Source organism: Protopterus annectens, chromosome 1.part0 (genome assembly GCF_019279795.1).
Source record: "Protopterus annectens isolate FY-2018-M chromosome 1.part0, PAN1.0, whole genome shotgun sequence".
Lineage (NCBI taxonomy): Eukaryota > Metazoa > Chordata > Ceratodontiformes > Protopteridae > Protopterus > Protopterus annectens.
This window is the reverse complement of record NC_056725.1, coordinates 81240515-81384693: the sequence shown is the minus strand read 5'-3', so window position 1 is coordinate 81384693 and position 144179 is coordinate 81240515.

Below are 144179 nucleotides of genomic sequence, written 5' to 3'. Positions count from 1 at the left end.
ATTCAGAATGTTTTTTTGTTCTGAGGAAGCCTGTATTGTAACAGGTGAAAGCGCTCAACTGTTATTAAAAGTGTTTTTATTTAGTCCTGCTGGTTTGCATGAGTTTGCTTCATTGTTTTCAGTTTCTCAAGCTACATAGTGTGGTATTTACATAGGATTGCCTACTAATGCTTGGTTACATGTCTGAGACTGAGCTTCCCCCCTTAGGAACCGCTACTCAGTGGCCATGTTGTCTTCAGCCTGCCATTCCCTTGCATTGTACATTAACAATTTCTATAAATTCCAGATTTGTGGGTTTTAATTTTTAGTATTCTGGGTTTTAGAGCGCAGCCCATTTGCACGGTGTTGTGCTACACTTAAACGTCGGAAATCGGTGAAAAAAAATATTTTTATTTTTATATCGCATCAGTAAACATTTCCATTGGCCGTATATTTGGCCATTGGCATGCTTCCTGTACTGGATGCAACCTTTATTTGGAGCTGTCACGGCTCTGTTTTGCTATTTGCAGAACGGTACTCAGTTGTCAACTGAGTACTTTTCTGCAAATAACACTGCTCTTACTCGGACAGGTACGGGTTTCCTGAATCACAAATCTACCTCATTTGCATGCCTTTCACCTGCAATTGAGGTAATTTGCATATCCTTGCCCTGTCCATGTAAGAGCCATTTTAGGAGCTCTCTTACACACCCCTACAGGCTGTTCCTGGATCGCTCGTCGGACATGATGGCTGCATGGAGTCTTACTCTACTCTTAGACTCCATGCAAGCCATCATGAATCCGGCCCATTAAGAATAATAAATATGCGAGACCTCTGGCAGTTCATCATAATGCCATCCATGGGGGGATTTATTCTGACTTGAAGGGCTGCATATTGGAACATGTTAGAGATGAATATGCCTCTAATTTAAAAAATAAATTACTATTAAAGGAAACTTTTTATTTTCAAATATGGCACTCTGAAACCTGGTGTTTTCAATAGGGAATGTAGTTGGAAAGTTCTTTTATAATTAAGCATTTTTATTGGTTAATTATTTCATTGGGTAATTGTTTATAGTATTTAATAATGCAAGTAATTGTGTTTTATCAACTCCAAGAAGGCTATTTGGCTGATGCACTAGACTATTGTTGGGTTGTTATTTTAATACATTTGCTGTGTGAATTTCACTTGGACTGTTTATTTCTGTCTGGATTTCCATCACTGGCTTTTGTGAATATTTATTAATTCTGGTTTTGTGGCTTATTGTTTATAGATGGCCAGTGAGTCTTTATTACAACTGACCCATATTTTTTGAGAGAAAAGGGGCTGATTCTAGACAAAGAATTATAGAACAATATATTACACAGTCCAGAGACTGATCTGGAGAAGATAATTTAATAGCCAGAGGTACTGATTCTGTAAACATTGAGAAAGACTACTGGAGGAAGGGAGAAATAGAAGACCTGGTAATCCCTTCCATTGTGTGTTGTGAGTGGATATGGTACAGATTCCTTCAGACTCTCATGATACAGCTGAGTCATTGGAAAAACAGTTATTAAAGGAAAATGTACTACATTTTAACATCCTAAGTTTGCAGTACACCTAAATTTGTACACTACACTATGGGGGTTAAGATTTGTTAAAAACCCTGCTGAATCCTTTAATTCTTCAGATCCCATTGATAAACAGTTTGAAAATAGATAGATCTCTGCATCTGACAGGTGTGTGGGTGAATGGCTGCAGAATCTTACAGAAAGGGATGCAGCTAAGCAGCACAAATTGAAAGATGATATTGCTGCTTGTACTCTTTCCAATCAATTGGGTTCTGTACGTGTTGAACAGGTGCTTTAAAGGTTTTAACAGTAAAATGAAGGAAGTGTCTATTGAGATAATTAAAAGAAAAATTAACACACTTGAAAGGGACATTCATGACTACAACTCCAGATGAGCATTAAGGAAAACCACCAATCAGAATTGTCACAGAGCAGAGCAAAGAGCTTCCGGTAAAGGAGATTTGAAAGGTAGCATTTCCTTTGCCTCTTCAGAAGCCATGAGCAGTATGGGGAAATAAGAGGGAGAGGAAAATGTTTATCCACATTTGCCGACATCATAACAACCTGATTATATGAAAAATATCTTTCAGAGTAATAGAAAAAAATGAACATTATGGAAAGAAACGAGAACGGTGAAAAGGTAATAAAGATGGACAATACAATAGGTATGACAATTTCAACAAAAGGACTCAGTCTTTAAAAAAAGTGGTGTTAGATTATGGACTTCCATTTTAAAGTAGTTATTAGACATTAGACAGACTAAAAGGTAAAATAGGCCTAGAAATGTAGCGTTTCATTTATGTATACATTTTAAAAAAGACAGTTATGCAGAAAGAAAGAATAACCTTGCCGGTCATGCATGAGTGATACCTCCCAAGGAAAGGCTGTAGATTGTTCTTTTTCTGTTCCTTTCTCAAGGAAAAAATGTACATAGCAATGGAATGTGAGATAAAGAAAGAGCAGGCTTAGAAACCAAGGTAACCAAGGCTAAAGAGGTGTGTAAACCATTACAGAGTTTTGGCATTATTAAAATATACTTCAGGTACAGTTAGGGAAATCAGTTAGTTAGTTCAACCTGACATACAGAAAATATTAAATATCCAGCATTTCAGAAAGGAAGCTACAATACAGATACTCGAGTCTGAGTACAGAAGACAGGTCAAATAAAGACTGTTTCAGTTTACATTATTCAGGACAATCAGAATATATGTGCAGAAACTTTGGATATATTTAGGAGCACTGTTATTACTGACCAGCATTCCAGCATTTCTACAGACTCTTATTGTTTATCAGCACTGTTAATGAAGACAGTATTTGGATATTATGAACATCTAATATAGCCTTATTAAATGAGCTACAGTGTTTGGAGAATTCATTCTGAAAAAGTATACAGGACTTGGCCCATAAAGGAGAGACTGGCACCTGTTCAGCATGAGTTTGTGTAATTAACAGATAAAGACTTTAATTTCCATCTCATTTCAGTTGTTTTCAGTTAATTACGGTATACTACAGTCTCATCAATTCTTTCAATTGTGAGCCACTATGAATGGGGTAAAACAGTTAATGTAACTCCAAAACCCCCATAGCAACCTTGGATCAACAGTCAGACTATGTGTGCTCTACAGATAAATCTACTGAATAGCAGTGTTTTGTTCAACTACATGTGTTCTACAGAGAAAACTATGGAATTGCATTGTTTTCATTCCAAGCAATATTATCAATGAACATTTCTTCAGAACTTCAGCATACACAGCTTTAGAGAGTAGCCCTTTCAAGTACAGTTTTTAGTGCAGCAGCCAGCTTAACTTCAAGGTTTCATTAACAGTTTAAAGTCACACTGTTTCCAGTCTATCAGCAACTACAGTAAATGTTTCATAACAGACTTTTCAGCAGCACACCAGTGTTTTTCCATAACTGAAGGCTGTGAACTCTATACAGAATAAGCCAGAAATGATGGCACTACAGTTTCTCAATACAGACCAGACATTTCGGTAAGACAACACTACTTCATGCAGAAAATGGACAGAGCAGATGACCTCTACATACAGTAATTGCAGCTGTTAAATTGCACAGCACCAAGGTTTACTTCAGAAAAAGCATCAAAAAACTTCAACTGACCAGCATTAAATCAACAAACTTCAGCAGTGTTCCTTCAAAACATAAAAGACATTAGCCAGTTAAGAGCTACTTACAAACGTTCAAGTTTCCAGTGTAACATCACACAGCCAAGAAGCAGAAAAAGATTTAAAAAGTTGCAGATGACAGGACACATTCTTCCAAAATCATAAAGTTATGTAAGACTTTATATGCACTTTTTAGTTAACAGCTCAAAAGAGTTTACATTCATCAGTAAAAGTCATTTGCATACCTGTTGTATAAACATGTCAAATAATACTTCTGCAGTTAGAACATCAGTAAATGCTTGGTTTAAAGTTAAAGACTGGGTAAAACAGTCTAAAAACTGTGCTCCAGACATGTTCTTTTAAAGTTAAAGGTTATTAGTTCAGGACTGTTAGGTATTTCTAAATGCAAAAGAGTTATATCACAGAAGCAGGTTACAGAAAAGCATTCACATAATGAATTAACTTCTATCAGTACGGTTTCAGACTTAAATAATGAACTTCTTGTGTAAATGCTTCAGCACATGCAATTCAACATACAAAATTAAGTTGCAGTACAGTTTCAAATTCAAATGTTCAGAATGTAATCTTCTTCTTCTCTTTCGGCTGTTCCCATTAGGGGTCGCCACAGCAACTTTCGATTTCCATTTCTTCCTGTCCTCTGCATATTGCTCTGTCACACCAATGACTTGCGTGTCCTCTCTCACCACACCCATAAACCTTATCTTAGGCCTTCCTCTTTTCCTCTTATCTGGCACCTCCATCCTTAGCATCCTCTTCCCAATAAACCCATCATCCCTCCTCAGCACATGTCTAAACCAATGCAATCTCACTTCCCTGACTTTGTCTCCAAACCGTTCAACCTGAGCTGACCCTCTAATATACCAATTCCTAATCCTGTCCATCCTTGTCACACCCAGTGCAACTCTTAACATCTTTAACTCTGCCACATACAGCACTGACTCCTGCCTTTTTGTCAATGCCACCATCTCCAACCCATACAACATAGCTGGTCTCACAACCCTCTTGTAGAGCTTCCCTTTCACTCTTACTGGTACCCGTCTGCCACAAATTACTCCTGACACTCTTTTCCACCCATTCCACCCTGCCTGTACTCTCTTCTTCACCTGTCTTTCACACTGACCATTACTCTGAACTGTGTATCCTCACTATTCCTCAATCCTCCCTCTAATTCACACACACATATTCTGTCTTAGTCCTGCTGACCTTCATTCCTCTCCTCTCCAGAGCATATCTCCACATCTCCAGGGTATCCTCAAACTGGTCCCTACTCTCACTACAGATCACAATGTCATCTACAAACATCATTGCCCATGGGCCCTCCTGTTTGATCTCGTCTGTCAACCTGTCCATCACCATTGCAAATAAGAAAGGGCTCAGAGCTGACCCTTGATGTAATCCCACCTCCACCTTAAACAGATCTGTCACTTCCACTGCAGACTTCACCACTATCACACTACCCTCGTACATATCCTGTACCACTCCTACATATTTCTCTGCCACTCCTGACTTCCTCATACAATAGCACAACTCGTCTCTAGGCACCCTATCATATGCTTTCTCTAAGTCCACAAAGACACAATGCAATTCCTTCTGACCTTCTCTATATTTCTCCATTAACACTCTTAGAGCAAACATTGCATCTGTAGTGCTCTTTCCCAGCATGAAACAATACTGTTGATCGCTAATCATCACCTCCCTTCTTAACCTAGCTTCAACTACTCTTTACCATAACTTCAAGCTGTAGCTGATCAGTTTTACCCCTCTGTAGTTACTACAACTCTGCACATCACCCTTATTCTTAAAAATAGGTACCAAAACACTTTTTCTCCACTCCTCAGGCATCCTCTGACTTTCCAAGATTTAATTTTCAGAATGTAATATTCAGAATGTAATACATTCTTGTTTACATGTAATTCCAGGTATAAATTTAAGTACCGATATAGTAGATACAGACAAAGACATCAGTGTACAAGACAGTGCAAATATTACACTGAGAGAGAATAATATACAGATTTCATTGCAAACTACTGTTTCAGAGCAAAGTAATGAAACAACACATTCCATAACCAGTGTTAGTGTTGTTGCTAGTTCTATAATAAAGGATTTTCAGCTCACCTATAAATGGTGTGGTAGCCCAGTACCAAACAAGAGCATTTATCTGTCATTATTTAAGGTTAAAAGAAATTACAATATTTCATTGTTTACAGAGAAATTATGGAATAATGTACTGATTTTTTTGTGTTATTGTTTTGTTTAGCAGTCTTTAATTAAGAGCTTTGTATTAAAGTGCTGCAATACATAAACAATATCTTAATTCACAGAGACAAAAATACATTTGCAAATGTCAACTTCAGTAACACATAGATCTTTATTAGAGGACACAAATGCAGTTTGATCAGGATTTAAAGGGACAAAGCTTACAACAGATAACAGTTCAGATTCTAACAGCTCCGTACTAGGTATGAAAGTGTCATTAGAGTTATATACTGTTTTAGACTTCAGTAACATTTTTGCAAAAGTACAGAATTTGAAAAATTGGTTATGACAAGAACATGCAGTTTTATGGTTTAAAGATAAAATAAATTCCAGTTCAGCTGACACAGCTAAATTGCTTAGAAAAAACATATTGAGTGTGGCCAGTTAAAAAAAGGGTAACTGTATGCATCTATGTTGTGTAAGGTATATCAGAAATGACAGTCACGTTAATTCACAGAATAAAGAGTTTACAGTTGCAGATTTGGCAAATTATTTTTTGTGTTATTGTTTTGTTTAACAGTCTTTAGTTAAGAGCTTTGTATTGAAGTGTTGCAATGAATAAACAATATCTTAATACAAACAGAGACAAAAAAACATTCACAAATATTAAATAATGTTTTGTTAGTTTACAGAATGTAAAAGTCAATGCTACATTGTAAAAGTGACAGTACAGTCAAGAGTTCAAATCCTATGCATAAGACCAGTACATCATAAATATTATGGCCAATAAAGCCACAGGTTCAAATCTTATGTTATGAAGAATAGATAAAATTCCAGAATCAGATCAGTTTAAATCTGATAATAAATGTATTTATGTTATCAGTTTAAGGTGTATATATTTCATACATTAATTACAGTTTACTAAGCACACCAAATCATATTACAGCCATCTTAGCAAACTGAATTAAGGACAGTACTGTATGCCATAAGACAGTATGATGAAAATCAATTTAATGCATTTACAGTTTGTATTATTTATCCAAGAAAATTGTAGACAGTAATGATAAATTCTTGCAGCATTCAGTAATACTGAAAACTTTTATTTAACATTTGTTTACCGGGAAAGTCCGACATGGAACAAAGCCAATTTTCAGTGGAGGCACAGGGAGAAATGCTCCAGATGCATGTCTTTGTAATGTGTGAGGAAACTGGAGCCCCTGGAGGAAACCCACACAAAGGCAGGGAGGACATGCAGACTCCACAGAGAAGGCACTCCAGCCGAGAATCGAAATGGATAACCTCTTGCTACTGCTGCACCACTGCGCCTTACCAAGTTAAATGATGTCAGAAATGCTAAAGAAATGGTTATGGTGAGACAGTAGGTGGAGTTTCACTCAGAGAGCAGTTTGTTAAAATCTGAGGGTCACAACAACAAATGTAAAAATTTCAACAGTTAAAGATTAATTTTATAGAGGTGCAGAAATACACAGTGTTAAATTACTACTTTCCTTTCCCTTAAGGTTATCAGTTTGCTTACAGACTTACAAGAGTTTATTAGCAGCAAATTTTTATTTCATGCAGAAAAATGTAAATAAAGTCAAGGCAAGAAGCAGTGCTATCAGTTTATAATTGTTAAACCTACAAATGTTTATTTCATGCAGAAAAGTTTAACTAAAGTCAGGGCAACAAGCAATTCTATCAGCTTAAAACATAAAATGAAGAACAGATACAGATGGCTAAATAAATGATCCAATCGCTACTGCATTTGCCAAAACATCTTATTTGGTAAAGTTTAGATGTATTGCAACTAGTAAATTCCTTGGTTTGAAATATGTATCTGTTCTTCGTTTTATGTTGGACAAACGTCCAGACCTTTTAGACACCGTATCAGTGAATATCTAAGTGAAATCAGAAATAAAAGAATTTCAAACGCTCTTTACAAATACACCTTAATACACAAAACTGCTAAATTTACTTTTACTATCATTGATAAAAAAACAAATGAATAGGACATCCAAGGCTGGTTGGCATGATATATTAAATAATAAACAATCCTCTTGGATAATCAGGCTAGGTGCTTTATTTAAACCAGGCCTAAATGAGTTAAGCTAATTTCAGCTTTGGATTGTTTAACTATTGTTTAATCACTTCAATTAAGGTATTAAGCCCTTTTGGCTAATGTATGCTTATATATATATATATATATATATATATATATATATATATATATATATATATATATATGCAGGAATTAAGGCTTGCTCTAACTAATATATTTTTTGCACTGAAGAAGGCTTGAACTTTCAGCCGAAACCAGTTTGCTGTGGATATTTTATTTATGGAGCTTGCCACAATACATTTTCCAGATTTTCATCTTTACTTTGTGCTGGATTTCATTTTGGAATTTTAAGTGATACTGTGTCATTAATTCCAGGACTACTATCAGCTTTGAAGAACAGTATCCATTTCTGCTCACATTCCTCAGTTCTATTTTTTTAATCACCCCCCCCAAAAAAAAAAAAAACAACATCGACTAACTCTAAAGTAAAAAAAAACTTAAAAGTGTGTTCAGATTTAGTTTGTTGGACATGTTTAGCCAATGCACTGGTAGCTTTGATATTCTTTATGTCTCTATAATGTTCTAAAACATGTTCCTTAAGAGAATGGTTGGTTTTGCCTATATAATAGGCTGCACATCGATTATAGTAACAGTAATAGACTAAATTTCTAGAAGTACAGTCAGCATAAAATGAAAAATCAATACGCTACCCCAATACAGGATGTATAAAGTATGAAGCACTATGTATGTGTTTACATGCACTACAGTCCCTGCATGGATAAGTACCTTTCCTTGGAGAAATAACCATTTCCTTACTCTTTTTGGTTTTATAGCATAACTGTCTCCTTAGGGATAATAACTCAAAACGCAGTTTATATTATTAAGTACTTTTGGCCATTTCTTTTAAAAGGGAAATGTCAGGTTATGAATTTATGTAGAACACTGTTAGTGCCCCTTAAGAAGGGATATAGTGCAAAAGATATAGTGGTCCACAGTAAATTTTGTGTACCAAAATTAGAGTGTGTTAATGATATTTCAACTTTGGGCACTTGGGCTTGTGTAAATTGTTCTATTTGCTCTTATGAGGTCAACTCTTTTAAAAATATTAATGGTGTTCAATATAATCCAATAGTACACTATACATATAATACTAATGGGGTGGTGTATGCCTTAAGGTGTTCCTGTTGTCTTTTCTATGTAAGAGAAACTAAGAGATCTTTTAGCATAAGACTACAGGAACACATAAGAAACATTAAGAATAATAAATATGAGAGTCCCCTGGCAGTTCGTCATAATGCCATCCATGGGGGGATTTATTCTGACCTGAAGGGCTGCATATTGGAACATGTTAGAGCTGAAAATGCCTCTGTTTAAAAAAAAATAAATTACTATTCAAGGAAACTGTTTTTATTTTGAAATATGGCAATCTGACACCTGCTGGTTTGAATAAGAAATGTGGTTGGAAAGTTCTTTTGTAATTAAGCATTTTTTATTGGTTAACTATTTCATTGGGTAATTGTTTTTAGTATTTAATAATGTGAGTTTTTGTTGTTATATCAACTCCAAGAACACTATTTGGCCAATGAGCTAGAGTATTGTTGGATTGTTATTTTAATAAAGTCGCCATGTGAATTTCATTTGGACTGTTTATTTCTGACTGGATTTTCATCACTAGCTTTGTTGTGAATATTTATTCATTTTGGTTTTGTGGTTTATTGGCCACAAGAGAAGTCTCACTACAAGAGTGAGATAGAACATATATGTGGTATACATCACAGGTTTAGATGAAAAGGAATGTGTCTTAACAAGTAGACAAAATGCCAAAGTGTTGATTACAATTTGTTACATACTGCTCTGATAACTCATTTATCATTTCATTTATGGATATTGCAGTAGTGTGAATAATATCTATTGTAGCTGCTTCATGTTACAGTGTATTTGACCATGGGCTAGATTCAATAAAGCCTACACTAGGTGTACACTAAGTTTACACTGTTCAGAGTGAACTGACAACACAGACATAACACACACCTTCTTCCTCCTAATTTTAGTGTTCCTATTGATATTCTTGCTTTAAATATTGACAGGGATTCATAAAGGTTACCACAAAGTGTAGATTACTTGTAGATTTAGCGTAATCCTTCTGAGTGGCTAGGAAGCAGAAACATGTGATAAGAATTTTACTGAATACATATCATGTACACTTAGTGCACATTTAGTGTAGGCTTTATTGAATCTGGCCCCATGTATATAATGAATAACAATCAAAGTTATCAAACGGTGATATGACACCCAAGCATCCCTGCCTTTTTGGCTCCAGACCATTATATACAAATTGTAATTAGTTGGTGAGTCATTGTCATTATTTCCTAATGTTTGTACAATGTGCAGTGTAAATACACAACATACATATCGAACGTATCAAAGTATGCTACTTAATGCCACTTGCCAGGTATGTTTGCCAAGGCCCTACACCACTGTAAATCATTTGCAAGTCTAATGTGTTGGAGTGCAAACAAAATTTATAGTATGTAGTGATTAATCAGCATTGCAGGGAATTAATCATATCTTGGCTATAACAAGCAATTAACTCATTAACACATATGCGGTGTGGAATATCACATGTCTAGCAGCCTGCACACAGCTTGCATTCTACAGCATTTTCTGGAAAAATAACTTAAAATGCATGCGATAGATAAATATAAATATTTTGTGAATAGTAAAAGCTATTAAAACTGCACAAATAGCAATGATATCAATAAGAATGGTCCTTTACAGTGATAGTGCATTCATAGTAATTTCCATAAATACTATAATGCAGTATAATGCACACAAACCTCAGATTATATTTTTTGCTAAACCTTCACAAAATCATATCTTGGAAAAAGTACAACCTAGACATATATTGTTAGAACACTTTTAGTAACCAGACAAAAGCTTTCACATGGCAACAAGAAAATATTCTATGGGTGCATGCTTATTGAGATATTTACATAAATATGAAAACATGCTTAATTGTATAATTAGCAATATAAATAACACTGAATACCTGTTGAGATATGCAGCTTACAGTGCAAATATCAAAAATAGTTTTCTTCAAGAAAAACTAAGGTGGGGGTGTGGCTTGGATGGCAAGCAGAGAACGTTGAGTTCTGCAGTCTTCATTTTTCCTGACAGGATTTTTTATTTAATTTCACCAACAAAGACCTGAAACTATTAAAATCAGATTCTGAAAGTCATAAGCTACAAGTTGGTATAATTTTTTAACCTAAAAGTTTTGTATTTCTCCATCAAACTTTCAAATAGAAGGGACATTGAAACCACATTCACAAAGGAAGGTGAGCAGCTCAAAATTTTCTTAGCAAGAAATTCCAGTGAAGAAAGAAATACAGGCAATCTTTACTACAGTTAAAGACTTGAATAGACAAATTAAACTTAAAAGTGGGCAATATAAAAGAAGATACCAACAAACAAATAACCTTATTAAATGAAGCTGTTAAACAACAAACTGCCCAGATTGCTGCTTTGGAAGATTCTGTTTCAGATATAGGTTCATAGGTTCATAGGTAGGTACTAGGCTATTGGCCCTAGGGCCTATATAAGCCTAGCCAAAGGTACCCTGGCTTTCACCACCCAAGAAAATTATTTTCCTGTGCCACTGTCGAGCAGAGTCACAGAAATGTTCCCCGGGGTGAATTTCCTATCTCCCATCCAGTCATCAAGACTTTTCTTGAACAGTGCTAATGAGGAGCTTTGTTTGATATAGATAGGTAGCTTGTTCCAGAGTATGGGAAGACTATCCCTCCAGCATGTTCTGTTTATTGTGGTGATGAGGTTTAGGTCCCTAGAGCGTGTAGCTCATAGGGATTGGGATTTCTTTAAGTGGAGCATGTCTAAAAGCTCTGGGTTTGACATAGCTTTGTGTGTTAGGCAGAGATCGCCTCTGAGTAGACAATATGCAATGGAGTAAAGCTGCAGCTTTTTGAGATGGTCTGCATAGGGCATCTCTTTGAGGCCGGTAATCCTCTTTGTGAGGTATTTGTGTGGCCTTTCCAGTTGTTGTAGATGTCTTGTGAGGTACATACCAAAAGGGGCATTGTACTCAATAATGGGTCTAATGAGTGATGAGTAGAGGGAAACAATGACCTCTTTTTTTTCTGGATGAGAAACCTTTTGTGTTGAGGTGTGCCACATAGAAGGATTTCCTGACTACTGTGGCGATGTGATTATCAAAGGAGAGACTACTGTCCACCTGTGTCCCAAAGTCTCTTATCACACTTTTGGTGTTAAGTAGACTACCACCTATGTGGTAGTTCATGGGTACTGAGTTTTTTACCAAAAGGAATGACAATGCACTTTTTGGCATTGAGCTTGAGGCCATGGCTTTGACACCAGGCATCTGTCTCAGCAAGGCCCTTTTGTAGGATGTCCACATCTTTTGGAGTTTTGATTATGGCTCCTAGTTTGCAGTCATCTGCAAACTTCTTTAGCCAAAGACCTTCTGTGTTGGCCTGTACTTCAGAGAAGTAGATACCAAACAGGAGAGGATCCAGGACTGAACTCTGTGGTACTCCACTTGTCACTGGTCTGAAGCTGGATTTGGAGTCTGCTACTTTCACAGTGTGGGTTCTGTCAGTGAGCCACTTGGCAACCCATCTTATGACATAGGGATTTATACCTAGTTTAGTGAGTTTATCTATAATTCCAGAGTGGGGGATGTTGTCAAAAGCCTTGGCGAGATCTAGATAGGCTGTGTGAACCACCTTACCCTCATCTACGGCTTTGGTGACTGCTTCAAAGAAATCTATCAGGTTTGGGAGACATGATCTGCCTTTTACAAACCCGAACTGGGTGGGGTCCTGAGTTTGGAGATTACCAATGTCACTGTTTATAAGTTCCATGATGATATGCTCCATAGCCTTGCAGACCAGGCTCGTTAGGCTAATGGGGTGGTAGTTTCCAGGATCTGTGGTGGCTCCCCCTTTGTGGAGTGGGATAACTGTCACTGTGCACCATTCAGTGGGCACATAGCCTGAGGTGAGGCTATGATTGAACATGGTACTGAGGTGGGGTGCCAGTTCATTCTGTAGTTCATGTAGAACACAGCCTGGGATGTCGTCAGGTCCCATGGATGCTGTGTTCTTGGCTTTGGATAGTGTGTTTTTTACCTGTGCAGCCATGATTACAGGAACTTTGCATTCTTCTGGTATAGAGATGGGCCCTTTAGGGGATGACAGAGGGGTAAAGTTAGCATTGAACCTATCTGCCAGGATGTTGGCAATATCTGTTGGTTCTGTATATTTAGTGCCATTGTGCTGTAACTCAGAGCAGATCTGAGTGTTGCCATTGGGATTCTTGACATAGCTATAGAATGCTTTGTGGTTGTCTTTAGAGTCAGTGGCGATTTTGTTTTCATAACTAGCTTTGGAGGATTTTATTCGGGATCTCAGCTTCTTACTGAAGCTGACCAGGGAGTTTCTCCAATCATGGGATTTTACTCTTTTTTGCAACAGTTTCTTTCTTCTGTTGTAGAGTTTATTTATGGCAGGGGACCACCAGATTGGCTTCCTTTTTTGAAGGATAGCATCTTTTTTTTGTTAGGGATTGCACGATCCATGCACTCATGTAAGTGCTTATAAAGTGCATTTGTGTAGGATTCAGCAGTCATACCTCTATTGTCCATCAGCATGGGTATCGTGAAGTTTGCCACTTCTGTTTTAAGAAGCGTGGAGTTGGCTTTGCAGAAATGTTTTACTGTGGTTTCCCAAATGGTGAGTGGGGGAGGGATGTTAATGTCTAGGGTGATTAGCTTATTGTCAGATCTGACCAACGAGGAATTGACCTCTGGTGTGGAGCACTGGTTGCCCATGTTGGTAATAACCAAGTCTAGGATATTGCTGCCCCTGGTGGGGGTATGGATAAGTTGATCCATGGCATTGGAATTTATGAATTCCAGAAAACGTTGAGCACAAGAGTTGGTACGAGTAGTTTTCCCAGTTAATGGTAGGGTAGTTGAAATTGCCCATTATTAGGGTGTTAGATTGTACCCTAATATTTTCCAGTGTATTAAGAAATGAGGAGTGGGAATCCTGGGACATGGTGGGGAATCTGTAGCAAGCTACAATTTGGATATAGACTACAGGTTAACAGAAAGAGAGAGAGAGAAAAACAGACTTTCTTCTTCAAGAAAACACCAAACACATTGGAAAGATAGATGAGACTGAGAATAGAACCAGGAGAAACAACATAAGACTCTATGGCATTCAGGAGCAGATGGAGGGGAACAATATGATTAATTTCCTGACTTCTTGGATTCTTAAAATCCTAAACCTAGCTGAAGCACTATCCTTTAGGATAGAAAGGGCATACAGGTCTTTAACTACAACTTCTGTATCCAGTAAAAACAGCTGTCCATGATCTATTATTGTAAGATTTATCTCCACTCAAGACAAAGACCATGTTTTAAGAACTGCTGGTCCCTTGCTCCATTAAAAATTGATGACCAAACTATCAGGTTTGACTACAACTTTTCTCCCCTTGTAATGTCCAAAAGAAGAGCATGTGTCCCTTTAATAAAATCATTAAAAAAATAAAGGAATCAAAGCACAACTCACATTCTCAGCAAGAATAATATTATCCCTGCCAGAAAGAAAGAAAACTTTTGACTGTCCCGAAGAAGCATCCACATCTGTCCAAAAAGGAACCTTTTAAGTCAACCTGAACCCATGGATTCTTCAATGAACTTGAAAAGACTAGCTTCAAAAAATGAGTGGACTATTAAAGAAAAAAGGAAACCCAGAGACACATTATTATACATAACTTTGCATTTCATGCACATTTTTGTTTTTTCCCTTCTAAATAATGTGGAATCATGCACAGAAGGTACTGTAACTTTTTTCCTCTCCTATTATATTTCCCACAACAAAGCTAACTTTATAAATAACATATATTACTCAAAATTCACGTAAATCAAAATCTTATCCAACTGCAAACTACTATTTTAAACTGTTATCGCTTTATACACATGACATAGCACTAGTGAAATGGTATAAATTCACTTACTCATGTCATATATTTATATATATTTCTTTTATATCCTATACTTATTTCTTCATGTATGTGCCTTCCCTTTCTGTTTTAATACTAGTGTCATAGTATTTAAAAACTGCAGGAGAGAGAAATCCTTACTGTGTCACTGTTAAGTAATTAAAAAGAAAGTGGTGACATTTTTATATATATATATATATATATATATATATATATATATATATGTGTATGTATACATTTACTACTTAACTGAACTTCTGCAATGTGCTCCATTTAGTTAATACATCTCATAGCTGTGTATGGTTGGTAGTTTGGAGCCTTTATTGTAAATATTCATCATTTTGCAAGTTGTGCTTAAAAGTTTCACTTCACTAGAAAATTTTTGCGTACTTACTTTTTTGATGGAATTTTGACAACTTTTACGACAAGCTCAAGCTTCTAAAGGTTTCAGTTAGCTCACAGACTCATGAGAAACAATCTGTGCTGTCTTCCAGGAAGTAGGCATGACCTCTGAACCTGTCTCTCTTTACGGAACTCCTCTGAACCTATCTCTCTTTACGGAACTCTAACAGCCAGTCAGATTCAAGAATGAACATTTGAACTGTGTTTTCATTCATTTAGCAATTATTTTTTTTTATCTAAAAAGTCTTATAAGCATATGCTTTACTGTAAATAGTGATTTATTTAATCTGAACTACATTTATGTTTAAATAAGAATTACAAATATGTTTCTGACAGTGGCAGTTTTAAATGCATCTTTTTTCCTGTCTGCTTTAATGACATTACAGTCCTGTAGTTACTCATAGCAGCAAATAATTATTAGGATTAATCGATTTTGTTTAGATAAAAAGAATTTTCAGAAATTTTATACAGCTTCATGTTTTTAGTTCATGCATACATAGTATAGTAAACTGATTTTTTCCTTTTGTGTGCTTTTAATGTGCATGCAGTTTCCCTTCTGCTTGCTATTAACCTGCAGTAGATAGATGTCATGAGAGGGTTAGCTTGTGGTTTCTACGAGAGATATAGTAAGCCTGGATATAGTTTATCCATGCAGAAAGTTATTAAAATATACAGTTTTATTTTCAAATTTTGAGTTTTTAAATTGTCCATAACAGTTTTAAAAAAATATTTGTCATAATAAAATCACTTTTCAATTTCACTTATAATAACAATCTCCATCAAATGATAATATTTAGCATTGTATCTATTAATGTCAATGGACTGAACAACCCCATGAAAAGGAGTAGTGTCAGCAAACATTTAATGTTATATAAAGCAGATCTTGCATTCATTCAGGAATCCAACTTAGTAACAGAAGATCTAAACAAATTAACCTTTAAGGATTATAAGATTTTGGTAAGTTCAAACTGCAACCACAAAAGAAGAGGTGTTCTAATCTTACACAGAAAATCAATGATAATTCCAGAAATAGTTGACTCATACTCAAACAATGATGGTATGCTTGCTTTAGCCATACTAAAACTAGATAGAAAGATGAACACTTTTGCAATTACCTACTGGATGCTGGGTATTGGGACTAAAACTGTGAAAAAACATTTAGACACCATAACAATTAAGTCTAAAGGTGAGTTACTATTAGCAGGTGATTTTAACTGTATCTTGTACTCCACTGATACAACAAGCTCTAAGCCCTTCGAGATGTCAACTGTTGCTAAGCACCTGAGCAACTACATAAACAACAGAAACCTAATTGACATTGATGGTATAAAAATATTATCCTCCCTGAAGTATCCTCACTACTCTTACAAATTTGGCACACAGACCAGCATAAACAAAGTCTTTATAACCAGTTCTTTACTGGCCAAAAGTGATAATGTAATGCTGACATCATTATCTATGTCTGACCACAATGTTATCACCTTCAGTGTAACACTTAATACTGACCCCTTAAACTTCTGCCAGTGACTACTTGTTTATCTAGTAACAGTGCAAGGATTTAAAGAATGGTTTCTAGGTGAAATAAAGCTTTACCTAGATGGCAATAATAATAATGGAGAGGTTTTAGATATTATCCTATGGGACACTTTAAAGGCAGTCTTACATGGTAAAGTTAAAGATGGTATATAAATAAAAGGAAATAGTGGGATAAAAAATTGGCAGACATACAAAAAGAAGTTGATGAACTAAAACTACAATTTACATCAAATGACAAATCTGCATTAGCTGACATATGCAAACTGAACAAGGAATATCAGGATATCATGCAGCATAAAATATCAATAAATCTGGAAAAAAATCAGATTACAATCCCATTCAATTAGTCCCAAGAGTATGCACAGGATTCTGATTAGAGCTAAATACTTAAATGAAAAAAGTCATATAAAAGAAATAATATAAACTAGAAATAATCAGATTTTAAAAACCATTGCAAGAATATTAATAATAATAAATCATCTACATGTGATAACAGAAGTACAGACAACTTTCTTGCTAATAATATTCAAAAGAAGCTATTCAAACACAATATCAATAATATAGACAAACCCTTTTCCTTTAAAGAATTAAAGTAACAAATGAAAAAAATCTTAAGACAAAAAAGGCACCAGGGCTGGATGGTTTAATTCTGGAATTTTACAAACTCTTACCTGATAACATCTTGAAAATCTTATTGAATGCATTCCAAGAAATGAAAACAACAGCAAACATCCCTCCCTCATGGAAATATGCTATCATCTCTCTCATCTTAAAACCAAATAAAGAGCCCAACCTTTGTACATCATACAGGACAATTTCTTTGCTTAACATTGAATACAAGATATTCATGTCTATATTAGCAGACAGATTAAATAATATTCTTTCAATATTAATTCATAAAGACAAACCGGATTTATCAAAAGCAGACAGGTTCAAGACAATGCAATTAGATTACTATCCTTAATAGACTTAGCAAATAAGAAAAAAATGACCTTTCTATTTTAACCCTTGACACAAATAAAGCTTTTTACTTCCTAGTTGGCCATATCTGTTTAAAGCTTTGCAAAAATACAATTTCTCCCCAACATTTATAGGATTAATTAAAAAAATTATATGGAAATCCATAGCCTATGTGAAGATTGGATCTTAGCTATCTTGCCCATATGAAATATTAAGAGATGCTTGTGACACCCCTGCACTGGCCCAGCAATCAAGGAGCCTCAATCCTCACCACTGGCAACAGTGGGGGATAAACACAATGGGAGGATTACAAATACACACACAGTAAAGTGCAATTTCCCTTAAGGGCACACAGAGATCACAGTCAGCCTGGGGCTGGTTTCTCCCTCTTTCTCCAGATCTCCAATAAGACTCCCCACTTGCACAGCTATAGGGTTAATATCTCAGCTTAGGGGCCAAGTCAAGACCTCCAGCACCCTCTCTGTTCAACCAGTGTTTCATGCCCCTGCCCAAGCAGCTGACACACACATACATTTTCAGATTTGATTTATATACAAACACCCACACACACACACACACACACACACACACACACACACACACACACACACACACACACACACACCTGGCACAGATTCACTAACTATGCCTCCTTCCACCCAGGCTATAAGGTAGTTTTCACTGCCACCAGCCCCTACTTATCAGCTACTATAAGGCCCTTGCAAAGGGTGTCCAATCCTACTGTGTAATGTTACTGTTATCTAAATGGTAGTCTGATCAATCAAGGATATTGGAGTGGGCTGTATAGTGTCATCAAATACACATGCAAGTACTCTAAGAGCTTAAATATGTCTTACAAATATCAGCCACAAAGATAGGTTTAAATATATTTAATAATAAATAACAAAAGAACAAGACAGTACTCAATAAACCAACACAGTAACTTCAAAGTTCAAAAATCACATGAAATATTTTAAAACAACATTGTATGACAGTCTCAAATAAATACAGAAAACATCTAAACTAATCTTTATTATAATTCTATCTATAGCTAGAAGGCATTACTTTGCCCTAAGAACTTACTTACAGAGCAAGGCAAGTGCAGATGTGATGATGAGTGGATGTTCTTGCTAGGTCCAAGACAAAATACAAAATGCACAGTGTCTCTCTGAGAGAGTTCTTAAATTAATATAAAATATTACTGCTGGGTTAGCTTGGATGGTATCACTTTTTGTCACCTGATTTTTGTTCTCAAGCTATACCCCTAGTGTCCAACAGTTAACATATCTGTGTGAAAAATAAACATTTGTCAGATCTTTGCAGCTGCTAGGAAGTCATAAAACAATAAAACACTTTGATATTTTAAACCTAGTAATTACTTCTCTCCAAGACGATACAAAAAGTTCTAGATCTAGACATTGTGTCTGCCACACTGAAACTGAGAGATAACTTCTCTTGTTTATAGCCTAGCTATAAAGTAACATAACCTCAACTATTCTTAAGTTTTGCAAGTTAACCCTTTTATGTACCAGTAGAGTACACTGTGGCTATATCTTTGAGGCTCAGTACATAACATACATTTCTGTATAAATCATATCAATATTCACAAATAAATAATTATTTACAAAATTATAGATAGCTGGGCTGGCAGTGTCACAGTATTAAACAGGTCTGTCCCCTCTCCCCATTACTCTTTGCCCTGGCTGTTGAGCCTCTTGCAAATTATGTTAGAAATAATGACAGCATTAAAGGATATAAAATGTCAGACAAATAATCCCCCAAGATACAGCTGTTTGCTGATGACCTACTAATAACTTCTAATGATATTGAAAATTCAGTAGATCACATATTACATAATCTAGACTTCTTTGCAAACATCTGTGGTCTAAAATTCAATCACAATAAAACTCAGGCACTTTATCAGATTTTATCCCTGGCATATTTGTTACAACATGCACATACAATTGTTCTATTACTATAATCAATATTAAGAAGACTGCAGGTGACACGGATCAAAGTTGTCTTGTAATTAAATACACTTCTACTGTTACAGTCCAAACATTGGACATTGCAAATGTATTTCAGGTACAAGTACACAGAAGAATATTTAACTATGAATTCTAATTTTAAAATATTAAAAATCTGGATTCAAACCCTGCATTGGTTGTGCTGTTACTCAGAATGTATTGCATTAACATGTTAAGTCAGAGAGAAAGTTATGTAACATGCATTTTTTGCACTAATTTCTGTTCAGAGTGGTGACTGAAGCACAACAGTGACAGCCTCATTTGTGTTACTGATGGCATGTCAATTTAAAGGTTTGAGTTTTTGCCTTAAGAAGTCAACTGTCACTCAATGATTCTCACCACTGATGAATAGTACCTAGTGTCACGCAAAGAATGAAGCAAATAAATAAATAAATTGAATCAGATTAATGATTACTCCACTCTGGGGTCTTATATCATTAGAATGCTGATGTTAAGGATTCATAATTTCATACAGATGACACCCTCTCCAGAACTGAATTGTGAAACCATGACATTGCCATCAAACATTGACAAGATTAACAGTATTTACCACATCAACACTGGCATTATGAGGTGGAGAAAGTAGAACACATATATTCAGCTGTCTAATTCTGATATTTTACATTTATGGAGGAATATATCCACATTGTTGCACTTGCCATTTGTCCTTTCACAGTAAAAGTCCTGCTGAATGGGATATTTGCACAGATTAGGCTAGTGAAGCACCGGTATTACATTAGCAGCATGTCCTCAACAGGCATCTTACCCATGAGTATCTGATCCAGTTCTCCCCCTTGGTCTTACCCTAGTGGTGAGCCAGAACCTTTTCTCTCCATACAAGATGGATAAGCCAGCATTAGCTACTCACTTCCAACTTCCACAGCTTGGCCCATCTAGCAACAATTCTAGAAAATGAATGGAGGTCATCTGGGGCATAGTCAAGGGTTTCATCTCTATGTACCATATGGGTGGGCATTTCACACAAATGTTATCATTGTAGATAAATTTATAATAGATCTTTTGTAATGCCACTTGATTATAGATAATGAAATTTCCTGAAGTAAATACCTTTCTCTAGCAAACTGTACTGCAGTTACATGTTCATATTATTCCAATTTGACTTATTTTTTGTGTAAAGCCTATTTTAAGATACTTGTCAGTGATTGCTTTTCTTTTATTTATCTCTAGGCTTGAATTCTCAAATTTTCTAAATTTATGTACTTTTAAGAGGGTTTCCTGGCTCCTACACTAGCCTATATGATGGAAGCATTATTCCTTTGCAGCTGACGTTTGCATAACTCCTTTCTGTTTACTGTAGTTACTGCCTCCTTCATTGATCTCCTGGTGGCCTATCCTTTCCAGGTGTGATTAGCACTTCCAGATCCTTACCCAGTTCTGTTGTCATCAGTTCTATTCCTCCCAGCTGTTGCTTCACATCAGAGGTTCTATGACCCAGGTGTAGGTTTCTGCATTTTGTTAAACAGCAATGAACCACAACTTTCACCTTTCAGCTCACTAGTTCAGTTTGACAACTCATTTGTTAGATTCTTCCTCATAGTGCTCAAGTGTTGCACTTACCTTTGTATCATAGGAGAGACGCTGATCCTGTGCTCCGTTTATTTCTTTCTGCTTGCATGATTTCTGTTTATTTATTTAGCTATTTATGCAAGAGTGCAAATCTTTTTTTGATGACCGAGTTATACTGCTGGCCTGGTGTTCATTTTCAGTGGAGGTTTGTGGGGGAAATACAGTCACACTCACAGCTACAATTATAACAAAATGCATCAGCAGATCTTCTATTATAAAAATCCTGTGACAAAGTATATGTAGACTTGAATGTTATACAAAAGGTAGGATGAAAGAAGAAGTGCACTTGTGTTACATTAGTGAATAACTATTGGTAGAGCATGAATAAAAGTTTTTATACAAACTATAGTGTATCAAAGTTCAGTCTTGTATGGAAAACAAGTGCACCATGTTGCCCTTTCCCTCCCCTCAACAAAGGGCAAAAGTACCTTTTTCCTAAATTATTTACAGTCAACAAAACTAACTAACTAACTAACTAACTAACTAACTAACTAACTAACTAACTAACTAACTAACTAACTAACTAACAGGAACAAATTATAATCTAGTGGACATTTTTTAAATGAAGTACATACATACATATACAATATTCATTTTTTTTCACACACTCAGATTAGAATGAAGACTGAGGTGCCTGGTTTACATACTGTTTGGAGTATTGTACTCTGTAAGATATGGCAACAGATAAGGAAATGCTTCATTTTGTGCTGTATGTCTTCTTTCCTATTCTTTTCTCATGTCTATTTATTTCTTTTCATTGGATCCCTATTTGCATACATGTGGCCCCAGTGCTGCCAACAACCCAGCATACTCTTGTTGGGACTGATTTCTTTGGGTGGTTCAGTGTTTCACTAGTGGGTCTTCGTCTCCCCCTAACAGGCAAACATTTACATCAGTACTGAAAAGAAGAAGCTTGTGTTCAACATGGAGCATTTTTGAATCTGCACTATTAGCTTCATCTTGTGCTGATTGCAGCTCTACATATTACCTTTTTTTTGTAAATCTGTGTAGATGATGGGGAAAATAGATCTTAATACCTCTTTTTATGTAAGATATTCTCTCAGGCTTTTGAGCATTTGAACACCCATGTCTAATCCACTACTTTTGGTTCTATATTTGATTACAGTACCTGAATTTCTTTGGATCGCTATTGTCCCTTATGTAACACCTTCTCAACTGTCCCTGTCCATCTTATTTTAGCAGTGGGGTGGGGCTGGTACCCCACAATAAGCTTAACACTTTTGGCAGTTCTCAGCTACACAGGGATACTGTCACTGACATCTATAGCAGCACACATGTCCTATTCAGGTTTACACTTTATCAGAGCTATTCAGGTTCTGTAGTTGCAGGATATGTTTTGTGGAAGAATAATAATTATATACTTTTAAACACTACTGAAATGTATATGTGTATGGCAGCCAAGGAGGCATGTAACCAAGACAAAGCAGCAAAAATAAAATTAATTGAAGCTTGCAAAAAAAAAAATAAATAATGATAAATTGATACACAGCAACATAGTTTTCATCCCTTATAATTTAGGGACTCTCTACAATTTATAGAAGACCACCTTTTTCTGACATGCATCTTCATTATAGTAGTTCCCACCCATATAGCTTTAAGAAAAATTTAGTTAAGGAGCAATTTGTGAGGTTGGTGAGAATGATATCTGAGAAGAAATCATTAGTTAATGAATTTAAAAAACTAAAAGGGATGCTTGTTAACAGAGGTTATTCTGATCATATGGTAAAAAAATCAGTAATAAAACAATGAATGAATGAATGGGGAAGTCATTACAAATCTCTGTTAGGTGTAGGGATGGTTAGACAAGAGGCTAATGAGAAAGTCATAGATACAAAGGCGGATTATGATAAAGATTTCAAACAGGCTTTAGCAGTGCAATGCAATTCCAAGTCCACTATGGAAAAAAAAATCATAATTGATAGTGATTAGAATATTTTTAGTGCTAATGAGGATATAAAAAATACTAGCCATATTGTGCTTATAAAAACTGAGTAGTATAAAAAAACATATTATAAAGAACAAAGGTAGGGGGAAGTTTAAGTGAGAGAAAAAAGGCAATGGGAAATGTGGTTCAGTAATCAATGGCAGTACATTCTTGAAAAAGAAGTTCTACCACAAGAAAATTGTATTAGACATAAAATATTTTTAAAATTTGGTAATTGTAACACAAAGGGTATTGTTTACATAACTATTTGTGCATTTGGTCTGCCTTTTTTATGTTGGGAAGACAGGGAGATCATTCAGGAAATGAATATATGAACATGTATATAATATTTTGAAGAGGCATACCAAGAACACCCTTTTTTGACATACAGAAGTTTGTGTGGCATTTAACAATTCTCACTTTGCAATTTTAGAGAAAACAAAAGTGAATGCTGGGGAAGATCTTGGGATACCGCATCAAATACAAAGATTTTTATTGACAGTTAAAATTAAGAGCCAGTTATGCCCCTGGTTTGAGTGACCACATATCCTTATTATCGGTTTTGAAACTTAGGGCACAAAAGCTTTAAATAACAAGTAACTGGTCCAAATGAAATTTCTGTCTAAATATTATATTAAATCTTATAATAGTCACTGCTGATAAAGTATATATATATATATATATATATATATATATATATATATATATATATATACACACACACACACACACACACACACATATATATATATATATACATGTATTCATTGCACATATTAAGGTACATTTAGCATATATTAGAACACTTTCTTTACTGAGGGTTCTGGTGGCAGTAAATAATCATGAGGAAATGGAATGTATTTTTACCAAGTTTTTTTTATAAGTTTTCTATAGATTTTCAATTAAAAATCTACATGTTGCATTAAATAGAAAATGTAGGATTAATTTTTTCTGGTTGGTGTAATTATAGAGACCTTTTTATGTATTTTAAATATAATATATTGCAGGGCCACTTTAATTACTTGGTATGTGTTTGTGATTTGAAAATGCATTATGAAACATATTTAATTCAGGGTGTGTAAAGTGTTTTCATTTCTGAAGAAGTAACTATATTGTATGGGACAAAAACAATGCAACTGTGTATAAATTTAGTCAGATTTTGGCATTTCTTGAGATATTCCTTTTTCTCAGAGGTATTTAGATCTCAGCGTTGGCATATATGTATAAGTTCAAGGGGTAAGGGGGGGCTTGTCTCCATATCAGAGAGTGAAGTTTAAATGCAAAGAACAATGTCTGAGATTCTGTCTTCTCCTGGATTTGTGATATTAAAAAAAAGAAAAAAAAAAAAAAATATATATATATATATATATATATATATATATATATATATATAGATCTACCTGACTAGATCGACAAGTCAGAACACCGACAACGACTCAGAAGATCGACAAGTCAGAAGACCGACGGAGGAAAACACTGACGCTGAGAACACTGAGATGGGGAAAGGATGTGTAAGTATGCGGTAGTGACGGACGTTAGGGTGCGAGTAAGGTAAGTGTGCAATGTTGACAGTCTGTAGGGATAGGGGTGGGATAAGTGAGTTAGGGTTAGGGCGCGGGTTAGGTAAGGGTGCGAGTAAGGTAAGTGTGCGATGTTGGCGGTCTGTAGGGATAGGGGTGGGATAAGTGAGTTAGGGTTAGGGCGCGGGTTAGGTAAGGGTGCAGTAGTGATATTTTTTGGGTTAGGGGTGGGTTAAGTGAGTTAGTGTTAGGGCGCGGGTTAGGTGAGTGTGCGATAGTGACGGACCTTAGGGTTAGGGTTTCGGTTAGGGTTGTAGATAGTTGTGTATGTAAGGGTTAGTGTTGGTTTGTAAGGATTTTGGTGTGCTTGTGTTGTGTGTGTGGGTTTTGGACAGGGGATTTGTTTTGTTTGTTGTTATGATGTGTCAAGTGTATGAGGTGTTGTGTTTGTGAACTGTCGATTATTTGGTGTCGGTGAAGTTGTTGTCGGTGTTATGAAGTGTCGATGTAGTCAGGTAGATCCATATATATATATATATATATATATATATATATATATATATTTTTTTTTTTTTGGTCTGTCTGCACTCAATGTTATGAGTGCTGACATTTCAATAGAGATAGATATTTATTAGTTTAGGGGATAATTTTGTGGAAAAACTCATCACAGCTGAAATGGATGCATGTTTATGCATGCAGGAAATATCTCTGTACTTGAGTCAATACAAGAACGATGCTAAGTGTTGTGAATTTCTAGGTCAAAAGTCAACAGCTGTGATTTCTTAACTAGTTTAGTTAAAATGAATGTTCCCATGAGTAGAGATATTTCTGAAGGTGCTATTAGGTTTCTAAGATGTGGGTTACATTTTCATTGCTAAGCATGTATAATTGTTTACCTGATAATTTCAGCACAGTTTATTGACATGATGCTTTGACTAGTTTCCAGGTTATTCTTGTCAGTGTAATCATTAATTATCAATATCAATAAATATTCTAATGGTGACATAGAATCAAATAGCTCAAGTTTTTGATTTATTTTATATTTAATTGCTTTAGTCATTTGTCAACATGATAAAGCCATATGCACAAGCCTCTCTTCAAGGGTAACATTAGGAGCACTGCTGTCTTACATGACTTGATCAGAGTCATTTAATAGTCGAATGGAAAGTGAGGAAATGAATCCACAGGCTACAGGAATCAGCTCATACGTTTACTCCTGTCTGCTAAACTGCCAAATGTGTTAGTGCTAGATTTATCTCTGAACACAATTTTCTCATCCGTTTGTTATCCTCAAAGCACCTAAAGTTTGTATCGTTTGCATGATGATATATAATCATGCAACAATATGCTTGGAACTGGCAGTGTGTTTGAACTGTCCATACTCTGACCTAAACCGTAACATTGTATACCTACCTTTTATATAATCTGAGCATTGGAAAGCCTACTGCTTCTTGCCTATAGGCCAAAAACATGACGAGATTTATGTGGTCTTGTGCACATGTTGGATCTGCAGCTGGATAGGTAACCATTTGAAATGTTGGGACCCACTAGAGCAAATCCCAAAATACAAACACTGAATGGTAGAAAGAACTTACATATTCAAAATCTGAGATGCCATTTCTCAGAATAATCACTTTTCTCTGAGGTATGTCAATCTCAGCGTTGGTATTTATAAGTTTGGGGTGCAAAGTATAAAGGAGATCATCAGTTTTTGAGTTTCACTCTTCTCTTGTGTTTTCTTGAGCGCTGACATTTCATTAGGGAGCCCTATGCAGGAAACACCTGAGATCTTTATTGCTGGTCATCAAATACATCAGATAGTATATTCATTAACTCATTAAATATAGATTATGTATTCTAAAGGGCAGTTTTTTAGAAATAAAATATCAGTGGCTACAGACTTTTTTATTGAGATATTGTTAGCTTCTTTCACACAATGCACGTGAAATACTAAGTTCTTTTATACAAATCATGTGTCTTATGTGCAAAATCATTACAATACATAAAGAGGAAAAATAAAATAATCTGAAATAACATAAAATAACACCACTTTATTTTCTACTGTTTTTCAGTGGTTCCCCAGAAGAATCTCATTTATGTGTAGTATATTATGCAATACTATTTTAAATGGATTTGTCGTAGAATGCCAAATGCCCCCACACAATTACTTTAAAGTCTCCACTTGGAAAATTTCATGTGTGGTGTTGTATGCATTAATCTAAATATGTATAAAACAGTAGATCAACCACAAGGAGCATGGAAAGTGGGAATATAAACTGCCACCTTATTGCTTTAGTTTAGTTCTGATGAAGCCCCCCTTTGAGGATAAAGCCTTAAACTAAAGCAAAAAAGCAACAGGTTATATTCCCTCTTTCTGTGTTCCTTATGGTAGATCTGTTGTTTTGTACATATTTAGATCATTTTGTATTTTTTGTGAAGCCTACCCTCTCCATTGTTTTGGTATTTTATAGATTAAATTATGCTTTCCTACTTTGCTTAACTCATATATCAGATTCAGCTGTTTTTCATACTAACACATTTTAGATGTGCTACCAGTGTGGGTAACAAAAGTGTGACAAGATAAAAGAAGTGTAATGGGACCATAAGTTTAATTAACATCCATGATTAAAAAAAATGTTCATTATTACATTATTTGTTTACCTAATATACATGATAGTCATCCTGAGATTTATATTCTCATACTTTTTAGAACTTGGTTATTTATGAGAAAAATATATATATATTTTTTTTCATTTTTTTCATTTCCTGCATGGTTGTTTCTATTGCCCTATTACTATTTCTAAGGATATTAACATCTAAAAAATCAATTTGTTCTAATGAAATAGAAATGCCTAATTTCAAAAAATCATTTGTTTGCAATAAATAATTTAAAAATAAATTAAATCAATCAGCTGCACTTCCACAAACTAACAAAGAATCATCTACGATTTGTCTATAGAAATTACTCTATGGAACACACACACACACACACACACACACACACACACACACACACACACACACACACACACACACACACACACACACACACACACATATATATATATATATATAGACACACACACACACACACACACATATATATATATATATATATATATATATATATATATATATATATATATATATATATATATATATATATATATATATATATATATATATATATATATATATATATATATATATATATATATACACACTCCCATATATACTGCTTATTCAAAACGTTTTGCTATTTCATCACTACTCTTTTGTTAGCTAGTGTCTCTGTTGTTTTCCAGCCTTTTACAGCCTCTCTCTCTTTTCCCCTCTCCTCCTTTATTCTTGTTGTCAGAAGCACAAAAGTATCTGATGTGTAAGCTATTTAAATGCCTTTATTCTCCCATTGTATTCCATAGATACGGAATGCTACATGCCCACTCACCCAGACAGTTTTGTCTTCACTGCCCTTATTATAAAACTGTCTTTGGAAACTACTCCCCATATAGTAGTGAGCACTAGATGATCAAACTAGGAAGTCACTCCCCATAGAGTGCTAAAGCTTGAGTTACCTTTCTTTTTTTTATCTTCCTGCCTATTTAAGCACACAGTGTACTGCTTAGAATGGTTACTTCATTACCTCAATTTTCTTTTTAAGTGTACATCTGCTTTCTGCATTGCCTGCTACTGTAGTTGTGTTTTATTTTCTGCTCTAAGTAATTCTGTTTTGTCAAGAGTTGAGGCTATCTTGGATTATGCAATGGTTGATCTAAGTGAAAGCTGGACTAGCTACTGCTGGTTCTGGGTGACATTCTGGAAGATCCATTATACAATCAACCTGGCATGAGAGTTTTGAGAGCCTTGTCTTCTTTGCTAGCTTGCATCTCTCACTCCATGGCTTCCATATATTGGCTAAGAAATTTTCTACCCGATAGTGCTTCTTTTAGGCAAGGCCATTCTCCTCAGAATCCTTAATAAAAAGTTGCATTGCTTACAGGCACTCCTTACATGCTTTCAGAACATTAAAGACAGGATCCCCACAGGGCAGGGTTTTAACATCTACCACTCCTTTATACCCAATGCTCAAGTGGATGATGCAGCTGGATGGGGCATATCAGTGCCCTTAACAAACTATTTCACCTCCAGAGTCATAATGCAGGACAATGATCTTGAACTCTTACCCATCCTTCTCATTATAAAACTGAGTACCCATCATTGTCAACTACAGTACCCCATTCATGACACTGGCAGAGCACAAGGAATATGCAAAGAAACTGACATTCCTCTTGGGTGACTTCAACTACTCCCCTTTGATTGGGAGCCTATACCACAACAAACAAGCAGTTACAGAATTTGCTAGACTGCATTAATGCCAACTCATTGGAGCAAGATAACCTCATATGCTCAACATGCATAGTTACCAAATTATGATTCAAATATGACCACTGTGCTGTAACACTTTCTTAAAGTTTAAAATCTATCTGCTTAGATTACTCTAAGGCAAATCAGCTCCAGCTAACTGATGACATGATGAACTACAGCACCCCTCCTCACCTTGATGATCACATATCACATGCCATAATTGATGATAAATTCTATGCTTATCTCCAAGCTTGGATTGAGGCCTGTGCCCTCATAAGGCATAACCATATTGTCAGATTTAAGAGCAAACTCATTTGGTGGAACACCAGCATTAACACCAGCATTAACAAACTGTACAAAAAAAGCAATCCCAACTCCCATCAGCTGGAAAAAACTCAAATGGGTAACATAGAGTTTAGAAACAAAATCAGATTCAAAGATGGCTGCCATTCTGTGAACACTGCTGAGATGCAGCTCTTCATATAACCTGAGGAAATCTAAACCCTGAAGTGATACCAAGAACTTTTTAACAACAAATCTTCGAAAAAATAATTATAACTTCACTCGACTATCCTGCAGGAAGAGAAAAAAATGAAGAATAAGATGATATTTAACAGGATTATAGTAGATTAGCTGGCTCTGAAGAGAGAATCAAACAAAGAAACCATTTGCTCTTTACACTTTAAGTTTCTGTACTGAGATAAAATGTCGAAAGAGGAAAAAAATATGGACACAACTACTACTAAAACAAAACTTTCAGAACTACAGTCACCGGGGAAAGATGTAATTTCCAAAAGACAAAAAGTTATAAAGCAACAGGAACAACAAAAGCCAGGGACTTAAACTAAAGCTGATCAAGTGTTAAACATAGAAGACATTAAGACTGCTTTGTTACCCATGCAAGAAGCTCTGAAAGAACTTACTACCCAAATACAAACGTTTGGAATTTCCTGCACCCAAATTCTTGAAAGAATGGACAAGACTGAAGCTCAGATATCAGAAAATGAAGATAAACTAACTTTACTTGCAAAAAAATCAGATACACATGATCTGGATATTCTGGCTATTCAAACAAAGATTACTGCTTTAGAAGCAAGATCCAGGAGAAAGAATATAATTATTAGAGGAATTCCAGAATCCATACAGTATAATGAGTTAATCCCATCTATAACACAAATACTTACAGTTCTTCTTAATGACTCTGACATGGTAAAACAAATAATCATAGAAAGGGCACATAGAACATTGAGAGAATCACAAGCGTCGAATAGCCCAATACCTGTGTATGTTAAAATACTTAATTACCAAGATGTCAGCAAAATCCTTATAACAGCAAAAAAAAGTGGTGGACATATTATGTGGAATAATAATAGAATTTCTCTGGCCCAGGATTTGCCCTTACAAGTCAGACAAGCTAGACAGTCTTTATCTCCATACTGCAAGTTTCTTATTGATAAACATATTACATTTCAAATGAAATATCCTAATATGTTAATATTTACAATAGATAAGTCTAAATACTCTGCTTCAATGAAAAACGAGGCACAAATTGTCTTTTTGAACGTTTTTAAGTGTTTACCTGCTTCTGAGACTTGATCTGGCTTTCCATTGAGAATAACATGCTGTCTGAGGTTGGATTCATGTGTTGCTGTGGCTTGAGGTCTTGGTAATCCTTTGTTTTCATTTTTAATGCTTTAGGCCTCTTTTGGAATAGATAAGGGCTTTGTTTTGTTGATCCTGGTTATCTGCATCTGTTTTCCAAAGTTTTATGACTTTCACGAAGTGTTTACATTGATGAGGAGACAGGAAATGCATTGGATGCTGCTGAGGGGAAGGATTTTATTGTAGCACTTCCGGAAGTCCGTCTGCATTAACTGTCCCCCATCACGAGCGTTCTGTAAGGTTTCCAGGCTTGGAAATCTGAAGTGAACTGTTTTAAGCATTGAAAAGAATGATTAACATTAAAAGATGATGTTTTACAGCAATTTAAGCACATAGGAACATTTGATTATACTTGCTTTTTATATAACAAAAAAGTCTTGTAGTATATAATAGATAATTGGGGTACAGGGAATATTTGTTTCTTTTTCTTCTCTTTTTTTTCTTTTCCTTTTTTGTTTTTCTTTTAAAATAAATAGGTATTGGTTTACTATTTCAGAACTAATCTGAAAGGACATGTTGAGTTTTTTAATGTTAGTGAGGGATACACATATAGAAATTACAATTAACATTCTATATAAATATAACATATAATTAGGGCGGCCACGGTGGTGCAGTGGTTAGCATTGCCGCCTCACAGCAAGAGGTTCTCTGGTTTGATTCTCGGCTGGGGTGCCTTCTGTGCAGAGTCTGCATGTCCTCCCTGTGGTCGCGTGGGTTTCCTCCGGGTGCACCGGTTTCCTCCCACATCCCAAAGACATGCTGCAGGTGGATTGGACACTCTAAATTGGCCCTAGGTGTGTGTATGTGAGTGTGCGTTCTGTGGAAGGTTGGGCGCCGAGCTGGCAACTCGACACTGTAAAACTCCACTGCCAATCAATGTGTGGACATGGTGATCCGCTGTGGCAACCCCTAACCGGGAAAAAGCCGAAAGAAGAAGATAAATGTAACATATAATTAAACTCATATATTATTAATTAGATGTGACATAGTTATATACTACACTAGTTAGACATCATTTTATAATATTAGGATATAGAGCTGACCTGAAGTATATAAATAATGAAGGACCTAACATATTCATTAGGAAAGTTAATTAATTTTCTGTTTTTATGTTTGTACCTCTTTTTATGTAGGGTTGCAATACAGTATGAATAAGATGTGTGTTTTTTTTTTCTTTTCTTTTCTCTATTTATTTGATACATATATGATAGAGAACAATGTTGTCCCTATGTTGGACTCTTATTTTTCAGAATGACATTTGTCGATTATCCTATTTGATTCATGTTGTTTATGTACAGCTAGCTAATCAAAATGACTGAAAGTTTTTTTTTTTTCACATTAATGTTATATATTCAGTATGATTTACTTAAATAACAGTTAACAAAAGAGATGTAGATGCACAGTAGTGTTTGGTAGGGAATGTTTAGATTAGACTTTGTAGAAGTAAAATTAGTTTATATAGGTCCTATCTATGGGATGTTTTTGAGTTGTTGTAACCTGATGACATTACACATGTTTACTTTTTTGACCCTTTCAGTTTTTTATGTTATACAAGACCTATATATGTCCTGGTCCAGGGATAGAGTGGGTAAGCACTGGTATAGGACGGGATGTCAAGAATGCTTCCAAATTACATATGTCTTTAAACTCACTTTGACTTTATATTATGTTTTTCCCTTTAACCCTCCATTATACAAAATAACTCATTAAATGTGGGAAATAGACTCTTGGAATATAAAAGGGCTCCAGAACTTAAAGAAGAGAAAGTTATTTCTACATTTATTATTGCAGGCTAGGGCGTTGTTTATACTTCTTCAAGAAATGCATTTAACTAATGATCAATGGGCTGACATTAAGTAAAGGAAATGGATTAGAGAAATTGGAGCCTCAGAAGGTAAAACTAATAGTGTTGGGGTAGCTATACTTATTAAAAATCAATATCAAGAGAAGATTTTAGACTCTAAAACAGATAAAGAAGGAAGATGGTGTTATGTTATTCTTTCTTCTACTCGATGTCATAAACCCATTTTACTTTTAAACGTTTATGCACCTTGCAATAATCAACAACTTTTCATAGTATCACTTTATCCGATTTTGACACAATATGATAAATATTATATAATTATTGGAGGGGACTGGAACTCTTATCAAAATCCGAAGTTGGATAGATCTTGCCCACAAAGAGCATTTAATAAACAAGCAGTAATAGCAATAAATGATATAAAGGAAGATTTCCAATTATATGACCCGTTTAAGTATTTAAATAACCCTGGTAATACAAATAATTATACTTTTTATTCAACATGTCATAAAATGTGGTCCAGATTGGATTTTTTTTTTATTTCAGCAACAATTGAAACCACGAAAAGCGATGCTCCAAAAAGGCCAGAAAACTCAGCTTCAGAACGCAATTTTATTTAATAAACAAAAGCGTTTTCGCTTCCAGCAAACTAGAAGCTTCATCAGCAAAAACGGAGCAAAGGCTCACAAGTTTAAAAAGGTAAGGAGGTCCTTTTCAACATTTCAGCAACAATGATTAATTTTGAACCCTTAGTCTCTATACATGCACGTTATTTATCAGACCACTCGAAAATCTCATTAAGTTTTGCTAAAGAACATAGAGATACCATGTGGCAAAGAGGTTATAATTGGTCTCTTAACCCAAATCTGTTAAATAAAGAGGAAATAATACATGAAATTACAGATTACCTCAAAGATCTATTGCCTAGATTAGAGAAACATCATATACCTGATATCGAATGGGCGACAGTTAAAGCACAAGTAAGAGGGATCGTTTTGCAAAAAGCTTCATATTATAAAAAAATACAAATTAGAGATATTCAGGAATTGGAAGCTAAAATTAAGACACTTGACCAAGAATTGATTCAGAATTATAATACTCAAACAGAAATGGAATTACTTAAATGCCAAAAAGACCTCTTCTTATTTCAAAATAGTAGATTGACATTTCAGGAACATAAAATGTTAGCGAGGTATGCCAACCATGTTCAAACACCATCAAGGGCATTAGCTAGAATCATTAATCAATCAAGAACAACAGTACAAATTTCAGAAATACAATTTAAGAATACAGCTTACTCTAAAACAGAAGATATTATTAATATTTTCGAACAGATATATATGAATATATATGGTGACCAAAAAGATCTACCCTCACATAGGACCAATAAAGATTTCTTACAAACAATTAATTTTCCAAAAATAGATGATAATATTCAAAAGGATTTGGTTAAACCGATATCTGATGAAGAAGTAATATATATATAAACATATGAAATCGCATAAAGCACCGGGTCCTGATGGCTTGATGGTGGAATTTTATAAAGTTTTTGATGATATTTTTGGTAAAATACTCTTGCGTGTATTTAGCTATATAATTAAGAATAAAATTAATGATCCTCATTTTAATGCCTCAAAAACTATTCTTATACCTAAAGTTAATTCTGACCCCCAAAACCCTGACAATTATAGACCAATATCATTAATAACTGTAGATATGAAAATTTTGACCTCTATTCTAGCCAGTAGATTAAAAAAATAACGAATCAAATAATTTCTAAGGAACAAGCCAGTTTTATGGCAACTAGACAAACTAGTGACAATACACTTACACTTCATACACTGATAGCTTATGCTAAACAGAAAAATCTTAATATTTATGCACTTATTATTGATGCACAGAAGGCTTTTGACAGGGTTGATGTAAGTTTTTTGTTTGATACTCTCCATACTTTAATATATCCCAAGAATTTGTTCGAGTGTTAAAAATCTTATATAGCAATCCTTATACAACTTTATACATTAATAAAATGTTTTCTAAAAGAATACAGATTAAAAATGGAACACATCAGGGTTGTCCGTTGTCCCCTTTATTATTTAATATATATCTGGAACCCTTATTCTTATATATTAAACTGAAGGTATACCATAATGCCCCAATAATTTATGGAACAAAAATATAAATAGTGGCGTTTGCGGATGATCTCAATATATATTGTACAACTCCAATTTCAGACACTAAAAATTATTAAAAGCAGTGGATGACTTTGCAGAAATATCTAATTATAAAATTAAAAAAATCAAAAAAACCGCCAAGTCCAAACCTCAGAAATTAGTGAACCGGACCAACGAAAATGTTCCAATAACAGCCACTTTATTCTCGAACTTCAAAATCACAGTCTTAAAGCGTGCAAAATACTCATACACTTTTCGTCGCCTCCAAAATATCGCAACTTCCTCAGAAGACAAAGTACTGTTGTTAATAGTACATTTAAATACCAAATCTGCAGGCAATTAAGGACTGGTTAATTAATTATGAAGAAAATTTTTTAACCATTTCCTATCACCAGTATGGATTCCTTCTGTTTCAATCTATTTCATGCAAATCCAGTACATGCCGCCATAAATTACCAACATTAAACATAGTCATAAAATAGTAAAAATAGTGATAACAATAATAAACACTGAATAACATTAGCAATACAAATTCATTAGAGTCTTTAAAATCTTTAAAATCTTTAAACAGTTTTGAACATTCAACTACCAAGGGGAAATATTAACATGCTGTCAATATTATTGTACGACAACTTAAACCTAGTCGTTCAAAATGTGGTTCATTTAAAACATCAGCTAACAATCGAATTGCTCAACCAACTGATAGCAATATACACTTAGTAAGCCTATATATTTTTCTAACTACACAGCGCAAAATCGAAACTATACCAAAAATTATTATAAAACATTAAATATACTATAAATATTAATTTAAAATTAATATTAATAGAAACTCCTTTAAAAAGTGTGTAATAACTGAGACCTAGTCAAGTAATACTTACTAACTTTACAATATTACTAAACTATATTATTTTATTTTCAGTTAATTCTTTCTAAAACTTATAACATTAGATTATAATATTTTAAGCCTAATTTAGAATAATTTAATGAGAATAATTTAATGAGAATAGTTAGTTTATTGTAATAAATTAAGTAAATTTATTATAAGAAATTAAGTTACATTTTATTTAATCTATATAACAATTATTTAAACAATAAACTAACACTACCACCTATATCTACCATTAATTATTACCTTTCCAAATGTTTTAACCTTAAAATACATTTTATTGATGTCATCTCATTTAAACCAGGTGGTTGATTGGCATTTGTTGTCAATTGCCAAATTAATTCTTTCCTCTCAAGTTTTAATGGTTCATAGGGACATCTACAATCTAATATAACTTGGTCAATTACCTTAAACTTAAAATTATGCCCTTCATTTAAGTGACAATGTCTAGCGAGGGCATTATCCAATTTGGTTCTATTGATACTGTAAATATGTTCATATATTCTCTCATGTAGTTTCCTATCCGTTTTTCCTATATAAAAAGCTAAACATTTTTCACATTTTGCCATATACACAACTTGTCGGCTACTACAATTAAATTTTTCTCCTATTTTATAAGTTTTGTTCCTTATTGTAAAAGTGTTACCTTCTTCAACATATTTACAGTAGTTACACATATTACATTTGGTCATGCCTCCGTTGAATCTTACATTGGGCTTTTTACGTTGTAAAATTTCTTTAAAATTCTGGTTTCTTCTATAGACTAATTTCGGTTTATCAGGCAACAGATCCCTAAACCCATTATCTGAAATCAGGAGGTGCCAGTTTTTATTCAAAATATTTTTGATGTCAAATGCATCCAAATTGAAGCAAGTAATAAAACTACAAGTAAAACCTGGTCCTGTTTCTCTCCTTACTACTTCTACTTGTTCAGCATTATCTATTACTATTGATCCTAAAATTGGGGAATAAATCCCTTCCCACCGTTTCTTTTTTACTTCTGTAGCAATATTAATAATAAATTCCATCGGGTAACCCCTCTGCACGAAAAACTTCTCAAGAAGTTTACATTCATCCAGAAAGTCAGTATCAACCGTAATCATCCTTGCCGCTCTAACGTGCTGGCCTTTTACCACTGCCTTTTTCTGGGCCAGTGGGTGACTACTAGAGAAATGGAGGAACGTATTGGAATACGTCTCCTTCCTATATATAGTAGCTACATATCTCTCATTTACATAGTCTTTCTTCAAATTGACATCCAGATAACTAATTTTATCTCTACTATAATTCAATGTAAACTGTAAAAAATCAGTGCTATAATTGAAGGTAGACAAAAGCTTATCCAACCCTTCAACATTAGTCTCGACCACCATAAAAATATCGTCAAGAAATCTCGTATAAAAGGTAATTTTCTCTTTATTTCCTTCATTCTCTAAAATGGTGGACCTTTCCCATCTTGCCATTACTAAATTCGCAATACTGGCACCGCATGGGGACCCCATAGCGACTCCGATCTTTTGGTGGTAAATTTCTTTATTAAATAGAATGAAGTTATAAGAAAGAACTGTGTCAATCAGTTCTGCTATAAGCTGTATTTCATCAAGGGGTGCACCTAAAAGCCTCATCATATCACTTACCCATTCAATTGCCTTATTGTGAGGGATGCAGGAATACAAATCCTTAACATCTATTGTCACTAACAATCCTGTAGTTGAAAACTGTAAATTATTCATAGTTCTAAGAAAGGACCATGAATCCTTTGAAATTTGTTTCTCTAGCTTAATATATTTCTGAAGTGTCTTATCTATCACTTTGGCACATGTATAAGTCATACTCCCTCTACCATCGACCAAAGGTCTCATAGGTGGATCTTCCAGGTTTTTATGCACCTTGGGGATACCAAATAGGACAGGTGTCCTGACTTGTGCTTGTTGTAAGAAATTATACAGGACATTATCGATCCTACTTTCTATGAATAATTCCTCGAAAAATGATTTAATTCTCCTTGCTGCAGTATTCATCTCATTTAAGGATGACCTTGCATAAGTATCACTTTCTAGGATAGCTAACATCCTATCCTCATAGTCACTACTAAACATTATTGCTAAACCCCCTCCCTTGTCGGGTTTCATAACCCGAATTGGAGCTTGTTTTAATAGGTTCAACAGGTCGCTCTCTTCTTTTGTTAGATTATACTTATACTTGTTTTTACATTCCTTCAGATTTCTTAAATCCACTTCCATAATCTTTTCGAATAGAAGTAGTGCAGGGTGAAGGGGGGGTTATATACACTTGAAACAAGGAAGTCAGATCTTTCATTAAGGTTCTCACCCATCAAGAATAATAAATTCAACTTCCTTGTAAACAGCTTTAAATCAATCAAGGTATGAGCAACATTAAGTGTAGAACTTGGGACAAAGGTATACCCTTTACTCAATAAAGCCACAGTATCTTCACAGATTTCTAAACTTGTGTAGTTATAAATTTTAAAATCTACTTCAGCATTTGTTATAACTGTACACTTTTGTTGATTATGTCCATTTGACGATATACTATCGTCAATTTTTACCATTTCCTCCTCTTGTTCTTCTGATTCCTCTTGTTCTGGTAGTTAGGTCTCGAGGCTGAGCCCTGAAAATTTTGATTCCCAAACCTTCCAGAATTATTATTATGTTGGACCTGTCCATCAGAATTATTTTCATTTGTGGTGTTTCTCAATTGAGCCAGTCTTTCACTCCTTCTGACGTCATTGTCATTATTAAAAGTTTGTACAGGTCGAGGTGGAAGTGGAACATGAAATTCAGTCTGTTGTGCTACTGGGCCTGTTCTCTGGTCAACCTGGGTTTCATTTTCTGACCCACTACTCTGTTCATTAACTGGCATATTAATAGGGCGGGGAGGGCGCGGATATGCCTTCCCTTCCCCATATTCTCTTAAGTCTCTGTCAATTTTCTTATTTTTAGTGCCATTCATCTTTTTAATATGATCATCAATGCTTAAAAAACAACGGTCATAGTCGTACTGATATCTATTAAACTGGATGTCATTTTTAATAGAATTGTCAATAGCCTCCAATTCAGTTAAAAGATTGTCCACCATCTCTTGATAAAAGGTACAAAACAATTCCAGTAATTCAAGTCCATGTCTGTCAAAGAGAGTCACAAGAGCAGTATGAAACTGTGAGCCTTCAATTAGCCCTGAAGGAAATTGCCAATGCCTAAGACCCTTAGGGACTATCTTCAGTCTTATGCATTCACGAAAGTAGGCAATTTCCAGTTGTAACTTACGAGTTTTTAGCAGTTTACTGTTGAAAATATTTAACTTTTCATTTAAATCATTTACCTCTATTTCCGTTTGTTGGACACCATTCCTTTGCAAATTGTTAAAGTTAAAACCTCTGTGCAGCCATGTTGTCAACAGTTCGCGAACTATAGCTCCCCGATTGCTAGTTCACTCTCCTTCGCGCTGTGTACTTGTTGCTACATTATCCTGGCTACTCGGTAGCCCCCCTTGGGTATCGTTCACATTATTATTCATATTAAGTCCTGAATTAACCATAACGGCAAGACGCCCAACTTCCCTCTCCACCATTCGGTTCCCTGGAGTTACTACTGTAGTGGGCGATCTATTGACGTCATCAAGTCGCTGAGAAAGCCGGTCGACTTTCTGTGTTAATAACTCTATCAGGGCTGTTAGATTACCATCGCCCTCATCTCTTTGTGAAGTGGATGCGGAAACGTTTTCAACGTTCGGTTCCATAACAAACAATCAAAAAAACCACCAAGTCCAAACCTCAGAAATTAGTGAACCAGACCAACGAAAATGTTCCGATAACAGCCACTTTATTCTCGAACTTCAAAATCACAGTCTTAAAGCGTGCAAAATACCCATACACTTTTCGTCGCCTCCAAAATATCGCAACTTTCTCAGAAGACAAAGTACTGTTGTTAATAGTACATTTAAATACCAAATCTGCAGGCAATTAAGGACTGGTTAATTAATTATGAAGAAAATTTTTTAACCATTTCCTATCACCAGTATGGATTCCTTCTGTTCCAATCTATTTCATGCAAATCCAGTACATGCCGCCATAAATTACCAACATTAAACATAGTCATAAAATAGTAAAAATAGTGATAACAATAATAAACACTGAATAACATTAGCAATAAAAATTCATTAGAGTCTTTAAAATCTTTAAAATCTTTAAACAGTTTTGAACATTCAACTACCAAGGGGAAATATTAACATGCTGTCAATATTATTGTACGACAATTTAAACCTAGTCGTTCAAAATGTGGTTCATTTAAAACATCAGCTAACAATCGAATTGCTCAACCAACTGATAGCAATATACACTTAGTAAGCCTATATATTTTTCTAACTACACAGCGCAAAATCGAAACTATACCAAAAATTATTATAAAACATTAAATATACTATAAATATTAATTTAAAATTAATATTAATAGAAACTCCTTTAAAAAGTGTGTAATAACCAAGACCTAGTCAAGTAATACTTACTACCTTTACAATATTACTAAACTATATTATTTTATTTTATTTTCAGTTAATTCTTTCTAAAACTTATAACATTAGATTATAATATTTTAAGCCTAATTTAGAATAATTTAATGAGAATAATTTAATGAGAATAGTTAGTTTATTGTAATAAATTAAGTAAATTTATTATAAGAAATTAAGTTACATTTTTTAATCTATATAACAATTATTTAAACAATAAACTAACACTACCACCTATATCTACCATTAATTATTACCTTTCCAAATTTTTCTATTTTTTCTATTCTTATACCTAAAGTTAATTCTGACCCCCAAAACCCTGACAATTATAGACCGATATCATTAATAACTGTAGATATGAAAATTTTGACCTCTATTCTAGCCAGTAGATTAAAAAAATAACGAATCAAATAATTTCTAAGGAACAAGCCAGTTTTATGGCAACTAGACAAACTAGTGACAATACACTTACACTTCATACACTGATAGCTTATGCTAAACAGAAAAATCTTAATATTTATGCACTTATTATTGATGCACAGAAGGCTTTTGACAGGGTTGATGTAAGTTTTTTGTTTGATACTCTCCATACTTTAATATATCCCAAGAATTTGTTCGAGTGTTAAAAATCTTATATAACAATCCTTATACAACTTTATACATTAATAAAATGTTTTCTAAAAGAATACAGATTAAAAATGGAACACGTCAGGGTTGTCCGTTGTCCCCTTTATTATTTAATATATATCTGGAACCCTTATTCTTATATATTAAACTGAAGGTATACAATAATGCCCCAATAATTTATGGAACAAAATATAAATAGTGGCATTTGCGGATGATCTCAATATATATTGTACAACTCCAATTTCAGACACTAAAAATTATTAAAAGCAGTGGATGACTTTGCAGAAATATCTAATTATAAAATTAATCTTAAAAAAATTTATATTTTCCCCTTAAGAACTCCCAAACCCTTCTCGCTTTTGCCACTGGTGGGACAGGCAATGTTCAAAGATAACATTAAATACTTGGGTATTGTTTTCTCCACAGATGATAAAGATTTTTATACTATTAACGTTAAAACAGTTTGGGATCAAGTAATATCTGATTTTGGAAGATGGAATAATTTAAGATTACCAGTATTAGCGAAGGTCTCAATTATTAAAATGAATATAGTACCAAGATTACTATATATTTTTAGATCTGCTCAAGTAGCAATTTCGAAGAAATTTTTTAAACAAATTCATAAAGAATTGGCTAAATTTATTTGGGAGCCAAGGAAAACAAGGATATCGTATGATAAATTAATGACACCAAAAAATAGAGGGGATTGGATTTACCAAATTTTGAAACTTACTATTTAATAATAAACTCTAATAGACTCCTAAGAATTGCTAATTATGATGTATGTAGCACTAACTGGGCACCAACATGGGAAATCTTGAATTATAAACATATATTGAATTTGAGTATTAATCCTAAAGCATTACCCTTTCTAGGAAAAGATAAAGTACAGTTTTGTACCTACCATAAATGTAGATGTCCGATAGGTATGCAACTGCAGTCCTAACATATGGGTTGTCCTGCCTCAGGCAGCCCTTCGGTCGGCCGGATTCCAAAGTCTGGGTCCGGCGTCGGCTGATGTCACCCTTTCCCCGACATCAGAGCACCTGGGGTATTAAAGCATCAGCCGATGCCATCTTATTCAGTGTTTCTTGCCCCAGATGCCAGGTGCCCTCTAAGGAAGGCTAAATTTTGAAAATAGTGAAAAAATTCCAGACAAGTACAACAACATAAAAAACAAATACACCATAAAAGATTACCCCAGGTAGCTAAAATGAGGGGTAGAACCCAAAAGAAGACCACAGAGGGGTAGGTGGGAGGGAAAACCTGACTGCAGTTGCATACCTATCGGACATCTACATTTATGGTAGGTACAAAACTGTACTATGTCCTTCAAGGATGCAACTGCAGTCCTAACATATGGGTTGAATACCATAGCCAACCTGGGGGTGGTAGGCACTAAGACAAAGATGGTGTAGCTAAAATGCCCTGCAGGACTTCAGAAGCAAACCCTGCTCTGGATCTGGAATATAAAGGCAGGTTGTAATGTTTGGAAAATGTATGCACGGAGCTCCATGTAGCAGCTTCTAAAATGTCCTTTGTTGCCACTCCTCTTAAAAAGGCTGTGGAGGTGGCTGTAGCTCTGGTGGAATGTGGCCTGATGTCAGCTGGCACAGTTTTTCCATGAAAAGAGTAGCAGAATCGAATGCAATTTCCAATCCATTTAGAAATTGTCTGTTTGGAAATTGCTTTTCCTTGCAATCCAGCAGCGCAAGCTACAAAAAGCTGGTCAGATTTTCTGAAAGACTTTGTTCTGTCCAAGTAATAGCGCAACTGTCTGTGTATGTCCAAGGTGTGCAGAAGTCTCTCTCCTTTATTTTGAGGATTGGGAAAGAAGGTAGGTAGGTGAATAGCTTGATTCAGGGACACCCTGGATACCACCTTTGGCATGAATGACGGATTGGTTCTCAAAGAAACTCTGTCCTGATGAAAAATGAGAAATGGTTGTATTGCCATAAGGGCCTGTAGCTCAGAGACTCTTCTTGCTGGGGTTACTGCCAGTAGGAAAGCTGTCTTCCAAGACAGAAATTTCAACTCTGAAGATGCTGCTGGTTCAAAGGGAGGAAGAGTTAATTTTTCCAGCATGAAGTTGAGGTCCCATGCAGGCACTGGTGGTTTCCTTGGAGGATTGATGTTCTTTATACCTCTTAGAAACTGTCTTAGCAATGGGTGAGAAAATACAGGCGGATCAGTGTTATATTTGGCAGATATTGCTGAAGCATGTATTTTTATGGAAGAATATGAAAGGCCATTGTGGAGCATTTCAGCCAAATATTCTAGGATCTGTGGAATGCTCATCACTGATGGGTCTTGACCCTTTTTGCTGTTCCAGATAAGAAATCTCTTCCATTTTGCTGAGTATGTTTTTCTAGTGGAAGGTCTGCGCGCCTCCAGGATGATATCTTTTACACTTTGGGAAAGTGTATCCTGAGGAATAGTCATGGAATCTTCCAAGCTGTCAGCTTCAATGTTTTCAAGCTGGGGTGCAGTGTCCTGCAATTGTGCTGTGTCAGAAGAAGTGGCCATTGAGGAAGGAGCCACGGAGTGGTGTGTGTCAAGCTCCGTAGCAGTGGGTACCAGTGTTGTCTTGGCCAGTCTGGAGCTATCAGTATGACTTTCGACTGCTCTGTCTTGATCTTTAGTAACACCTTGGTCATCAAAGGAAGAGGTGGGTAGGCATATAGTGTTAGAGAGTTCTAACTGAAGGAGAGAGCGTCCACCTTCCATGCTTGAGGGTGGTATGTCCTTGTGCAAAACTTTTTCAGATGGTGTTTGAGGTGAGAGGCAAAAAGATCTATGTCCGGCCTTCCCCATGCTTGAGTTATTTGTAAGAAAATGTCTGGATGCAACATCCATTCGTGTGGATCCATGATGTTTCTGTTAGGCTGTCCGCCAGAACATTGTCCTTCCCTGGTACAAACTGGGATTGTAGCTCTATTTTCAATTGAAGGGAAATATCCCAGAGATTCATCACCAGTCTGCAAAGAGGGTAGGAATGGGTACCTCCTTGCTTGTTTATGTAACACATAACTGTGGTATTGTCTGTCCTTATTAGTAGATGGCCCTGATGCATGAACTTTTCGAAGGCCTTGATTGCATGTATCACTGCCAGCATTTCTTTTTGGTTGATGTGCAGGTGCTTTTCTTTTTGTGTCCATTGTCCTTGAATGCATCTGCCCTCCATGTGCGCCCCCCATCCATGGTCTGAGGCGTCTGTTGTTATGGTTTGACTTGTATGAGGCTTGCTGAAAGGCAGACCTTTGTTTATTTGGCTTGCTTGGGCCCACCACAGAAATTCCTTTTGAAGGCACGGAATGAGTGGGATCAAAGCTTCCAGGCTGTGGCTGTGCTGAGACCATAGACTTTTTAGATACCATTGAAGTTTCCTCATATGCAGCCTTGCGTGTGGAATCAGAAGAATGCAGGATGCCATGAAACCCAGGGCCTGCAGGATTTTCCTTGCAGTCATCTGGGTATGTGTTGCTAATTTTCTGAAGTATTCTGGTAATTGTTTTTGATTTTCTTTTGTCAGAAATGCCATCTGGGTGTTTGTGTCCAGTGTGGCACCCAGGAAAGGTATTTGTTGGGATGGTACGAGACTTGATTTCTGAAAATTGACCGTGTATCCCAAGGCCTGCAGTAGGTGAATGACATAGTCCAAGTTTTTTAACAAGGCTTGTTGGCTGTCCGCTTGTATAAGGCAGTCGTCCAGGTAAGGGTATATTTGTATCCCCTGAAGTCTGCAATGTGCAATTACTGATGTCAGGCATTTCGTGAACACTCTGGGCGCAGTATATAAGCCAAAGGGCAATGCTGAGAATTGATAATGCTCTGAGCCTGCAAGAAATCTGAGGTATCTTCTGCAACTTTGTCTGATTGGGACATGCAGGTATGCCTCCTTGAGGTCCAGAGTTACCGGCCAAGACCCCTTGCCCAGCATGGGAAGGAGTTGCTGTAAAGTCAGCATTTTGAATTTTGGCACAATAAGGTAAGTATTCAGTGCGGACAAGTCCAGAATGGGTCTCCATTGGTTTTCTTTACTTGGAACAAGGAACAGTCTTGAATAAAATCCTTGGCCTTGTTCTGCAGAAGGAACCTTTTCTATTGCTCTTATTTGAAATAGGTTGGTTATTTGTTTGAGCGCCTCTGCCCTTTGATTTGGTGGCAGGTTTGGCCTGCCATGTCTTGTTGGTAGTGTATGAAAATGGAATCTTTATCCTTTGTTTATTATGTCCAGTATCCATTTGTTCTTTGTAATATTGTGCCAATTTTGTGAGAATAAAGATAATTTTCCACCCAAAGGTGCTTCTAGTTGAGCCCTGGATGGCAGAGTCAAAGTCAAGTAATTGAGATTGTCCCTGTGGAGCAGTGGAAGGTCCTGCCCCACCTCTCTGGTTCGGAGGCTGTCATTGACGTCCTCTGTAGGAGCCTCGAGTTTACCCTCTACCTCTGCCATGTCTGTTTTTGCCTCTTTGAAATTTGTCTGTGTCTGGAAAGGACCAATGCTTGGAAGGCCAATTCCTGCTGAATCTTGGAGGCTGTACCTGGAGGAAATCTTTGACTGTTTGCACTGATTTTGCCTTTCCTCTATTTTCTTTAAAACCTCTTGTGCAGTAGCACCAAATAGCTTATGTTTCTCTAGTGGTGCGTCCAAAAGCTTAATTTTCACATGGTCTGGCAATGTTTGTTCCTTTAACCAAGCATGTGTGCGTATGACCGCACCTGTCATTGCTGCTCTACATGAAGCTTCCAATGCATCACATCCACACTGAAGGAAATGGTTGCTAACCTGCTGAGTCTTATAAACCAATTCCTGTAATCCCTTTCTATCTAGTGGTTCAGGGGAAGCCAATTTCTTTTGCAAGTCACCCAACATGTATTCCTGATACTGAATCATATGAAATTGACAATTTAATGCTCGCATAGAAAGGGTGGAAGATGTATATACTTTCTTGCCCCACCATTCTAAAGCCCTAGAATCTCTTTCCGAAGGAAGTGGATTCTTAGCAGTAGTGGAGGAAACCCCTTTAGGCCCCTGAGAAATAGTTTCAGGGTCAGCAGTATGGCCCTTGTACAGAAATTGATGTGTGTCTAGGACCCTGTAGTACCTGTCTGGCTTGACAGGAGCAGGGGGGAGGGAGTCAGGGGAAACACTAGAATCTAAGTACACATCATCTAAAACATTTAAAACTGGAGGAATAGCTAAGGGTCTATGCTGAGGTAGCTTTAAAAATTCCCTTAACCTTTTCCTAGAATCTGAGAATTCTTGGCCTTGCCATTTGAAGTGTTCCCTTATGGAATGAAGTGTTTCCCCAAAGGAAAACTCCTCAGGAGGAGAAGCAGAGGGAATGGATTCCTCCGCATCAGAATCCTCGTAGACCGGGAAGGCCTCCTCCTGGTAGTCTGAATGTGCAGAATCCCCTGAGGCCTCATCAGAGGACTGGGGATCTACCTGCTCAACCCTAGGCCTCTTGACAGAAGGCGGCTGAGAGCCTCTATCTGGATGTGGCTGAGAACCCCTAATTAAAGAAATAAGGTCCTCAGCTAAACTTAAAATTTGAGAGCCAGAAGTGGATCCCAGAGAAACAGATCTTGGAGGGAGAGACTTAGCCTGTTTGGCAGCCTTAGCACATGTGTAGACCTTAATAGACATAGACACTGGAGGCCTGGCAGCCCCACGTGCTGGAGTAGTCTTATCTGCTGAAATGGCGTTAGAAATATCCTGGGCTTCGGTCTCAGAGGGGAGAACAGAAACCGGCATTGAGCTGGCCTCCGGTACCGAAGTAACCAGTGGGGTGGTGTCGTCGGTCTGTAGCGGTTGTGAAACCGGCTCAGAAGAGACCGAGACACTCGTGGTAGGCCTAAGCATGGTGTCAGTCGAGACCGCGGACCGCGAGTGTCGGTCCTTATCCTTCCGTTTTTTAGGTAAATGTGCTGTCGGAAGTTCCGATGGCATAGTATAACAGAAATCTTCCCCAAAATAATCCTGTGCAAACTCTGACCGACGCCTAAGTGCGCGTCTATTGAAAGAAGCACAAGCTGTACAGGCCGAGACGTTGTGTTCTGGGCCTAGGCAGGGTAAGCAGTAAGAGTGGAAATCCTTATGAGGTATTTGTTTCCCACAAGTTAAACAATTATTAACTTTTACAGTTTTATCTGACATCGGCTGAAGCAAGAAAAGGTCCCCAATGGGGTACTTAGCTTTTTTGAAGACTTCAGTTGTTGAAAACACAGGAGCTGGTCGACCGGCACTTGCGAACTGCTTCTGCTTCGGGTGCCGTGCGGCAAGAAAGACTGGAGAAGATGGCGTCGGCTGATGCTTTTATACCCTAGGCACTCTGACATCGGGGAAAGGGCGACATCAGCCGACGCCGGACCCAGACTTTGGAATCCGGCCAACCGGAGGGCTGCCTGAGGCAGGACAACCCATATGTTAGGACTGCAGTTGCATCCTTGAAGGACATCCTGAAATTATATGGGATAATGGACCACATTAAAGTATATATAACATCTATACAAAATTTATTTCAATCATTAGATCTTGATCAACATATGATGGTCTTTCAGCCCTTTCATAGGAACCCTAACTTGAGATTTAATAATCAATTAATAGATCTTAAAAATTTCCCATTAATAGTTAATTTAACTTTAATTGACATTTACATATATCTCAAATTTTCAGCTAATCAAATAAGACAAGAATTAAACTTACCTAAACATTATCTAGTCATATTGAGACAAATTAGGGAACTCTCTATAAGCTGCTTTAAGAATTTTAAACCCAGAGATGAGGATTTAACCAAATGCTCAAATTTGTGGCAAGCTCTTCAACAAGATGTTAAATTTATAACCGTATCAAATAAATTAATAAAAGAGTTTAAATTCCAGGATAAGGTTCTTTTATCGAAATATTGGAAAGAGAAAATCCCATTGATAGAAGAAAGTCAAATAATAAAAGCAATAGACTTGACAACAAAATCTATCTCTCTTCAAAAGTTGATGTATACTCAGCTTATGATATGGAATAATGTATATTATACATGCCTTCGCCTGCATAAATTCAATTCTAAAAACTCCCCAAATTGTCCATTCTGTAAAGACCAACCTGCTGATCTTCTTCATATGTTCTGGAGCTGCAAATGCATTTATAAACTTTGGAACTCTTTAAAAATACAACTTCAAAAGATGGGTTATCAAAGTACAACACTTTCATGGAAATTTATGATTTTGCATATCCCGCCAAAAGAACTTTCTAGATCACAAAGTATCATAATTATTAATATCTTCTTATTAATGAAACTATATATAGCTACTAATTGGTTAAACCCATCCCAAACTTCATGGGATAACTTTAAAATTCTAGCTATGAGACATATATTAGCCCACAAATTACTTCTACATCAATGCAATAAAAATATCAATAACCCAAAAATATGGGAACAAGTGTTCAATATCATATTAGCATAATATTCTAAACCTAAATCTATTATGAGTTATTTATACACTGTAAGAGAACTTTGTAACAACAAAACATGTAATACCTGAACTAATCTCAATTATTTTTATATCTTTTTGTGTAAACTTCTGTTGTAGGTGGAAGCATTCATGTAAATATTGTATATATGTTATTGTGTTATTGTTAGATACATTAGTTGGTTTTTATTTTTAATCTTGTATTTGTTTGAAATTTGTATTGAAAATGATAAAACAATAAAGATTTATTATTGAAAAAAAAACAAAATCAAATCCTCTAAGGGCCAGTATGAATTCGGAATTGTCTCCCATGCCAAGGATAGCTACAAAGCCTTTCTTAGCTATGCCCTTAAAAGTAAAATCCAGCATTATTCTAAGTTAGTATAAAATAACTTTACATACTCATCCCCTGGGGACATTGCCAATGTATTAGAGGAAATATTCATCTCAAACTTTGCTCCCCATCTCATCCAATAGCAAATCTTAAGTGTTCTGTCCAAGGCTAACAAAATAAGCTTGAAAATCTGGGTCTATGTCAGAACAATGAAAACTCAAAATGTTGATTGCTCACATGAGTGAATAATCAGGAACTCAAAATCCCTATTGTGGGAAGCTGCGCCTCCACCCCCCCCGCTAAATATATATTCCTACTCCGAGATCACACTACAGTGAGGAAAGGGCAAGTATTCTGATCTTCACTGTACTGCAATCCCAAAAATCCAAAATTGACTTCTTGATTATTCGCTCGTGAGCGATCGACATTTTGAGTTTTTGGTGATCTAAAGTAGACCTGAAAATACCTGATAATATGCCAGACTATCTTCTTGATAGCTCCAAACTTTGGTATAGTCATTAATAGGTTTATCAGTCTCAGGCTGTCCACTGGATTCATGCCAGAGGTATGGAGAACTGCTGACATCATCTTTCTCCTAAAGGGGACCCATTACTGATCTGGACAACTATAGAGCTATAGTTCTCACCAGCCTTATCTGTAAAATAATTAAGGGCATCCCCATGGATCTTATTTATAATAAAATAGACAGTCTTCAAACCCTCGACCCAAAGAATTTTGAGTTTATTATAGATACTGCCTCTTAAACTTGGAGTTTTTAAACAGGTCATTGAAGCACTAGACTCTAGCAAATCAACTGACATACCTGATCTTGACCAAGACCTTTGATACCATTCTACAGATTGGCATTAGTGATAAAGCTAATCCAATAAAAAGTACATTTTTATGTTATCCATTGGATGGCAAGCTGTCTCATTGACAGAACAGTGTTTTAGTGTTGGAGGCATACTCTTAACTAAAAGATTAATTACCAGTGACATCTTACAGGGATAAGTCCTGGGATGACTACTGTTTGGTAGCTACTTCTCTATCATTAAGGCTGGCACCAGGGATCTGTGGCTGATGTAGTTTGTTGATTATTGCAAATTTGGTGTGATTATAAATACTCCTACATTCCTCTGGGTTCTCCAAGATGGCCTAACACACATTAACAATAAGTGCATAGACCAGAGCTGCAAATTAAATGCTAAGCAATGTTCACTGTGTCCTTTGGCAGATCTGGGCACACCTGCTCCTATCACATAAGTGACATTCCCATAACAACTGACTTATCTTTTAGAGACTTGGATAATTTCATAGTCATTAAACTATCCTTTGACCACCATGTGATCACTATTCTTAGGAAATATATATCTAGAATAATTACCAAGAGTATATTGTCTTGATCCAAGGGAGTTATCAGCCCTTTTACTCCTCCATTATAAGACAGTAATTGAGTATAATGCCCCCCTTTGCTATTTACTGATCAAGGCATATGACACAGCTCAATAGACTTCAATGTTTTTCTTACTAAAATAATTAAATGTATGCCATCCTTGAGGTACTCCTACCACCTTAAAATACCCTCACACATTTATGTGTCTTATCAGCTCTAGAGTTGGAACCTCTGTCTTGCATTCAGAGCTTTAAAAGATCCAGTCCTATGCAGACTAATAACATCCTAAACACCCATCAAGAGAAATAAACTTCCACTGTAACATAAATAGAACCTGCTTTCATTACAGATACCTAACACACAGAATACCTCTATTATAGAATAGACTCACCTTGGATGGAAAGCATAGTAGCTCCCAATCCCTTTTCAAGGGCAAAGTGGATTACTAGATGGACAGTCATAAGCACACTCCCAGTACAGACTCTCAAGCCTCACAGAAAGGTTTCAAAACTAGGTACAAAGTAATATTTATGTCTTGATAACTTTAATATGGAATCATGTGGCTAGGCTACAGATGATCTGCTGGACCAACAGCCTAGTATTAACTCATAAACCTTTTGCAATTAGTTTTCAAACTAGTCTGTGTTTTGTCTGTATTATACACCTCTATTGTTATTTTATCACCCATCTTACTCCTACACAAATGTTCATTTATTCCTCATCATTAGTAATTTTGTATTTGCCATTCTCTTGTCGAGTGTATTGCTACATTTTACTATTACATATTCTGAATTCAAGAGAATATTCAAACATTCCTTCACAGTCATATAATCTTAAAAAAATGACTTCAGTCAGCAGTATATTTAGTCAAATCATTTGAATATGATGGCAATCCCCATTGTAAATCATTAACATCTCTTTGAATTTCAGAGTGCTAATAATTTTGTTGATACTATATTTTTTTTATATTTTGAAGGAATGTTGCTGATCATTTACATTGTGGCATACAATATCTGTATCAATTTTTGTAAATAATTTTGGTAAAGTCAAATTTTCATCCATACCTACCTCAAATGAAGGCAATGGTTTATCTGGTATCTTACTTTTCCAAATTTGTTTTCTTTTCTCTGTTTTACTTTCAATACTACTAGAATTAAACTTTCTCTTCACTTGTATAATTTGGGTCTATGTTTGCTCATCGAATGGTAATTCCAGTGAACCACTTATACTTGAACACTATCCAGAAAAACTCCTTTTCATCAAAAAAGCACACCATCAAAAACAAAATCATTGAATAACCATAGCTGGCCAACATACACATAATGGAAAGCAGTACAGAATTATAGGTATGCTACGGATAAGGAAATCTGCCTTTATTTTTCAAAGGCTGTCAGTTTTAACAGGCTGGTTATACTAATTATGTCATTTAAGCCTGGAGGGGCCTGTTGGTCAAACATAACTGAAAGGAAATGGATAGCCTGTTCCTTGAGATTAAACAACTGTGTAATGCCATCACCCAGGATGTTTAAGGAACTACAACATAAGTATCAGTAAACCTTTAAGGAAATTGATAACATCCTCAGTAATATACAGCAGTGGAAAATCAAGAAGATTCTAAGGGATTGCATGGATTATACAAATGGTATGGCATATCCTGTCAACAGCAGGTCATTTGTCAGTCTGAGTCCGCATATTCAACTGGAGTGGATTTACTGGATGATGAAGATTATGTCAAAAAACACCCAGCACAATATCCAAATTATGAAGATTATAGTCAGGCAGACAATAACTACTATTTAGAGAACCCAGAGCTTTGCAGTTCACAGCATTTACGGAACAAGAGGAAGAACAATTATGCTCCATACCCAGTTCCTATTTGGGAACAGTGACCTCCACAGGGGAGGAAATCTTAAAGTGGAAGAAGATATGTTCCACAGCAGCAGCGGACATAAGCATATCAGGTAATTGAGCAATTATTTCTAATACTATGAATGCTTTTAAAATCTTTAATTATAGTGATTTTCCTATTACACAGGAATATGCGGATTTGTTTTATAGAGGTTACTAAGAAAATAATGAAGTTCTATTTATTACAAATAAAGAATGAAAGTGCTAAATTGTTATTCAGTTTGTCTTTTCTCCTGCCAGTAATATAGGATTGGTGCAGCTGTAGTTCTACGGTGTTCATTATATTTTTATTTATATTGGTATATGTCCTTTTTATGCTGTTATAGGTATTAGACTTTATGATTGTTGTTTGTAGTATAACTATGTTGGTAATTGAGGTTGCTTTAAATTTTAAATACTTTATTCATCACATGATTTGTAGGGATTTTAAATGGATCAAATGATCTTTACCTTCCATCTGAAGAAATCTATTATTTAGGGGTGAAAGCACTTATCATTTTTACTTCTTTACTGTTCATTGTGGGTTATTAAATTGTTATTGAGTTCCCTTTGTCCAGTGAATTTTTCGGGTCTATATCAGTTAATCGAAATGTCTGAAGTTCGAACACCATATGTTCGAACTTCAAACCACGAACTGCAAAAACATCGAAGTCTTAAAACAGCGATTACACACACGCAACACAAACACACCAAAACAACATCAATCCACACACATACACTCAAAATCCTACATCTAACCCTACACTAAACTGTACATACACTACTACCTATCGACTTACCTTAATCCAAACCCTAACCTTAAGGTCAGTCACTACTGCACACTCACCTGACGTGCGCCCTAACCCTAACTCACCTATCCCGCCCTAACCCTAAAGTTTTTTACTATCACACACCCACCTCACCCACGCCCTAACCCTAACTCACCTAACCCATGCCCTAACCCAAACATCCACACAATCGCACACTTACCTGAACCCAACCTGTAACTTCCCACCACAGTCCTGATACTCACAAAGACACAGAAATGGCCCAACAAATTCTTTCCCTGGGAAAGAATTCAGTAGGCCACGGCTTCGCGATTACCAGTGTTTGAACATTACAGTTTGAACATCTGGTATTCGATATTCAGCCGTTTCGACAGACTGATATAAACCCGAATTTTTCTCCTACTGTACAAATGCAGCTTTGGGCCATTGTAATGTTCAATATATTTTATCAATGCAAAAGTGCTCTTGTAATTTCTGTTTTAAGGAGTTTTGAAATTTCTGTTCAAAGAGATTTTCTTTCCAGGCCTCTTCTGAAAATGGGACAGTTAGCCCAGTTAGACTCTCCCAGTAAACACAGGGCAATAAATAAATAAGGATTTTAGGGTGTCAGTGAACATATCACTGTTAAATTGTGATAGGTGGTGTGTCTCTCTATATAGTTGTTATTTGCGGTGGTGGGAGATAAATCTGTGTATATCTGTAGGATGATGATAACTGAAGGAGTCTGGGAAGGTGCCTGATGATCTGTATATGCTAGCATCAAAGTGGAACCATTATTTTTGGCTTTGTTATAGTGAGTGTTGGAAGTAATAAGAAGCTATTTAAACTAATATTAGTAGTGGGATAGTCTGATGCAAAGCTTTGCCAATTAATGTTGACATCTTCAGAAGAAATAGTTTCGCAATAGATGCTATTTGATATCGAATGTAGAATATCTTCCAGAATTTGAATAGTATTACCTGTGGGAATATAGATAATTATGTAAAGAGTTTTTTGGTTATTTAGTTTAGGAAGAGTTGTAAATAACCGTGTAGTGTTGAATTTCTGTTGGATTATAGTAAAGGGAGAGAGTGACAGAGAGCTGAGCTAGAAGATAGGCACACCTCCAACATTTTTATGTAGTCTGTCAGATGAAATGAAATCATAGCCTCACGGAAATATTTCTGAGTCTTTTATCAGAGAATTCAGCCATGTTTCAGTGACTGCAATAATATCTGGTAAGCGTTGTGAGATCCAGGGATGGAAATAATAACATTATTTAGCTTACTGCAGATGCTTAATGAAATAATATTTAATTGTTTACAAGAAAGTGAAGTAGTCATTGGAGGTGAGGGGAGTGGAAAGAATCAGTGAGGAGACAGGACCAGAATTAAAGAGGATATCACTGCATTGTATGATGTTTTCACAGATTAGGTGAGCCTATGAGAGTTTTAGTAAGGAGATGTTTAATTGAGAATAGATAAATGTGAATAATTAAATAGTTAATTAATATTAATGGGAATAAAGAGTTAATGCATAGGCTGCATAACGAGCAATAATAACTAATGGGACTTAATACTTAAAAACAAACAATATTGTTTAGTCTACTAGTTTGCTCAAGCAAGTCAGGCATACTTTCCCTTAAAACAGTGATCATTGAAATTATAGGACAGTGGTTGAGATCCTCAGAACAACAAAACTACAAGTGTGAATGTGAGGGAAATCCAAAGTCATGAATCTCAGACCATTCCCTCTAGTTTGAGGATCAGCAATCTTATATTAAACAAGAAGCAATACCTCAGGTTAGTGGGTGTTAGAGGGGGAACCTCAAATGAAAATGCTTTACTAGCATAAAACAATTGTTAAAATACATTCTTTGCTTGTTTTAATTGTTTTTTTTTCTTTTTTGGAGGTATTGACCCATAATTGTGTCTCACATTTGTGATAGGAAATCCCTCCGTAGTATTACGGCGGCAATAGAATGAAATAGACATGTGAAGCTGCAGTTTACTGTGTCTTTTAAAGTGGGGATCTCTTCTCCCTCCTCACAGTAGTCATACACAACCAGAAATTCTGGAGATGTGAGTTTGTTTTCTTTTATTTTTACTGCATTTGCTATGCTACAACTCATGCTTCAGTGAACTCCTTTGGCACACACTTTTGTTTCACTTCTGCTGTCTGATGTGATTTTGCAAATGATAAAATCACATGAAACTTAATATATTCATCTCTCATAGTCTTCTCAGATGCTGAGGCAACCATATGTTCGCTATTTCAGAAGCAGCATTTCAGTTTTTGTAATGCAGCTTTTAATTGCTGTAATTGTTTAAATCAGCTTGCCTGCTCCTCTCTTTTATTGGCATTGTGTAAAGAACACTGTGTAATGTATTCTGTTTGTAAATTATATCTAAAAATGAGCAGATGTGTGTATGAAGCGTTTATGTCCTAAAAGAAATAAATCTATCAGTCTTACTTTTTGTCAAGGAGAGACATAACTGAGCTATCATGCTGACTCACTTTCAGTATATGAGTGATTTTTATTTTGCCACATCATCAGATCTAAAATGCTAATCCTATTAAACAGCAATATTTGCCTATGGTGCTTTGGCATAGAATACGTGTGTTTACATTGTGTCCTATAGCTATAATATGTAAACATTTCTCATGCATAAATGCTTTATTATAAAACATAATGACAAGAACATCAGCTATTTGAAAAATGATGAAGAAAAAACACGTTCAGTCTCACCACAGTATGCCTATACCTACAGCAGTCAGGCATAGCTATGGGCACCCCCTGTGCTAACACTTATGCGAATTTAGTGGTCTGTCAATGGGAGAAAGATTTTCTCTTTACTCATGAGTCTATCAGTAAAGCCTTGATTTATAGGCATTTCGTGGACAATGTCTTGATTGTTTGGAATGGTACCTTAGCAGAATTTAAGTCATTAATGGAATATTTGGAAACCACTAACAGTTTTCTTAGATTCACATTTGACACTTCTTATGAATCAATCAGTTTCCTTGATGTCTGCTTGAGCATTCATGAGGGTAGGTTGACATCTACCCTTCATAGAAAGGAATGCTGGAAGAACGCTATATTGCGTTACGACAGCATGCATCCTCGCCATGTTTTTAAAGGAATAGTGAAAAGTCAGTTTAATAGATTGTTGAAATTATGTAGAGATAATAAAGATCTAATGAGAGAATTGGATAATATGGAGAACATTTTTGCTGATAGAGGATATGATATTTATATGGTCAAGAAAATAAGGGCTCAGGTTACTGGAGATGATCAGGGTTTGAAGTATATGACTACCTACAAATGTCATGATGGTAGTAACAGTCATAATTATAGGAACAGTTCAATGGAAAAGTTAAGGTTTATTACAACTTATACTAATGATAGTACAGCTATTAGAAACATCATTAACAGGATCTGGAGTGTACTAACCATTGATGACAGGACAGCTAGAATAGTTGGACATACCCCTGGGTTTACTTATAAAAACAATAGAAATCTGAAAATGATATTATGCACGAATCCAGTAACCAGTGCCTCAAAATACACTATCACCTCAGAGAAAACAGGTACATTTCCGTGCAGGAAGTGTAATTACTGTAAATATATTTCAACTGAACAGGAATTTATACATCCTATATTAGGTTGCTCCTTTAAACCAAAATTCTACGCCTCTTGTGAGACATCTGGATTGATCTATTTACCAACCTGTCACCAATGTCCCGCGTTTTATATAGGACTGACGAAGCGGAAGCTTAAGCAGAGAATATATAATCATCTCTATGACATTAGATGTAATAATGAACTCAATGCATTAGCAAAACATGTTTCTACGAACAGTGGTCACATTTTTTCATTCAGGGTTCTGCAGATTGTTAGTCCTGGCAATAGAGGTGGAGACTATATGAATTTTTTGGAGCAAAGGGAGCTAGAATGGATTTTTAGGCTAAGAGGTCATTATCCACCAGGACTCAATGCATATGTATCGATCAGGTCCTTTTTAGCTTCACGCAAATAATGTTGCTCAGATGCAATGTTTATAGTGATTACCATTATTTCTATTACATGTATACATTTATGCATCATTTGGATTTTAAATATTTTTTGGTTTTATACATACATTTATATTTATATATACACATGTACATATTTATACATTTTTATATTCTTCATATATACATTGGTATGAGGTTTTAAAAATAGATATAAGATGTTTCCAGAACAATACATTTTTATATATATAAAGAGTTCGATACCTTTGATACTATTCCTTCATAACTATTAGTATATATATAGATATGAACCTTGATTGTAATTGAATGTGTTCAGCTATACATATATATTTTTGTTATTATTTTTTGCTGAACCATGTGAATTTCACGATGTTCATTATATTGGTATAATAACCATGACATTTGTTGATTTAAATGCTTGGATTTATTGTTGTTTATTTACTTATTTATTTACTTTTAAACATTTAGTCATTTACTGAATATTGCAGTTTCAGATATGATGGATAGTTTAAAGTATATGCATTTTTTAGTTATATGATATATATAGGAATAATATATGTATGTTTTACAACATTATGAACAACATTATGTTTTGCATTTATGTAGACTGGCATTTTCTCTGTTGCCATGGGAATATCTGGGAAGTGCCTTATGCACATTGATTTGTATGTGGCTACCTACACTAGGCTTTTTGTACCAACGTTTGAATAGCTAGGCAATTACTGATTGTTTATTGTTTGATTGATTCAATTTAACTTGATTTGATTCAATTAAGTAATGCTGCTATTATATAAAAACTTGCTCAGTTCTACTTGCTTTTATGATCTGAAGAAGCGTATATTCCATACGTGAAAGCGCTTATCTGTTATTAAAGTTTTATCATACTTTGGGACTTGTTTTGCCATTCTTTTACTGTGGTGAGACTGAACGTGTTTTTTCTTCATCATTTTTGTTTGTGACGAACAGTCTCCGTTGGAAGGTGCAGTTTTATTCATTATCTCTATTTGAAAAATGCATATAAACTGTTGAATTTGTCCATGGGATTCAATAAATACCATGCAGAAATAGCACTATTCCTGCACGGAGTGGCTCTTGTCCGTATAGCACAGTAGCAAGCTTTGCATATTCATGAAGGTGCACTGCTGTTCAACCTACATGGATACAAACCGTGAATGAGTGGAGGTGGCGTGTTCAAGTAGTGCATGGATATTGAACATACCTCCTGCACTCAGAAAGTGCCTTACGGCACTTTGTAATAGGAACTGGCATAATATTAGAGAATTACTCTAATAGTATGCCAGTATTTCAGTGTCTGTGGACACAAATGGAATAAATGATCATTTCAGTGTCCACGGACACTGAAATACACATGGCATCAAGAAGCAATGCAGGGTGTGTGTGACAGGTTCTGTGACACACACCCTGCATTGTAAAAATACCATACGATACCTCTGCAACCTGCTAAAGCAGGAGATGCATACAAATGCACAAATAATGTGGGATAAATCCATGAAAAGGGACACATCATACACATTGCCCTCACAAACTTAGAAACTTGATAGAAAACACATCATGCATTAGCATGAATTACCAAAGGATAGAAGTCTGAAAGCAAATGTATGCCAATATTCCCTAACAGCAGTCCATGTGGACAAAGGCACAAATAATGGGGGGGGGGGCAATAAAAATAGGGACACTTCTGAAAAATTGCCCTCACACACTTAGAAAGTTAATAGAAAACAGGATATGTATTAGCAGGAAGCGCTGAAGGATAGAAGCCTGAAATCCAATTGTATGCCATTATTTCCCGATTGCAGTCCTCAATGACTTGTCAAAACCACAATCCTCACTTATATAACATAATAATATAAGAATAATATTACAATTTGTTTTTCTAGGCTAAAGAATGTTTAAGCGTAGCTAAGTGGGTGTGCGTGTTATGGCCCTCCACTTACCATAGATTAAACATCCCATAGGAGATAAATACAAATATACAGCTGAAATTTCCAAACTGAGATAGTGTAGTGGTTAGAGTCCTGTCTTTACATACAGGGGTTCATGGCTTGAATACAAAGACAGGCAGCTTATTTTCATATTGGAAAGTAGTATTACAATTATTTTTGTAAACGTAAATTATGTAGCAACTGTTTTTTGTCAACCAGGGTAATGTAGCTGGTGTACAATGACCCAGGACCACCACTTCGCCTTTCTGGAGACACTGGAAAACATAAAGGTCCTACCGAACACCCTGATATTGGGTGATTTCAATTACCTTACTGTTAATTGGGAAAACTACTCAAGTACAAACTCCCAGGTCCAGCGCTTCCTGGAATTTATCTACTCAAATGTCCTGGATCAGCTGGTAAACTCCCCTACCAGAGGTGAAAACATATTGGACCTGGTCATCAAAAACATGGGCGACAGGTGTTCCACACTGGAGGTCAACCTGTCACTGGTTAGATCAGACCATAAACTAATCAGTCTAGGTGTCCACACCACACCACCACCTACAACCAAGGAAACCACAGTGAAAAACCTTTCTATAACAAACTTCACCTTACTTAAGACAGAGGTGGTAAGTTTCACAGCCCCCACAATAAAGGATGACAGTATCCAAGATGCAGGAACCTTTACAAATGCACTCTATGAGCACCTACAAGGATGCATGGATTGTGCCATCCCTAGAAAAACCAAGACACACTCCCCTAAGAGAAGAAAACCAGTCTGGTGGACCCTTGCCATAAACAGGCTATACAATAGAAGGAGGAAACTAGTTCAGAAAAAAAACAATTCCAAAAAGGAAAGACATCCCTGATCAGTATCAGTAAGAAACTAAGGTCCCTCACAAAATCCTCCAAGGCTAACTTCAAAAGAAAAATAGCCAAGGATTTGAAAGATAACCATTCTTTAACTATGTCCAGAATCTAAGTGGCAACTCACAGATATGCTCTGAGCTGGTGCAGAATAGCACAACATATACTGAACCCACTGATATTGCCAACATCCTGTCAGATAGATTCAGTGCAAACCTCACCCCCTCTCACCCCCAGAAGGGCCCACAACAATACCGGAAAAGTGTAGTGTCCTGGAAATCACAGATGTACAGGTGAAAACAGCCCTTTCAAAAGCCAAAAGCACAGTGTCAATGGGGCCAGATGGTGTCCCAGGCTGCATCTTGCATGAACTACAGAATGAACTAACCCCCCATTTAAACACACTGTTCAACCTCAGCCTCTCCACAGGTTACGTGCCCATAGAAAGGCACACAGCAAAGGTTATTCCGCTCCACAAAGGAGGGCCACAACTGACCCTGGTAACTATTGCCCCATAAGCCTGACTAGCCTAATCTGCAAGGCTATGGAGTGCATCATCATGGAACTCATTAACAAAGACATTGAGAACCTCCAAACACTTGACCTGACCCAGTTTGGCTTTTTTAAGGGCAGATCATGCCTACTAAACCTGGTTGACTTCTTCGAGACAGTCACTAAGGCCATAGATGAGGGGAAGGTAGTTCACACAGCTTACCTTGACCTCACCAAGGCTTTTGACACCATTCTCCACTCTGGAATTATAGAAAAACTCACCAGCCTGAACATAAACCCCTACATCACAAGATGGGTTGCCAACTGGCTTACAGACAAAACTCACACGGTAAGAATAGTGGGCTCCAAATCCGACTCTAAATCAGTCACAAGTGGTGTCCCACAAGGCTCAGTCCTGGGACCCTTACTGTTTGGCATATACTTCTCAGAAGTACAGGCACGCACAGAACTATGGCTAACCAAGTTCACTGATGACTGCAAACTGGGAGCCATAACTGACTCACTGGCTGACACGGACATTCTCCAAAAGGGCCTTACTGAGACGGACACCTGGTGTTAACATCATGGTCTCAAGCTAAATGCAAAAAATGCATAGTCATCCCATTTGGAAAAAACAAAACACCCATGAATTACCACATAGGTGGCAGCCCCCTTAATACAGAAAAGGTAATAAGAGATCTGGGGACCCAGGTAGATAGTAATCTCTCCTTTGACAATCATATTACCAAAGTAGTTAAGAAATCCTTCTATGTAGCCCAACTAATTACTGAAGGGTTCGCATCTAGAAATAAAGAGGTTATAGTGCCCCTCTACTTGTCACTTATCAGACCCATCACAGAGTACAATGCCCCATTTGGGATATACCTCACAAGACACTTCCAACAGCTGGAAAGACCACAAAAATACCTCACCAAAAGGATTACTGGCCTCAAACATATGTCCTATACAGCACGACTGGAACAACTTCAGCTGTACTCAGTCACATATCGCTAACTCAGAGGTGATCTCTGCCTGACTTACAAAGCCATGTCTAACTCAGAATTGATGGACATGCTCCACCTAAAGAAATCCAAGTCACTATGAGCCACTCGCTCTAGTGAGCTAAACCTCACCACAACAATAAATAGAACATGATGGAGGGATAGATTCCTGTCACAGAGACTCCCCATGCTTTGGAACAAAATTCCTAACTACATTAGGCAGAGCCCCTCACTAACACACTTCAAGAGAAACCTTGATGAGTGGATGGGTAACAGAAAATACACCCCTGGCATCACTTCATTGGCTCTTCTTGACAGAGGCTCAGTTACTTAATCAATGGGGCAGCCAAAGCTGACACACCCTGGCTAGGCTTATAAATGCCCTCGGGCAGATAGCCTAGTACCTACCTATGAACCTATGAACAATGTAAGTGTGAGTGCGTATAACATGTGAAACCTCCCATGTGCACACAAGTGCCCATACAGTATAGTCACACCCCTTGCCAATGTAAGGAAAGCACAAAGAGGGATGTCATGTAAAGTATATCATATACACTTATTAAATGAAGTCATTCCTCTGATATATTTGAAAAATTAAAAGTGAGGAATGGTTAGCAATGCTCAACTATGCTTAGCAAATGTAACTATTGCTAAGACGTGAATGCTTAGCAGCAGGTAGCTCAGCTAAGTAGATGTGCACACTGTTAAACACTGCTCAACAAATTCCATTTTAAGGAGTGTTAAAACCGGCTTAGCAGATTTGTGCATTGCTTAGTGGAGCTTAACCTTTTCAAAATGGTCCAATAATAGCAAAGGGTGGGAATATCACACTATTTAAATAGTGCAGGCTGGAATACAGCCATAATCTGTTATAGTCCATCTGTGCAGATACAATGGCTGGCGTAGGAGAGGGAGTGCGCTTTTGGGTGCAATGCTGCAGCATTCAGGAGTCCAGGGTCATGGTTAGACTCCTAGTTAAAAATCATGAGGAGAGATTGCTGCAGGGCCTGGGACCATCTCATATTTGACCTTACCAGTGCTACTGGCATCCCCCGAACTGGAGATCAGGTACAGCACCACTATGCCGACCTAAAGCATAGGAAGGGGGCACTCTTGGAACAGTGGATCCAAGATGGATGGGCCCAGAATGCTCCAGTACTGTGTAAGTATCACTATCAAGTAGTTTGTAGCAAATACTAGCCTGAGAATATGATAGATATGTGCAATGTGTGTTTTTCTCCCCTACAGCTGCAGCAGAGAGGGCTGTGAACGTGAAAGCCCGTGGTGACAGACTGCTGAGGCTGCACTGACAGGCTGGAGAGTACAAATCTATTTTTATTTTGATAAAATAGCTAAGAAGGAATATATTGCTTACTGCTAGTAGGTATACTGTTACTTTGTGAACTGAATAAATAAAAAAGTATGACTGACGAATATTGAAGTACAGTAAAGACCTTTAAAAAAACTGTTGTGTTTATTCTGGTATGTTGTTGTAGACATATATAGAATGTATACAGTTTCTTCACAGCAAGTATGGCTGTGACAGCATATATTAACTGAGGTGCATCTGTGATCAAGCTGTTGAGAGAAACTGTAGATGGTGTAGCTGTAAAATGAGATATAAATTAAATGTGAAATATATTCTACACTAAGCTCTGAACCCCGAATAGTAATATGTCAAGTATCAATGTGTCTACCATGCAGCATTGCCTTGTGTTAACCTTTGCTTTCCAGGTTGTAGTAATCCAAAGGAGTAATGTCATGCATGCATCACAGAATTACAAGTTCAGACTGTCTAACCAAGAGACTATTAGGCTGAAGCATTGAAACAATAAGTAGCTCAGTGTGATGAGAAATAGTTTAGTTGTTACTTTTGCACACCCAGACATGGTTCGAATCCAGGTAGTGGTACTAAGATGTGTGCATATCTATACACAAGGAATGAGTAATAAGTGTAAAAACATTCAGGTAGTGTTAACAGATAATTTTCTCAACAGGTTTTTACAGGTAAGAAAATGTTGCCAGCTGTATGAAGGGTATGCTAATAAACTGTGTACAGCTGTTCAATTGTCCCACAACATGCCTGCGAATGACAGCAGGGTAGGTACATACAATATAAACTTTTCCTGAATCATACATCTCAACTGTACAGATATTCACTGAATGTCCAGATATTTGTCTCAGATTTGTGGTCCGTTTTACATAAAGTAGTGGTGTCATGGCAAATCAGTGGCAAACCATTATAGACTGAAGTTTGAAAATAATGATAGACATACAAGTGTCAAATATCATATCCATCAGAAAAGCCATGCTGTTATTTTATCAATTTTCTAAGTTTGTAAGAGCAATATCTAAAAATTGTCCATATTTATGGGCCTTTGTCCCACTCTTATGTATGGCTTTGTCCAGGTGTCATGATCTAAGAGGTTCAGAGGTAAGTTTCTGATACATGTCTCTCACGTGTCACGCTGTCATGGCTAGTAGTCACTGCTGCAAATAATCCTGGATACAGATAGGAAACCAGTTGATGTATGCCAGTAGCACACTCATATTAACAGCAGTTCAGGGTACCCTTCCTGTGCCAGATATGTAACCCTGACATGTAAGAGTCCCCTCTAGTCATGTACCCAGAGTTGTCACAGTTTGTCTCATACCATTCCAGGCTGACAGTTTAATAGGTATGTTTGTACTACAGAAGCTATGGCCATAGCTAGATGTAAAGTGAGGGCTGACCCATGGAGTATTGAGTTGTACTGTTGTGGAAAATCAAAGCATAAACAGTTGTTAATGGATTTTCTGTGTTCCCCATCTGCATCAATAATTATTACTCATATACTACTGGCATGTTGCGCTCCAACCCTAATGTTGGGATGTGTGTTAATATGTTTGATTGCTTGCATGTTAACATATCTTCAAATACCATTGTTGGTGGCCTTTTGCCGTCAATGTTACTGGCATGCTGTTATGATGCATGCAGTAGTTCCATTTATGCATGTGTTCTGTTTGCTATGCAACTGTTTCAAATCTGTTTTATGGGGTTAATTGGAACATCCATGCATGCTGTTATAACTAATCTTGAAATGTATTGTTCATGACTAACCAACATATTTTGTAAAACCTCAACACCATAGCACATTTGGAAAGGCAGATGCCAGAAGATCCATCTGTCCCACCTCGTCTGGCCGTGGCACCAAACCCCAGCAGGTCTGGGACCCAACCCAGCTCTCCCTTGTCTGCTGGTCCTGCACTACCTTCGGGTGGAACCACCACAGGGGATGGCACCCATCCCCTCCTGGGAGCGGTAGTGGACAGGATGCAGTCACCCCCACTCAGGTCCAGTGTTTGGTGTGCAGCACCATTTAATCTAAGTTTGGAGAGCAGCTGTACCAGATTGAGGGCTTCCTGATGCACCTCGAGGGGTAGGCTGCCCTTCCTGTCCAGCCCCAAGCACAGCCACCTTTGGGGCCATGAAGGTGCAGTGGTGACTGCCCATGGGTGGGATCTCAGTCCCACTGTAACCATATGAGGTCCCATGGGCTCCATATTTCCAACCACCCTCTATGTAAAATGTGTTTATCCTCCTCATGTGTCATATACTGCCCCGTCTGCTGTCTTATCTGTCTCCCTATCCAACCTACCTCCCCAAACGTACCTACAATCCTTCCCCAACATACCAATCTCAACTTAAAAAAAAAGAAAAGGGCATCTGTTCCAAATAAAATATCACCCCATACATAGATGTCCATTTCACACACATGTCTACTGGGAACAGAAAGGCTGTTGGTTCAGATGACATACCTGTGGAAGCATGGAGGTGTTTAGGTGAAATGGCAGTGGAGTTTTTAACTAGATTGTTTAATGAAATCTTGGAAAGTGAGAGGATGCCTGAGGAATGGAGAAAAAGTGTTTTCGTACTGATTTTTAAGAATAAGCATGATGTGCAGAGCTGTAGTAACTACAGAGGGATTATCAGTCACAGCATGAAGTTATGGGAAAGAGTAGTGGAAGCTAGGTTAAGAAGGGAGGTGATGATTAGTGATCAGCAGTATGGTTTCATGCCAGGAAAGAGCACTACAGATGCGATGTTTGCTCTGAGAGTGTTGATGGAGAAGTACAGAGAAGGTCAGAAGGAGTTGCATTGTGTCTTTGTGGATTTAGAGAAAGCATATGACAGGGTGCCTAGAGAGGAGTTGTGGTATTGTATGAGGAAGTCAGGAGTGTCAGAGAAATATGTAAGAGTGGTACAGGATATGTATGAGGGTAGTTTGACAGTGGTGAGGTCTGCGGTGAGAGTGACGGATGCATTTAAGGTGGAGGTGGGATTACATCAAGGATCAGCTCTGAACCCTTTCTTATTTACAATGGGGATGGACAGGTTGACAGACGAGATCTGGCAGGAGTCCCCGTGGACTATGATGTTTGCAGATGACATTGTGAACTGTAGTGAGAGTAGGGAACAGGTGGGGAGGACCCTGGAGAGGTGGACATATGTTCTAGAGAGAAGAGGAATGAAGGTCAGCAGGACTAAGACAGAATATATGTGTGTGAATGAGAGGGAGGATAAAGGAATGGTGAGGATGCAGGGAATAGAGGTGGCAAAGGTGGATGAGTTTAATTACTTGGGATCAACAGTTCAGAGTAATGGTGAGTGTGGAAGAGAGGTAAAGAAGAGAGTACAGGCAGGATGGAGTGGGTGGAGAAGAGTGTTAGGAGTGATTTGTGACAGACGAGTACCAGTAAGAGTGAAAGGGAAGGTCTACAATGGGGTAGTGAGACCAGGTATGTTGTATGGGTTGGAGACAGTGGCATTGACAAAAAAGCAGGAGTCAGAGCTTGATGTAGCAGAGTTGAAGATGTTAAGATTTGCACTGGGTGTGATGAGGATGGACAGGATTATGAATAAGTATATTAGAGGCTCAGCCCAGGTTGGAAGGTTTGGAGACAAAGCCAGAGAGGCAAGATTACGTTGGTTTGGACATGTGCTGAGGAGGGATGCAGAGTATATTGGGAAAAAGATGCTAAGGATGAAGCTGCCAGGTAACAGAAAAAGAGGGAGGCCTAAGATAAGGTTTATGGATGTGGTGAGAGAGGATATGCAGGTGGTTGGTGTGACAGAGCAGGATGCAGAGGACAGGAAGAAATGGAAACAGTTGATCTGCTGTGGTGACCCCTAACGGGAGCAGCTGAAAGAAGATGAAAGAAGAAGACGTCCATTGGACACATGTAATCCAGACGAATTGGCTTGGAAACATATTTCTGTTGCCCTCATCTCTCTCTCTCTGGGGTTTGAGTGCTCAAATTCACCTCCAAATTCTGTACAAATGCACAGCTGTTGCTGTATAAGAAGTAGACAGCTATGGACCTTCCCTACACCCATCTTGCACATCCTTAGCTATCTTTCATATTGTTTTTCCCTCTGCGTGCCCATTTTCAGCATTTTCCTATCACCCCTTTTTCTTTTCCTGTAAAGAAATTAACATGGGTGTAAGTAAACGTATATGGGAGTAAGTAAGCCTGTGTGATGTTAGGTTTGAAGCCAACACAGATTAGGCATCTCTACGGTTAACAGTGTGTTGGCATTGCTTACCATCATGCAAATCTGCACAAACCTCCTTACAACTGCTTAAAACTGTTTTAATCACTGTTTTCATCAGCCACTGTTCTGCCTAGCAACAAAACAATCAGCTCTACCAAGTCTCAAATCCAGGGTCCTGTATATTATAGTCAGAGCAATATATCACTGCAGGGATTGCTAATGCTTTTTCAAACATATCATGCAGTACAGTCAGTCAATGGTATGGAAAAGTTTCTGTAGAATCAGTCAGGTTTTGGATATATACATATACACATGTATATATATATATATATATATATATATATATATATATATATATATATATATATATATATCTGGAGATGCATATATATGGAAAAATATATACATAATATAAATAGAATTATACATATAAAATATACACACACACACATATATATATATATATATATATATATATATATATATATATATATATGGATCCCTATCACAACACCGACATGCCACAAAGCCGACACCCAAAACACAACACCAAAACACTGAAAACGCACAAAACCGACAACTCACAAAACCAAATGCCATAACACCAACACCGAAAACACCGACACACAAAACATAAACTACACATTACACACAACTATACATGCACTAAGCGTAACCGAAACCCTAACCCTAAGGTCCGACACTACCGCACACTTACCCTACCCACACCCTAACCCTAACTCACTTAACCCGCCTCTAACCCAAAGACTGTCACTATCGCACACACACCTAACATGCTCCCTAACCCTAACTCACTTAACCCACCCCTAACCCAAAGACTGTCACTATCGCACACTCACCTAACCCGCGCCCTAACCCTAACTCACTTAACCCGCCCCTAACCCAAAGACTGTCATTATCGCACACTTACCTAACCCGTGACCTAACACTAACTCACTTAACCCACCACTATCCCTAGAGTCCGTCAATATAGCACACTTACCTTACTGGCACCCTAACATCCGTCACTACCGCACACTTACACAGCCTTTTCACATGTCGGTGTTCTCAGTGTCGGGGTTTTCATCCATCAGTCATCTCAGTTTTCGATCTTCTGGTTTCGGTGTTTTCATCGTCGGCGTTCTCAGCTTTCGACGTTGTCAGGTAGACCCAAATATATATATATATATATATATATATATATATATATATATATATATATATATATATATATATATATATATATATATATATATATATATATATATATCCCTATCATATGATAGAAACCTAATTTGACTGAATTTCATTTGACTTGAGACCAAAAGAAGGAAATTTCAAAAGACTGAAAAGTCATTTGACTAAAGCCCAAAAGACTAAAACCCATAATAAAATTTCAACATACTAAATTTTAAACTGGACCATATAAAAACAGACTAGGCATCCCTCCTTATCTAAATATACTAACTCCAGGATTGTACTACAGTGGGGAAAAGGGCATAGTAGTGGCAGCATGTAGAATACTGTAAGGTAAGTAAAAGGTATATGCTCTTTTCCCCACTGTAGTGCAATCCTGGAGTTAGTATATATAGTTAGGGGGGTGTGGGGGTGTGGGGGTGTAGCCCCCTACCTTGTTTGCTTTTATATAGTCCAGTTTAAAATTTAGTACGTTGAAATTTTATTATGGCATACCTAGCTGTATGGACTCAGCAATACCTTACTTGTAAAACCTGTCTCCACCAAAGTAGAGTAATCCCCTTTGCTGGACAGCATCAATACACAAACCACATAATTGGTTGCTATATTGGCTGTACAATGGAAAGAAGGAACAGGCACCAACTTGGCCACAAGTCAACCTTTTTCTGAACAAGCATATAAGGTCACAGGTGAATTACTGTAAGGCTAACTATGAGCACAGATTGGACACATCCACCAAGGGCAATCACAAGGCCATCTTCACATATGCCTGCGATCTCAGAGGCAACAACCTAACCATCCCTGTAATGGTGGTTAATCACACCACATACACACACAATATAGCTATAGCCAATCTGCTGCAGACACATTTAGGGAAAACATCACTCCCTGACTCACCATCAGTATAGGTGGATATGCACAGCACCCGCAACCCCTCCCTCATTATCAAAGAGCAGGTGCATACTGCCTAATCAAAGTCAACAAAAGCAAGTCGCCATGGGACCTGATAACATTCCTGTCTGCATCCTACATGAACTCAGGCATATGCTTCCAGCTCCATTACACACTGTATGCAAGCAAAGCCTGAGCTGCATTGACATCCCATCTGTAAGGAAGACGGCCACTGTTATCCCTCTATACAAATGTGAATGATGAATGGTGGTTTATGCAAAGTATTGGCCCTCATTGAGAGGGACATGACACATCAGGACCAGGAGTGTAATGCAGGCTCATACAGTGATGACAGATGACAGGGTATGATGTGGTTGTAAGTGGTGGCTAATAATAGGCAATATTGATGTGCTGGCTCTATAAATAACTTTGGTCAATGTCTGAGGTCCTGTGATGTGTTTCCCTGTTTATGTCTTCCAGATGGCATGCAGCATCATCCAGCATACATTGCAGAGGAGAATGCAGCTATCACTGATGCAATAATACAGCACCATGCGGTGCTGTTCGGCCAGAGCCGACAAACTCTGTGGGAGTAGACTGCCCTGTGGGACAACCCTGTCCACAGAGTGAACACTTTGGGCCATCATGGCCACACATACGATCAGGTCAGGCATTGGGCAACTGACCTGACACATCATACCTGGCAAAGGGCTGTTGTCATGGCCAGGGACCGTACTGTTACAGGTGGTGGTTGAGCCACACAGGCCCCACTTATGGCAACAGAGGAGCTCCTTGCCAACCTTGGGGCAGCCCCCACACAGCAGCAAACACATGAAACACAAGTCTTGAAGGTGGGTGGCACCAGGCAACAGGCGAGGAGCATCCACTTAAGGCCACATTGCACATCAATTGAATCATATAGCAGTCATACTGTCTTCTATAGAGTATCTAGATGCATATGTCAGTTCAAACTGCATTTGTGGGTGGGGTTTAGTAATGTACACAAGTGCACATCTAGGGTGAGGGATAGCAAATCGTGTACTATCATAGCTTGTACTGTACCTGTGCAGAAACATAGCATTCATCTTATACTAATGCCAAATGTGAGTCTGGTGACAATACCTCTGCCCCACAACTACATAGGTCCCTCTGGTCTGCATGTGGGACAGCAGCCTGAAGCCAGTGAGTATGGGATTTTCCTGCTGTGGCACACCAGTACCCCAGGCATGTTAAGGTCATACATGTGACCATGCACACAACTGTTAGTTTGCAATACCTGCATGTTCACTTGTGGTGAGGTTAACTGCATTGCATCACAGTGGTCATCACAGGGGTCTATTTGCTGGAGATGTCACATATCTATAGCATACCTCACAACCTGTCATTGCAAGAAATCTGGACAAAGACTGACAAAATGGGGGGACGAAGGCCCAAAACTAGGGACATATTTTATAAATTAGTGTTATACAGTGCATATAAATGGTGTACACATACCTGTTAGAATGCCAGGTATTGGTGATATACAAAAATGAGAGCACAGTAAAACATTTCCAAACCCTTCCAACCTTTCATGTGAACTATGACCTGTACAATTCAATTGTAAAACAATCAAATCTGTTAAGGGAACAATTATGACACATAAAAAACTTACAAGAAGCTAGATGCATATGTGTGCACAGGCTGAAGCTAATACTGTTTTGAAGCAGCTTGTGATATTATTACAGCATTACATATTCTTGGGTACATACCTGCCATCAAGTACAGAGACTCTTTGATTAACAGCAAATAATGGATAGCTGTCCTACCAGGATTATCCTAAATTTACTCAGTTGCCTGTTACAGCAACAGCCATAGTTCACATACAGCTTACGAAGCAGCAAAAGGATCTCATTTGTAAAAGGTATCAGCCCAGAGAAGGGTACACTCACATTTCTACAGCATTGCATAAACCATGGAACACAGTGAAGACAGTCAAAAAATGATGGCGGAAATATGGGACAATGGTGACATTGCAAAGAACTGGACATACTTCCAAATGTGTGGAAAGACAAGACCTAAACTGGTCAGGAAGGCTGCCAGGGGACCTACAGCATTACTACAGGAGTTGCAGGAATTCCTGGCAAGTACCAGTTGTGTACTGCATGTGACAACAATCTCCCGTATTCTCCACATGTCTGGCCTACGGGGTAGGTTTGGAAGATGGAAGCCTTCTCACACAGAACAACATCCAGGTCTGGCGAATTTCTCAAGAAAAATACATCATTTCTCCCAATAGCATCTGGGGAAATGTGTTATGGTGTAATGAGACCAAGGTTGCACTTTTTGGCCACAATACCAAAAGGTTTGTTTGGCACAAGAACAACACTGCATCACCAAAAGGACACCATCCCCATGGTGAAGCATGGTGATGGCAGTGTCCTGCTTTGCGGTTGCTGTTCATAAGCTGAAAGTGGGCCTTTAGCCAAGGTGGAGGGGATTAGGAACAGTTCAAAATGCCAGTCCCTTTTGGTTCAAAATCCTCATATGTCTGATGGAAACCTGTGGATGGAGAGAACTTATACCTTTCCACACAACAATGACCCATACCATACATCAAAATCCATAAAAGAATGTCTTTACCAGAAGACAGTCAATGTTTTGGAATAGCCCAGCCACAGTCCACACATACATCCAACAGAAAATCTGTGGGGTGCCTTGAAGAGGCCTGTGCAGAAGTGATGCCCTCGCAGTCTGACAGAGTTGGAGAACTTCTGCATGGGAGAGTGTAGAATTATTGCTAAGTCAAGATTTATCAACACACCTTCCAAAGAGGACTGATTGCTGTTATGAAATTAAAAGGTGCTTTAACAAAGTATTAGTTTAAGGGTGGGCACAGTCATGCAACCACCCTATTGTGTGTATTTCAACTTCTACATGTTACCCTTAACCAATGTGTTTGTTCTTCAATTGGATTGCACATGTTATAGGTCACATTAAAGGTGGGAAATGCTATCACATGATTTCTATGGTCTCATGTTATACTTTAGACAAACCTGGCATGTTAACAGGGCTGTCTACACTTATAATATCCACTGTAAGCTTAGAAGGTTGTTAGTGTAACCAGTTCTGTTGTAACATACATGTACTGCAGGTTTTGACATGTAAGACACAAAATATGTCATTAATTAGTGACACTAGTCCTCATATCATCCCAGTAAAGTGTCAGACAGACACAGGATTTATGACAAGCAGACCAGAAATATGAGACACACATGTAGACATTCAGCGACACTCTGCACAGTTGAGAGGTATGTTCTGCAGGAGTTGCCACTGTGCTATACAGGAGAACAGCAAGTACGTGTACATGGGTGCAGTGTGTGCTACTTGGAGGCCCATCACCTACTAACACTACTCACATATCACAGAGGTGTATATAAATAGAAACATTGAGTGGAAAGGGCTGCACTGCTTGATGTTGAGGGCCTGTCCAGGGTGTGCATTTAGTGATCTGACTGTGTTGTGTATGTCACCAGTTGGCTATTGTGAGGTCTGTGTAATGCCTGTCTGCCACCTTACCTGTATGTGTGTGTGTGTGTGTGTGTGTGTGTGTGTGTGTGTGTGTGTGTGTGTGTGTGTGTGTGTGTGTGTGTGTGTGTGTGCGTGTGTGCGTGTGTAGCAGCAAACGGTATAGGGCAGGTATTAATTTACATATGTTGTCTTTCCCCCACAGGTGGTCATGGTGGTCGCAGTCCCTCCTACTCAGAATTTGATGTCAGTGTCTCTGCAGACTCTGGCAATGATGATGGTCATATTCAGGCACAGGTGGTGTTGTCAGAGGCTGAATCTATGCCCATTGGTTGGCATCTCACAGTCATCCACAATTTTCCCACACACAGTCACAATTCCCACACATGCCCCATCCCCAGCAGCCATAGATGATGGACAGCTGGCTGGAGGTGGCATGGAACAGTCTAGTGTGGTGATTATGGCAGGTGTCAGTCTAGACATTGGCCATAGCCAGAATCCAGGCAAGGTCTCACACAGGCGGATGGACAGGGGTGCTCACAGTTGGACTGCTGCTCATCAAGCCGCTGTTGCAAGTGCCACAGTAGAGGTCACCAGACACATGTTTTGGGCTATCATGGATGTGCAGGCACATAGTGAACAGGTCACCAAACAAATACTCAGGGTGGTGGATGCAACTCTTCCTGATTTACATGGCAACATACATGACATTGTTGAGGCCACACGCCAAAATACTGAGGTCATGAATAGATGGTGGGGTGAGACCTTGGCAATCTTCGACCATGGCATATCTGGGTCTATATTAGAACACCGAACTTTCAAAATTTCGAGTGTTCTAATATTGAACCCTATTAATCGAAAATTTAAAACATTGAGCATACAGAACTACAAATTTTTTCCTTGGGAAAAAATTTGCTGTTCCAAAACATATACACACAACACAAGCATACCAAACAAACAGCAATCCACACACATACACCTAAACTCTTACACCTAACCCTACACTAAACTATACATACACCACTAACTATCCACTTACCTTAACCCAAACCCAAACCCTAAGGTCTGTCACTATCACACAGTCACCTCACCCGCGCCCTAACCCTAACTCACCTACCCCGCACTAACCCTCACATCCACACAATCTCACACTTACTTGAACCCTACCCGTAACTTTCCACCACAGTGCTGAAAATACTGAAGCAACAGAAACGGACAACCAAATTCTTTCCCTAGGAAAAAATTTGGTTTTCTGTTTCTTCGATATTTTCAGCATTCACTGAAAATGGGTTGATATTAGAACACTCGAAATTTTGAAAGTTAGGTGTTCTAATATAGACCCGGCATATTTATCCTAGAGCATGTGGTGGGAGATGGGCATCAGCCACGAGAATGTAGGTCAGCGCCAACATCAGCTGAGAGTCTACGGAGCCATACACATTCACACTCCCATAGTGGCAATGACACCAACACTACCAAAGGTTGGTTGCTGTCCACATCACAATGGAGCAGACTATGGGCATGTGGTCCTGGCTGGTCCCATCAGGGACATGGATCCAGCAGACAGCAGTCACCAGCAGGAAGCAGTACTGCATCTGGCCTTGGGCCTGGTGGTGTCAGTAAGACCCTGGCAGGACCAGTTCGCATGTTCATGGCCGGAGACAGTGAACTGGATGCCCTGCCATGTATTGTCCACAGCTGTCCAATATACCCCTGTGACACCACCACCTGTGCTATAGTACACAGTCTGTCTCTCACTTCCCCACATCTATGTGTGTGTATGCTTGACATATGTTGATGTCTGTTGCCCATATATATGTCTGTGTATCTGATGCAACAGATACAGATATATCACATATGGGCTACCTACAGCTAGCTGAGGATAATCCTGTCTGATGCGTGTATGAGAACAGTTAAGGTGTACATAGCTGTCTGTATGCACAGACATATATGCACAATACAGTCATGTAGTCCATTTGAGTTCCAACACGACCTGTGATTCTCTAAGTGCAGGAGCATGTCCAGTGTGAACTTCTATAGTTAGAGTGGGACTCCATTACAGACATAGTTCTCCAGTCCAGGGTTTTGTGTGCTACAACCATACCTCTCAGGAGTACAGAAGACTTTTCTCGGGGTACTGTTTTTTATCAGACATTTTCTGACATATATTTAGTCTGACACTGCAATGTATTGTGTCATTACCTAGTGCCAGACATCCTCACAATGTCAGAGGAATACTAGTTGTGTGATGCATAGACCAATATTATGAGGGCAGCTATGTACATTCTTGCCCAACAAGGCCATTTGTGAGGTGTGGCTACAGCCAGTTGAGTGATGGCATACTGTGTAAACAGTCCAGCAACTTGGTAATATACTGGCTGTGGATCTCCTGCTTGTGTGATATCTTTCTAACCTGAGATGTCATATCCTTGTGTGGCCATACTTCTCACCTGTACATTTTTTGGCAGGTTGTCCATGTGTTTGGCTAATGGTTTCATCCTGTCTATGTAAACTTGTGTTTTTATGGCAAGTTAGTTACATATAATTGAAGAGTGATGTTACAAAATAATGACAGACATTACTGTTTCAGACTACATAACCTTCAGACAATTCCTGCTACTGCAAAACCCTCACCCTACCAACTTTTTCAGTATGTAAGGGTGATATTTGTAACACATGCCTATCATTGTGCCTTTGTTCCACATTTATTTCTGCCCTTGTCCAGACATCTTGATGTCAGAGGTTGGGAGTTATGGGTCTGGGTACAGAGTGTATTGTACTGTGCAGGCATGTACATGTGAGTGACATTTACAGCACATGCCTATAATTGTGCCTTTGTTCCACTTTTATTTCTGCCCTTGTCCAGACATCTTGCTGTCAGAGGTTGCGGGTTATGGTTGTGAGTACAGAGTGCATTCTACTGTGCAGGCATGTACATTATATAGAAAAGCAAACATAAGAAAAAAAGGATTATTTAAAATAACCACTAGCAACAGTAACAAAAAGCACTATATTCACAAAAGCCTTAGCACCTCAGTTACACATCCTTCAAGATGTCCATTATATGTGTTGTATATTCTACATAGCACTGTGACTTCCACATATGTCAGTAGCAGAGCAGTGGGTGTCACTGACATGCATAACAGTTGGCACTGCAGTTATCTGCACATGGCTGTCTCAAAGACGGCACTGTACCTAGGGCACTACAAGACAACTGCCAGGAAAATGTGCTGGCCAGATCCTGACAGTATTAACTACATATACACATACCTCATTGACTCCTGCATAATTTGGACAGGCAACATGTTTTCATGAGTATTGGTACAGCCCTGCCAATGTGTGCTATGCTGCTATTTCCCTGCAAATATACATGATACTGCATATCTGTGGGTATATGAGGGAGGCACACCTGTCAACTGCACACAGTTGCAAAGACTGTGCTAATATTCGCTTTACATTTTGGTTCCATTTACCATACTATTGTGCCCTGTCTTGGGGACTAGAGGTATATCAATATAGAGCATAGGTCATATTGTAATGACATACATTTGAATTTCAGACTTCTTACCCTTCATAGCCTTACTGCAACTGTGAGTCTTGCTGTGCAATCACTGTGTGGGTCTGTAGGGGGGTAATTCAACATTGCCGCCATTTGTGTGCCTTTACCAGACATTTATCTCTGTTTTTTTTTACAGCTGATTTGCTGTGTGGGTGTGAGGGGTGGGTATGGGAGCCCCACACTGACATCCATGCCTGTGACCTATGACCGCCCGTTAGTTGTCCCCCCACACATATACTGCAGTGGGATTTGCCACCTTGGGTACTACTGCATAGTGTGGGGAGGTCAGTTTTGGGTATACATTTCCTGGTTTCCCACATAGCTGTCAGTTGTTTGCTGCTATCCCAGTAGGCCACCCCATTCCCTTGCATGCATGCAGCATTACCATAGATATGCTACCAAAACATACTAATCCATTCATTTATTGTTAAGAAGACTGACTTACCTTGTGCCTGCAGCAATTTTGAGGACATTGCTTAAGGGCTACCTATGTTGGATGCACACTTTACACTGCCTATACATGGTACGTTACAGGTAATGTGATGTTTGTGTCATCCATTTTACTGTGTGTGCGAGTCAGAGAGAGGTGTCAATCCCTGGTGTCCCTGCAGTGTCAGTGTGTGTGCTATGCCTTGCCTCTTTGCCCAAGGCCTGAGCATACTGGTCATGCCTCCCTCTGCCTACAGGAGCAGTCTCAGGGACCTCCTCCTTTGAGTCCCTCTGTACCTGTGGGGACCTTGGCAATGGTGGTGGGCTGTGTGGCCCTTTCCCATGTTGTTTCTGCTGCAGCCATTTCTTCAGGATCATATTGTGTAGCATGGCACATACTATGAACATGTGTGCACATGTGGCTTGAGAGTACTGCAAGGCTCCACCAGATGTGTCAAGAAAGTGGAACTGTGACTTGAGCATCCCAAATACATGTTCTATAATGATCCTAGTTTATGTGTGTGCACCATTATGGCATTCTTGTGTGGGTGTGTGTGCATTTCTGATGGGTGTCATCATCCACAGCTCCAGAGCATAGCCAGCATCCCCCACCAGATGGCCATATAGGATGCCCCCACTGGCAAATGTCCAGTACAGCTGTGGCGAATGCCAGATGTGGGAGTTGTGATAGCGTCTAGGGCTGCCAGCACACACATTCATGATAATGCCCTGGGCATTGCACACAATATAGCAATTGATTGAGGGGAATCCCTTGTGGTTTATGTAGACCCTACCCTGTTCACCAGGTGGTGCTTTGATGTCGATGTGCATGCAGTCTATCGCACCCAGTACCTCTGGGTATTCTGCTACACAGTAGAAGAGACACATATTGCTGGTCCGCTCCTCATGGGTGTTGGGGAAGTAAATGTGCTCACTGGCATGTGGTAGTATGGCATCCAGAAACTGGTGGAATACCCTGAATGCAGATACCTGTGAAACCCCATGATGTCCCCAGGAGGTCTTTGGAAAGTACCTGTAGCTACTATTCTTAAGGCTACACATACCTTGGTATCCACTGGGATGGGTTCCCCTCTGTTGGCTCTAGGTCTCAGTTGAGGTTGGCACAGCTCAGTGATTTGCTGAAGTGTGTCTCTGTCCACCCTGTAGAGCTCCACTATCTCCAGATCATGTAGCCCCTGGTAAGTTACCCTAGGTCTGAACACTCTTCTCCTCCTCCTCGGTCTGTGGCGGTTGTCAGTATTATCCTCCTCACCACCCTCAGCCTCTAGCACATACTGATGGAAAAAAGTGATGGCAGCCCCTAACATTTCTCCAGTTAAAATTTCCCAGCATGGGTACACCGATGGTGCAGAGTTTGTGGGAAAAAACAGACTGTAAGGTGTTTGCATAGTTTATACTGTTGTGCTACAGATGCTGCCTGTATGATTGGCTGACTATGATGCATTTCACCTGCTAGCTATGTAATTTGTTCTTGATTGCTCTTATTCTGCTATTTTCTTTTTTTCCAAAAAAGCCAACAAGTCGTTGGAATACACACGGTAAAACAACACTTTAATACAAAATAGTAAAAATATAAAACATGTGAGTGCTTTCACAGCGTCCTCTCTGCTTCCTCAGACATACTACAGTAACTGCCGCTCTTGTTTAAATAATGATACATCTAGGTCATATCCAATCAGTTAACAGCATCTTGATTGAATAAATAAAAGTTAAAGGCATACACTATACATACACTATATAAATATGGATGAACTAGAATGTGTTATAGGGGCTACACCATCATTTACTTTCAAAAACAACGTCATTAAAAAGACAGTTGTGCTATAAGAAGTTAGATGGAGACCACTATGCAAGGTCTGATAGGCTAGGTACCTTTCCATGTAGAAGGTGTATAGCCTGCCCCTTCATATTTGGAGGGGGGCACTATACTAGAAAGTTTAGCATTGATACACACTTTTATACAGACTGTTATAGTAAGAATGTTGTATACTTTGGTCTCTGTACAAAATACCTAGCCTACTATGTAGGCAAAACTAACTGGCTACTCAAAGATAGAGTCCTAAAACATGTAAGGGACATTAAAAATAAAAAAGAGACAAGTGCGTTAGCGATGCATGTTATAAAGGAGGGAGCCACACACACCTTCAAGTTTCTAGTGTTACATATCATACAAGATAATAAAAGAGGTGGGAACATAAACAACAAGACCGAAGCCCCAGAACAAGAATGGATAATTAGGCTTCAGGCTGACAGACCACCTGGACTAAATAGTAAGGTTTCACTGAAACCTTTTCATAGGAACAGGACTTTGAAACATTGATTATTATGTTTGGTCACATCTTCTAATATTTGTACATATATTTTACAGTTTTACCACTATCTAATTTTATAGACCATGTTTTTTTACATATATTTTTAATTCACTATTTATATGATTGATTGTTTATATAGTGTTTGTATAGTGTATGCCTTTAACTTTTATTTATTCAATCAAGATGCTGTTAACTGATTGGATATGACCTAGATGTATCATTATTTAAACAAGAGCAGCAGTTACTGTAGTATGTCTAGGAAGCAGAGAGGACTCTGTGAAAGCGCTCACATGTTTTATATTTTTACTATTTTGTATTAAAGTGTTGTTTTGCGGTGTGTATTCCAACGAGTTGTTGGCTTTTTTGGAATATTATACTTTCATCGTTGGTTACTTCATCCAGATTCAGGGGATCTGTGTTTGATATTTTCTTTTTTTTTCTTTTTTTCCCTTCTCATTTCTTCCCCTTTTAAGCCCCAAGGCACACCTCGCAAATCTGGTGCCCAAATGTAAACAGTCCTGCTATTTCCGGGGTTTTTTTGTTTGTTTTAGACCTAGTGCATGCAGAGCAAACCCATTTAACTAATGTAAACCTGATGAAATGGCCTTCCCTGGATGTGAACATGCTCTTCTTTTCATGGACTAAATCAATACAGCCTCAGACACACACCCTTTCTTAGCTGTGCTTAGCTAAGCTTATGTGGGGGCCATAGGGCTCCAATGTGCTTACACCGTGCATGACACAACCCCTTTTCATGTCTGTTGCTCCTTTTGCTTACAAGATCATGTTATAGCACCTACATGGTTAGGTGCAGTTTGGCACTTAGAAGATTTTGTGATTCAGTAAATTTCCCCTCATTTGCATACTCCATTGCCTTAGCCCATAGTTACTGCACTACCCTAGAGACTTTTCCCTTGACAACCACTGTTCCCTGGTATTGTTTTGATTCTGCATGCCATAGACTATAATGGAAAAATGCAGATTTCCCTTAAAATTGAGTTTTGACTTTTTTTTTTTTTTCGGCACAATCCCTTTTGCACGCCGCTGCCCCTATGTTTAAAAGGTCGAGATCGGCAAAAAAAAAAAAAAAAACTTTTATTTTTATAAAAATGAAACACTTTCCATGCCACTGGCCACATATTTGGCCATTGGCATTCCTAAAGACTGTAATACATGCTGTTATTTGAGCTGTCATGCCTCCATTTTAATTTTTTCAGAAATGTATTCGGCTAGTAGCCGAATACATTTCTGCAACTAACACTATTCATGCATGGCTGCCTCCTTGATGAATTGCTAATTCTCCTCATCTGCATGGTTTTCACCAGCAAATGAGGTAATTAGCATTATGCAGTGGTGTCCATGCAGGAATAGTGTAGGCAGGCTTGTGCACGTCAAAACAGTGGTTTACTGGATCGCTCGGTGGCCATATCCCATGCAGGAGCGGCTACACTGTTCCTACACAGAAAAAAAAGCTTATTGAATCCCAGGGTGTGTCTGTTGACTTCCCCACTCCTGAATGTCCCATAAGTCACAGGCAGTATTTTGTCTTTCCAGGAGCGGCCTTAGGTTAACTGGTGCCCTAGGCAAAAGGGCACCATGGCACCCCCCACCACACCACCCAGTGCCCCCATCCTGGTTTACCTACACAAAATAAATACTGGAAAAGTGCCCCTACTAAAGCAGTGCCCTAGGCGGCCGCCTAGTTGGCCTATGCCTAAGGCCGGCTATGCGTCTTTCTAACCAAGCTTTATTGTCCTCTACATGCATGTATGAACAGTATTATCACACTTTATTTCACAAATTATTTCACAGTGTCACAGCTCTGCATTCACCTGCCTCATCATTACAATTCTTATTACAGTTCGTATCCTTTCATTTAAAGTCTGTTAAATTATTTCTCAATACCAAAACTATTAAGTTTTTTTTACATCTTAACTACCATATTTATTAGTATTACATCCACATTTACAAGTCTGTTGAGAACATTTAACCAATGAATTAAATGCCATTGTTAGCAGTTTTCAGAGTCTTTAACCATTCAGAGCAAATTATCTAATTAAAACTCTATAGTTAATACCTAGACAGTCCCAGCAACATGGCCAGATGCCAGAAGAAACTGTTGCACCATCCAGTTTGTCCCAGGGAAGGCTGTGCTATATAGTCCTCGAGGAAGCTGTAGCTGTGTCATATGCTTGATCCCATTTCAAGATACAACCATTATCTTAGTCCTAGGGGAGGCCACTCTGTCTGATTCACCCAAAATCTGAACTTAACATTTAATTGAAGCCAATCATGCTAAAAGGATTTTTTTCACTCACCAGGATACATTTTAATGCTATTTTACTTATTTATTTTGTATAGCTACATATATGTTTTTTTTCCTTTTTCTTTTATTTCTAGAAGTAAACTCCTTTGCCTAACTAAACCAGTTTCCTTTTTGACAATTAAACCATACCATGACAGCCCTATTTTTGCTATTTCAGAAGCAGCTTCCCAGTTTTCTTAATGCACTAAGAACTGTTTCATGACACTTAATGTTTTAACTAACATTCACTGATTACGAATATTGAACAGATGTAGACCCATAGCTAACAAGCGATGAGGGGGGGTTGGAATAATGGTCAAGATATCTCCCTTACAGACGCAAGGTGCGGGCTTTGATTCTTGCATGGGTAAGTGGCCCACAAGGGGAGTTAACATAGTACTAATCTGTGAACCTATACCATCTTTCCTGTATCAAGTTCACTCTTTATCATATAAGTCCATGTGCTCTAGAACCAGGAAGCATATGCCCTGAGCTACATAGGACATTTTTCTTTCTTCTGAATAAGAATATTTCTAGCTGTTTTTATAGTTGTGTAATCAATAGCTTGTGTTAATACTAGTTTCCATTCACAACAGACCATATTATTGTAGGCTCCAGATAACATATTTTAATTCTCATTAAATCATTTTAACAGACAAGATAACAACTCTATGCAACCTGGGTCATCCCTTTTAAGTGTAAAATTGCAACCTGAAGTTGACCAACTTTCACACTCGGGGGTACGGTGCTTTTCCTTTTATGTCAGTGCCCAATGCCACTCCCCTTTGTCCCTTCCAGTACAGCTGGAGGTCCTCCAATCAAGTCCCAGATGTCTACTTTTGGGGTGCACTACTGTTGTCTTCTCCATCCATGGAAGAGTCATGCCATCAAATAGTGGAAATTAGAAAGCAGGAAAATGAGGGAGAAGAGAAACTATAGGAAGTGGTTAACAGCTTCAAGGGTTTGGAAGGGGTGATTGAGGAGAAAGCATGTCTGTATAAGAAGACGAAAGGTAGAGTAAGGGGCTTAAGCCAACTGGCACAGAATGTCAGGGGTAGTATGCAACAGAAGAATGCTGACAAAGGTGAAAAGAAAGCAGTGATGTGAACGCTACCTCTGTATGGCAATGAACCCTGACCTGGGCAATGAAAGCAGAGCAGTTGAGGAAGCTGTTGCTGTTATATTTATACAATTATCTATCATCAGAAATAAGGGCTTGCAATAATACAGGAGACTCAGCAGACAGAAAAAAGCTAATAGTACTGTATTGTATAAACACTGTTAAGCAGGTATTGCTACTGATTATTAATATTGTCATAATTCAAAACTGGAAATGAGGAAATATGTTGTGACATAGGGAATTCCACAGAGAAAAAAATAATAGCACTGTAGTACCTGAAGGCACTGCAAAAGGCATACATTACTGGCAACATGACCACTATTCTACCTTAATTTATACAAATGCAAAAGGGAGCTTGGATTGCTACATGGAAACTCAAAGGGGAAAAAATATCTTCTTAGGATTGAAAACTGTTGCAGTCAGTCATTCCTGTCACAAAGTGCGTTTCACCTTTTCTGTTCTGTTGTGTTGATGGTAACAAAATGAGGACCTTGTCATTCCAGTACAGACTTCTTCTTTGTGCATGGTTTCAGGAGCTGATAGTACTGCTTTTGATGAATAAGCAACTGCAATTATGCTTATATGAAAAGAAAGATTGTGGCTTGGTCACTCAAAGCATCATATCTCTGATATTCATTTTGGATATGTTTTTGGAGTTCTGTTTTAGATGGGTCTATATTAAAAGACCAAAAAATTAAAACTGGGAAGCCTAAAGAGTGAAAGAAATGGAACCTCAAACTTGCTATTGTGGGGGGCTGTGCCCCCCCACACCCCCCGCTAAATATATATTCCAACTCTGAGATCGCACTACAGTGAGTAAAGGGCAAATATTCCAATCTTCACTGTACTGTGACCTGGCAAACAGCACTTTGAGGGTCCATTTTTTTCGCTCTTTAGGTGTTTGCGGTTCTGCTCTTTCGGTCTTGTAATATAGACCCTTTTAAATTATTTTACAGCATAGAAAAAGAGAAGAGAGGGAAAGCCATGACTGGGTTTCTGAATGCAGATTCATCTTTCCTCAGTAATCTTTTTGGGGACATTTATTTCTTGGACAGATTTCAAACCAGCTGCACCTATTTTATGGCAGCACTCCTGGTCTTTGGTACATCCATGTGACCCTTGAAGCCCTGGCACTGTCAGCAGCATGATTGCAAGATGGACAGGGCTGCAAAGTAGTGGAGTACAGAAACAAAAGCAGATATAATAAGGGAGATATGCTGCTAGGAAAAAAAAAGAAAGAATCTCAAAAGAATATTATAAGACCACATTTTTGATATTCTGCTACCAGATTTAACAGCCCTACCTTTGTTAACGTCATTACTAATTCTAGTTTCAGTGTTCTTTTTAATAAAAATTCTTTTTCAGTTGAAGCTGGGTGAAACTGTTATTATTAATATTGTTGCAGCTTCACTATTGCAGTCGGCAACAATAGATCCCAATGCAATAGTCATAGTTTGTGGAAGTAATTTTTAGTATATACTGAATTGTTCATTTTCTTAGAACAGAGATACATAGCAATGCAACTGACCCCTTGAGTCTATAGCAGAATTGTTACAACATTCAGCAATATTCATGTAAAGATGGAATTCTGAGACAAGATGTGGGGTAAACAACTCTAACACAGAAAAGAGGAAAATAATCAACAATCAAGACTAGTATGTGTTTGAACCCTCTTCCAATAAATGAAATGAAATGAATGAAATAAATGAAAAATAATTAGCATTGTGCTATGTCTTTTTATGCTGTTATAAGTGTTAGATGTTATGATTATTGTTTGTAGTACAAATATGTTGGTAAACAGACGCTGCTTTAAATTTTAAATACTTCATTCATCACGTGATTTGCAGGGACTTTAAATGGAGCACATGATCTTCATCTTTTATCTGAAAAAGTCTATTATTTATAGGTTCATAGGTTCATAGGTGTGTACTAGGCTAATGGCCCTGGAGCCTTTACAAGCCTAGTCCATAGGATTACCCTGGCATCATGCCACCCGACCTTAGTTCCCAGTGACTCTGTCAAGTAGAGTCACTGGAGTTATCCATGGGGTGAATTTTCTATTTCCCATCCACTCATCAAGATTTCTCTTGAAGAGGGCCAGAGAGGTGCTCCCCTTGACATGTATGGGAAGTCTTTTCCATAGCATGAGAAGTCCTGGGTTATGAGCCTCTCTCCAGCTTGTTCTGTTGATTGTGGTAATGAGGTTGAGGTCTGTGGAGCATGTGGTGTGGAGGGATTGTGATTTCTTTAGATGTAGCATTTCTAACAGAACTGGGTTAGACATGGCTTTATAAGTCAAACAGAGATCGCCTCTAAGTAGGAGATATGAGACAGAGAGTAGTTGGAGTTTACTGAGTCTGTCCATATAGGACAAGTGTTTAAGGCCTAGGATCCACTTTGTGAGGTACTTTTGCGGCCTCTCCAGTTGTTGCAGGTGTCTAGTGAGGTACATGCCAAATTGAGCATTTTACTAGATGATTGGCCTAATGAGGGAAGAGTAGAGGGAGACAATGACCTCTTTCTTCCTAGATGCAAAACCCTTAGTAATGGGATGTGCCATATAGAAGTACTTTCTGACCACGGTGGCAATGTGGTGGTCAAAAGAAAGGTTGCTGTCAACCTGTGTTCCCAGATCTCTTGTAACACCTTCTGTGTTCAGTGGACTACTACTGACATGGTAATTCATGGGAACTGGGTTTTTCCCAAAGGGGATGAAGACATATTTTTTGGCATTGAGCTTAAGGCCATGGTTCTGACACCAGTCGTTGGTCTCAGTGAGGCCATTATGTAGGATGGCAACATCACCTGGGGTGTTAACAATGGCTCCCAACTTGCAATTGTCTGTGAACTTTGTTAGCCAGTGTCCCTTCCTATTGGCCTGGACTTCAGAGAAGTAGCCACCAAACAGGAGAGGACCCAGGAACAAACCCTGTGAGACTCCACTCGTGACTGGTCGGCAGTCTGACTTGGAGTCAGCTACATTTACACTATGGGTTCTATCTGTGAGCCAGTTTGTAACCCACCAAGTGATACAGGGGTTGATGCCTAGCTTAGTGAGTTTTTCTATGATTCCTGGGTGGGTCATGGTATCAAAGGCCTTGGCCAGATCAAGGTAGGCTGTATGGACCACCTTGCTTTCATCCACAGCTCTGGTGACTGACTCAAAGAAGTTGACCAGGTAGAGCAGGCATGATCTACCCTTCACAAAACCAAACTGTGTGGGATCCAGATGTTAGAGATTCCCTATATGCTTGTTTATTAGGTCCATGATGATGCATTCCATAGCTTTGCATATCAGACTCATCAGGCTAATGGGACGATAGTTCCCAGGGTCTGTAGTCACTCCTCCTTTGTGGAGAGGGATGAGTGCAGCAGTGCGCTATTCAGTAGGGACAAAGCCTGAGGTGAGGCTGTAATTGAACAGGGCATGGAGGTGAGATGCCAGTTCATGCTGTAGTTCATGTAGAACACAGCCAGGGATATTGTCAGGTTCCACAGAAGCTGTATTCTTGGCCTTGGACAGTGCTGCTTTAACTTGTGCAGCAGTAATACTGGGTGCCTGGCCATCTACTGGTATTATGATTGGTCCTTTGGTGGGGAAGAGAGTGGTAAAGTTGGCACTGAATCTGTCAGCCAGTATATTAGCAATATCTGTTGGCTCGGTATAGCAGGTACCATTGTACTGTAGCTCCGAGCAAATCTGGGTATTGCCGTGGAGATTCTTTACATAACTGTAGAAGGCCTTGTGGTTGTCTTTACTATTTGCTGCAATTCTGTTTTCATAGCTAGCTTTAGATGATTTAATGAGGGATCTTCAACTTTTTCTTGAGGCTGATAAGGAAGTTTTGCCAGTCTTGGGACTTCACCTTATTCCTCCTTCTGTTGTAGAGTTTGTTTATGGCAGGGGACTACCAGATTGGCTTCCTTTTTTTGGAGGACAGCATCTTGGTTCTATTGGGTATGGGGAGATCCATGCATTTGTGTATGTGTTCGTAAAGGGCATTAGTGTATAATTTGTCGGTCATGCAACTGTTCTCCATTTGCATGGGTGCCGTGAAATTAGCCAACTCTGTTTTTAGGAGCCCAAAGTTAGCTTTGGAGAAGTTTTTCATGTTGGTTATCTTTGTGGGGGAGTGGGGTGGGAGGGGGGTGGATCTCCAAGTTCATTAGTTTGTGGTCAGCTCTAACCATGAGGATTTGACTACTGGTGTAGAGAAATGGTCCATGTTAGTAATGACCAGGTCAAGGATGTTACTACCTCTAGTAGGGGTAAGAACAAGCTGGTCCAGGGCATTGGAATTAATGAATTCCCGGAAATGTTTGGCAAGTGTATTGGTACATGAGTAGTTTTTCCAGTTAATGGAGGGGTAGTTGAAGTTGCCCAGTATGAGAGTGTTAGATTGGACCCTAATATTTTCCAGGGTGCTTAGGAACATGGAGTGTGACTCTTGGGACATGGCTGGGACCTATAACAGGCTATGAACTGAATCGCTGTCTTACCCAATGTTAGCTGCACCTGAAGTATCTTTGATGCGTTATGTTGGGCTACTAGTCTGGAGGTGTGTGCATCCTTTATGAATATTGAGACACTATTGCCTTTGGAGCTTTGGTCCAAGTTCTGGGGCTGAAAGGTGTGGAATGAGTTATAGCCTGGTAGTGCAGGGCTGCTTTCTGCTGCCTTGAACCAGGCCTCTGCTACAGCACAAATGTCGATGTTCTCCATTTTATGGAGTGCTTCGATTGAGTGCATTTTGAGATTTAGACTTCTAGCATTGAGCAGCATGACCCTCAGATTGCATTTGTTGTAGCTGTTATGGTGGTAATTTAGTCTTTGGAACACCACCTAAAAAAGGCACTATAGGGGTGGCAACAGCCATGGGCAGTATCCAAAAGAACAGGGGTAACAGATTCAGGCCATCTCTGGCAAAGCATCAAGGTCTGTCAACCATGCCATCCCAGGCAGACAGATACTGGATCCCCTTAGAATGACACCAGAAACTTAACCAATTGCTGAAATCAATAACTTTCTGCTTGTACTGTGGTATCATTCTTGGTGATGGTAGGAGGCTGCTCAGGGCTAGGATCATACCCACCTGGGCTACATAATCCAAGAGCCCTTCCATGTTGCTTTTCATGTAGTGCAGGGACGTACGTCTCAGGTCATTAACACCCACATGTACAATGACAGAGTCATATTTGTACCTGTTGCTGAGGGACCTGAGTGTGTGTGTTATGTGGCAGATCCTGACACCTGACAGGAAGCTGACTGTTACTTTCTCCTTATGGAAGAAAGTGCTCATCATTTTTATTGCTTTACTGTTTATTGTGGATTATTAAATCATTAGTGAGTTCCATTGTCCAGTGAGTTTGTTTTTATCAGTTTAGTTTGTTGTGGTCTGATCTGACCATAAGCTAATCACCATTGATATCCACATCCCACCCCCCCCCACCTCATTAAGGAAACCACGGTAAAAAAATTCTCCAAAGCCATCTTCATGCTTCTTAAGACAGAAGTGGTGAACTTCATGACACCCATGCAGATGGACAATACAGTTATGACTGCTGAACCCTACACAAATGCACTCTATAAGCATTTACAAGAGTGCATGGATCGTGCTATCCCAAACAGAACCAAGACGCTATCCTCCAAAAAAAGGAAGCCAAACTGGTGGTCCCCTGTCATAAACAAACTGTACAACAGAAGGAAGAAATTGTTGCAAAAGATAGTAAAATCCCATGAGTGGAGGAGCTCCCTGGTCAGCCTCAGTAAGCAGCTGAGATCACCACAGATTCTGAGGACAACCACAAAGCATTCTAAATCTATGTCAACAATCTCAATGACAACACCCAGATCTGCTCTGAGTTACAGCACAACGGCACAAAAATTACAGAACCAACTTATATTGCCAACATCCTGGCAGATAGGTTCAGTGCTAACTTTACTCCCCCCTCACCCCCTAAATGGCCCATATCTATACAGGAAGAATGCAGAATCCCTGTAATCACAACTACACAGGTAAAAGCTGCACTCTCTAAAACCAAAAACACAGCATCCATTGGACTGGACAACATCCCAGACTGCATTTTACATGAACTTCAGAATGAACTGGCTCCCCACCTAAGCACCATGTTCAATCATAGCCTCACATCAGGCTTTTTTCCCACTGAATGGCATACAGCAACAGTTATCCCACTCCACAAAGGAGGAGCCACCACTGATCCCGGGAACTATCGCCCTATTAGCCTGACAAGCCTCATCTACAAGGTCATGGAACGTATCATCATGGAACTCATAAGCAAAGACATTGGTAACCTCCAAACTCTGGATCCCACACAGATTGGGTCTGTGAAAGGCAGATCATGCCTCCTGAACCTGATTGACTTCTGTGAGGTAGTCACCAAAGCTGTAGATGAAAGTAAGGTGGTTCCCACAGCCTATCTTGGCCTCACCAAGGCTTTCGACATCATCCCCAATTCTGGAATTATAGCTAAACTCACTAAACTAGGTATAAATCCCTATGTCACAAGATGGATTGCCAACTGGCTCACTGACAGAACCCACACTGTAAAAGTTGCACACTCCAAATCTGACCTCAAACCAGTGACAAGTGGAGTACCACAGGGTTCAAGCCTGGGACCTCTCCTGTTTGGTATCTACTTCTCTAAAGCACAGGCTAACACAAAAGGCCTCTGGCTAATGAAGTTCATAGATTACTGCAAACTAGGAGCCATAGTTGAGTCCCCAAATGATGTGGAAATCCTACAGAAGGGCCTTGCTGAGACAGATGCCTGGTGTCAGAGACATGGCCTCAAGCTCAATGCCAAAAAGTGCATTGTCATCCCCTTTGGTAAAAACTCTGTACCCATGAACTACTACATAGATAGCAGTCTACTTAACACCGAATGTGTGATAAGTGACCTTCGGACCCAGGTGGACAGTAGTCTGTTCTTTGATAGTCACATCACCACAATAGTCAGGAAGTCCTATGTGGCACACCTCATCATAAAAGAGTTCTTATCCAGGGAAAAAAGAGGTCATTGTTCCCCTCTACTCGACACTTATTAGACCCATTATAGAGTACAATGTCTCTTTTGGAATGTACCTCACAAGACATCTGCAGCAGCTGGAAAGGCCACAGAAGTACCTCACAAAGAGGATTACTGACCTCAAACAGATGCCCTACACTGACCATCTCAAAAAACTCCAGCTTTACTCTGTAGCATATTGTCTACTCCAAGGTGATCTCTGCCTAACAAATAAAGCTATGTCAAACCCAGAGCTGTTGGACATGCTACACCTAAATAAATCCCAATCCCTCCAAGCTACATGCTCGAGGGATCTAACCTTGTCACCACAATAAACAGGACATGCTGGAGGGATAGATTCCTATCCCAGAGACTTTCCATACTCTAGAACAGGCTACCCATCTATATCAAGCAAAGTTCTTCATTAGCACTCTTCAAGAAAAATCTTGATGAGTGGATGGGAAATAGGAAATACACCCCGGGGATCACTTCTGCATCTCTGCTCAACAGTGGCACAGGAAAATGACTTTCTTGGGTGGCGTAAGCCAGGGAACCTTGTTGGTTAGGCTTACGTAGGCCCTCGGGCCAATAGCCTAGTACCTATTTATGAACCTATGAACCTATGGTGTTCACAGTAGGAGAAAAACATTAACATTTTTATTTTTACCATATAATAAGAGTTTTAGGTTAGTAATACATTAGGCAAACTAAGAAATAATTACTGTGTCTACTATTTACAGTGTTGACAGTTGAGTTAGTACTGTATGACATATTTACATAAAGTAAAAATATATAACATTTTCATAGGGTATGATAATTCAGAGCATGGAAGGGGTGCCAGAAGAATTATCTAATCTCAGTCCTCCTCTTATTTCCCCTCCCACTCCACTTTCCTACACCCTCTCTACACTAAATCTCCCCCTCTCCTGTCTGCTAATTTATATCACCCCTTCTACTTCTTTACCTCTTCTCCTCAACTAGCCTGTTCACTTCCATCACATTTCTCCCTTCTTTACCCCACCCATTCTAAACATGCCCTCCCAAATCCTCTATACTATCCGACTCCCCTGCTCCCTTCTTGTATTACTAATTCCTCTTTATCATGCTACTTCTTACTCTTCCAAAGCTCCCTCATACCTACCTTCTACTCAAACTATCCCTTGCACTCACCTGCAACCTCTTCTACTCACTCACTTCCACTCCATATCCTCCTCCCTTATTCCACCCAACCTACTGCACCTTTTCCACCCCAAACTCTTCTCCTCCTCAACAAAAACTTTCACACTTAAACTACTGCCAACCCCAAACAACTTCCTACTATACAAACCTAAAAGGCTAAAAGCTATTGCCAGTAATGTCCTAGCCTTATCTGGAGATATCCATCCTAACCCCGGCCCCTGCCTCATTACAAACAACTCCTTCCCTCCACCCCCTTTTTTCATACTACAAATAACCCATTCCCCCTTCCCCCTCTTGTCCTGCTTTCTCTCTTAACTCTCTTAAATTCTTCACTATCAATGCCCAGAGCCTTAACAACAAAATTCACCAAGTACAAGCTTGGATTAATCACAACCAACCTGACATCTTAGCCATCTCTGAAACCTGGCTAAAACCCCATGTTACTAACTCTGAAATCTTACCTCCAGGTTTCCACATCCTCAGAAGTGACCGATTAAATAAAAAAGGTGGAGGCTCTGCTCTAATCTACTCTAACTTTCTCTCCCTAATCCCTCTTGAAATCCCAACCCCACAATTCAAAAATTCTGAACTAACAGCAGGTCTCCTCCGATTGAATAAACATAAGAATATCTGCATTATTTCCTTGTATATCTCCCCAGGCGACAACATCTCTACCCTAGAAAATATTCTTCACTGGGCCTCAACTGAAATAAAATATGAAATCTACATTCTAGGTGATGTTAACATTGATTGGAATAAAATCAACACGCCTTCCCCTTCCCTATCCATTAACCTATACAACTTCACCCAAGTAATCCATTCAACAACTCGTCCTAACAAAAACAACCCCCCAGGGTTCATCATAGACTGGATTCTAGTCTACCATCCAAACAAAATAATTCTCTCTGGTACTATCCTTGACACCTTCAGTGACCATCTCCCTGTCTTCCTTCATCGCTCAGCTAACTCCACCCAATATCAACACCATTACATTCAACCTCGTAATCTTAGCAACTTCAAACCCACAATTTTCTCAAACACTTTTAAACAAATTAACTGACAAATCCTAAACACTCTCCCCCTTGACAATACTGTAGAACATTTTAACTCTATCTTCCTAAATACTCTTAACTCCCTAGCCCCTCTAGGAAACAGATGAATCAAAGCCAATTCTGCTCCTTGGCTGACCGAAAAAACTAAACAAATCATGCGTCACAAAGACAAATCCTGGAAGCTTTATCAGAAAAATAAACTGTCTTCTGCCTTGCTCCAATGCACCCAACTCTGCAACCAAGTAAAAAAAACTAATCACAAAAAAAACTACTATAATAAACTTCAGTCCAAAAATAATAAGAACCCAAAACAGTTCTGGAAATCAGTTAACTCCCTTCTCCTCCCAGGGTCCAGGAATAATCCCTGCCCTGACACTTGTTTAACTGACATGGAGCTGAGCTCTCACTTCAACACTTTCTTTACAGAATCCATAACTAAGTTAACCAAAACATTCCCAAACAATAAGCCACCCAACTCCCGTTCCTCAACACCCAACAACCCTAATAACTGTCCCTTTAATTTCCAGCTCAAACCAGTTTCAAACAATTTTATAAAAAGGCTCTTATCCAAATTTATGCCATGCTCTACTGCCCCTGACAACATACCCTCCTCCTACCTCAAATGTGCAGCCAAAGGTATTGCTCTCCCAATTAGTATCCTGATTAACAGATCCTTAAAAGAGTCACATATACCCAAACTTTGGCATTCAGCCTACATTCTACCTATTCACAAAGGAGGTAAAAACACCACTATTTCTAAATTCCGCCCCATTGCCCTACTCTCTCCAATATGTAAAATTCTAGAAAAATTTGTCAACCAACAACTTTTGCCTTTCTTAACTCAGAATCACCTACTAACACCCACCCAACACACCTTCCGCCCTGGCCACAGCACCATAACTGTCTTACTATCCTTCCTGGAAACAGTCAATCGACCCCGAGATTCTGGACTTCTAGTATCCACAGTACTGCTAGATCTATCTAAAGCCTTTGACACCATCTCCCATACACACCTTCTCTTTCATCTCGCCAACCTTAATCTCTCCCCTAATACTCTATCCTGGTTCTTCAGTTACCTTTCTGACAGATCACAAGCTGTTAGATGGAAGAACTCTACCTCTTCCTTCTTGCCTACACCTACCGGCATTCCTCAGGGGTCCATCCTCGGACCCATGCTTTTCAACATCTTTATAAATAACCTTCACACTGTCATCCCTGACACTACAGTCATCCAATACTCTGATGACTCTGCCTTAGTTTGTGCCACCTCTAACGTTCCTGGACTACTGACTAAAACACAAATAGCTTCCTCCACTACAGAGAACTGGATGCACCAAAACCATCTCTCCCTCAACTCTAATAAATCTAAAATACTAATTCCACCCCCCACCAGGGTTTCCTCCTTTGACAAAAATGCTTTCAAAGTCCTAAGCCAAACCAACACTGCTATAGAAGTAGTCCCTTCTGCAAAACTCCTCGACATTACCATAGACAAACACCTTAAATTCGATCTCCACATACAACAAAACATAACGAAAACCCACCAAAAGTTAGGTATGCTCTTCAGGAATAACAGATTTCTTTCCAGCTCCTCTAGGCACACCTTGGCAATTACCTACCTTCTACCCTCTCTACTATATGGAGCCCCTCTTCTAACCAATCTGTCTGCTTCCAACACCTCAAAACTTGAAATTTGTTAAAATAAGATATCTAAATTTGCCACTAAATCCAAAACCTCAACTCACCACTGCCTTACCCTACAATCTCTGAATTGGCTAGAACTCCCTAACCACCTAGACTATCTCCAACTAACCACCACTCACAAATTAATATTCTACCCAGATAAATGCCAGGCCTTAACAAACATCCTTCCCCCATACATCCCAAACAGATCTCTGAGATCTGAACACCAAAACCTAATCTCCATCCACAAACCCAAATGTCCCACTGCCCAGCTTCTACTCTCCTTCTCTCTAGGTAAAAAATGGAACTGCCTCCCTCCATCACTTAGGACTATACCTAACACTGAATCCTTCAAAACCCAACCTTTCTTATACCTGTCATCCAAATGGAAATGTTCCTGCTTTCACCCTATATAAATTCTAGGGATTTTCCCCACTGATCTCTCTATACTCCTGCTCCACTCTACCCTCAAGTTTTATTTATATTCCTCCAAAATAGACTTAGCTGACTTTCACTTGACTCTAAGTATGTAAATATTGTAAATATCTGTATTGCCACTGGAAAAAAAGTTTGTATTGCACTGTCTTATGATGTACATTTATGCATTTGCATTTCCTGACTGTATGAATTTTACTCTTGTATTTTATCTTTAACATTATGTAACCTTTATTGTTTTGTATTGCTTATGGAGCTTTTCTCCCCAGGCCTCCACTGAAAATGGGCACTTCTTGGCCCAGTGGACTTCCCCGGTAATCAAACTGAAAATAAAATAAATAAAATAAAATAAATGACAGAAGAGAGAAATGGTGAACACAGATAAAATATTTCTATCTAGTAGCATGAGAGAAAGCATGGGAGAGGGGTTGAAGGATGACAGGAAAATGTGAAATTGTGAGACAGAAAATATATCTACTGTTACATAGTGCAGTAGTGAGAAACTGCTGTTAAAAGAAGTATACTAAGTGAAAGGGGAACATGTAAGTGGGGAGTAAGTAGGCTGCAAAAATTCAAGGGGCTAGAGTGTAACTGGTGGTACAGAGGGTGGCCCATGTTGTCAAAAAACATAACTCAGATGGATTTCTATCAGCAAAGTAGTATACTCCTAAATTACTTTTTTAAAAAGACATTGTGGATAGAAGCATTAGGAAAGTATACCTGAAGTCAGAAAGTGTTCTAGGTTGCAGGGTTATAAGTACAGTGGGGTAACCTCTACTACCATTTGGCACTAAACATGAGATATAGGATGCTAATACACTTCAATGACTTCAAGAAATTTTGTTCTGTTTAATTTACATTTTCCATAGACAAATTCAATAAAATAGAAGTGGTCTCTAAAGCTTCACAGAGTAGTCACATATCTCACACTGTTTGCAGAATTTCTATCACAAATAGTTTCAAATGTTTGTTCCTTTTCTGAATAGACTATCTTGTTCCAAAAACATTATTACTTGAAATTGTGCTGTCATGTGCTCCAAGCAAGATTCACTATCTGCTGTACCTATCTGTGACAGTGTGAGGTATTGCCAGCTATGCCAGGAGAAGTAGGGCAGTGGATGTATAATATATGCCAGCACAGCTAGCTGGAATTTTGTAAAGAATTATATATCATTTGTATATCAAACTGATTTGTACAGATGCTTGTGTATTTGTCAAACTTTTTGTGTTAAAAATGTACCAACAGTGTGCACTGCTGGACAGAAAAAGAAATATACATGCATTATTGTACTGTTTAAATGTATATGTTTTAACAGAGGATACTGGAAGAAAAGAGGTTAATCTCATTCCACCTAACTTTGAAAATAGTTTGAAATTAAATTACATTGCTTAGGTCATAAAGATTGTATCATACAGTTCTCAATGTAGCCATAGAAAAAGTCTGTACTATGAAGCTTTCTGCATTATCTTTGGGGTGAACTAATTGCTATTCTGGAAGGGTGGAGGTCTGAAATTGTTTTATGACTTCCAGGAGCTGCAGCAGATCTTAGCAAAACTCTGTGTGTATTATAGACTCATATGTGCTGAATCCTGATAGCTTCTAGCCAAAGGGGGTAGCATGGGAACCAGCAGTCAGATGACCAGATGTATATGATGCCATTCTGTAATCCATCACTAAAATTATATGTTAATACTAAGTGAGACTGAAATCTCATTGCAGTCTGTTTTTGTAACCCGACAAGTCAGGAAAATATAGTGAGATTAGTTAAGACTGTTTTCCTGTATCTGTGTGAATCTATTCATCTGTGTTATTTTAATATTTCCTGCAATTAAACTCTGGTGTTTACTGTAAATAGATATTTAGCATTTTCATGTTATTTTCTTACTTATTATTAAATATAGTTAAACTTTTCATTGTGGCTGGTCTTTCAGATAATATTTTAATCTCTGTGAGTACTTATATAAATTTGGTGACAGCTCTGGCCAGTCCTAAAAGCCTTGCTGTTGGTCAAACTACCATTTGTATTAATATTAATTTCACTCATCATAATTGGGAACCCTTGCAAGAGCCTTAGAGTAGCTGGCTTTGGAGTGTCTGGAGGCAATGTAACTACCTTATAGTCTGGGCAGAAGTGGGCTTAGCTAGTAAATCTGTTACAGCCTTTCCCAGGTGTGTGTGTGTGCGTGTGTGTGTGTGTGTGTGTGTGTGTGTGTGTGTGTGTGTGTGTGTGTGTGTGTGTGTGTGAAAATCAAATGTCAAAGAGTGTGCGTGTATGTGCCAGCTGTTAGGAGCAGGGGTACAAAGCACTGGTTTCACAGAGGGGGTGCTGGAGAACTTGATTTGGACATTTGAATGACGTCTCAACTCTATAGCTGTGCCAGTGGGGAGTCTTACTGGGGACCTGGAGGGAGACAGATAAAGAAAATCCAGACCCTGGACTGAGCATTTTGTCTGTGTGCTCTTAAGGGAAATTGTGCCTGATGCAGAGAGCTGCATCTGGAAATACTGGGTGTATCCATTTTTGTTCCAAGTGAACATCCCTCTGCAGTGTCAGTAGTGAGGATTCAGGCTCCTTGATTACTAGCCCAGAGTGGGGATGTCACACCATCTATGTTTTTTTTTTTTTTTTTTTTTTTTGGAGAACTGAGACATTACTGCTGTACATGTGCACTTTCAGTAGGAAATATATAACTAATTGATTATATCTCTTAAATTAAAAGGAACAATATGTTAAGCTCAGTGCTTCTACCGAACTATGTAATACATGTTGGAATATCAAACATATTTAGTCATAACATTTCTCAGTACCTACCACAGAAAAATCAGTTACTCAAACACTTATGTAAACTCAGGATAAATATTCATTAGTATAGTTATATCATATGGAAGTTAACTTCAGTATCTTGTCTCATCAACTTCAATCGTGCCAGGTAGGCTGCTATTGAATTATGTTATATTATAGACAGACTCACATTAGGAAAGACTATGGCTAGGATTCATGAATGCCTACTATATCAAGCTAAGCCTGTTTGCTTGAAAATGCAGCAATGAGCAGGGTATGTGCAAGACAGAAAAGATTATCTCATTATATGTCTGGCTTAAAAACAAATGTTAGTAGAGCTATATGCTAATGACTGCATAATGAGTCATGCTGTATGCTCCTGAAGTAAAACATTGCAGAGTGATACAGAAATTTGTAAATAATGCACAAACACAACTTGCCCAAATTTGCAGTGAGTTCAGCTCTGTTTTCTTCCAGCTACAGGAGAACTTTAAAATATATTAGGGGTTGCCACAGCCATTGTAAGCTTGTATCTGCAAGAGGCTCTTATAGATGCTGCCATCGCTGATGGTATCAGATATCACTTTCAAAAGTGTAAGGTTCTTAGACCATGCTTAACTTTTTATGGCTTCCATTTAAAATATATACTGGACTGCTACATGATGGGCAGGGACGCCATACAGGAAATAGTGGACATGTGATGCCCCTATCTGTAGCCCCATGGGAATTGTGGAGAATCTATTCCAATGGATACTATGACATGTGTAGTTTACGTATCTTAGCTACAGGGTCCTTTCAGCAACATAAGGAGACACTTTTGGGTATTCACAGGCTTCTACTTCTAGAATACTCCTCCAGTTTTTTGATGCAATACTGCAACATGTGGAAGAGCATATGTAGTTTCCACATATTTAAGAGGAAAGAGGAAAGACCTAGTACTATGTGAAACATCTATGGTATAACCATTGCTCTGAACTTCTGGGGCCATAGAAGTTCCTAATAAATAGCATGAAACATGACCTATCAGGGCCTCTGGAATTGTTATTTAACTGTAGCCTACAAACATGCTTCATGTCTCATGAATGGAGAAAGGCAACAGTCATCCCTCTGCACAAAGGTAGGCCATCTACAGACCCTGGAAACTACAGACCCATATGTCTCACTAGTCTTATATGTAAAGCCATGGAAAGAATTATCATGGAGATGATCAACAGAGATATAGTAATCCTCCAGACACTGGACTCAACCCAGTTTGGTTTCGTAAAGGACCGATCATGCCTACTCAACCTGTTGGACTTCTTTGAAAAGGTCATCAAAGCAATGGATGAGGGCAAAATCATTCACACTGCCTACTTTGACCTGGCCAAGGCATTTGACACAATACCCCACTCAGGCATTGTTGACATACTCAAGAGGTTAGGTACAAACCTGTATGCCACCCAGTGGATAGCCAACTGGATCACAGACAGGACCCAGGAAATTAGAATTGGGGAGTCCACCTCTACAAAGAAGCCAATCACAAGTGGAATCCCTCAGGGATCAGTCCTTGGACTGCTCCTTTTTGGCATTTACTTCTCAGAAGTCAAGGCCAATGTCAGTGTCTCTGGCTGACTAAATTTGCAGATGATTGCAAATTAGGATCTGTCATTGAATCTCGCACTGACACAAATGTTCTCCAGGAGGGGCTGACATACACAAACAACTGGTGTCAGAGTCATAGACTAAAACTAAATGTCAAGAAATACATAATAGTATCCTTTGGGAAGTCATCCATCCCTGGTAACTATCATATTGACAACACACCCCTTAGAGTTGACCCAGTAGTCAGGGACTTAGGGACACACATAGATAGTAATCTAGCCTTTGATCATCATGTGTCTACAGTGGGGAAGAAATCATTCTATGTGGCACAACTTATAAACAAATGCATGGCATCTAAGTCCAAGGAAGTCATTGTTCCACTGTGTTTGGCATTCATCAGACCTATCATTGAGTGCAATGCCCCCTTTGGTATGTATCCTAACCAGGCATATCCAACAACTGGAATGTCCACAGAGGTTCCTCATTAAAAGAATACAGGACATAAGTAATATGTCCTATGCAGACTGCCTCAAGGTCATATCCCTGTATTCTGTCTCCTACAGGCTTTTGAGGGGAGATCTATGCTTAGCATACAGGGGATTGTCAGATCCCATACTCGTGGACCTCCTGCATATCCACAAAACAAACAGTACCAGAATTACCCATTCTAAAGACTTAAACCTTGCCTGTTTTATAAATAGGACCTTCTGGAGAGATAGATATGTATCCCAGAGACTACTCTATCTATGGAACAGGCTAACCCATCCATGTGAAGCAGAGTTCCTCCCTCATCCAGTTCAAGTGCAACTTGGACAATTGGATAGGAAACTGGAAATTCATCCCTGGTTTGGCGCCTATGTCTCTGATACAAACAGGTAACCTGTAAATGGTTCATTTCCCAGGCCCGTGCTAACACTTATCAAGGGTATCAGAACTCGTCAGAGATTTGGGATGCATGGCTAGGCCTAAAAAGGCCCTTGTGGTTGTTAGCCTAGTAAACACCTATGAACCTATGAAATAAAGCCCTGGTGATCTAAAAAGTAGGTACGTGAACTGCAAAGGGTAACACTCCATCAACCGTCAGGTGATCTGTAATACATAACATATCATCTACAGTGTAATCGCAGGCCAACCAGGCAGTTTCCATGACTCATACATATGGCACACATGTGACCTGCACCAAAAGTTTGCAAGGAGTGACTTCCTACAAGGATATCTAGTGGTGGATGCTGGTTATGCCCTAGAACCTTACCCAATGACACCAATGAGAAATCCAAACAACCTCAGTAAGCAAGGTTATAACCATGCCCATGCACAAACTCAAAACATCCTACAGCAGTTGTTTGGGCTGCACAAGTCACAGTTCTGCTGCCTGGATACATCCAGTGGTGCCCTATAGTATGACCTTGCCACCTGTGTCAAAATACTGACTGTGCATACCATCTTAAATTATAAAATGCTTTGAAAACAGCAATAGCATGATGGTCCATTGTAGAGACTGCAGTTCTCAGCACCACAAGCAGTGGCAACTGAGGAGTCAGTAGCAAAGGACAGCTGTCCCAGATGGAGGCAGGCACAATATGCTGTGATGATGACTACAAGCAGCTAATTACACATACACTAGATAAGTTACATAAGAGCTCAGCCGATACAGATAGTAATAGTGATGCATAGACTCAAACTAGGCTGTGCTTATCCATGCATTGCTATGCTACTCTATGCATCAGATATAAGCAGCCAAAAGCAAGGGTGTTTTTCCAATCATTACCACAGGTTGGTGAGCACTAGAGCATCTTCTGCGTGGAGACATGCATGAATGGGCGTACCTTCGTTGAAGGTTGTGCGTCAGGGCTGGCAACTGAGCATGTAAAAATCAACTGCCAATCATTAGCGGACCAGAGTTCCGCTGTGGTGACCCCTAACCGGGAAAAGCTGAAAGATACAACAACAACAACCACAGGTTGTTGAGCAAGCTTGCCTGAACAAATAAAATGATAACAGATGAAACAGACAGCAACAATGATGATGTACTCACAGGAAATTCAGGCCAAATAAACTTACCTATGAGTTCAGCAGATACATACGTTAATGATGCATATCAACAAAACATACTGTGCTTACTCATGCATTGCATGCCCACTCTGTGTGTCAGACACAAGTAGCCCAAATTAGACACTGTTCCAGAGGCCAGGGCACTCTCATCATCATTTGCACAGGAGGGTAAGCAAGCATTCCTACACCGCTTTAACTACAATGCTTAAGCAGGGTAAACACATATGAAAATAAATGATGGATGCACAGGAAAGAAAATTCATTATCTATCCACTCTATGCATGAGACATAGGCAACCAAAGGATCACATTGTGCAAAGGGCAGGGCACATTTGTCTGCATGGAGGGGGGCTGTTACAGAAGTACGTGTCTTTCACAGGGAAGTGTGCAAATGTGAGAAATAAGGCATAACAGAAGACACATGCAGGCTTAATACCAGTGTGTCCAGGCATGGAATGTGTCACTAATATGTTGAAGTCCATGGGGAACTCCGTGTGTGTGTGTGTGTGTGTGTGTGTGTGTGTGTGTGTGTGTGTGTGTGTGTGTGTGTGTGTGTGTGTGTGTGTGTCTGTGTGTGTGCGCACGTGCACGCTGTCATGACCACTGTGGGTTTATGGGTTTGGGTCTGTAGGAACACAGTCTCAGAATGTGTGCTGGCTCTATGCTCTGGCATTTTGGACAGATCAGAGCTATGCATGGAAGAGGTTCAAGTTCGTGGCACATGTCCCTTCCCCTAATAACGGTCTTTTCCAGGATTTGCACTGGTTGTTCCACAATCCTGACTAGGAGTTGCTGTGCTGCCTGAATGTGAATGGAGTCTGCTGGAGACTTTAAACCATCTTGTAAATGCTTCACCTCCCAAGCCCCTGCTTATACTTATCAAGGATACTAGAGCTTGTCAGAAATTCGGGATGCATGGCTAGGCTTAAAAGGCCCTAGTGGTCATTAACCTAGTACATACCTACGAACCTATGAATATATGGATGAGCTGTCAATCGTACCACATCCAAGACCACAATCTCACCTGGGTGTAGACACATCCACAACTACTGTAGCAGTGGACATGCACATCCACAACCATGTATCAGATAACATCAGAGAATGTATCAAATAACTGCCCTTCCCCCAACAAAGTACCAAGAATAGATACTGCATGGTCCTATTTGTCATTCTTCCTTTCCAGGGAGTCATACACACATGGATCATGCAGTCTCAAATAGGAGCATGCATAACATTCAATTGTCTCACCATCTGTACTGAAGCTCTGGTGGAACTCGCTTTTGGCTCTATGATGACCCTTGACATATGATGAGTGGCAGCTACTGACACACCACCCTTGGAAGGGGTGGTGTCCATACCTCAAGCACCTTTAGTGAAACCCTGTATGTGGTACCTTTCACCCATGTTGGCTGAAGTTAGATTCAACCATGTTTCCATCAACCTGTCTACACTTTTGTGGTTCTTCATAATGAGTATGCATATTATAACTTTGAATACTAATAAAAGTAACTGACACATGGAAGTATTGTCATTATCTGTGCAGGTGTTTGCTGCAGTTGGATGCCAGATATACCTAGATAAAGTAGATAAGAGAGGTAGTAACACCTGCAAATGGGGGACATAGTAAAATTAGTCTAACATACCTGGGGGCATCACTAGTCAAAATCCTCCAGGACCTCTCCACCTATGTCCCAACATCCAGCACTGCACTCTGAAACTTGGAGGAACTGCCTGCACCTTTGAAAGACACCAAGACCTCCTTTATCTCGGTAAGTGGTGGTACAATAGATAGCCCGCCACCTGTAATCCTCCAATCCCCTGCCACTGCCTCTGCTGTGATGATGGCATTGTGTATCACAATGACCCTGTGTTGGGCCATTTGGTATCTATGGTCATGGCCTCTAACAGCATTGATATTGTTGACCACTTGCTAGTATACACGGTCCCAGAAGGACTTGTCAGGGGATTTCACATTAAGGATCCATCCAGCGTATAGTTGTAGAGTCTGACTTATCGCCTCATTCTCAACTTCTGAAAAATGAGGTCTGCATGAGGATGTGTCCTTGGCAGTCCTAGCAGTTATATCTCTGTTGTTATGGAATAAAACAAATGGATATCAAAGCACAGGATACTACACACTGGTAGTACACAAAATTTAACAATTATTGAATTATATACAATACACTCTCACTAAACAGCTTACTTGAGTCTAACACAAAGATAGCTACATGCTAAAAATAAATATAACCAACATTCTACACTCCATAGGCATGTGTCCCCCAACACAAATATAGCTGTAACTTAGAAAAATACAACATACAGTGTAAAGTCTTAATGCATTCCCACCAACAACCAACTAAAAAGGACTAACAGATGCAGGGATGTCCACTTATCATGCACTCACCCTCATAAGCATAGCACCAGTATAAACAGAATGCAACATAAATTCACATGGACAACAATTTTACACATGTTCACTTGCCCATCATTGTAGTGGTACATGCAAATAGGCATACGACTACAGAAACAAAAATGTTTTAACTATTTGCCTGTTAGACTTCTAAAGACTGTAGACATGTGTGGTGCTCTGCACACATCAAGGACATTTCTGATGACTTTAAAACATTACGGTAAAAATACTGGTAGATAGCACAAAAAAATGAATATCAATATTGTACAATGGCGCAGTTATATGAAAGAAGATAAATCTCACAATATTTTTAAATTATCTTTCTCCAGTTCTGGAGCATCTATGAAAACAATTATTCTTTTGGTAGTACAATGGGGGAGAAAGCAACCTTCCATAGTGTGGGGGAAAAGTCCTTCCTCACTCCATTCTTATAAGGTGTAGATAAATACATGTGGGCACATCAAATATGCTTATTAGTTCTCAACTCATGACATGTTCTGATTCACCCAATTTGCATAATGAGCGGAAGAGGTAAACATTATGTTGGAGTCTACACAATGACATCCACACACCTGATCTGCACAGGAATAGGGATTATTATTTGGCAAGGAAATGCCTTTAAGTGTGCCTTGTCAGCAGTGCTGGTTACTCAGTGATGAATTAAAGACCCATGGCACATGGGTTTAAATTATATTTGCTGGATGATATGACAGACCTTTGATTCACATATTGGCCATGTCATCTATAGTGTTTATGAAATGGCTATGCAGACATTCTAGACATGGGTGAATATTCCTTAATGTGAATGAGATCTAAATCAATGTGAAGTTGTATTGCATATTAAACATATATGCACAATAGAAAACTATGGACTATAGTTATGCTGTGCTTTAAGCTAATCAATGGACAGAGAGAACATAATTAATATTTTAAATAAATGTTGCGTATATGACATGCAACCATGGATTGTACCCTCACATTCATTTTCATTTTCACATCTGTCCTATCCTCCAATTATCACACTGAAATCTATTCAAAAACAATAAGAAAAACATGCCCATGACCAAGTCTACTGCAATATAAATTCCCAAAGAAAAAGGTAAACATATTTAAAGTGTAATACACTATGGTCCTATTAATTGTTTACTGATACAAACAGCCCATTTCAGAGCAGGGTTCAAATACTGTAAATGCGTCATTTTCTTAAAATTATGAAACTGTACACTCATTTTAAATGTATAACTCTCACATTTCCAAATGTCTGACATATATCTATTTATTGTTCTTCATTGGCCCATTGTGATGTGACTCCTTAAGTGACTAAGCTAGACATGCAATGGTAGTGACTTCTATATAAATGGCAGCCTTGAGCACATAATCAGTGATAAATGCCCTTTGCTGTAAACCCCCTTCATTATGCACATCACATAAGCATTCACCATCAAAAATGTTATCAATCAGCAAATGTTACACAAGTACATGACAGACATTAGTGCAAAGGATTTACAAAAAAAAAGTTATGTAGGGTCATGTTCAGATGTTGCATTTCCTGCCTGCCATGAGTGACCACAAATTAAAATGACAATCTTGAACTTCACATAAGATAAGGGCCAGTTACTCTTTTCCTATTCAAATTAGGCTGATTTACACTTATGTCTATGATTTGCAGTAATACATGCGTGAGTAAGTGACCGATGCAAATTCTCCTTGTGTACAAACTTGTGAGTGCACTTGGTTCTGTGGCAGAGTCGGTAGTAGTGCCCAGAACACCCTCAGCTGTTGGAGCACATGAGCAACCCTAGAAATTCTGTAATTATTCATGGTAATGTCAAACCCCAGAGGGTGTGGTTACAAAACTGTACACCACAGCCCTGAGTATACATTCCTTATTCTGGTACTGACACTTTGAATGATGGCAGCACCTCTGAAGATACAAGGCTGAGTTTTAAGCAGGTCTGACATGGAGACCAAGATAATGTTCTACCTTCTTAGGGATTCATAGCTGGAGTCCTATGTCTGTGGGTTGGACTGAAAGAAAACTGACATCAAACAGGATTTGGGCAAGCACTTGTCAGTGCTGACAGGGATCACCCGCTGACAGGAATCACCCGCTTTGGACCCCTGGTGTCAACACAGGTACAATGACCTACAGCAGAGTAGGCCTGACTATCTGGCTAACCGGATAGATCAGGTGACAGGGAGAAGGTCAGAGGTCTATAGTAAGTTCTACAGTAAGTACTTCTGTTAATTTATTTTTGTAAATTTAATCAAACGTAGGTTTAAAAAACATACTATGTAAATGTTACATAACTAAAGGTTATGCTAAAAAAATGTATATACAATTCCAAATATGTATCCATATGTGATTATAATGCAGGAGAAAGCATAAACATATTATAAAGAAATGCATCTGTCAACAAATATGATTTGTTTATGTGATGACATAGTTTTCTGTATAAATACAAATGTATATGTATGAGTAAAAAAATATGTAAGTATGGATTATGTATATAAATTATAGACATTTATCTATAGGAATATACTTAAAAAATGTTACGCATATAAATGTATGTATTTATACACAAGCAAAAAAACATATTTGCATTGCCTCGGAACTTCATGTACAGTAGGTATAATATTTAGTTTTTGCTTGAAATACATGTAGACACTTTTTGTAAATAAATGATTTTGTATAGTCATTAAGATATTTATTGGGCAGTCAATTCTTCCACATTATTAACTACAAATACAAGAAGGCTGAACTCATTAAGGTACCACACTTTAGCCAGAGTGAAGATTGGGAAAGGAGGAGGTGATTCACGTTTCAAGTGAATGACCAGCACATAGACTGAGAGATGACCATTTGCATTACTTCTGTATACATTTCTACATAATCTTTATATATATGGATATATATGCATACACTTATTAATCAGCAAATTACCAAGGCTCACATTGCTATGAACTATGTGAATTGCATCCATCTGTAACAGCAAATATGTTTTGTTTAATCAAAGTTGATCTGGAAGGTTACCAAACATAGAAAGAAACAATTCAAGCTCACATAGTACGTACCTTGAAAACTGAACTATCGGATCACAAATTCTTCAGAATGTGTCTCCAAAAACAGGAACAACTGAGTGGTGATAAAATATTCATTTATTTAATATTAAAATAAAGGTTGAGCTCTTTTATCTCTAAAACAGTGCAGGACTTCATCAGATATCCTTTTCAAACAATCACATGGTAACCTTTAGCCAATCAAAAAATGAAGCCATTAATTAAAAATCATTAATTAAAATTCATTGATTAAAATGAAGATGGTATTGTGATGACAATAAAATATCAAACCTTTTTTCAAAACATACAACATATACAATGAATAATAAAAATCTTGTTATTATAAATGCTTTAAAACAATATAAGAACGTTTACTTAGAAGAGACTTTAAATGGCACTGGCCATCAATTTTAATATTGGAGCTATAGATGCCTAGTCATTAAGTTTCAGACTGTGTTGCACCTACCTTCAATTGTCATATCAATTCATTATGTTCCAAGTTAATCTGCCATGGGCCAATCCTTATGTCAAGGGAGACTACTTCCAAGCATGCAAACATGAATTTAGAATTTTCACAAACTAAAGTATGTTTGTACAGGGCATTATTTTGGTTACTTTTCAAGATTGCATATGTGTGACTGTATATTCTTTTCCTAAATTGCCTTTCTGTTTCCCTATTGCCTTTCTGTTTTCCCTATGTAGAATCTAGAACACAGTTTACCTATAGCATTATAAATCACCCGTTAGTGACACAGTTACCAGATGTCAAGTGTACCTTGTACAGAAAGCAGGTGATGGTAATAACAGATTGTTCCAGGATAAAGTGGCACTGCTTACACATTCCACATCTACAAGTACCTTTGTTACTACTGTTTTTAACAGTTAAAGGATGTTCAAGTAGGTATTTACAGTTCTTGGCTGTTTTGTAAACAAAATTAAGTTTCCCACCTAATGTTTTAAAAATTTAAAGATTGGCTTTCAAAATGTTCCATTTATCAAGTACTATATATTTATAATATATATATATATTTTTTCAAACAATTATCGCAGGTCAACACAGAATACTATATAATTAACTCTGGGCCAGATTCAGGAAGGCTTACACGGAGTTCAAGAGTAGTGTAAGCCTCCGTGTAAGCCTCCCGATTCAGGAACAGCCCAAATCTCCGTGTAAGAGACAGCTAACATGTCTCTTACACGGACTGGGCGTGGAAATGCTCAATACCTCATTTGCAGCTCAAAGGTATGCAAATGAGGTATCTGAGCAATCCACGAAGCAGAAACCAGTCCGTGTAACGGACGTGTTAGCTGCAGAAATGTACTCAGCTGACAACTGAGTACATTTCTGCAAAATTAAAAACGGAGCTATGTCAGCTCCAAATAAAGGGTGCATTTGTTTCATTAAGCATGCCAATGGCCAAATATGTGGCCATTGGCATGAAAAACCTTTGCAAAAATATGTTATATAACTTTTTCTTTTCACGGGATTTTGAGGTTTAACTGCAGCGCACACCCACACAAACGGGGTGCGCTACCTAAAACTAAAAACCGAAGCTTATAAGCCCACAATTGTGGGATTTATGTATTACATGGAATGTCAATGGAGGGACTTGCAGACCAAAAACAATATGGCCTCCGTTTAGTGGTTGTCAAGGGGGGGAAGCTCCGTGTAAGACATGTAACTAGTCATTAACTAGGCAATCCTATGTAAATGAGGGTTACAATACTGAATCACACTGCTACATAGGTAATGAGCACTTTCTGAGTAGTGTAAGAGTTAGAGAAGGGGGAGGAACAGAGTAGGAGGTAGGTGACATCACGGGGGGAAGGATAGATACAAATGTACCAGATTGGAGGGCAATGTAAGGTGAAAGATGACAGACAGACTTCAGGGAGGGAGGTGTGTCCCAACAGAACACTAGGAAAGTCAAGAAATTGAAGGTTTACGCTATCCCTACACTCAAAGTTTCTTGAAATACATGCATGCGCACGTGTGCGCGTGTAAGGCAGGCTCAACATATGGGAGTGTGTTGCAAACCGTTTACAACGGTTTGCACAGGCGTGCACGTGTGTAAGGCAGTGTGCGCGTTTTAACATGAATCAGCCTAGTTCACACCATGTAAGGATGTGTGCACGCGTGTAACACCGTGTAGGGATGTGTGCGCGCGTTTAAGTGACTGTGAGCGTGTTTAAGCTGGTGTGCACATTGCTCCCCCTCAGGAAACAGAGAGGAAACAGGAAACAACTAAAATACACAGAAACTGCCAGAGGATACTGCTGCAGTTAATTGTTGGAAACAATTGGAAGCAGGCAATTATGCAGGCAGACTAGAAGCCCAACCCAGCATTTAAACCACTGCAAAGAGCAGTGCAGGGTGTTTCTCACAAGAGATACTGCAAGAAAGTAAGCTATCAGAATTGAAAACTGAAAAAAGCTGAACTCAGAGCAGAAATGCTAGGGGCTGCCATAGCTGTTATAATCAGGCATAGGCGAATTGATGAGGGTGGTGACAATGCAGATGCTGACAGACAACCCAGAGTGAGGAGAAGGAGAAGAGTATACAGGCCCAGGGTCACCTACCATGGGTTACATGAGCTGGAGATAGTAGAGCGCTACAGAGTGGACAGAGACCTTCTGCAGCAGATTGTTGAACTGTGCAGGCCACATCTCACACACAGAACCAACAGAGGGGAACCCATCCCAGTGGAAACCAAGGTATGTGTTGGCCTAAGAATACTAGCAACAGGTACCTTCCAGAGACCAACTGGTGATATGATGGGGATATCACAGGCATCAGCCTCCAGGGTACTGCACCAGTTCCTGGATGCCATGTCAGCACATGTCAGTGATCATATATATGTCCCTAATGAGCGTGAGGTTGTGGCCAGCAATATCCGTCTCTTCCAGCAAATAGCGGGATACCCTGAGGTGCTGGGTGCAATAGACTGCATGCACGCATCAAAGCACCAGCTGGTGAGCGGGTAGAGTCTACATTAACCGCAAGGGATACCCCTCCATCAACTGCCAGGTCGTGTGTGATGCCCAGGGCATAATAATGAATGTGTGTGCTGGCTGCCCTGGGAGCTACCACGATTCCCACATCTGGCATCTGGCAGCTGTACCAATCTTTTGCCAGTGGGGACTTCCCACACGGACACCTAGTGGGGGATGCAGGTTATGCACTTGAGCCGTGGCTGATGACACCCATCAGAAATGCACACACACCTGAACAGGAACGCCATAATGAGGCACACGCACAAACACGTAATGTCATAGAGCGTGTGTTTGGGCTGCTCAAGTCATGGTTCCAGTGTCTGGACACATCTGGTGGAGCCTTGCAGTACACACCAACTACATGTACCCAAATGGTCATGATATGTGCTATGCTACATAATATGATCCTGCAGAAACAGCTGCAGCAGGACCAGCACAGGGCTGGGCCTAACATCCCCCCACCATTGCCAAGGCCACCACAGGCAGAGGGTGACTCGGAGGAGGAACAACCTGACCTTGTCCCAGTAGGCAGAAGGAGGCATGCCCAGTATGCCCTGGCCTTGGCAAAGAGGCAACGCATAGCACATACACTTGGTCAGTAGGAACACTGGGACTGATACCCGCTCTGACTCACTCATATAGTAACAGGGATGCCTAACATGACACAACCTGCTTCCAAACATGTACAGGGAGTGTAGTATATGCATCCAACAGAGGCAGCCCTGCAGCACCACCTGAGGCATGAATGCCATGTGTTAAGTAATGTAATACCATGTACCATATGCACACCTGAGGACCTGACTAACATCCACCCTCACCAATCATAAACCACAAAAAACACAAACCTAACTCATAGGTACCACAAGGGATAGTAACCTAGATGTAATGCTACCCAATGCCAGAAGTATAAATGCGTGCAGTGTAAATGCACACAGTATAGAGAATGTAGATATCAGTGCTGTAATAGAAAACAGGGTCAAAGCCCACATCAGCACCCTGACACTACCAGGTCACACCTCTGTCCTAATAGCAGGAACAGCCCCAGGCCTACTCTGGCAACGTGAGTGTCAAATGAAATATTACTGTCAACCTGGGTGCCCAGGTCCCTGATAACCTCTTCTGTGCTTAGAGGATTGCCACCTAGATGGGAACTAGGGGTAACCCTGTTGTTCCCGAAGGGTATGACTATGCATTGTTTAGCGTTTAATGTAAGGCCATGGCTCTGGCACCAGTTATCTGTGTCTATGAGACCCTTCTGAAGGATGTCTGTGTCAGATGGGTTTCCAACTATGGTTCCCAGTTTTCAGTCATCTTCAAACTTTGTCAGCCATAATCCTCCTGTGTTTGCTTGTACTTCTGAAAAGTAGATGATGAACAAAAGTGGGCCCAGGACTGAGACCTGTGGGACACCACTTGTGACAGCTCTGGAGTGTGACATGGCACCAGCAACTTTGACCCTGTGTGTTCTGTCACTTAGCCAGTTTGCAACCCATCCTGTGATGTATGGGCTCACATTTAAGCTGGTGATGTTTTCAATGATACCTGAGTGGTGTATTGTGTCGAAAGCCTTTGCCAGGTCAAGGTAGGCTGTGTGGACTGCCTTGCCCACATCAATGGCCTGGGTGACTGTCATGAAAAAGTCAACCAAGTTTCAGGCACAGCACAGACATCAATGTGCTACATACTGAGAAGGGCGTTGAGTGTGTGCAGCTTGAGGTTGAGACCTCTGGCATTGAGCAGCATTACCCTTAGTGTCTTTCCTTTTCTGTGTTCTAGGGTGGTAGGTGTAGAATATGATTCTTGCATAAAAAAGGCACAATGGGGGTGGCAAGAGCATCATCTGAAATCTGGAAGCCCAGGGGTGACAGGTGCAAGCCGTCCCTTGCAAATCAGCGTGGCCTGTCCAGCATGTCATCCCAGGCAGACAGACATTGGACCCCCTTTGAATGACACCATAGTTTAAGCAAATTATTACAGCTGATCATCTTGTCTCTGTTTATGTGGCATCATACTTGGTGAAGGTAGTATACTGCTCAAGGTCAGGGTCATACCTGCCTGGCCTACATAATCAGAGGGATCCTCTATGTCTCTTTCCATGTAGTCCAGGGAGGTACATCTCAGGTCGTTCACACCAGCATGGATAATGACTGGGTCAGACTTGTACTTGCAGTTTAGTGACCTGAGTGCTTGCATTATGTGGTGGATTCCAGTGCCCGATAGGCAGCTTACTGTGACCTCCTCCGTACTCGATCTGGTGAGCGGGACGTCAGTGTGTCTGACTATGGAGTCACCTATGACAAGTGTGTCTGGCATTGTGTTTGGCCTTAAGGGCTGTGACTGTTTGGCACACTGACTCTGTGGTCTATGTGTTGCATGTGCTGTGCCCTGTGGAGGCAGTTGTGTGGGTGTCTGCTGTGGTGGCGCTGCTGTTTTGGTAGAATTCTGATCAGAGCCTCCAGTATGTCTTTGTGTGTCTATGTGTATGATTTTAAGTTGTGATAGTGCCATGTGAGACTGGGTTTGTGATGTGTGTGGTTACCTTCACCTTCTCTCTGGTCTTGCTAGTCCTATGTTGAGAGAGCTCAGCCTCCACTTTGGCTTTATAGTTGCATCTCTCACATGTATGTGTGTTTTATGGGAGAAGGAGAGGGTTGTCAGTGTACATGAGGCAATTGTAACATTGCCTCAATATTCCCAGGTTCACCAGCTGAGCAGGAGAGGACACTAGCAACTGATCCCTAGACATGCTAGAAGGAATAGACAAAACAATGTTGGAATACAGTGAGATATCAAGCCCCCAAACCACATCATAGTGCTTGACTGACAATACCTACACATACACCATAGTTTCATAGTGTCATAGTTTACTAGTAGGCTATCTGCCCTAGTGCATGTATATGCCTAGCCATAGTGATGTGGCTATTGCCACCCCTTATAGTGGTAATAAGTGTACAGAATAGATTCGAATATTGTGCCTCTGACTTAGTAGTGACACATTATGACCCCTTACGTAATTGAATAACATGACTGTGCCTCTGTCTAGTCTGTGCCTCTGTCTCATATACAGTTGTCCAGATGCCTCTTCCAACATGAACTGGGATACTCTGCTAGAGTGTGAGATGCCTCTGAGTTATGACTCTGTCCCTCCAGCATGTCCTATACATGTATGTGCTGAGGTTCAAATCTGCAGCTCTCATGGTTCTGGTGGATTTGGATTGCTTGCAGTGGAGCATGTCCACCAAATCCTGATTGGACATGGTCTTGTATGTCAGGCATAGGTCACCTGTAAGTATGCGGTATGACACTGAATAAAGCTGGGTTTCCTCTATTCTGGAAGCATATGACATGTGTTGTAGACCCTGATCTTCATGGTAAGGTACTTTTGGGGTCTCTCCAGCTGTTGCAAGTGCTGGGTGAGGTACATACCAAATGGGGCTTTGTATTCAATCATGGGCCTGATAAGGGAGAAGTATAGTGGTACAATGACCTCCTATGATCTGGATGGAAAACCCTCCATGATAAGGTGGCCAAGATAGATAGTCTTTCTAACCACTTTGGCAACATGGGTGTCAAATGAGATGTCACTATCTACACGTGTCCCCAGGTGTCTGATTTGTTTTCTGTGCTCAGTGGGTTGCTGTCTATGTATTGATCTGTGGGTACTTTGTTCCTCCCAAAGGGGATGACTACACATCAGCTGCATTCAGTTTCAGGCCATGAGTCTGGCACCAGCTATCCGTCTTTGTGACGGCATTCTGTAGGATGTGTGTGCCGGCTGATGTATTCACTATGGTGCCTAGGTTGCAGTCATCTGCAAACTTTGTCAGCCACAACCCTCCTATGTTTGCTTTCACATCTGAAAAGTAAATACCAATTAAGAGGGTCCCAGGACACATCCTTGTGGGACACCACCTGTGACTGGCTTTGAATCCGACAAGGCACCTGCAATGTTGACTTTATGGGTTCTGTTTCCTAGCCATTTTGCAACCTATCCTGTGACATATGGTGTTATATGTCAGCTGTTGAGCTTGTCTATGATGCCTGAGTGGGGTATTGTGTCACAGGCCTTAGCCAAGTGCAGGTAGGCTGTGTGGACTGTGTAGCCCTCATCAATGGCCCTACTGACAGTTTCATAGTAGTCAACTAGGTGCAAAAGGCAGGATCTGCCCTGTACAAAGCTGAACTGGGTGGGATCAAGGGTCTGTAGGTCAGCAATGTCTCTGTGTAAGAGCTCCATAATGACTCTTCCCATAGCTTTGCAGACAAGGCTGGTTAAGCTTGTGTGGTGGTAGTTGACATGGTCTGTGGAGGCATCTCCTTTGTGGAGTGGGACCACTGTTGCCGTACGCCAGTGTTCAGGTACATATCCTGTAGCAAGGCTAAGGTTAAATAGCATTTGTATATACGGGTCCAGCTCCTTCTGGAGTTCACATAGCATGCAACCGGGGATACCATCAGGTCCCATTGATGCTGTGTACTTGTCCTTGCTGAGTGCGGCTCTCACATGGACATTCAAGATGACAGTGAGGTTACATACAGCTGTGATAACTATCTTCTTTTGGGGGTGAGGGAGGGGGTAAATCGCACTGAAGCTGTCCGCCAGAATGTTGCCAATATCTGTCAGGTCACTGGAATATATGTTGTTGTGTACCAACTCTGAGCATATCTGAGGGTTCCCAACCAGGTGTCTGACATAACTGAAGAAAGCAGTGTGGTTACCTTCATTGTCTTTGGTGATTTATGTCCCCAAGTTGACCTTGCATGTCTTTATGACATAATGTAGCTTTCTACTAGTGCTAATCACAGCTGTCTTCCCTTTTGTTGATGTAGCTCTGTCTTGCATTAGTATCCCTCATCTGTTATACAGTTTGTTTATGGCTGTGGTCCACCAGACAGGCCACTTTCCCTTTGTGGAGAGGGTCCTGTTTTTATTTGTGATTGCATGGTCCATGCTTTCTGACATCTAGCTAAGGGGAGGTCATTGTGGTTCTGCAGTTATCTTTCATCAGCATTAGAAATGACCACAACAGCCTCTGTGGGGTGTACCTCATGCAGACACATCCAGCAACTGTAAAGTCCACAACAGTACCTCACCAGGAGTATGAAAGAGCTGGAACACATGTAATGTGTCGCCTGATTAAACAGAGTGCAGCTCCACACACTGCCATGCTGTCCACCCAGACGCAAGCTGTGCCTGATGTAGAAAGCCATGTCCAAGCTGGAATCAATGCACATGCTGCACCTTGTACAATCTGAATGGCAGGGAGCTATGCACATGAGGGACCTGAACCCCAGCACTGACATACATTGGACAGGCTGTACTGCATTATCCATAACACAGAAGCCACCCCCACGCATGAGTAAACTACCAGTACAGGTTATCCGTAGAGTCACTCGTTGATTCCCCTCAACAGGAATCCTAATGAGTGGATGGGAGATGGTAGGTTTACCCTGGGTATCAATGTTATGTCACAGGTAGACAGAGGCACAGTATACTAAACAAGACATATGTCATGGCAAACTACACTTACAATGTGTTGACGGACAAACACACTCTCCGACTAGCATTAGAAATGGCCTAGGGCACATCGGTAGTGTTTGCCAATGTACACCCATGTTGTGGAATACACTACTGATGTTGGATGAGGCTGTTGTAAGTAGTTCACATCTGAACATAATGCAACATAGTCAGATAGGTTCATAGGTACATAGGGTTATACGAGGCTATCTTCCCTAAGGCAGGTATAAGCCTAGACCAGAGTTTGTTGGCGTACACCACCCCTTATATGGAAACAGTACTGTGCCCATTATTTTGTCGTGCCTCTCTCCAGTAGTGACACAGTGACGATCCCCGGGTTAAACGTATGACCTCCCATCCACAGGTCAAGATACCTCTTGAACACAGCCAGCAAGGTGCTCTGCCTCACATGGACTGGGATTGTATTCCACAGCATAGGGAGTCTCCGAGTGACAACTCCATCACTCCAACATGTCCAACGTACATCCATGCTAAGGTGTAAGTCACTTGCACTACTGGTTCAGGTGGATCTGCCGATTCTGAGGTGGAGCATGTCCATTAATCCCTGTTTGGACATGGCCTTGCATGTCAGGCACATGTCACCTCTAAGCAGACAGTATGTGACTGAATAGAGCGGGAGTGTCTTCAATCTGGCAGCATATGACAGATGTTGGGGTTCCTTTATCCTTTAGGTGGGCCACATTCAGGGTGTCTCCAATTGCTGCAGATGTTGGGTGAGATACATCCAGAATAGGGCATTCTACTTGATCACCGGTCTGATAAGTGAAGAGTACAGGGGAACAATGACCCACTAGATCTGGATGTGAATCCCATCCTGATCAGGTGGGCAATGTAGAAGGTCTTTCTAGCCACTTTAGCAACGTGAGTGTCAGAAGAACGGCGACTGTCAACCTGGGTCCCCAGGTCCATGATAACCTCCTCTGTGCTTAGAGGATTGCCACCTATATGGTAGCTTGGGGTTACCTTGCTTTTCCTGAAGGGTATGTCTACACATGTTGTGCACTTTGACTTCAGGCCATGGCTCTGGCACCAGCTATCAGTTACCGTGAGTCCCTTCTGAAGGATATCCGTGTCTGATGCACTGTCCACTATGGCGCCCAGTGTGCAGTCATCTGCAAACATTGTCAGCCAAAGTCCTCCCATGTTGGCCTGTACTTTTGGGAAGTACATGACAAACAATAGGGGGCCAAGGACTGAGCCCTGTGTGACACCACCTGTGACCAGCCTGGAGTCTAACATAGTGCCAGCAACTCTAACCCTGTGGGTCCCGTCCTTAAGCCAGTTTGCAACCCATCTTGTGACATATGGGTTTACATTTCAGTTGTTAGGGTTTTCCACAATACCTGAGTGGGGTATTGTGTTGAAAGTGTTTGCAAGGCCAAGGTAGGCTGTATGGACTGCCTTTCCCCAACAATGGCCTAAGTGACCGTTTTGAAGATGTCAACCGAGTACAAAAGGCATGATCTGCCCTTGACCAATCCAAACTGGGATGGGTACAATGTCTGCATGTCCCCTATATCTTTGTTTATGAGCTCAATTATGATCCTCTCCATAGCTTTGCAGACTAGACTTGTTAAGCTTATGGGGCAGTAATTACCAGGGTCCGTAGAGGCACCGCCTTTGTGCAGATGTGCACAACTGGACCCTAACCAGGCTGTTGTGCACACTATGGAAATGTAAAGCAGTGATAGGACTAAAGCCCAGGATATTGACCACCACAGTGAAAGTACTGAACCACTACACTATACAGTACTACAGTGTTAGGTCAGTATGAACGGATGTTGACAATTGTGTGCAAAGTATCCCATGCAAAACCTGCAGGCACAGTATACTCCCTGTTGTGTTCACACAAAAACATTTGGACAGTAACTACACAACATGGCACAGAACACACAACCATAAACTGGAGGTATTTGTTGAAGGTCACACTCATCCACAAATGTGATGGGCTGCAGAGTTCAACATATGGAAAGCCCACACTGGGCATGCTCACACACTTAGATAAATGAGACATCTTTCACACAACATGCCATGGGAAGGCTGAACTGGGCATGCTCACACACTTGGTCCAAATGTTACTCCTAGCAACTGTGAAAACACACCAGAGGATGCTCATTCCCCTTTCTAGACACTGATCATGTAAGCACCCTATAAGTATATCAGGAGAAAAGGGATCATTCAGTAATCTGAATAGTGTGCTCTGCTAATGCGTCCATCTCTAGTGTCATAACATAGTTAGGTAGGGGTTTGAATCCAGCAAGTGTGTGTGAATGGGGGTAAGTGTGTGTGTATGAAAGGAACATCCCTTTTGGCAACTGGGAAAACACACCACAGGATGCTCATTCCACTTTCTAAACTCTGATGATGTCAGCACCCTATAAGTATATCAGGGGAAAATAAATCTCCCAGTAATGCGAATAGCGCTGCGCTAATGCGTCCATCTGTAGTGTCATAACATAGTTAGGTAGGGGTTTGAATTCGGCAAGTAAGTGTGTATGAAAGGAACATCCCTTTTGGCAACTGGGAAAACACACCACAGGATGCTCATTCCACTTTCTAAACTCTGATGATGTCAGCACCCTATAAGTATATCAGGGGAAAGGAAATCTCCCAGTAATGCGAATAGCGTGCTGTGCTAATCCATCTGTCTCTAGTGTCATAACATAGTTAAGTAGGGGTTTAAATCCAGCAAGTGGCAAGTGTGTGTGAAGGGGGGGTAAGTGTGTATGACTGAAATATCCCTTTTGGCAACTGGGAAAACACACTACAGGATGCACATACCCCTTTCTAAATGATATCACAATTATGTATGGCTTTTGATTACAGACATGCCACATGTGTTTTGCCCACACAGAATGCCCATGTGTGCGGGTTGTCCCTCACAATAATGCATGACATTGATTAAACCAGTTATGGCAATGCACACATGATGTATGTGTGTGCCAAATACACATATGTACCTGTGACCTTCAATAGTTACCATGTGTGATGCCTGCCACATGTGAATACATGGTATTTGCACAGGGTAACATTATGACTGTGGTCTTCTGTGCAGGTGCTGCATGTGGGATGTGTATATACAGTGTGAGATGTAGATGCTATCAGCCTAGTAGTGAGGATACACACCTGGTCTGGGGCATATAGTCTACATGTTGTTGATGTACAGGTGCTGCATGTTTTCACCTGTTGTGGGAGTGGTAAGACGTTATTCCATAGCAATGCAGTGACTGCATGCTAAGAACCGTTCAGCTAGGGTGTTGTAGCTACACTAATTCATTAGCATTCAGTAATATGTCAGAATCCCTGGTGAGGGTCTGATGCCAACCAAGGTCAGGGGTCTACCAGCCTGTGTCACTTGCTCAGTGATCCCTTCCATGTTCCCTATCATGTATCCCAGTGAGGGACATCCCACATCAGCTGTGGTGGCATGGACAATGACTGAGTCATATGTGTCCATGCATCTGACTGACCTGTATGTTTGTGTTATGTGGTGGACCACAGTGCCCCATGAGCATATCACTGTGACATACACCTTGCCCAGCCTGGTGAGCATGTTCTCACTGTACTGGACAATAAAAGTACCTAACACAACTGCGGCAGTAGTGTTGTATAGCTGTACAGACTGTGCTTGTTTGACACACAGGATTTGTGTGCTATGTGTTATGTGTGCTGTGTGCAGGCCTAATGTATGCCTGTGTGCCAGCTGCAGAGATGTCTACCAGTCATGCAGGATGCTATCCTTAGGCTCCACAACTGGCCCGGTGTGTTTCCATGCTTGTATTGCTGTCCGTGTAGGTCCACATCAGATTGGTATTGCTGTCACTGTAGTATTTCATGCCACCAGACAGGTTATGCCAGTACTGGGTTCAGAGTGCTTAGTCCACAGCTTGGCCATGTGTTTCCTTCTCATACATGTGTTGTACATCCATGGGTAGGGGATAGGGTTGACTGTGTACATGTGGCAGCTGGGACATTACTACATGACACACATATTCCACAACTGTACCATAGAGGTGACTGACAACTGACCTTTGCACATGCTACCATAGTATTGAGATTGCATTGGTGATTAACAGCACATAGGGCCAATGGTGAACAAGATACATAGGTCCATAGGTTCATACAGGGATGTCTGCCCAGGGCATGTATCCACCTAGCCAGAATGTGTGTGGCTTTCAACATGCATTGTAAATCTGTCTTGCTATGCCCTTTTCCAAGGTTAGTATACTGTGCTTCTGTCTCACAGTGACACATAAGTGATACCCAGGGTAACCCTACAATGTCACATCCAGTCATTAATATCACTCTTGAAGATAGTCACTGAGTCACTCTGCCTAACCTCTATTGGGATAATATTCAAGAATGAAGGAGCCTCTGAGTTGTGAATGTGCCCCTCCAGCATGTCCTATGTATATCACTCCTGAGGTTCAAGTCTTTCTAGCGTGTATCCTGATGGGATCTGGATATTCTGAGGTGCAGCATGGCCATTAAGTGAGGGTTTGACATGGCTTTATATGTCAGGCACAGATTGCCTATGAAGAGGCAGTATGCCACTGAGTAGAGCTGCTGTTTCTTTAACCAGTCAGTATGTGGCATCTGTTTGAGCCCTTTGATCCTCTTGTCGAGGTATGTATGTGGTATCTCCAGTTGCTGCAGGTGTCTGGTAAGGTGCATGCCGACAGGTTCATCATAGTCAATTATGGGCATGATGAGGGATGAGTAAAGGGGCACAATGTCCTCCCCTGATCTACATGTGGATCCCATCATGATGATGTGGCCCATATAACATGCTTTCCTAACCACTTTGTCCATGTTGTTGTCAAATGGTAGAATGCTATCAACCTGTGTACCCCAAGGTCCATAATTCCTTCGTCTGCACTTAATGGATTAACACATATGTGGTACTTTGTGGTCACTTTGTGTTTGACAAAGGGGATGACTATACACTTTCTGTCATTCACCTTGAGGCCATGGCTGTGGCACAAGTTGTGTGTTTGCAAGAGGCCCTTTTGGAGGATGCGTGTGTTAGCTGGAGAATTGATTATGGCGTCCGGTTTGCAGTCACCTGCGACTTGCTCAGCCACAGTACTTCAATGTTGGCCTGTACCTATGATAAATATATAATGAACATGACATCTCCCAGGGCTGAGCCTTGTGGGACACCACTTGTACCAGGTTGGAGGCTGACATGGCTCCAGCAATTCTAGCCATGTGTGTTCTGCCCTTGAGCCACTGTGCAATAACCATAGTGACATAGGGGTTAATATGTACACTGGTGAGCTTCCCTAGAACGCACAAGTGGGGTATTGTATCAAAGGCTTATGCAAGGTCCAGGTAGGCTGTGTAGACCTCCTTCCCCTTGACAGTGGCCTTGGTGACTGTTTCAAAGAAATCAAACAGGTTTAAGAGGCAGGATCTGCCATTAACAAAGCCAAACTGTGTATGGTGACATGTCTGTAGGTCCACAATATCTAGATATGTGAGGTTCATGATGATCCTTGCCATAGCTTTGCAGACAAAGCTAGTCAGACATATGGGGCGAATAGTGTCCAGGATCCGTGAAGGCACCACCTGAATGTAGAGGGACCACTGTTGCTGTACGCCACTCTTTGGCCACATATCGTGTAGTAAGGCTAGGATTGAACAGTGGTGTTATGTCTGGGTGTAGCTCTTCTTGTGGTTCATGTAGGACACAGCCTGGGACACTGTCTGGTCCCATTGATGCAGTGTTTATTGCTTTGGTAAGGGCATCTCTTACCTGAGCATCTGTGATGTCAGGGGGGGCAGCACTCTGCAGCGAGACATATTTGCCCTTTTGGTGTGGTGGGGGGGGAGAAGGCAGCAGTGAACCTGTCCACTAGGATGATGGCAATGTCTGTGTGTTTTGTATTTCGTGTGACATCATGGATTACCTCTGAGCATATCTGGGTAGTACCACCCAGGTTCCTAACATAACTACAGAAAGCCTTGTGATTATCCTCAGTGGCTTGTGGAATCTTCTCTCAAAGATGGCCTTAGACAATCGTATGGGTGCCTGTAGTTGTCTTCCAATACTCATCAGTGATGCCTTCACATTTTGGGAGGTTGTTGTATCATGTAGTGGCGTCATCCTTCTATTGTATAGTGTGTTTATGGCTGGTGTCCGGCACACAGGACATCTGCCTTTGGAGAATTGGGTCATGCTTTCATATGTTGTTTCATGATCCATGCATTCCTGAATGTGTCCATAGAATGCCTTTATACAGGTATCTGCAGTCTGGTCCATATTTTCAACAGGCCTGGGGCCTTTGAAGGTTTCCACATCATTTATGAGGGGTGTGAACTTGCTTGACATGAGCTGCTGACAGACGTGCCGCCCTCCAGACAGAGCAAGGTGAGGGTCACATTTAGCTACCTGTTGGGTGATAGAATGTGCCACATAACACAGGCACACAGGTCACTCCACAGCAAGTACAACTATGAGGCAGTCATTGTCCATGCTGGTGCAAACAACCTGAGACGTACCTCCCTGGATCACATGAAAAGAGACACAGAGGAGCTCTTACAGCATCCTCTCAAACTCAGGAATCCCACACAGCCTTCATGCTGACACAGGAGAGTATAGATTTCTCTGCAAACACCATCATACTGGGTGACGTCAGCTACCCAAACCTAGACTGTGAACATTACACAAGCCACAATACCCAAGCTCTAGGGTTCGCATAGATCAGACATTCTTTAGCTATGGAACAGGTAACCAACCTTCCCACAAGAGGGGCAGATATACTAGACCTGATCATCACAAACATGAGTACAAAATGCTCACCACTGGGAGTATATCTACTCATTGTTGCAATCAAACCATATACTAATCACACTGGAGTACTGGATCCCCCACAAATGCAAACCTCAAACACATCGATGTGTGTGTGGGAAATGCCCCTATTAGCAACTGTGACAGTACAGTACAGGATGCAGATCCCCCTTTTGAAACACTGATGATGTCAGGACTCTATAACTATATTACCTGTATTAAAGTCCTCCAGTAGTTCGCATAGCACGCTCCACTAATGCGTCTTTCTCCAGTGTCATAACATAGTTAGATAGGGTTTTGAATCCTGCAAAGGGAATGTATGTGTGTTAGTATGAGTGGGGTTTATGTGTGTGCACTATGCTGGGAGGGAGAAGTGCCTTTTGCCAACTGGGAGAACACACTACAGGGTGCGCATCCCTCCTCCTACACACAGATGTTGTCAGCACCCTCTAAGTACAGCATTAGAAAGGATTTCTCCAGCTACTGCAAATAGCACACTCTGCTAATGTGTCTGTTTCTACTGTCATAACACAGTTAGGTATGGGTTTGAATCTTGCAAATGGAAAGTATGTGTTTTACTGTGGGTGGGGTTAGTGTGTGTGCACAATGATGGGGTGGGATGTGGCTTTTGCCACATGGGGCTATGCACTGCAGGGTGCACATTACCCTTAACAAGCAGTGATGTTGACAGCACCCTATACAAACAAAACTACAAAAGAGAAGGTGGTGGTACCAATAACACATGTAAGGTAACACTTCTTCAAGTAATGTCCACAAAATGAAGTAGGATAATCAAACAATTCTTTTATTCTATACAAACAACATGACAACAGACAACTGCCAGTACTCAGTATAGTGTTACATGCTACTGTAACACGCACATGTACCAGAATATACCTAGATAGTGTTTTGAAGCCTGAATGTGGCAAGTGTGCAGATGTGGGATGTGTCTGTGTGTGCATTTCCATATGGGAAACATGTTTGATGTGGCAATCAGGGTACCACAGTACCTGATGCACATTACATCTTTGAACTGATGAGGTTGCCTGCACCCTGTGAGTACAGGTAGAGAAGAGGAAGTCAGTAGTAAACAACATAGTGCACTTCTCAAATGTGTACCTGTCATGTATCGACAGCTACTCATGTAGGGTAATAAATAATGGGAATGGCAGGTGAGCGTGTGCATGTGTGTGGGTAGCAGGGTGTGTATAAATGCATGTGTGACAGAACAGATACATATAGCTGAATCTACATAACAGCACATGATGCGCATTCCCATAGTCAATGTTAGCATGTGATGGTGTGCAGCTGGTACACTTTGGTAAGTAGTATGGGTGCAGACAACAATTGAGGACATTCATACAGTTACTGCAGCAGGACTGCTGGGATATACACACAATCATACTGGAACAGTGAACAGTTACCAACATGTTACTACTTATACACATCTATGTAGTCACCCTGTGCATCAGCAACGTGTTTACCTTTTCCTGCACCTATGTTGTAGTATGCAGGAGGTGGCACAGTGTCATCATATGCACAGGGTGTGGGTTAGGTATGCCCAAGCCAGCCACTGGTAACACCAATTGACATGTGTGTGTATGTGTGTTTGTGAGGGGCAGCAGTACAGGGTGGACCAGTGTTGGTGCAGTGTGTGTGTGTATGTATTTGCCCTAGGTGTTAGGTTTCTGCATGTGTGTAAGCACGCACACAGTCCCACATAATGGCTGCCATGTACAGGGTTTTGTGGACAGCCACAGACTGCACCTGTCAGGTCATCCAGATCAGTGTCTGTGGGCACGGACACGGTACCTGTGCCTGGCAGGGTGCTACGGCCATATCCGGTACTAACCCAGACTGGGTACTGTCATCAGAAGCAGGGGTGTGTTGACTGGACACAGTTCCCTGTTGGGACTGTCCAGAGCCACGTGCACATGGTCTCCTGGGGCGTCTTGATGACAGCACAGACCCAGCATTGCTGGGGCTGTTGCTGGCACTTGAGGTGCGTGAGTGGGCCTGTTGTCATCCGCGGCCACTGCCAGCTGGTGCTGTTACTGGCATACGGCCACGTCAATGTCGCAAACGCACACCATCGCCCTGGCCCATGGACATCTGGTTGTGGAGCAGCTGTTCTATGCCCCCACAACATCTGTCAATGACATCTGTGAAGTTACGGATAGCATTCGCAATGTCACGCATGCCGTCTGTCATGGCTGTGCGACATGATCTCAGCTCCCTTAGACCCTGTCTGGTGTACCTTTCCATACGTGCCTGTGTCTGCATGACAGTTCGAAACATAGTGGAGGTTGACATACCTCCTTGGGCACGTCGGCCAGAGGCAGTACAGCCACAGATGCCCCCACGAGAACCCATGGGCGACTGTCTGCGTGGTACCATTGGAGGACCCTGCTCATGGCTGCCTTGTGGGGATGCATGTACCACAGGTACCACATTACCCTGATCTATGCCCACTGCAGACTGTCCATCACCTAGGGACAATGGTGACAAAGGATGTAACGGCACAATGACTGTGCGCATTGACGGGGTTGACAGCTGTGTACTGTCAATTGGCTGACCAATGGTGGACCCAGACACACCTTCCTGCACCATTACAGACATTTCATCATCATCAGTACCTGGGGCACAAGATTCAGGTTCCCTGCTGCAGGTCACCAGAGCAGCACCAGAACCTACGGAAGGAAAACAGGGAACACAGATTACAGTCTCAACACATATTTGACAGAGATGCACTTCAATACTAATGCACACATTCAGAAATGGACACATGCACTCATGGACACCAACACACATGCACACATGGGCACAGGCACACTCGCACACATGCACACCCCACAGTAAACACACACATCAGTACCGTGTTACACTACTCTTAATTTAGTACAACTGGGTATTACAGGTATTATTAAACACACTCACCAGCATGTCTACTACAGAGTTACACTACTCTTACTAGTATTATAAATTGTTTTTCAGGTAATGTTAAAAACACTCACCAGCATGTATGGCCTGCCTCGTTGCTAGATGGGAGGGACCTGGAAGTGTGAAGAGAGTAATGTCAGTGGGCACAAGTGTGCCATTTGTTTTGCACATGATACAGTACAGTAGTACACTAGTTCCCTTATACACATCAGCTGCTCATAATGTCTGTATCACACATGCACAATTACATATCATGGTGACAGATACATACCACATGCACACCTTACAGTGTACAGAACAGTCATATGTACATACCAGGAGTTAACTCTAATCTCACCCTTACCTCTCTTCAAACGACAACTCAAGCTGTACTTCCAAAACCACTGGCTTTGTTCTTGTTGGACTCCAGGCTAACATCCCTCTCCCCACCCTCTCTTTACCTTTAACCCCTCATTGTGCATAAAAACTAGCTTCTACCCTGTTTCTTTCACCTTGATGTCCTTCTATGCTCTGACCTACTTCTCCCATCCCTCCCACCTCCTCTTGACTGTCTTCCTTCTTTTCCTCACTTCCCTTCTTGACTCCTGCCTCTTCCCTATTATTTTATCTTTCATACTCCTTCTACTTCTCTACCCTTCTGAGCCCTAACTATTATCTATATGGCTTTTGCCTTATTGCATAACCGTTATGCTTTAGGTAGAATTGCTTTGAAACCGACAGTACATTGTGTATGACTCTAAACTGTTTGAGTTCCTTAAATGTATGTTGATTTAATTAACAGGCTGGTGTATATTTCTATTATGTTGGCTGTCTGTATTAACAACTTGTCTGTCTGCCTTTATTATGTTATGTGTGGAGCTTTTCTCCCCAGGCCTCTACTGAAAATGGACATATATCCAGCTAGACTATCTTGGTCAACAAATGTAAAAGTAATAACAATAAATAAATATGGCATCTTACCTGCACGCTCGGTGTCTTGCTGCTGTGTGGATCCAACCTCCATCATGATGCATGACTGTTGCTGTTGTTGTTCTGGGGCTGGATCCACAACACTTAGCAGTAGCCCCTCCTGTCTGGTGAGGGGGGGATGTGTGGCCACCCCCCACCTGTGGCAACCTGTTGCCTGCGGATATCTGCAGCACGCTGGCGGACATTTCTAATCAAATCACTGCAGTGATGTCTCACCTGCTCATATGTCCTATCATGCATGCCAACATCATTTATCCTGCTAACTAGGTTTTGCCACAGTGCAGACCTCTCCTGCTGATTCTGGGTGGTGCGTGAGAACAGGATGGCATAGTCACGCACCAGGCTCTGGTGAATCACGTCATCCTCTGCAGCAGAATATGCTGGTTTCCTTTTTGGAGCCATGTTAACCAGGAAAGGTACACAAACAGTTTATCAGCATAGTATCTCAGCAATACATGGTACACATTCTATACAGGGAGTATTAAATTGTACTTATTACTGCTTGGTTGTAACTTGATTACAGTGTAGCTATCATTCTAAGTCATTTGGACTAAGCACTTGGCCTTCAGACCAGTTGTTTTACATTAGGGAGGTTTGTGGCAAGCACTGTGGTGGCAGGACACATATCTTTCATCCATTGAAGTTGGGAACTGCTGATTGAGGGCCCAGTGTACAAGTGTATTAGTTCTGGTATAGGCAGTTGGCCTTCAGGCCAGTTATTTAACATTAACAAGGTTTGTGGTCTGCACTCGTGTGTGACAATAGGCTGTACTCTGCCATTCATAGCTGGGGACATCTGGTTTCAGGTTTATAGTGCCTGCATATCTGAGCTGTATCTTACTGACATTGCTACACCTTGTTTGCTGTAGCAAACACTACATCCAGGCCTCCTGGATCTACCTTTGTTTATATGCTTGTTATTTGTTAGCTTGTTATTTCACTGGTATGCTACTTCCACATAATACACAGCTTCTCAACACTTCTGTGACTCACTACTGATATCTGCATTGCTTACTGTACATATTTCCATGTTACACATGACAGCAAGTGACTGCTTGTCATTGTTGCATTTACTTAATTGTGACACATTGCACTTAGGTTACCTGGCACTTGCTCACTGATGCTTTTATATCAGTCAGCAGTTGTAGGTAATATCAGTACACCCTCACTCCCCACTGGACCTTGTTTTCAATTATTACGGAATTCACAATAGTATTCTAGCATGTCCAGAGGTCAGTTGTCAGTTCCCTCCTCAGTCCAGCTGGTGAGCGTGGTACTCCAGAGACAATGTTAGAACAGCTGCATGTACACAGACAACCCCCTCCTCCTAACAACAAATTCAAACTCATGTGAGTTATGCAACCATATACCAAACTGGAGGCTAGGCTCTGTCTACTCAATACCGCCATAACCAGTCAGGTGGCGAAGGAAACCACACTCACTACACTTCCAGTCTCACATAGACCTACCACGACAGCAGAACTAACACATGATCACACATGAACATACTTGTAGGCTCGGACTACAGGTCTGCCTATGCAGCAGAGACCTCCTAAGCAGACACTCAGGCAACCACTACCACGGAAACGAACACATGCAACACATATCACACAAAGCCAATGTGCTGAATATTCACAGCCATTAACAGTAAACAACATACCTCATACACCTGTACTAGGTGCCTCTATCATCAGGCACACTAACATCATGTTCACCAGGCTTAACGAGGTGAGGGTCATGGTGTGCAGCCTGTCGGGCACTATGACCTGCCACATAACACAAACACTCAGGTAACCCCAAGGCAAGTACAGGTATGACTCAGTCAATGTCCATGCTGGTGCGAATGACCTGACACATACCTCCCTGGACTACATGACATGAGACAGTACGGAGCTCTCTGAGCACGTAGCCCAAGACAGTTTGACCCTGACCTTGAGTAGCATCCTACCCTCACCAAGAACGATGCCACAATATCAAGGCACGATGATCCCTTCCAACAATTGACTGACATACTGGTTTCATTCACAGGTGTGCCAATGCCTGCCATCTTGGGGTGGTATGCTTTGCTAGGGACAGCTTGCACCTGTCACCCCTGTCCTATTGGAATTTGGCGGATCCTCTTGCTGCACCCATAGTGCCTGTATTAGGCAAGGCTCATAAGGCAAACCCACATCCATTTGTATCACAAAGGATGAGGAAGTAAGAGTGATGCTACTCAACACCGGAAGTCTAGACCTCAGGATGCACGCACTCAAAACCCTACTTAGCATTCTGGACATCGATATCTGTGCAGTAACATAAACCTGTTTCAGGTTTCACAGGAGCACACCAGTACTACCAAGTTATAGCTGTTACCATTCTTGTCGGCCCCAACACTTGAACAAGGAAGGGGGAGTATCAGTATTCAATGCAGATTCCCATGCCTCCACATTGTTGGCAAAGTACAACATAGGTTTTAGGCCATTGAGTACAGAACACGTAGTTGGGGACCTGGGGAAGAAACATGGTAGCAGTCTGTCATTTGTCAACCACATGGCCAACGTGGATTGAAAGACATGTTATATAGCCCAGCTAATCATGAGGGATTCACATGTATGGCAGGGGAGGTCATTGTGCCTCTTTACTCATCCATCATCAGGCCTATAATTGTGTACAATGCACCTTTTGGGATGTACCTAACCAGACACCTACAGCAACTGGTACAGGACAACAGTACCTCATCAAGAGGATGCAATGGCTCAAACAGATGTCATATGCTGCCCAGGTAAAGGAAATCCAGCTGGACTCAGTGGCATACTGCCTGTTCAGAGGCAATCTGTGCATGCCATATACAGCCATGTCCTACCCAGCAGTAATGAACATGCTGCACCTCAGGCAATCAGAGTCCCATACAGCCACATGCTCAGGAGACCTGGACCTCAGCACTGACATACATGGACATGCTGGAGGGGCATATTCCTAACCAAGAGGCTCCCTTCACTCTGTAATGAGCTCACACTACAGGTTAGGCAGAGTCCCTCATTGACTCTCTTCCATAGGAATCTGGATGAGTGGATGGAGATCATAGTTGTACCCCAGGTATCACTTCTATGTCACTGCTAGACAGAGGCACAGTATACTAATGTCGGACAAGGGCATAGCAGCATAACTTGTAATTGGGTGGTGAAAGACAAACACATTCTACTAGGCTTATCAATGCCCTAGGGCAAATAGCCTAGTATGAACCTATGAACATGTGTGTACTGCTATAGTACTTCTGCCATATGTTGCATGTGTGTGTGTTGTGGGGGATGCACAGGTAATGGCCAGATATTTCTGCACAGGTGACACGTCTGACACACTCTGGGTGTTCATCCCTACATACTGGATGTGTGTTGCCTTCCAACCCTGTGATGTGGACACACATTACTCAGCCTGGATATACATATCCGAACAACACCACAAGCACAGTACACTACCTTGCTATGTATGCACGTAATTACACAGTTATTCACTAGTTATGACAGTGATGCTATCCATGCAGCCCATTGGGCCAGTGGAAGCCACAACACACACCGCCGGTCCCTTTGCATATGCTTACCACAGACATCCCACATACTGCATGTACTGTGCACACACATATCTAACCCAGAACATCTGCACACCACTTATTAATCCTGTCCAGTGGACTACAGATACAGGTACATTGTATAACAATAGCAGGAGGCTACTGCAGCCCAGGGCAGATTCACATGAAGGCAAGGCATCTGTGGTCAGCAGTGTTAAGATGCTTCACATTCACCAAATGCACAGATATTGGCAACATTGTTGCAGACAGTTTAGGTGCAGGTACCCACCCCCCCATTCTCCTACACATGTGGTATTAGTTATCCCAGATGACTGTAACCTCCCTATCCTCTCACATGTCCAGGTGAGAGCCACCCTCAACATTGCAGAACACATAGCATCACTGTTACGAAATGGTATCCCTGGATGTGTGCTACGTTCACCCCTGGAGGACAGCACCACATGACAGACTGATATTAATCCCTGGCCATACTACAGGATATGTACCTGAACAGTGCCATACATACACAGTGGTCCCACACCAATGAGGAGTAACCTCTACTGACCCTGGTAACTACTGCATCATATGCACAACTGGCCTTGTGTTCTAAGCTATGGAAGTTTTAAGTATGGGCAACATGTACAGCAATATTACATATGTATATATTTCAGGACTATGTACACACAACCTATCTCATGGACATACCTATAGATAGTGAACTATGATACATTTCGAGGTGTCACAGTAAACACAGTATTAACCTGCTACTTTGCATTACCTGTGTTTGTGGCAGCTGTTGCTGTGTCAGTGGTGCTGCTTGCTGCTTGCTGTTTTCTGCTGCTGCTGCTGCTGCTGGTGTTGCTGCTGTCAGTCTGTTTATTTTCTTATTTCTGTTTCTCTCTCTCTCTTTCTCAGGTTTGTGCAATGATTGTATTGCATGTGTGGAGTGTGGGTACTGAATGCTTTTGTAGGTATCTGCATAGGCCCATGTGATGGCCTCTGCACCAATTGTAAGGCAGCATTGGCTAATTGCATACAGCCAGTTGTGTACTGATTGCATGTCTCACTGTGATTTCAGGACAGTGCTATACAAAGGTATGTGAGATAGGCGTTGCCCTTTCAGATTGTAAGGGCGTGGACCATGCTGGTATGCTGTTGGAAAATGTTCTGTGAGTGTGAAGGTTAGTACATCTCTCATGCTTCATGCTGTGTTGTGAATTCAGGTTGCTGCATTTCTCCCACCTGTTCCCTGTAGTGAGTGTGTATGCATACTGACACCCACAACTATATTTATTATGTATTGCTATATATACATATGTGTACATATAAATACTGTCATATATGTACATTAGCTGACAATATTGGGTACAAGCTAACAATTTTCAGGGCTGTTTCTGTTAACACACACTAGTATGGGAATCCGGTAATTGGGACAGTGAAAGTCTGTCTGCATGCTTAGGGTAGTACACATACTATATTGCCTTTATCTTCATTCCTACTATTACATGTTCCAGTTATTTAGCACTATAACCCTGTATGAGAGTCATGTCTTGCTGGTAGGTCATACAGACTAGTGTTACAATGGTCTTGTGGTAGGGCCTACTAGTATGCTTGTATTTTGTTTTCAAATTGAGTACAGGGTCTATCAATCAAAGTGCTGGAGGCACCTTCCAGCAGTTAAAGGGTTAGTAGATCTCACAGGAGTCAGGCTGTGTTGCAGATTCTGGCTGCTGCATTTATCTTCACTGTCTCCTGTAGTGAGTGTGTATGGATACTGACACCTACGACTATATTTCATATGTATTACTATATATTTATATATATGTATGTGTACATATACATACCTTCTTATGTGTACATTACCTTACATTATTATGTACAAGCGAACAATTAGTAGGGCTGTTTCTGTTAACACTGAACTAGTGTGGGAATCCAGTAATTCCGCCATTAAAACTCTACCTGAAATGCATTGGGTAGTACACCTCCTATATTGCCTTTATATTGATTCCTACTATTACATGTTATATTTATTTTAGCACAATGTTCTCATGTGGCAGTCATGGCTTAGTGGTAGGTCATACAGACTAATGTTACCAAGGTCCTGGGTTTGAGACTGGCAGTGGGAATTTATTTTTCTTTCCAAACCTTCAAAATGAGTACAGGACCTGTCAATCAAAGTGCTGAAGCCACCTTTAAGCAGTTAAAAGGGTTAGTGGGTCTCAGAGGGGTCAGGCTGTGTTGCAGATTCTGGCTGCTGCATTTATCTTCACTGTCTCCTGTAGTGAGTGTGTATGGATACTGACACCTACGACTATATTTCATATGTATTACTATATATTTATATATATGTATGTGTACATTTACATACCTTCTTATGTGTACATTACCTTACATTATTATGTACAAGCGAACAATTAGTAGGGCTGTTTCTGTTAACATTGAACTAGTGTGGGAATCCAGTAATTCAGCCATTAAAACTCTACCTGAAATGCATTGGGTAGTACACCTCCTATATTGCCTTTATATTGATTCCTACTATTACATGTTATATTTATTTTAGCACTATGTTGTTGTATGGCAGTCATGGCTTAGTGGTAGGTCATACAGACTAATGTTACCAACGTCCTGGGTTCGAGACTGGCAGTGGGAATTTATTTTTCTTTCCAGACACTCAAAATGAGTACAGGACCTGTCAATCAAAGTGCCATAAAGGCACTTTTAAGCACTTAAAACCAGGTCTGCGCTCATTTGCGCGGAGCTCACGCGACGATGCTGACAGTGAGCCCCGCTAACACAAGCGCACACCCGCGCTATTTTCTTTGAAAGAAAAGAAAAAGGGGTGACAGGAAGGTGGTGAAAAAGGGGTCACAAAGAGGGTAAGACAGTAGGGAAACAAGCGTGGGATTTGCAGGAGGGATGTAGGTAAGGCACATAGATGCCCATGCCTTTAGCAGCAACAGCTGTGCATTTCCATGTATTTTGGTGAGACATTTGAAACCTTCCACCCCTGAGAGAGGTGTCAGGACAACATTAATGTTTGTTGTAGAGCCAATTGTAATTAACAGTTTCAATGTCAAGCGGACATGTGTGCGACATGGACAGCTATGTATGGGCGTAATTTTTTGTGGGTACAGAGTGCCCTTTTTTTTTTTTTCAGGTGAGAGTGGTATGTCAGGTGAAGGAAGTCGGTATAGCTGGGGAGGTAGGTTGGGTAGGTTAACAGACAAGACAGACAAGATGCATACAGGGCAGTGTATGACACACGTGGGGGGGTTACACAATTGACGGGGACGGAGGTTGGGATATCCAAGATGCATGAGCCCACAGATGGCAACAGTGGAACTGATATCCCCACCCATAGGCAGTTGCCACTGTTCCTTCACAGCCCAGGACGGGGCTGTGCTGGGGGCTGTGTAGGCGGGGCAACGGGCAGGGCCGTTAGCTGTGCCACATGAGCCTCAAGCTGGCATAGGGGCCCAAGAACGGAGTCTTGGATCTCCCTTCGCACCACAGACTGGACACCTTGGAGGGTAAGTGGACGAACTCCTCCAGCCACGCTTGCAGAGGGGGGACGGTTCCCCATCCCCTGCAGTGCTTCCACCCGAAGGTGGCACCGGGCCACCGGAGGAGGGTCCGGCCTGGGCACTAGTGCCAGGTGCAGTTGCCAGCTGAGGTGGGAGAGGTGGGTCCACTGGGACATGCCTTCCCAAGCGTTCTAGGTTTGTGAATAGTTATGTTAGTTTGGGTTAGTGGCATATTATTCCATTCAGATTAGTTGTAACAGCATGCATTGGTATTCCCATTAAACAAACACCCAGATATTAACACCATTGAACAAGGGGCATATCAATATCACATGCATTATTTGAACAGAAATACACAATCAAACAACATGCAGGGTTGATTAATGGCAACAGGCCATCAGATTTGCAGGTATGAACAGGGCACATGCACGAACAGACATGCATATATTTTTGAAATGGACAAATGTCCATGGTTAATGAAATGTTCACATACCAATATTTAGTGGGTGTTGTTATATGGAATTATAGGGTTGGGTGGAGACAGAAAGTGATGACACATTCATAAGTTACACATTGATATACATTTGTAATAGGTACACAATTAAGTTGAGGCTGATGTTTCAAAATAATTGTTATTTGACTGTCATGCTACACCTGTTACAAATACATCACTATCCTACTTATTTTGAATTTGATCAGATACATCATCCTGCTACACTTTGATGACAGGACAGGGGACAACTATGGCTGTTTAGTCTGTCAGATAATCATTCATTCTATCTGCAAATTGTTTACTGTTATCACCATATACAGATTTTGGCCTAGACATTCCAGATTCTGACACACTGAAATCAGTTTGGGATGTTAATTTCTACTTCCCACATGCATTTATTTCTGTAGAAACACACTGGGGCTAATATATTCAGGGGCTATTACTACTTTATTTATTCATACATGACCCTTTCTGTCACTCTCACACATCCTGCAACTTCACAGTTCAGGTTGGTACTTCTAGGCTTTGTTCACATATTAGACTGGTGGTGATTCAAACACTTTCCAACAGCCTCACTTCTGTCATGATTCAGCATTTCAACAGGGGATATATCTCACATGTGACTACCTCAGATTCTGAAGCTGTACTCTTGAGACTACTGCAGGTTACACTATATTTAATTAATGGTGGGACATCTGTATTACAGCACTATTTATTTCTATCAATTATATTTCCAGTTACATTTGCATACTGATGAACTTGTTGCAGCCATACCTGCAGACATTCAATTCTTGCTTGCACATTATATTACTTTTAATCAATGCACTGCAGTGTTCTGATACATGCTACAGTATAATATTTATTTACAAGTACTGGGTGGGGTTACTAACCTGCATGGTGGCGCAGTCGTGCCAGCCTACGGGCATGCATCTCGTGGTTCGCAGAGCGGACACCTGCAGCTGTAATACGAAAGAAGTAATATTGGACCACACATTTCCATGGTATCAGCCAGTTGAAATCCTTACATACATAAGTAAAATGTAACTTACTCAGTAGTGGGACGTTGGGCATATCCCGGGCCTCCTGGATCCATTCGGTCAACTGGTCTTGCTTATGTCGCTTCAGGTCCGCATGGTGGTGACGGACCTGCTCACCAGTGCGTGGAATGCCAGTAGCACTGGTCAGATCACGAGCCAACTGGTCCCATGCCTCCGCCCTGTACGCTCCCCATGAGACCTGGCCCTGCATGTGTTGGGCCTCGTGATGATGGACAAGGAGCCAGACCATGTATCTGGACTCCTCAACACCCCAACGCTGTGCTCAAAAGCAACGTCCCTCACCTGCTCCACTCATTCTGAATGCAGGTCTGTTCTACAATCGGTTCTGCTGTGTATTCCCGCCTATGGGGCTTATATATGCCGCTTTTCCCGCACATTTCTCTGATTGGCCATTTTGGAATTGTATCTACTTCACTGAAAATGCTTTATCATGCTCCATTCTGGATTTTATCCCATATGTATGCTATTTCTGCATTTCTAGGTATTGCTGTCATGGCTTAGTGGTTTAGTACCTTGACTCTAGTGCATGGTATCCTGGGTTTGAATCTAACCACTGATTTTTAATTTTCCTGACAGAAATGAGTTGAGGACCTGTCAATCAAACATGCCATAAGCACTTTTAAGCACTTAAAAGCAGGTCTGCGCTCATTTGCGCGGAGCTAATGCATGCGCACTGGCAGTTAGCTTTTTGGAGCAGCGTGCAAACGGTGTGTGCTGGGATAAACCTTAATTGGCTAGTGACACACATGTTAAGCTAAGCACAGCTAGTTGCAAACAGTTTCAGCCTGTTAAACCGGTGCTTAGCAACGGGCATACAGTTTGCAGCTTTTTAAACACTACGCAGCTACGGGCACTCTGTCTCACAGCAGCTTAGCTATCAGTACATTTCTAATTATTTTTATTATTGTGTTGCTTCAATATATATGCTCCATTTCATTCCATTTTACAAAAGGGTATACTTTTACATTTGGACAATACTGTCAGGGGCTTTTTTAGTGCTTATTTACAAAAAAAAAAAAAGGCTGTTGTGTGGGCTCGAACCCTGCCTGCCTACTCTTAAGCCAGCAACTCTACCGCTAAGCTATTTCTTCTTGGCTTACTTTGCATATTTAGTTCTCATATCCTTTTCCACTGATTGCTAACTGCAGTTGCGCTAGTAGCACACCCGCGCACACAGTAGCACACATTTACGGGGTTTAAAAAAATAAAACAGTTTTTATTTTCATTTTATAGCCTCTGTTCACTTTGTACACTGATGGCCTGTGGGGGAATGTGTTGTGTAGTGTGTTTATTTACATTTCCATGGCCTCTCTCGTGGCTGTTTACTTTCAGCCATTCTACACTTACGGGGGCATGTCCGCATGCAGGGCTTAGCCTACGGACACGCCCCCTACTCTCTTACATGGACCGTGTAAGAGTTACAGTGTGATTCAGCATGCCTCATGCACCTCATGCATATGCATGATGCTGACATCACACTGTTTAACTGCAGCCTTCGTGTAAGAGTTATAACTCTTACACGGAGGCTTCCTGAATCTGGCCCTCTATCATGTGCATCTAATATGTTAACCAATTTGTTCGCCACCCAAAAAGGGTTTGTACCTGGTGCTCCAACCTTTTACTACAGAAGTCTTAATATTGTTTAACAATAACTGTGGGTAGTTCCCATCCAGGAACATGTCAACCATGTTATCGACTCCTACCAGGAAACTATTGTAATCTGAACACATCATGGCTGCCCTAACTAGTTGACCCTTGAAAATATTTTTCCTTACAAAAATGTGGGTGGCAGCTGTGGAAGTCCAAATAACTATTTGAAAAAGAGGGTTTCCTATATATTTTAGGGTCAAAACAGCCTTTTACCAAATTCTTACAAATGGTAATTTCCAAAAATCCACCTTATCCACTGAATATGTGTGTGTAAATTTCAAAAAGCTTGTGGTATTGTTGATGTGTGTAACCAATTCATCAGGGATGGAGTCTGTATCTTTCCAAAGAATAAAAATGCTGTCCAAAAATGACAATACATATGTCAATAATTCTGATAATCAGAATTCACAACATACTGCTTTTTCCAAATATACAAGACCAAGTTCACATAGATGGGAGCACAGTTTGGCCCTATGGCAACACCGTTGGCCTTTCTAAAGAACTCACCTTCAAAAATAACAAAATTGTTGGACAAAACCAAGTCCATAATATCATATAAAAAGTTGATTAGACTGTCATTCAACCTAGTGAGTTTAACAATAACAGTGTGGAAAAGGTCAAGTCCTTCCTTGTGAGGAATACAGCTAAATAAGTCAACCACGTCTATATCTGAAAAGCTCACACAGGTGTCAAAAAAACTTGGATGAGTTCTCCTAAGGAAATTCCAGGAGTCAATTAAGACTTGTGGAGCATTGCTTAGTGACCCCCTTAAGGATCCAGTCCACAAAAGCAACTGATGTTTGTGTCTTAGCATTCGCTACAGATACAATCAACATATAAGGAGGGAAAATAATGTCCTTGTGGACTTTACAAATTCCAAATGCTGAAGCAATAGTGGGGTACACAATTTACAAGAAATTGAACAGCTCTGGAGAGATTACACCTTGTAAAAGAGAATCCTCTAAAAATAAGTAAATTTTATGTTATGTGATGTTGATTTTGTGAATAGATGCACTCGTATATTTATCTGTGTTATAGAGCACACTGGAAATCTGGTTGACATAATCTAGCTTGTTAACTATAACTATACCCCACCCTTATCTGGTTTCATGATCATTATATCAGAATTGTCTCTAAGTTTGCGTAACAGTGACCTTTCATCTTTAGTTAAATTAAACTTAATAAATCTCTGTGCTTCGTTCAATTCATACAATTCTCTTTTGCAAGCTTTTTCGAAACTAACAAGGGTGGGGTTGAGTGGAGGGCTGTATGTCATCTTTTTTTTAAATAAATGGTCAAGTGTGTCTCCCACCTCCATTTCAGGAGTATTGTACATCAATTTCAAGTTGAATTTGTTTGTGAATAGTTTTAATTCAATTATGGTATCGGCTAAATTCATTTGACATGCAGGAATGAACTTCCATCCCTTGATAAAAAGTTTGAAAAACTGGTCAAAACTTCTAAATTAGTATAATTAAAGATGTTAAATTCCTTGTACACATATCTCCCCATCAGGGGTAATGTTGATAAAAGGAGCACTTATCAGTTCCAGCTGTTTTTCTTGCATCTCCTGGTCTTGGTACCTCTCCCTAGGGAGTCCTGATAATGAGTTTAAAAAAACTTCATTAGATGTATCATCTGTCTTGTTTAGATTAGCATTTTGCTGATTTCCCAGCCTATTTGGGTTGATCTGGAAGGATGTTAAAACTTCCTTTCAGTTGTTACATTTTCATCTGTGTACAACTTCTGAGTTTGATGGGAAGGTAAATGGTGTTGCCTAAAGAACATTTGTAAAATATTAATTAAGACTGCAATTTAAGAATGCAAAATATAATAGAAAGTAAAACCTATGCTACAGATATTTTGTAAGAGTCTAAAAAACACTCCTTCTCAAGACAGACAAGTTGTGCACACATATAAAATTATAACAATGTGAAGAAAGATGCTCTCATACTATATCAAATTGCATTAAAGGAAAGAAGAGCACAGATGTGCTATAGGTCCCCAACCATGTCCCAAAACTCATGCTCCATGCGCTTAAGCACCCTGGAGAACATTAGGGTCCAACCTAACACTCTCATACTAGGAGACTTCAACTACTCCTCCATTAACTGGGAAAACTACTCATGTACCAATACACTTGACCAACATTTCGTGGAGTTCATTAATTCTAATGCCCTGGACCAGCTCGTTCTTACCCCCGCTAGAGGTAGCAGCATCCTTGACCTGGTCATTACTAGCATGGGTGACCATTGCTCTACACCAATAATCAGCTCCTTCCTGGTTAGATCTGACCACAAACTAATCAACTTGGAAATCCACATCCCTCCCACCCACCCACCCCCTGCTCCAGAGTCCTCAACCTCATTACCACAATCAACAGAATGTACTGGAGGGATGGGTTCATAACCCAGAGGCTGCCCATGCTATGGAATAGACTTCCCATACATGTCAAGCAGAGCACCACACTGACCCACTTCAAGAGAAATCTTGATGAGTGGATGGGAAATAGAAAATTCACCCCCAGGGATAACTCCAGTGGCTCTACTCGACAGAGGCACTGGGAACTAAGGTTGAGTGGCATGATGCCAGGGTAATCCTATGGCTAGGCTTGTAAAGGCCCCAGGGCCATTAGCCTAGTACACACCTATGAACCTATGAACCTATGATATATTAGGTGCAATGTCTGTATGACAGTCTGTGACTTACTGTTTCTATGCTATACAAATCAAAGCATATTTCAAAACTAAAAATAAATGTTTAAAGAAATAAATAGAAATATCAATGCCGTGCTGAACAGTGCAAATCATCATGTCAGAAATATTAAGGAACAATAATCTGAGACAGGCATACTATCATGCTGTTATATGTTCAGCTGATGAAGAAATATAGAACAACTCAGATCAGCTCAACAGATAGTTAAAGCTCACTAAGGTTGCTCATTAGTATCAAAAAATATTTCTATTTAAAAATAGAAATGTTTAGTAACAAATGTTATTTGCTATCTTTAACTGATTCTGTTACTATAACTGCAAGAGTAATTCTTAAAGATAATAGAAGGAATTTCAGTACATTTTTGCAACAGAATGCATAGCATGCAGACATTTAGTAAACTGCACTTATAAAAATCAAAACCACTTGATTGCAATATATTGATTTATCCCATGCATCCATAAACATTTTCCACATTTTATGTTTTACTTGAATAAAGATTTAATAAAAATAAAAATTCATTGCTAACAAAGATTGGAATGGTGAATAACATTTTGTGTGAATTTATTGTCTGAATTTTTTCTTTGTCTTTTCTCCCCCTTTCTTTCTTTTTCTTATTTTAGTTATGCAATCCTCTGTCCTTCTTTGTTTTCTTTCTCTCTCATTACTGTTCATTCTTCTGCAGCTCCAGAATCCTTAGGAGTGGCCCAGCATCTTGTCTCCAAGACAATGCAATGTTCACACTCTGCCCATCTAGGGATGTCATCACAACTGCAGGCAAACTAGCATGTGGCAGCCTGATACGCCTCACTGGCTATGAGCTTTGGGACTTGGTTAAGGATGTAGTGGAGCAGTGAGTAGACAGATGCCTTTAGCCAGTCCAGGATTCTCTTCAGCAGGTTGATTACTTGCTGGTATGTTTGGTGTTGACCACCACACCACCACAGGCATCTGCTTCCTGAACATTGATTTCTTCCACTGCAACAACGTCAGGCAGTTGGAACATTTGAGGTCATGTGAATGGAGGCTCTTTTTGGGCTAAACCCCTTATAATCCCCTCCTTCCCTTATTCTCCCTCCTACACCATGTTACCTATTTCCTACCCAAACAACTCTCTTATATTAAAAGAAAATGCAAAACAGGGTGTCTATCCACTGCCAAAAGCATAGTAACCCTCCTCTCTCACTTCCTCTAGCACAACCTTCTTCATGTTTTCCTTCTGTGTTCTCCTCTTTGTCATGTCTTCCCTTTTTCAGTATTTCCTATCTTTCCCTTTCTATTATTTAAAGTAAACAACAGATAGTCCATACAAAGATACCACTATATAAAGCATATTACCCCTTTTATTTTTTTTAAATATTAGTAATAAATGTTCTGTCTGCTGCTTAACATATCTGTTTCTAGCATATTTGCACATAGCTGTGTTTATCTTCAGTATATGAATATGCATGGAATCATTTGAAACCTAGGTTTTCATGTACTATTTCTCACGTACTTACGAATTAACTTAAGCTATTTTATGCTTTTTCCATAAGTTGGGATGATTCTTAAAATGCCTTCACAAACTAGAAGGAACTAGAATGAATGTCTTTGCTTTAAACTACCCATAACTGTGCTGAACTAGTGCCAGTCTCTCTTTTATGTGCCAAATCTTCTTGTACCTTTAAAAATAAAAGCCTGCACACAACATCTGATGAAGGTAGTTTATTATATAGATGAAAATAATATCCAAATCAAATCTTACTGTCTCAAATAACAAAGCTGATAAATTGAAACAGATCAAATTATACTGTCCTTACCTTCTGTACTCAGAATTGCTCCTTTCCACCTGAATGGCAGAATTAATACTAACAGGCCTGCTTTTTGTAGTTTCTTGAATGCTGGAAATTTACCTGACTTTTCCACTAAATCTCAAGCATCTGAACAAAACTTCTGTGGACTGCACTTCAGTGACTTTATGTGTAGAAATTTAGACTAACTTACCGACTTCTGTGTCTGAAGTATTTGTCCTAATAGTACCCAAACCCTCTAAGTTTCTTACAAGACATATATATATATATATATATATATATATATATATATATATATATATATATATATGCCTCTTTAACCTTGGTTCCCATAACATTTACCTTTTAAACAAGATCTATTTGTACTCAATATACTTCACATGTCATTCTTATCTGAAGGTCTGAAGGTTATTTCTCTGAGATCATTTATATCCTTCACTGAAACATTAATTTCTACTGAAACTGCATGTATAAAATGAAGACATAAGTCTGCTTTAATATGGCTGAATTTCTAGACTTATGCAAATAAAATACTCTATTCTATGTCTAACAAACTACATTTAAGTGAAACCTGATCTTACAGTTCCTCCTCTGACACCTGAACAGGGATCTACTTATGTAGTTATTAAAATATACAAGGTCTGTTTTATTAACTGTATTTGTGCAGGATTTATTCTGGCAAAAATACATCTCTTTTTAACATAGTCTCTGAAATCACTGAACTGGGAGTTGCTTCTCTAATTACTTTATAAATCTAGCAATATAGCCTGCAAAGGATACTATAATGATTACTAGAACTAATATAACAGCTGTAAAATATTTTTGGTTTATTTGTTAAATCAATTTGCAATTTTAATTTTGACAAATGCCACTTGAGCTTTTGTGTCCTGTTAACTATCTGGTACTGAAGTCTCTTAACTTTATGATTTAATTATAACTGGGCAATCATTTAACATGTCTTATAACTGGTATTAAATTGTATTTAATAAAATCCATATAAACTCTCTTTCCACACCTGCATTATATGTATCTCAAAGCATAGTTATTATATAGTGTATTAACTTGTTTCTGTAAATCTCCAGCAAGATTTGTTAAAGTGCACATTTACCTTATCAGTCTTTATGTACTGTGATAGATGTTTACATTTTAAATTTGTGTTTTAAATATCCTGTAAATATCTATGTGCTGAAATTGTAGAAGCACATTTACTAAAACCTATATGTTCTGCATTCCAGCTATATACCTTTGCATACTCTGCCAGTGTCTTTTAACTTTCTGTCTAATGCACAGTAATCATTACGTAATATGTACTTTACTCCGAAACAACTTAACAAAATAAGCCTGATCTGCCATGGCTTCACTATATTAAATAACTATTACTACTTATATTTTAGGTAACTTATCTTGATAAGCCTGTTGCAAATCAATCTGTCACTTTACCCTTAAAACTAATGACTGAATAATGTGAGGTGTGATGAAATTCTGTAAAGTCTGTTCTAATTATATATGCATGCTATTTATGCAAGTTGTAAACTGTCAAGTAATGCTGTTAGAAATATATAACTAGGTATGTATGTCACATTCTGAAACTCGAGTAAAATTTACACTAAAGGGATATATATTTATACCGAAAATCTGAAACAGCTGTGTAAAAATATTATCGTCTGGTGGCTAAATAAACTAAAACTAAATGAATACCTTTCCTGCCAGTATAATCTGAACACAGATAAAAGCATAAACTGAAATCTGACAAGTGTTTTTTTCTGGAAACTAACTAAACTATTATTAAAGGAATATATTTTCTGCAAGCAAAAGCATAAACAAATCTCATACTGTTGTACAATTGTTTGAAAACATAGCATGAATGCACTTCTGCCGTATACTCATCCTAACTAGAAAGGGTGCTTTTCTTTAGATAACTGAAACACATTTAAAAAATCCAATTAGCATACTGTTTATGTTTTCAATAATCTATGCAGTTAACTATATTTCTATTTAAAGAAACACTGAAGAAGTAAAAATAACAATCATATCTGGCTTTTGTGGCCTAATTCAGCTATTTTGAAACAAGTCTGGGCCAACTCAGAACTTGCAAAATAGAGAACCAAAGTTATAGTAAAAATCCATGAAAAAAACACATAAAATAGGTTCTCACTGTTGGAAGGACACCACAGACACAGCATGTATGTGATAAGCATTTTTGTTCCTTTAATCAATACAATGGAACTTCATCTGATGACATTCAATGTTTAATTTTTTTCCTTATAAAACAATAAACAACCTATCTGTTGTACTGATTAAAGGAACACAAGTGTATGTGATCTTGCAAAATAAACAAGCCAAGTGAAGAGCACTGCTACACCTATATGAAAATACACTGCGCACAGTTTATTGCATATTGGTACAGCAGTGCTTTTCATGCATAACTGCTAAACAACTGTGAACCTCAGGACTATGAAGACCATCTACTTTATGAATGTGATTGCTGGCTGTTCCTATTGCTGCTGCTAATAATGTTAATAAGAATAGACAGTTAACAAATGCACAAGAAAGTGCTATCTTGCATTTTCTCATCCAGATGTGCAAGGAGGTTTAGTCATATTAAAGAAATCATTACCCAAAAACTAGAAAGCTTTGCTAGCATCTTGTAGTGTATAATCTCTAAGTAAAATTTGATCCTGTACCTTTAAAAGAGCTATTGTAAACAACAGTTTCATCGCAGACAGGCTTCATTATACTTCAGTCAAAGAACAGGCACTTTCCAATATTCAGAATGCTCATATTATTGCTATACTCTAAGTCCATTCAATTTTAGACACCTAGACACCAATAAAATTGAGAATATTATACCTTATGCAAATTGTGATTCACATAATATAATCTACTTGATAATGTATAATTTGCGTCAAACCTTTTATACTGGCAAATATTATATTAAAGACTGAACTAATGAATGATATTCAGAGCTCCACTGTAACATTAATACAAATACTCTCAAAAAAATAAAAATGAAAACAATGATTGGTTTTGAGTGGTCAAGAATGTTGTACAAAGTAAAGGGGATGAAGACCTTACTTCATTCACTGAATATCATGATTTTCATTAGATTACTTTTTTTGAGTTGACAGAGCACCTTGTCTTTCTTTGTAACAAATTAAAATTAAAAAGTAAAAATTAAAAAATATATATTTTATAAGTTACCATCAACTGAATTTATGGTTTTCAATTTATAAAAAAAAGATTTTTTTGTAGTGATGTTTTCCATTTCAAATGAGAAATAGCTTGTATTAACTGACTTTGATATTTAATTAGGCCAATTGGCTTGTTTGCAATATTAACAGCAGAAAAAGTACTTGTGACCATGAGAAAGCTTGAAAGAGTGCATTTTTATTTTTCTTTTCTAATAAGATATCTCTAAACTGGTCTTTTGAGCCAAGCTTTTAGATTTTATAACAATTAAAGATGAATCATAACTTGCTTGATGCTATTCTTTGGGCTGTGAACTTAAATCTTGTTTATTATAACAGCATTGTACTTTCCTATTTACTTTAATTTCAGTGTGTGTATGTGTGCCTGTGGGCATGTGTGCATATGTGCGTATGTAATATTGATCAGTCTTTTCAGCAATCAAAAGCTTTGTTTAGTACAAGATATACCAAGGCCAGGCAAAATTTTCATCTAATATTGTTAGAGTTCTGCAGAAAAAAAAAACAAGAAGTAAGAGGAATGAGAAATGAAACACAATGAGTAAAAACATGATGCCATTATGTCATGTTGGGGGAATTGTAATTCAAGTCAGTGTTCAGAAAGAGACAGATTTTTCATTTAAGATGGAAGTTATTGTTGAGCAATAATGTCATCAATCTGGTGTCATCTGACCTTCAAGATGGCGGCAATATACTCCTGTACATCTCTTGGTAGAATTCAGGTCTATGAAGTACTAGGAAAAAGAAGTGTACTAAGACATTGTCAAAGAATGTTCAGGATGATAAGCATACAATCCTCTTTTGAAAGGCTATCAGATAAGCAAATAGATTTAAGTGTATCCAAAAAATGTATAGTCAGCCAGCAGCATCAAATAAATGTGGTAAACAGTAAGGAAACATAACTTTAAAAAGAGATGTGAATCTTAGATAACAATTTAGGGATACAAAAATTTAACAGTCAAACTGCATGATGTTTGAAGAAATTATTAGGATAGTCAAGTCGATCATTTTGAGCACTGGTTTTGCAAGCAGGCCATTTGAATCTTTGGAATACATGAATAAATAAAACATGATGGACTCTTGTCTTTCATAAAAAATAATTTTGGACATATTACATTTGTCAAAGGAACTTAATAATGGAAAGAAAAGAGTGCATAATGGGAAGAAAGTGAGATGGAAAGAAAGTGCCCAGACAAATTATATAATGCTGCTGCAATCTTATCAGTCTAAAGGGTGGCACACAAATTCATATATACAATGTTCATTGGCCCAAGAGCCATTCAAAGAACACTGACTCCTTAAAATGTGGGTTAAAGACTTCATTGCTAAGGGATGTTTTCAAATAGTAGTTTAACAAGGTTCAATACATTGAGGTCCTGATACTGTATGGTAATTTCTTCCATATTTTTAGGAATAACCTGAATAATAAATTTCCTCCTCAAGGAACTCTTGAAGGTAAGTACAGTGAGGTTACTACACTTATATTTATGAGTTGATGGACTAGAATATAAATTGAGATTTAGAAGGGCTTAAAGAAAGTCATCATTGAAGGCTTTATATATCAAAATTGCCTTACTTCTAAAATATCTGTAGTGAGTATATACATTCAGATTCTTACATTTATCTTGACAACTTTGT